This window comes from Maniola jurtina, chromosome 12 (genome assembly GCF_905333055.1).
Source record: "Maniola jurtina chromosome 12, ilManJurt1.1, whole genome shotgun sequence".
NCBI lineage: Eukaryota > Metazoa > Arthropoda > Insecta > Lepidoptera > Nymphalidae > Maniola > Maniola jurtina.
In genome coordinates this window covers 7,607,010-7,751,188 of record NC_060040.1, presented here as the reverse complement: position 1 = coordinate 7,751,188, position 144,179 = coordinate 7,607,010, and the positions used below count along the sequence as shown (strand labels likewise).

The window sequence follows — 144,179 nt, the reverse complement described above, 5'->3', positions numbered from 1 at the left end:
TAATATTGACGATGCTCAGTTTGGTTTTCGTGCTGGACTCTCTACAGATTCAGCCATTTTAAGTCTCAAATATACTGTGAACTATTATGTTAATAGGGATACTTCAGTATATGCATGCTTTTTAGACCTAAGCCGGGCATTTGACCTCGTTAACTACAAAATATTATGGCGTAAACTTGATGGTCATGTACCGAAAAAATTAATGAACTTGTGGAGATTTTGGTACGAAAACCAAACCAACTACGTAAAATGGGGCGACGCACTCTCTAGTGAATATAGGCTAGAGTGTGGCGTACGTCAAGGAGGGCTGACGTCTCCGGATCTATTTAACCTCTACATCAATGACCTTATTGGGAGACTGAGAAGTACCAAAGTCGGTTGCCATATTGGTAACGTCTGCGTTAACAATTTGAGCTACGCTGACGACATGGTGCTTCTCAGCCCCTCAATAAACGGGCTTAGAAAACTGCTCAGTATTTGTGACCAGTTCGCTAAAGAACATGGCCTCAAATACAATGTAGCGAAAACCGAAATGCTCATTTTCAAAGCGGGTAAGGGTCCGGAGACCGTTCCGCCGGTATTTTTGAATGGGTCGTCAGTTCGGGTTGTTAAGAGCTTTAAATACCTGGGTCATATTCTAACAAATGACATAAAGGATGATAAAGATATGGAGAGGGAGCGCAGGGCTCTCTCGGTGCGGGCTAACATGATAGCGCGCAGATTCGCGCGTTGCTCCGATGACGTGAAGGTGACGTTATTTAAAGCTTTTTGTCAATGTTTTTACACATGTCAACTGTGGACAAAGTTTACCAAGCGCAGCTATAATGCGCTTAGGATACAATATAACAACGCCTTCCGCATCCTAATGAAGCATCCGCGTTTCTGCAGTGCTAAAGCCATGTTTGCTGCGGCGAGGGTCCCTGACTTCTTCGCCATACTCAGAGCAAGGACGGCTTCCTTCTGGGAAAGACTAAGACACAGTACTAACTCCATCTTGTGTGCTGTTAACGAAGATCTGAGTAATCCTTTTTCTAAAAATTGGTCAAACCTGCATCGGTGCGACAACAACAGCTTTATTTAGATTAGTTTACACTATGTATATCTACATTAAGCTGTATATTATTTTGTGTTTTCTTTTTCTTTTTGTTTGTTATGGGTTGTCTTGTGACTTATATTGCCTGAAATAAAAATTATTATTATTATTATTATTATTTTAATTTAGGTATTTAACTGAACTCAAAGTTTAAACTGAAGTCAAATGTATTAGAGGGTTTTATTTTACTTTCTTTCAAAAATAAAATTATTACCTAATTTACAAGTTCATTTAATTTATTTAACAAATCTAATTTATTTGCTCATTATTTGTTTCTCATTTGGTTACAGCATTTTTTTCCAACTGGCCCACAGCACGCCCACAGATTAATACCAAAGAGTATATAGGTAAACACTACGTTCTAATTAATTACAAAAATTAGAGGATACTAAACTGAAAACCATAGAGATCACACTAATATTATAAAGGCGAAAGTTTGTGTGTGTGTGTGTGTGTGTGTGTGTGTGTGTGTGTATGTATGTTTGTTAGGTACTCCTTCACGCAAAAACTACTGGACGGATTGGGCTGAAATTTAGAATGGAGATAGAGTATACCCTGGATTAGCCCATAGGCTACTTTTTATCCCGGAAAATCAAAGAGTTCCCACGGGAATTTTAAAAAACCTACATCCACGCGAACGAAGTCGCGGGCATCAGCTAGTAGTATATAAACATTACTATACTCTTTGCCAAAGAGTATGTACCACAGACCAGTAATCCGGAGTTTTGCGGAGTATGTATAATATTGCTGGACTTCGTCTGTGTTGGTGTTAGCTGGCGGGCGTGCTCTGCCTTCTTGGAGTGTTTTTTTTTTGGTAAAACTGACTGGAAAGCGCTTTAAGGGGGTGCCGTGCGTATGTCGGCGAGCGCCGGCACCGACGGGATCCATACTTGAATAGTTTCCCTAATTTGTTACAAATAACTACAAACTTGACATTGGCTAATCTTTGTAAAGCCAAACGAGAGAGAAAAAAAAAAATATTGCTCCATATGGCTCCAGATCGCACTCCAGAGATTACTAGTCTATGCAGATTACTGGTCTGTGGTGCTCTGGAGGTCTGTGTCTGTGTCCAAGGCCGTAAATAAATAAAAAAATCTTAATCTTGACTTTAAAATTTAAATATACTGATAGACAATTAAATTACTTTAAGTACATGTAATACAGCTTAATAATATTTAAATTTGTTCAATCTATTATAATTTTAAATTGCTGTTGTGTATCATAAATTCGCTAAGTTCTAATTAAAAGTTATATAAAAAATAAAAATTGTTATCGTAATGAGTAGAAAGCAGAACAATCTGGTCTGTGTTCAACTATTCCGTTTACCAAATATTTTACTTTGTTTACTCGTACGTCTATCATGATCAACCCATCGCCAGCCCACTACTGAGCCGAGGTTTCTCTGAATGAGAAGGGTCTAGGCCATAGTCCGCCACGCTGGCCAAGTGCGGATTGGCAGACTTCACACGCACCTTTGAGAACACTATGGAGATCTCTCAGGCTTGCAGGTTTTCTCACGATGTTTTCCTTCACGATTAAAGCACGTAATATTTATTTGGTTAAAATGAATAGGTATAACTTCCAAAAGTTAAAACTTAGACCTCCTGAATAGGGGGTGGACGTCTTAAGGTTTCAGTCATCATTCATTCAATCAATCATTAAAAATATTTTTTTTTTTTTCAGAAAAAGATTAAATCTTTGTGTTATCTGACATTGGGAGGATCCCTCTCCTACCAGCTGATTTATTTTAAAAAGGATTTCAATGGTTATTACGATACTTTCTTACGACCACTGAGCCAACTTCTCGATCCCGAATGGGCTCATAAAATCGGTGTTTCAGCTATTAAATATGGCATTTTTCCACAAGAAAGTTTTCAAGATCCAAATGTATTAGTGAGTTGATTCTTTCTTATTATTAAAATTCATTCCAGTTTTGGCCGAAATAAGGCCAACTCTTGGTAATATTGTCCAATATTTAGCTTTTAATATCTACAGCATTGCAGTTTTAGTGTCCTTTACATCCAAGCATAAATTAAACATATTCTTCATTTCCAGAAAACAAAATTCCTGAAATATGAACTTAGTAACCCAATCGGGATAGCAGCTGGCTTTGACAAACATGGTGATGCTGTCACAGGCTTAAGACGCTTAGGATTTTCAATTGTAGAAATAGGTTCTGTTACACCGGAACCACAGCCTGGCAATCCAAAACCACGAGTATTTAGACTACCAGAGGACAATGCTGTCATTAATAGATATGGTTTTAACAGTGAAGGACACAATGGTGTATTCCAAAAAGTTAAAAATTTAGACAAAGCTTTGCTGCAAAATGGACTGTTAGGAATAAACTTGGGCAAAAACAAAAACTCCATTGATGCTACTCAAGATTACATTTCAGGCATTAAAAAGTTTTATGATGTAGCTGACTACTTTGTGATAAATATTAGCAGGTTTGTTAATTATTATAAAACAATGATAAATTTTGAAATAAACTTTACATAATATACTTTACAAACATACATATCAAAAATTGCAGAACCAGGCTGGGATTGAACCGGCGGTATCCTTCTGCTATTGCTGCCTTAGGGTGGTTTTAGTATTTTTATGACAGCTGATGTAAATTTTTCGATATATGTATTTTTTTAACCAGCTAAACAACTGGTAGTGACATCTAGTAGTGCGCATTACTGTTAACAATCTACTTTTAAAGATCTATGTTACTATATTGTAACTATAATGTAATTTTAATAATAAAATTATGAATTTTATTGTTATTTCAGTCCCAACACACCTGGGTTAAGGTCATTGCAAAACAAAGAAGAGTTACAGAAACTTTTGGCTGCAGTCAATAAAACATTAAATACATTACAAACAGAGACAAGACCACCCCTTCTTCTAAAACTTGCACCAGATTTAAGTCTGGAAGAAATTAAAGATATTGTAGCAGTAATTATGAAAAAAGATACCAAGGTTGATGGTCTTATTATTGCTAACACAACAATAGAAAGACCTTCACTTATAAACAAGGTATATGCTAGTGAAGTTGGGGGCCTTAGTGGAAAACCTTTAGCTAATAAATCTACAGACATGATAAGAACAGTATACAAACTAACAAAGGGTAAGTTTTATTTACAACAAACAATTAAAACAACAAACACTAATAAATTTTAGGGTAAGGGTATATCATAATTGATATTGTATTTTTCAAATATAAATTCACAAATATTAACAGCATAATTATTCATAGGAAGATAAAGTGCATGCAAAACAAGTAGCCCAATATGAACACAAGGCATATGACTGTACATTGTACAAAAACAGATCTCAACTGGCCTTGTGTATTTGGAACTTCTTGTGTGAGCTTGAAAATCTTGGCAGGCTGCCATGAAGTTGTTTATTTAAAACTGCTAACCTTGATTTCTAAAAATTTCAATTTTGTTTTAGGCAGCATTCCTATAATTGGTGTTGGTGGGGTGTTTTCTGGCCAGGATGCATATGACAAAATATTAGCTGGTGCCAGTGCAGTACAGATATACACAGCTCTTATTTATCACGGCCCTCCTATCGTTACCAAGATAAAGACTGAACTTGCTGAATTGTTAATAAAAGATGGATATGGTAATGTCAGTGAAGCTGTCGGTAAAGGATTGAAATGATTCACAATGTTATGTTGCCAAAATAATTTTATTACATGGTATATAAATATTATAAACTTTGGTTTGTTGATTTTATATACAATTCAATTTAAGGACACACCTTGAATATTTCAGTTTATTATTTTATCTTCTTTCCCTGAAAAAGAAAGGCAATATTAAATATTCAAGAAAGATCCCTTGATGAAATCAGCTGTCATCTTAAGTTTTACCGAGTATTTTGCATTTTGGCAGTTGTGATTGTAGATATTGCTTGCATCCATCTAGATCTGATACACTTGACAAACTGAAGAGAATTAACGTCTGTAGATTTTTTAACACCTTAATTTCCTTAAGCCCTTGATCTCTGACATTTACACATTCTGAAACTTGGACATGTGATAATGTAGCAAGTCCATATGAAAGTCCCTTCATTGCTCTGTCATCAATGTATTTGTTATTATGGAGAATTATTCTTTCCAACTTAGTGCAGCCACCTGAAAGAAATATTGCATTGAACATTGAAATACACTAAAGAAATACATATTTATATTGGTATTACACCAATCACCTGCTTGTTGTGACAGCAATGCAAGCTTGTTAATAAAGTCCTACCTAAGTACAGCTCTCAGCAAATTTTGGCTGCTGCTTCGATTGTGCTGCCATAAAGATAGCAGAGAGCTATATCTTTTGATTTTACAAATTAAATGATCACAATATTATATTATGAAAACCTGCTGAGTGTAGCACAACAAATAAAATAATTACTTGGCTTATGCTTTAAAATAATTTAATCTTTTCATACTTAAATGAGAAAATCCATAGTGTGATATTGATGAATCAGTCCCATCAATCTCAACTATTTTTGGCACAGGCTGTGATTCTGGTGGAAGTGAATTATAATCTTCAAGTTTTTTTCCATTTGCCCATACAACTTTTCCACCATTACGAAGCACCCATTCAGCACAAGCTCGATCAGGGCCTAGCGATTTAATACGTTCTGGATCTGGCTTATTAAACATCATATTTACATACTCCCAAAAAAACCTAACTGGTTGAGTCTTAGGTAATGACAAATTCTGGACATTGAAAAATACCTAAAAATAATGTGAAGGAATTAACAAGTTATTAATATATTTACCTACAAGTTAGGTACAGAAAATATATCATAAAATCGTACGCCTTTCATTGAATCCTACTTACTTTTCGTTGCAAGCAAAACATTATTGGAATTTTGCTATTAGCAACATAGATATGATTAGCAACAAGATATTAACAGCTTGGTGGGATACTATTGCTATGAATAGATGTTTTTTTACGTCAACACCTGAGTGTCTAACATATTACCTATTGTTGGAAGAGATATAAAGTACGAAATATAATCAAGGAATTACTATTAATATCAAAGAGAATATAATCACTACGTTCTAAAATAATATATTAATAATTTAATTCAAACCCTATTTTTTAAAAAAAATTCAAAAACACATCAAAGAGTATGTACAAAAGAATTAATCACTACAAGTCCGACAAGGCTCTCTTGGCACTTGATTGACATTGACGAGCAGTTCTAGTATCGACTATTCTCACAAATTAAACTAGCGGCACGCTATGATGGCCGGTTTGACGTTTGTCCGCTCATGAAGTTCCGTATTAATTGATAACGACTTTGAAGGAAATAATTGTATTACTTTATTGACGATAGTGATGTGCAGAGATTCATAAATTTTATCGAATGTAGTTTTAGGTTTAGGACTCAAAATTTATTTATTAAATTGATTTCTTAAATGTATACAAGTGTAGAAAAATCAGTTTGCACCATTTAAGGGGTGAATGTACTTGTGAATATGAACAATTTTCACTATGTGGACAAACCTCTGAAATCGCAAAAAAATATCAATAAATTTTTAAAAATGGAATCTAATACGATCGTCACATAGGATCGCTGGCTAGCACAACTACTACCTCCGGCAAACTCGCGTCAATGCTCAATGCAAAACAAAGCAGTTTCGAATTGACGTTGCTTCGAAAAGTATAAACTGTCAGTGCAATGCGATTGTGATATAGTTTTGACCTGGCTTTGGATTTCAAATATTGATACTGCATTACTGTTGACCCTTGCTCGTTAATTTGGACTCTGTTCAAGCCCTTTGTTGTGGATTTCGTCGATATGACCGAACGTACGCAGAGAACTGTTCTAAATAGTCAGACACGTGAGTTCGTAATACGCCTTCGTAACTATTTCTATCGTGAAGCTCAAAATGGAGGGCCAATTTTACCTATAACGTCAGTGGTTGAACGCGTAGCTGATGCGCTTAATATTGGACAACGAACTGTTAGACGGATAACTAAAAAAAAATATGGCGAGACTGGCACAGAAGAAAATAAACTTCACACACCAAAAAAGAGAAAACGAGCAAAACCAGTCGTAGGCATCGATAGCTTTGATGCCGATGCTATCCGAAGACATGTTTACGGTTACTATTTACAGAAGGAGTATCCAACAAGAAAAAAGTTGGTGCATTCACTGAAGGAAGCTGGATTATTCTTCGGTGGGGAAAGTTCTTTAACGAAGATTTTGAAGACCATTGGATTTCGATACAAAAAATGTAACAAACGCAAAATATTGATGGAAAGATTTGATATAGCGATGGCAAGGTATACTTTTTTACGGCAAGTGAAAGAAATCAAAAATTGGCAAAATGTTGTGTTCTTGGATGAAACATGGCTTAATGCTAACCATACTGTAGGCCGTTCTTGGAACGATGACACAGCAGCATCTACTTCCAAAGTTCCTGTAGGAAAAGGATCGCGACTTATAATTTGTCACGCCGGAACCATCAACGGGTTTGTCGAAGGTTCTCTCATGGCTTTTGCGTCAAAAACCACTGGAGACTATCATGAAGACATGAATGGAGAAAAGTTTACTGAATGGTTTACCTCAATGTTGTGTAGCCTCCCTGAACCATCTATTATAATTATGGACAACGCCCCATACCACTCGATGCAAATTGACAAGCCACCTGCCCAATCGCAAAAGAAAGCTGATATCGTCGCATGGCTTCGTAAAAATGGCGTAGATGCAAACATGAATATGTTAAAAGCGGAATTAGTACGTCTTTTAAAAGAAAACAAACCAACCAAGATCCGATACGTCATTGACGAAATAGCATTAGAACATGGGCACAGAGTTATACGGTTACCGCCTTACCATTGTGAGTATAATGCGATTGAGTTGGTGTGGGCTCAAATTAAGGGATATGCTGCAAGACACAATACAGAACCCCCATTTACCACAAAAAAAATGCTAAAATTATTAGAAGAAGCTTGTGAACATGTGACTAAAGGAGACTGGGAAAAGGTTGTGAATAGAACTGTTAAATTAATAAGGGAAGATTATGAAAGAGATGTGAAAATAGATAATATTATAGAAAACGAACATATAATTATTAATGTATGTGATGATAGCAGTGACGACAGTGAAAATAGTAGTATGGACGAATCTGATTAATTATGGCCTTTTGTGGCACCTTTTTTGGTATCTTTTGTATTCATATGTTTCTTGTGTGCATATAAAGTATGTATATTCATTTTCGTTCAAATATTCAGTTCGTTCAAATAAATTAAATAAACATATACATTTTTGTTTTATTAAACCTATTTAATCAGGTACAAAAACAAAACTTAATTGTTTTTTGTTCGAGAATAAATTGACATTCCACATCACTATTGTAATGTGTCAAACCGGCCATCATAGCGTGCCGCTAGTGTAGTCAATATTAATTAATTTTTGTACCCTTATAGCTGGAAATAAACTGGACCCTTTCAAGTAAAGGTTTTTCATATAAACCTGTGAGGATGATACTGCCATTGTCGCAATTAAAATACCATAAGCCTACGTTGTCGTAATAGTTTACAAATTGCGAAAAATCAAATTAAATTTGAATTTCGCGGGCAGGCCCATTCGTTTCAACGTATAGTTACTATGGCGTTATGTTGGCTCCCCTGTCTGTCCAAAACGCAAATTTTGCTTGTTTTCATTTGATATTCATGAATGAATGAAATGAAAATCAAATGAAAATAAACAAAATCTGCGTCTTCTCATGCCAATGTGGTGCCAATGACCACCCAATGACTTAGACAGACAGGGTAGCCAACATAACGCCATAGGAACTATTCGATGAAACGATTTCTACCCAAAGACAGGTCTTTGTTTCTACCTTGATTTCTACCATACCGCGCGTGTTGACGAGCGCCGGTACAGACGATGTCCATAATTATACAGTTTTTTTATTTTCTCTCGTCTGGCTTTACAAAGATAGGCCAATGTCAAGTTTGCAGTTGGACTTCGTCTGTGGTGGCGTTTGCTGGCGCGCGTGCGGTGCTTTTTTGGAGTGTTTTTTTGTGAGAAGTGGCCGGTTTTTTTGTTCTGCTGGTGTTTATTGGTGGTGGAACTGACTGGGAAACGCTATAAAGGGGCACCGCGTGTAATATGTCGGCGGGCGCCGGCACAGACGAAGTCCATACTTATACATATAGTTTCCCTAACTTGTAAATAACTACAAACTTGACATTGGCTAATCAGTGTAAAGCCAAACGAGAGAGAGAAAAAGTTTGTAGTTATAGAGAAAAAAAAATAGATTGTCTACTATTGACATTGACATTTGACAATTTTACATGACAAATGACAATTGTGGACTTCGTCTGTGGTGGCGTTTGCTGGCGCGCGTGTTGTGACTTTTTGGAGTGTTTTTTTTTTTGTTAAAACTGACTGGAAAGCGCTCTAAGGGGGTGCCGTGCGTATGTCGGCGAGCGCCGGTACAGACGGGGTCCATACTTGTATAGTTTAGCTAACTTGTTACAAACAACTACAAACTTGACATTGGCTAATCATTGTAAAAGCCAGACGAGAGAGAAAAAAAATATGACAATTGTCATGGTCTATGATTGTCATTAGAATAGAATTTTATTTAGAAAATCGGAAAATTATGCAGGAAAATAAAGTAAGAAAGGACTGCAAAAAATGTTTAAATTGAAATCTATGTACTAAAAAGAGTACGAGTACATTCATTTGCAATTATTACATGTTGAGGATAAATATAACTTTAAAACTAATATAATACCAGACATTTTAGAGATTGCCAGCGATGTCCGAATCATATGGTAAATATTGATACAACTTGCGAGTATAGTTTGTTTGTCTTTAATATTGAGCTAAAATACTGATTAAGAGCTATTTATTTCAGAATATCTGTTTAAATTCTTAGTGATAGGAAGTGCTGGCACAGGAAAATCAAGTTTACTTAATAATTTTATAGGAAACAAATGTGAGTAAACAGTACAGTTCGATTTAACTGCGTATTTACCTGATTTTTTGTTTGTCTATAGCCATTATACTAAAAAAACTTTTTATTTTAGTTAAAGAAGATAGATGCCACACTATTGGAGTCGAGTTTGGTTCTAAAATAGTAAATATTGGAGGGAAATCTACAAAGTTACAAATATGGGATACAGCGGGACAGGAACGGTTTCGGTCTGTGACACGCTCATATTACAGAGGTGCAGCTGGAGCCCTGCTAGTGTACGATGTCACATCACGTGATTCTTTTAATGCCCTTGCTAATTGGCTGAGGGATGCTCGCACATTAGCCAGTCCTAACATTGTCATATTACTAGTGGGCAACAAAAAGGACTTGGAGGAATCCAGGGAAGTGACATTTACAGAAGCTAGTCAATTCGCACAAGACAATGGTAAGTATCCTGAATCTTTCATTTTTGGCATTATATGAGTTTAACTTACTAAAAAAAAACTATAAATAAATAAGAAAATCTTTATTAATATTAAGTTAAGTATGCTTCTGTAAAAAGAGTAATTCCCAATAAAAGATTATGTAAATGATAAAAGACCCTGGATATGACTTGCAGCTGGCTCTGGCAATAGGTGGGACTGCAACTACTTACACATTGCATAATATTGTAAATGGAATATTTAAACAGAGTAACCAGAGTTTAGAGTTCTTACTGGTTATTCTTAGAAGGAAGGGCATTCAAACCTGTAGTAGATTCAGTTGACAATTCAAAAGCACTTGGAAAGGTTTATTTGAACAAACTTTTCTGTTGGGATCACGTCCCATCTTAGGCCACATCATGACTTTACATCAGGTGTGATTGTGGTGACGCATGAGCCCATAGTGAATAAAAAAAAAGTAAAAATTATGTTTTTGCAATTTACAGAATTAATGTTCCTTGAAACCAGTGCTAAAACTGGAGAGAATGTGGAAGAAGCCTTCTTAAAGTGTTCTAAAACAATTCTTGCAAAAATAGAAACTGGAGAATTGGACCCTGAAAGAATAGGTTCTGGTATTCAGTATGGCACAGCAACATCAAAGAGGCTGACTGCACCAAAGAAACCTGCAAGAACACCATCTGATTGTGCCTGTCATGTCTAAAGTTAGTACCTATACAATCAACCAATAATTTTAATGAATATTTGATTGAGCTATATATTACTGACTATTATTCCCTTTTTAAAATAATGTGATGTTTTACATGACATAACTTTTAGATTATAAGTAAACTAAGATTCTAGTTATTGAGTTATAAATTCAATAACATTCTTGATAGCATTCTGTGAACTGAATCTCAGTGTTTCTATTTCAATTTATTTTTGGAAGAATGTTGTATCTCATTACCAGGTTGTCTAAGACAAAATTTCTAATTGTTGAAATAATTTATAATTTAATTTTGCATACAATATATTATTACTTAGGAAATATCTGTGAATATAAAATAGGAATAGTAATAGGCTTTACTGCATACACTGTCTATGTTATTCACTGAATGTTTATATTATATTCTGATATTCTGATAAAACAAATTCTAAGAAATGTTTGTGGCTTCAAACTATAAATTGATTTTTAACAGTCAATTATAACATTTTAATTAATAAGTTGATAAAATGACAAAATTTTTAAATAATTTATATTTTGGTGAAAACAAAAAGTAATATAGTAATATGTATTTTTTCCCTAGTCAGGAGGGGGTTAAAATCTTGATAAATAATTCAACTTGAACTGTGTAAACAGTATACATAATATTAGCCAGTGTTCTCTTCTTGATTGATTAAAATAATCCCCAAAGAATGCTTAATATTAGTTGACTTTTGAGTAGAAAATATAATAAATGTAAGCTTAACACTTAATATCTAGTTTATACCAAACTTGCACTTGTAGATGTGAAAATTGTAATCTTCTCAAAGATTGTTATTACTTATCCCATAAGTGGATTTATTCCTATTTCGTTAATGTGAATATACTGTCAATGTATTTGTGACAATAAAGAAAGCTAAAATCATTTTGATAATTTTAATTTAGTTTCTTTACAAAATGCCTTGTGATATAAATTATTATTCTATAAGGTTTAATAGATTTATAATTTGACATAATATACCTAGTCCTAGGCATTTCAAAATGCATTCCAACAACCCAACATAGTATTTTTCCTTTTCAATCTAATCTCGGTATACTTACAGTCTAAATTAATTTATCTCTAATATGTTGATAAATAACTTAGCAATATTGTTTCTCATAAAAAGAGCATACAATTTCTGGCTAATAACAAAATTGCTAAGAAACCTATATAGATTAGAGATAGATTGATTATTTATCACTGGCCGCCAATCCTTAGCTTACTACTTAGTTCAGGCCTTAGCTTCAGTCAATGTTGGAGTCATGCTTCCTATTGTTCAATAAATTAAAACTATAGGGGAGGGTATATTATATTGAATGATAAGAACTACTTATTCTTTAAAAATTTATTTTGCAATTATTAACATTATTTAGCTCCTGATTTAGAGCTAACTAAATATAATTAATATTTTGTGAATTCAATATCATTTTATAAATTACTTAATTAAATAGTATTTATAAAATATTTTTAAGACTGCTCAAAAGATTACTTTAAAAATAATACAAATTGAATATTTTAGGTCACATTGGTATTACTTATTTTGTCATACATAGGTAATAATCGAATTACAAACATTCTAAAACATTTCCTTGGGTGGCGATATGTAGATTTCTGCTTCTTAACTACATCGCAAGTAATCCAGAGTCCTATCAAATGACATTAATGCCTTCCATTAGTCACGTGGAATGTATAAAACTTCCATTTTAAGCAGAAAGTTAGGGACATGACATTCTTTCCATTGCCTTCATTCTTACTTATTGTTATTTGCTCATAAATAATAAATAAATAGGTGACAGGTATTAAAAAAAACAAAAATTTTGAGCAAAACGTTGAAAGCAAATCTACAGAAATAAAACCAACAAATCAGCTAACAACATTTTGTATAACTTTAGAAAGCGTAGTATATTTGAGTACTAGGACTTCTTTACTTATGTATTATTATTAAATGTAACAACCAAAATGTTTATGGAATTTTTCCCAATTGGTTGCATGTATTGGTTTATACTTATTAAGGTATGCACCTACTGATATTGAAAGATAATTCTTTAAAAATATACAGAATTCAACAAAATTACATACATATAATATAAGCACTGATATTAACACAAACTATCTACTTAGGCTATGTTACGCTCGATGCAATAAAAATTATTATTGAAATAATCTTAAAATAAAATGCACCTAATTTTAACTAGGAACTATATTAAGTAGTGTAATGATGTAATATCGCATGAAGGTTACACTTTAAATACTTAGGTATATATTTGCAATTATCTTAGAGCGTCAATTACGCAGTGAGAATATTGACAATATTTCCTTCTTATATTGCTTGAAAGTAAAATTTTATTTTGCAGTAGGGAGGTAAGTAATTTCCCAACAATTTATTTCAGTACATACTATACTTTACATTATCCATGTGCGTAAAGTTGTAACAGCATATAATATGTATAATGTATATATGTTTGAATATTCCATTGTTGGGCAAAGGCTTACACTCTCATCTCTCTCAAAAAAGGAATTATAGCTGACATCTACCACTTTCGTAGGTGGCGAAAGGCAAACATCGATTAAGCACATATTGTTATCAATACAAAATCTTAAGAAATGTATAGCAGGCTTTTAAACCTGTCAATCTGTTTGTGGGGACCCGCAGGCCCTGCTCTAGTGAGACCAGCGTGGACATCGATATTGGGTTATGTACGCTTTAATCACAAAACTAAAACGTAAATATTTTTACAATATTCCCTAGTTCTATCACAGTAAAATATTTAAAAAATCACTTAAAAATAGGTAAGTATCTATAATATCTAAAACAAAAAAAAAAAAAACATTTTAACCACTAATTTATAGAAACCATACCTATACTTAATTGAACTGAATTTTCTATTACAATGTATTATAATTGATGACTATACATAGTGAAATAATAAATATATTTGTTACACTGATATATGAAAGTCATTTAAAGATAGTATAATATCTTTGAAGAAATATTGTGTCCAAAAATAACACATTAATTCATAATATGTATTAAGAAACATTCCTATCATGGTCTACCATGGTATCCAAATCAAAATATAGGTTTTTTATTTGTTTAATGGAATGATCTAAATGATTCTACAACAATAATAATAATCAATGTAGTGAATTGCCAGCAAATGAGATTCCTATATTTATTGCTTTTGTATTTATATTTCTTGCGATTCACGAGCGCTGTAACTTTACTTGTGGTTACGTTCGTGTAAAAGCACATTGCGTCAGTGTACGTGTCTGCCTGATGTGAGCAAGCGTTCGCAAACGCACACGTTTACATTATCTTACACCCATAAGATTTAAAACAAGCTTGAGCCACGCGCACTCGTGAAACGCAACTTGCAAGAACCAAAATAACTTACCTACGTAACGGGTCGATATTACAAGTTTGATTTCAAGCTAATTCTTCATATAAATTAGCACAGATAAAAATTCTCCATTTTATAATGATAATCGTGCTTTAAGTAATAACACTAATTTAAAAAAATCTAATAAATTAATAAGTTCGAACTTAGACAATGATCCATATTATTTCAAAAATTTGGTAGATTCAGTCATTTCCACATTTTTTTATTTAAGCGATCTATTCAATTGAACGCTAAAATCGTAATCGATAAACATGCTGTCATATAATTATTTAGCTAGTCAGGTGCTAATAAGCTTGTTTAGAAAAGTCCCGTGGCAGTTTACTTATACTTTAAATAATAGGTACATAATAGTGACTGTCCTACCAGTCAAATAGATCCATTTTGAAAAAACACAGCCATAGTAAATAATATTATGGTTCTTGAAAGTACATACCGCAACTCGCAAGTTGGTAGAGATTTAACAAAATCAAATGCACAATGTGGCCGAAAAAGATTGACACTAAGATCGAGAGTAGGTATGGATTGGCCATGGATGGTCTAATTTTTAAATCAGTCTCAAAAACATATGTTCCCATACGTACATAAGTATCTTTATTGCGCGACTTACAAATGCCGTAAAAAGTACACATTTTTCTGTTCCAAAATATAATACCTAGCCAATATTTTAAAAGATTTGGTGACTAGATTAATCTAAGTTATTTGTAGTAATTTAATAAGTACAAAATATTAGCTTCTTAAAATCTTAGTGTCTATCCATAAAACTATTTAATTTCTTTATTGAACTAATTTATTTAACAACAACAAAAACACCTTTGAATTTAAGACATTTTTACCTCATAGGACAAATAAATAATAAAATATTTTGTAACAAGACTGCAATAGTGAAACAACACATTTTACTATCCAACAGAGAGCTCACAGTTTAACTGTGTCCAGCCTCCAAGCACACAGTGGCAACTCTTTAAGACTAAATACTAAACGAAACCGATCTGCGTCATTATTATCATTTACAGTATCAATAATTTACTAAACCACCTTCTATAATCTTTTCCGATGGAACAGTCTATGCTCTATAGCTACACAAAATGGTACTTTGAGTCCCATAGCGCAACTTTAGCATTAGGCACTGTAGGCTTTAGTATAACATTATTTACACCAGCTCACCAACTTTAATATAATTTGAGTGTCGAAACGCTTCAGCGTTAAACTAAAATGGACCTTCAGATCCTATTTTTAAAGTTCAAGTTTGTCCATATATCTACAGCCAGCGCTCCAAGCGGAAACGTTGCGCGAAATAAATATGAACTTTTCAAGTTTTCTTCTTTACTATAAATCAAGAATTTTTAAGTCCATTTTACTTTGACGTTGAGTTTTGACGCTCGAAACCTGAGTTGGTGAGATGTTTAATCTCATACTAAGCATACTGCAGTTACCGACGTATGTACGTACCTATAGGTAGTGTGTAGATAAAGATTCGGCGGTGATTGGATCTATCATACATGTAACACGCCTTGCCAAATCAACAAAACCTCAATAGTTATCCATATAAAATTCATAATATCTTGTTTTGTTTTGTACAAAAATACAAATGTTTCATGTGACACGATTTTTTTAATTAAAAAAGCGGCAGTATAAGTAATGGTCTAAAGGCCCGCGCAACAATATCGAATTTGGACGTATCAACTTACCTTTCTGATTTTTATAAATAGTTGTAAACTTGTATTTTACTAACAATTTTAAAATAAATATATAAATAGGGAGCAAACGAGCAAGCGGGTCCCCTGACGTTAAGCGATTACCGTCGCCCATAACATTTGCAGTATCAAAGGAACTGCCAACGCTTTACTAGTTTTTCAGGAATTTGTTGATCAAACCCTTGAATAACCCCATATTAAAATCCAGTGGGAACAACGCCGAAGCAATTTATTCCACAATTTACAAGTGCGTGGAAAAAAGATCTGGCACAACGGGTTTAAAATAATAATCATACACTGATTTAAAAAAAAGTACGTCCAAATTCGAAGTGTGTCTCGAACCGTAGAAATTACAATCTCTAAATCAAACTAAACTGACAGTTCTTAAACTTATACTATCCTTTCCACAATGTTCTCTACGGAAAAGGATAGCAATAGTTTTAAGTTTGTTAGTATAATGTTTAAGAATCTGTTTAGTTTAGTTTAGAGATTGTGTAAAACCAAATTAGCACTATACTGACGTGGTAATCGCGATGGCTGTAAACCTAAGCCAGAAAAGGTGGTTAAGGGAAAACGGAGTTTAAAGTACTGCTCTATTATTTTGTGCTTGTGAAAAAGCTAGCTCTATTTTCATGTTGCATAAGGCTTAAAAACCCAGAAAGGAGGAAAGTTCGTTTGACACACATTCCATAAATGTAATTTAAAAAAAAACGATCTTTTGACTCCACGAATTACCCTCTCGATTACCACGGCAGTATAGTCCACATTACAGAGCAACCGTTTTAAGTATGCGTTTTGACATCTGTCAGTTACATATAAACCATGTGTGCGAGAGGCCACACGATATTATTTTGTATGTAACTGACAGATTTTAAAAGTGCATACGTAAATCGGCCGCTCAATAGTTACAAGTGTGTATTGAGGTATTGGAGGTTGAGGCTTGGGTTCGGGTGTGATCTGTAGCGAGCGAAGGCCGAGGCACGTCACTAGGGCTGTGAACTGTCTACGCCAGCGCCTCGCGCTGCCGGCACGCCACGGCCGCCACCAGCGCCGCGCCGCGGCCGCTACCGTCCTCCGACAACATTAGATCGAACTGGAACAAAAACATCAGAAATTAAAAGATCCGTAGAAGCAAGAGTAACCGACATAGCTCAACGGGTTGCATACCGAACTGATAGATGTTGGAACTTCCAACGTGCTAAAATGTCCAACCTCACACCGCAAAGCTCAATGTTAGAAGACTCCTCACTAAGTCGACCGACGACATCAAACGAGTCGCAAGGAACCGCTGGATTCAGGCGGCGCGAGACCGTGGTCCGTGGCGTGTGAAAGTGGACGTTTATCGGTTTATAATTATTATGATGATGATGAAACAAATATACTATCGACCGTCCACGCTCCCGTAGATATTTCGAATAAGACTAACCGCAGTTTGGGTGCCGTACGAATTTACTCGTGCGAACTCGCACGAATACGCACGAACTTTTAAGTACCTACTTGACCTACAATTGGTACCTACTACCTACTACGTCACGAGATGATTCATACTATCGTGAATCATGATTGATGGGTATATTTTGTTCATTATATTATTGACATAATCGCGCCCTAATCATTATCTGGGTGTTTATTTGTATTTACTCGTACTAAATCAAAACAGTTCAAAACAACTCGGTTACGAAGACGTAATCTATACATATAATAAAATTGTAGAAAAGTGGTGTCTGTACAATGGAAATATATAAAAAAAAGTAGCAGGGGTTGTTATTATATCGATGCCAAACCCGAAATTGTAATTTTTTTTTGTCTGTTTGTCTGTCTGTTTGTCTGTTTGTCTGTGTGTTTGTGCACGCTAATATCAGAAACGGCTTATTCGATTTAGATACGGTTTTCACTAATATACTGTAGTAAGCTTCACTTAACATTTAGTGTTTATTTCATGTCAATCGGTTCATAAATAAAAAAGTTGTGTCAATTTAAAGAATCACGGCGAACATTTTTAACGTACAGAGTACGAACTACACGCCTCGCGCCTGAGCGTCCGTGGCTATATAAAGCGCGCTGAGAGCTATTCCACGCGAACGAAGTCGCGGGCACAGCTAGTCCATACTAATATTATAAATGCGAAAGTGTGTCTGTCTGCCAGCTAGCTTTTCACGGCCCAACAGTTTAATCGATTTTCTTGAAAGGTACAGAGCTAGCTTACGTCCCGAAGAATGACATAGGCTACTTTTTATCCCGGGAAATCAAAGAGTTCCCACGGGACTCGTATAGGCCCATCCGTTTAACCAATTTATACTTATATTTGGTACAGAGGTAGCTTGCATGCCGGAAATTGACATAGGCAACTTTTTTTGGATAATCAGAGTACCCACGGGATTTTTTAAAATCTAAATCCATGCGAATTAAGTCGCGGGCATCATATGGTATGAAAAAATTATATGTGCCTAAAGTATGTAAGTTTTTACGTATTCATTATTATCTCTACAATGAACATTGAACCCATTAACTAGTAGGGTGACTATTTTTAAATTGAAAAAAAATAGGATTAATTTGCGTACCTACTCATATTTATAACCTATATAAACTTTAAAACTGATTGTGTAGAACGTAGATGGCGCACACACATATTTACTAAGAAGATTAAAGGTACCATACCTATTACCTACTATGTGATAATATACTCGTAATTGTGTATGAAGCAGGTTACCATACCTAAAACCGGTCAAGTGCAAGTCGGGCTGCACATGAAGAGTTCCGTACAATCTCGTACAAGAAATAACACTTATTTTGTTTTAATTTGCATGGCGGCCATTTTGATATTTTTATTATTTGAAGATAATGTTATTTACACTTAAATCACATAAATGACAGGTATATTATAACTACTGCCGATCGTGGTTGAGAGGATATTAATTTCACGGACACTTTTTAACTTTCGCAAGCTTAGGTATCTTGTAGCTTATTCATCAAAGCCTTATAAGTATGATCAAGATATGTACGAAAAGAATAAGACAGCTGGTCAACCTAGCATATCGAAAAGGGGCTCGCCTGTGGCACTTATCAATAAGTTCATTTAACCCCAATATTTGTGTGTTAAATATTTTAATTATAAAATAGTTATGGTAGGTAGGTACTTATAGCAATCATTAAATCCATGACCTATGAAAATTAAGTGAGATTTCAAAGTTATTTTGTACTTTAGATATGCACTTAATTATTTTTTTTCCCCCCATTACAAGGCGGCCGGCGCAAGACCGTGGCGTGTGATAATCCCTACAAGAGATCTATATGGTGATGATGATGAATTTTATTTTTTTAACTAGTGCTTGCCGGAATTTCTGGCCTCGCAGTCCTTTGGGACAAATATTTTCTCGATGTTCAAAAAGAGGACTTTCATACAACTTTCTAACCCCTAGGGGTGGATTTTCTTATTTCATATCAGGTGCCTACACCCCATAAAAAATCTACCAGACTTTAAAAATAAGGGTTTAGCTAGCTAGGTGTAGTTTCTGAAACGTCACAAGTCAGTGAGTGGTCTAAAATATTTCATGGGTGGGTATATTATATTTTTAAGATTAAGAACTTGCCCATGTAGGTCATAAAGTAGGTACTTGCAAGTCTTGTACGTGTAGCGTAGGAGTAAGTAGGTTCGTGTATAAATTACACTAATGTTATGTAAAGTGAATGACCTTACTTACGCATATTAATATTATTGTAAGTGGCAGTTAACGTATTGTTTTGAAAGTTTTTCATACCTAACGCTTTCGTTCAAGGTGAATTGCTTTAAAAATATGCTACCTACTTAATACTAATTTATTGTGTGAGGAATTAAAAAGTGAAATGAAACTTCTATAATATAGTTAAGATAAAACACTTATACCTAGTCGTTCCGTTAAAAAATTGTGTATTTCCTTGACCTTATACTGAAGTCGAAAGACACGTTTCGGAGAGCGACATTTTAAATTTATAAGTACGAGTATACATAAGTAGTAAGTACCTAGCTATTATAAATATGTAATTCACATAAAAAAATTGACAGCAAGCAAGAATAATATTATAAGTTAACTAAAGGTCATCAGGAAATCGATTGGATTAAAATCTCTTCATAATATTAACAATGTACTTTTGTACAGACAGACAATAATTATAAAAATAATAAATGGGTAGGTACTTACAGTTACAACTAATGTTGAAACGTACCAAGTCAATTAAAAAAAAAACAAAGACTACCTGGTGGCCTATATAATTAGCTAAAAATATATCTGGAGGTATTGCAAAAAACTTCATTAATAATGTGGCTGCAATAGTTTTAAGGAAAACTACTATTTCTTGTAATTAGTTGTAAGTTTTCCTTTCAAATAAAATAAATAGAATAAAATACAAACGAATACTTACTACTCACCTACTCTGCTAGTCTCTATTATAATATGACGTGCCCAAATTAGTATTAATTTTTACTAGCCTAAACAATAATGTTGCTAATGTTGCGGTTACCTACATTAAGGTCAACGCCATAATTATCGCGATAATCAACGCGTTAAACTGAGTGGCCACACTTGAACGGTTAACATTTAATGCCAATTGAATTAGGGTTAAAATAGTCTAACGCCAAACGGCATCATGAATGCCGTCGTACGTTGATCGTGGCTACATCTATACGTTTAACAGGAAAGGCCGTTGGCCGTTTTTCTAGGCAAGCGCGCTCCATCTTAGGCTGCATCATCACTAATTGTTAGCAGGTCTGATTGCAGCCAAGCGCTAGTCTATATAATTAAAAAAAAAAACATCGCGTTGTTGGCTGCTAATGTAGCCGGGACATAGGGCTAACCGAGTAGATAAATAAAATCTACGTTGATACCTACTTAAATGATAATGCACTTAATCAAGCAAAATGATTATTTTATGTGTTATCTACTTATTTGTTGATGATCTATCTTCCTGTCTGCGTAAAATTGTAAATATACCTATTCATTTGTCTTGTAAAAATATTTATATATTAACGTGTTATGATGACAGAAATTGATTTAGTCCTAGAGCCGTAAGTAAGCGCTTCCGTCATCTGTGGAAACAGCGCTATTTTAAGGTTCCACTCGCCAACGAGTTATCGCTCGTCGTAACGGGCTCTTAAGAAAGCATTTTCAGATATTCCACTCGAACGAATCCAGGTAAGCTAATTACATTTATTTATTTTTGCTATATGTAGGTAAAAGCGCCGGGTGGGATCGGTATATTTTTATAATAAACTACTGATTCTAATTTGCCCGTATGCTTATATTGCTTGACCTAGCTGCGTAGGTACAGGCTGGGTTCACATGGTCATGTGACCCGAGAAATTAGCTATTTACGGCGGCGACGCGTCCCTACAACGGCACTCGCGTATCTCTATCTCGTAAAAAGAGAAATTAGGGTTGATACTTTACAGGATATTAGAAAGACACGCGTTTATTAAAATTTAGTCCGCAGTGCTGCGTGAGCTGAATTATAATAATAATAATTTATTTATTAATCGGACAACTACAATCCATAGTGTTAGTAACAAAAAAAACTTAAAAATTATGTTAGTACTTAAACACTAAGTAGTTAGTAACAATACAAACTTAAAAACTATGTTAGTACTTAAACACTAAGTAGTTAGTACAATAAAAACTATGTTAGTACTTAATTACTAAAAGGGATTTAGTCCTCTGCATGAGTTTCCCCAGCAGAGGACCATCCAACTTATTACTAATCATGCGCAGGATGCCGTTGCTGCTTCCACGGACTCTGCACAATAGTGAGGCTGTTTTCTTTATTATACTATATATAGCTCGATTACCACTGACTCACTGACTCATTGACATAATTGTTCTCCTAGAAAGAGACGGAAAATGATATAGTGATGAAGGGGAGTTGTGTTTGGATGGGGGATTCGACTGGGGAAAAATTATGACATTTCAGAAAAACAAGATGGCGGCCGATGTGATTTTTGCAGCTCCGTTGTTTTCCAATCGATTTTGTTGAATTTTGCAAACTTTGTAGAAAGTAGTAAATGATTAACAGAAAATGTAGAAAAAATTGGAAAAACAAGATGGCGGCCGAGCCGTAGCGTTTTCAAAATTTTCATTTTTCGACCCCGAACCGCGGCGCCACAGATCCGTAACGGGGTAATCGAGGATAATTATTTTTCTTGGTTTCTCCCACGATTATCCTGTATTTTGACAGAACGGGAGTGGTTTTTAAAAATTCAAGATGGCGGCTGTCATGGCGGCCGTTTTGTTCGAGGTACGAAAAAACGCAATTTTAAAAGTTAAATATCTCAAAGTTGGCAACATCGGAGCGATTCGGCTTCTATGAAGCGGTTGTACGTATTAATTCGAGGTATAGATCGGTGGGAAAAAATTACCCCATTTTTAGGGAAATTTCAAGATTTTCGGGAAATTGTAAAAAATAGAAATACGCACTTTTAGCAAAATCCGAGTATGAGTGATTATGTGTTTTGCTCGTACAAATGACATTTGGGTATTTTTGTCACCGGAGACTGGCAACACTGGAATTTATCAAAGTAAAAGTGATTTTCGACACGGTCTTTTTCACGGTATCCCCTTTCGTGTGGGTGCGAGCGAGAGGAAAGATTGAAACGTCATCGGGAGCAGTATATCCTGTAGTTAATAGGAAAATTATGAAACCGTGTAAAATCTTTGTGTGAAACGAGTTGGCGGCCATTTTGTATTTTTTTTAATTTTTCGAAATTTTGATCACGTTTTTGAGGCAGTTGGCAACATTTTGGAAAGTCGACATGTATGAATCGATTGTGTGACTCAACCAGCAGTATCGAAATATGTAAACAGTGTTGCCACATTTGGGGAGATTTTCGAGATTTTCCCCAAAAACTCCTCCTGTAAAATTTTGTATGAAATTTTTATTTTTCACTGATGGTTTCGTATAGAAAACAAAAAAAAAATCGAGGAAAAATTTGGAAATAGCTGATGATCGAGGATGTCGGAGACGGGTGAAGGGTCCGCTCAAGGTATTGAAGATAGGTGGGGGGTGCTCGACCAAATGTCATTCATGACATCATCCAATTGCCAAAAAGCTGAAAAAAAATTCAAAATGGCGAAGAAAAGATGGCCGCCATACAAATTTCGACGGCGTCCAGCTCGGAGGGTATAAAAGATGGAGGTGTGGTTTCTTGGCAAAAGAGGATCAGGATCCAAAGGTCTACTCGATGAATAGAAAAAAAATTCAAAATGGCGGAATTTATTTTCCCATACGTTTTGTATGGCGAATATTGAATGTCTCATTCTCCTAGAAAGAGACGGAAAACGATACGATAATGTAGGAGAGATGTGTTCGGGTGGGGGAGTCCTCTGGGGAAAAATTATGACATTTCAGAAAAACAAGATGGCGACCGACGTGATTTTTGCAACTCTTTTGTTTTCCAACCGATTTCGTTGAAACTCGCAACCTATGAAGAAAGTAGTAAACGATTAATAGAAAAAGTGGAAAATTTTGGAAAAACAAGATGGCCGCCGTACAAAATTCGTCGGTGTCTATCTCGGAGGCTATAAAAGATGGAAGAGTGGTTTCTTCGCAAAAGATGATCAGGGTCCGGAGGTCTACTCAATGGAACAAACTCTGCATGCTCGCGGACCACTTTAGTGGTCCGCGCACCCACGCACCCTACTTTATTAACCTCAACTACCCCGTTTTTATAAAAAATGATATGGATGTCGTTTTCAGAGTTTCCCAGGGTGCTGATTTTGATAACGACATTTATTTTGAAATCCAAGATGGCGGTCATGCATTTTTTAAGAAAAAAATCGATATGGGTGTCGTTTTATGGTGTTTTTGGGGTGAATTTTGAATCTTAATAAATAAATTCGTTTTAATACTTATCAACCTAACCACGTCACGCGAGCTGCTTTAGCAGCTCGCGCACCGAGCAAAACACTAGTTATACTATATATAGCTCGATTACCACTCACTGACTCACTCATTGACATAATTGTTCTCCTAGAAGGAGACGGAAAATGATATAGTGATGTAAGGGAGTTGTGTTTGGTTTCGGGAACCCTCTGGGGAAAAATTATGACATTTCAGAAAAACAAGATGGCGGCCGGTGTGATTTTTGCAGCTCCGTTGTTTTCCAACCGATTTCGTTGAATTTTGCAAACTTTGAAGAAAATAGTAAACGATTAACAGAAAATGTAGAAAAAATTGGAAAAACAAGATGGCGGCCGAACCGTAGCGTTTTGAAAATTTTGAATTTTCGACCCCGAACCGCGGCGCCGCAGATCCGAAACGGGAAATTGATAATAATTATTTTTTTCTGGTTTCGTCTAGGATTATCCTGAATTTTGACAGAACGGGAGTAGTTTTTAAAAATTCAAGATGGCGGCTGTCATGGCGGCCATTATGTTAGAGGTACGAAAAATCGCAATTTTAAAAGTTAAATATCTCAAAGTTGGCGACATCGGAGCGATTCGGCTTCTATGAAGCGGTTGTACGTATGAACTTGAGGTATAGATTGGTGGGGAAAAAATACCCCATTTTTCGGGAAATTTCAAGATTTTTGCGAAAATGTAAAAAATCGAAATACGGACTTTTCGCAAAATCCTAGTATGAGCGATTATGTGTTTTGCTCGTACAAATGACATTTGCGTATTTTTGTCGCCGGAGACTGGCAACACTGGAATTTATCAAAAAAAAAGTGATTTTCGACATTGTCTTTTTTCAGGGACGATCATTTCGCGTGGGTGCGAGCGAGAGGAGAGATTGAAACGTCATCGGGAGCGGTATATCCTGTAGTTAATAGAAAAGTTGTAAAATTATCTAATTTGCTTCTGCAAAAAGAGTTGGTGGCCATTTTGTATTTTCTTCAAATTTTCCGAAATTGTGATCACGTTTTTGAGGCAGTTGGCAACATTTTGGAAAGTCGACATGTATCAATCGATTGTGTGACTCAACCAGCAGTATCGAAATATGTAAACAGTGTTGCCACATTTGGGGAGATTTTCGAGATTTTCCCCAAAAACTCCTCCTGTAAAATTTTGTATGAAAAATTTTTTTTTCACTGATGGTTTCGTATAGAAAACAAAAAAAAAATCGAGGAAAAATTTGGAAATAGCTGATGATCGAGGATGTCGGAGACGGGTGGAGGGTCCGCTCAAGGTATTGAAGATAGGTGGGGGGTGCTCGACCAAATGTCATTCATGACATCATCCAATTGCCAAAAAGTTGGAAAAAAATTCAAAATGGCGAAGAAAAGATGGCCGCCATACAAATTTCGCCGGCGTCCAGCTCGGAGGGTATAAAAGATGGAAGTATGGTTTCTTGGCAAGAGATGATCAGGGTCCGAAGGTCTACTCGATGAATAGAAAAAAAATTCAAAATGGCGGAATTTATGTTTCCATACATTTTGTATGGCGAATATTGAATGTCTCATTCTCCTAGAAAGAGACGGAAAACGATACAATAATGTAGGAGAGATGTGTTCGGGTGGGGGAGGCGAGTAGGGAAAAATTATGACATTTCAGAAAAACAAGATGGCGACCGACGTGATTTTTGCAACTCTTTTGTTTTCCAACCGATTTCGTTGAAACTCGCAACCTTTGAAGAAAGTAGTAAACGATTAATAAAAAAAGTGGAAAATATTGGAAAAACAAGATGGCCGCCGTACAAATTTCGTCGTTGTCTATCTCGGAGGCTATAAAAGATGGAAGAGTGGTTTCTTGGCAAAAGGTGATCAGGATCCGAAGGTCTACTCGGTGGAACAAACTCTGCATGCTCGCGGACCACTTTAGTGGTCCGCGCACCCACGCACCTACTTTATTAACCTCAACTACCCCGTTTTTACAAAAAATGATATGGATGTCGTTTTCAGAGTTTTCTAGCGTGCTGATTTTGATAACGACATTTATTTTGAAATCCAAGATGGCGGACATGCACTTTTTAAGAAAAAAATTGATATGGGTGTCGTTTTGTGGGTTTTTGTGATGAATTGTGTATCTTAATAAATAAATTGGTTTATTAAATATAATAAAGTTAACATACCCACGTCACGCGAGCTGCTTTAGCAGCTCGCGCACCGAGCAAAACACTAGTTATACTATATATAGCTCAATTACCACTGACTCATTGACATAATTGTTCTCCTAGAAAGAGACGAAAAATGATATAGTGATGTGGGGCAGTTTTGTTTGGTTTCGGGAACCCTCTGGGGAAAAATTATGACATTTCAGAAAAACAAGATGGCGGCCGAGGTGATTTTTGCAGCTCCGTTGTTTTCCAACCGATTTCGTTGAATTTTGCAAACTTTGAAGAAAGTAGGAAACGATTAATGGGAAATGTGGAAAAAATCTGAAAATCAAGATGGCGGCCGAGCCGTAGCGTTTTCAAAATTTTTATTTTTCGACCCCGAACCGCGGCGCCACAGATCCCAAACGGGGTAGTCGAGGATAATTATTTTTTCGGGATTCGCCCACGATTATCCTGTATTTTGACAGAACGGGAGTGGTTTTTAAAAATTCAAGATGGCGGCTGTCATGGCGGCCGTTTTGTTCGAGGTACGAAAAAACGCAATTTTAAAAGTTAAATATCTCAAAGTTGGCAACATCGGAGCGATTCGGCTTCTATGAAGCGATTGTACGTATAGACTTGAAGTATAGATCGGTGCGAAAAAATTACCCCATTTTTAGGGAAATTTCAAGATTTTCGGGAAATTGTAAAAAAATGAAATAAGGACTTTGTGCAAAATCCGAGTATGAGCGATTATGTGGTTTGGCCGTACAAATGACATTTGGGTATTTTTGTTGCCGGAGACTGGCAACACTGGAATTTATCAAAGAAAAACTGATTTTAGACGTGGTCTTTTTCCAGGGGCGATCGTTTCGCGTGGGTGCGAGCGAGATGAGAGATTGAAACGTCATCGGGAGCGGTATATCCTGTAGTTATTGGAAAAGTTGTACAACGATGTAATTTATTTCTGCGAAACGAGTTGGCGGCCATTTTGTAATTTTTTGAATTTTTCGAAATTTTGATCACGTTTTTGAGGCAGTTGGCAACATTTTGGAAAGTCAGTATGTATGAATCGATTGTGTATCTCGGCTGGCAGTATGGAGATATGTAACCGGTGTTGCCACTTTTGGGGAGATTTTCGAGATTTTCAACTAAGAAACTCCTGTAAAATTTTGTATGAAAAATTTTTTTTTCACTGATGGTGTTATATAGAAAACAAAAACTTAGTAAGCCAAAATTATGGAGAGAGCTGATGATTGAGGATATCGGAGACGGGTGAAGGGCGCGCTTAAGGTATTGAAGATAGGTGGGGGGTGCTCGAGCAAATGTCATTCATGACGTCATCCAATTGCCAAAAAGCTGAAAAAAAATTCAAAATGGCGAAGAAAAGATGGCCGCCATACAAATTTCGCCGGTGTCCAGCTCGGAGGGTATAAAATATGGAAGTGTGGTTTCTTGGCAAAAGAGAATCAGGATCCAAAGGTCTACTCGATGAATAGAAAAAAAATTCAAAATGGCGGAATTTATTTTTCCATACATTTTGTATGGCGATTATGAATGTCTCATTCTCCTAGAAAGAGACGGAAAACGATACATTGATGTATGGGAGATATGTTTGGATGCGCGATATGAGTAGGGGAAAATTATGGAATTTCAGAAAAACAAGATGGCGACCGACGTGATTTTTGCAACTCTTTTGTTTTCCAACCGATTTCGTTGAAACTCGCAATCTTTGAAGAATGTACTAAACGATTAATAGAAAAAGTGGAAAATTTTGGAAAAACAAGATGGCCGCCGTACAAATTTCGTCGGTGTCTATCTCGGAGGCTATAAAAGATGGAAGAGTGGTTTCGTGGCAAAAGATGATCAGGGTCCGAAGGTCTACTCGGTGGAACAAACTCTGCATGCTCGCGGACCACTTTAGTGGTCCGCGCACCCACGCACCCTACTTTATTAACCTCAACTACCCCGTTTTTACAAAAAATGATATGGATGTCGTTTTCAGGGTTTTCCAGGGTGCTGATTATGATAACGACATTTATTTTGAAATCCAAGATGGCGGACATGCATTTTTTAAGAAAAAATTCGATATGGGTGTCCTTTTATGGTGTTTTTGGGGTGAATTTTGTATCTTAATAAATAAATTCGTTTTAATACTTATCAACCTAACCACGTCACGCGAGCTGCTTTAGCAGCTCGCGCACCGAGCAAAACACTAGTTATACTTTATAATGTCGTACAAGAGTCGCTATTCATTTTAAAGTTTTAGCGGAGTGATTCTTCTGTACTTGGAACTGGGAGATACTTAGTATTAAGTATTCTGTGGTACATATGCACTTACCTGTAAGCCTGGGCGCACCAGCTGCGCGATCCTGTCGCACATGAGCGCGTGGAAGTGCGGGTGGAATCGGTACACGGAGCCATCGATGCCGACCGTGACGCGCGGCTCCGCCATCTTGTTGAGCAGCGTGGCAATGCCGGCCGACACCAGGTGCGCCGCGCGCCGCGACACCGCCTCGCACACGTGCCGCACGCCCGCCATGTCAGCCTCCGTCGCGTGCGACAGACCTGCGCCCAGAGACGTCGCTTGAACATTTGCCCAGCTTAGAGCCAATTCACGTTTTCAGCGTAGGCTGTCGTGCCAGCAAGGTGCATGAGGCCAGGGAAGTAAATCCTCCAGGATCGCGCAAGATTGCACAGGCGCACATTCTTTAGAGTTCCCGAAGTCTCTTAAAATGCACTGGTGATCAGCACCGAGTTTTAGAAATCCCACATAACCCGATCTCTCCCCAAAGAGATCAAATTTCCTCCCTGTCAATATGAATAGAAAAGGCGTTCGTTGAACGTAAGCGCAGCACAGACGTCCGCGTCGCGACAACGCGAATCACGCGCCACGTTAACACCTGAACCTGAATAGCGAAGTAGGCGCGCACGTCATGTTAGTACAATCGCAAATTACTATTTGAAATTATTTTTTATTATATAAAAATGTTTACCTACCTACTCGTAACTAACACGCACACCCCAAAATCCATTGCGTAACTGACATTTGGGTAAAATTGGCTACACATCGCGTCGCGCGTCGTTTAGTAAAATCTTACATAATATGCTTCGAGCAACCAACTCCTAGAACTTGATTTATTTCATCGTACAATGATCGTACATTGCAATGATTGATGAAAAGTTATGTCATAGGTTTGTATGTTAATCATTTCACTTCCTTACACTTGTGTCATTTGAACCTGAAGGGTTCTTGCTAATTTGACAAAATAATAAAACCATTCAAATTCAGCTCGATATGAGGTAGCTAACCTTTTAAAATTACTATAGGTACTCTTTGTAGAAACAATTCATGAAAGTAGAAAAACTGTCGCTTAGGTACTGAACAATTTGGTGTGGAATGCCCCCCGCCGACGCGGCGCGGTGTGTTATATATTTCGTACTACGTAAACGTATAACTTTAGTAGATATCTACCTTCGAGTCAAGAGTGGCTACCTAGGCCAGCGCGCTCCAATCTTAGACCTAAACATGCTTAAATGGCGTCAAGCGCAATTTCTTGCAATATTTTCTATTTCTGAAAGCGCGCAAGGATTGCACCGAGTTATGCCTAGTTAAACTATCTCGGCCATAATATTAGGTTGGAATATCAAGTATGGCGTTTGTTCTATACAAGTTATTAATCGGATTGTACAGTTGTAAACACAGAATTAGGAAAAGTACCTTCTTATTAGGATTTCTGTGTTGTTGAGTTGTCCTGCCCTAACGTGAGGAGCGGGGTAAACATTTAAAGTAGATGTTTCTTCAACTATTTCAACGTATTAGGTGGAGCCTTCACCTTATGGATGCACTGACGAATGACAAAAGTATACCTACCTAATTTACACTAAAAAACTTACCGAGTTCTTCAAGAACTTCCATACAGCTAGTGTAGTCGCCCGCTTTGTCAGACTCGATCTCGGACACGTATTTGGTGTAGAAACTGCCCCTCTGGTAAAGCATGTCCGAGCCGCGGCCTCCGAAGAGCAGCCCCATCCGTGTAAACTTCACGAGCGCCAGGCGAACCAGCTCACCCATGTACATGCCCGATATCATTTTTTCTTGGCTGTAAAGATGATAAAAATACGCGGTATAGTTCGTGTTATTAGTTATGTAAACTTTTGGCAACATTGCAAACAAAAAATCACATAGGTAATAGGTAGGTATAGATAAATAATAATCAGGCCCACCCCATAACCATAGAATCTATGGTAATGGGGTGGGCTTTATTATGTTTAAGTATCATAAATTATCTATGGCATAGATAATTTAAAATCGCCCAAATGCAAATCAGACTTGCACACTAAAGAGTACCTTAAGTAGTGAGTACGTGTATTAAAGCTTTTTATTTTTTACATTTTCTTGAAATTTTTATTATTTGTTAGAAATACACCTTATAAATACACATTCTGTGGAAATTCAACTCTAATTGACTGACAGAGAGGACGGACAGTGGGCAATAGGGTCCCGTTGGCACCCTTCGATAACGGAACCTTAAAAAGTGACCATAGGAATTCTATCATTACCTGCTCCAATAAGTTAAAATAAAATAACGACAAAATTCAGTAGGCCTGTAAAGATACACAGATACTTAATTAAAACTGTTTTGAACAGTTTTACAACAAACAAGTGCAGAAATTGATCAAGAATTTCGTCATGTGATCCAATTAAAAAGAATTTAAATAAAGAAACGTGTTTTAAATATTCGATTAGGTAATTAGGTATTTATTTTTGTCAATTTGCTTACCCCAGTTACAATTTGTACCTAAATATCTTGAGCGAATAATTAATTAATTGATAAAAACTTAAGTAACCAATAACCATACTAATCTAAATTCTTCAATTTCGTGGTTCTTTAAATATGCTTACCTATACCAGAGTTTTACGATGTAATAGGTACTATTGTAAAACTGCCTATACTTACTAGGAAATACCGTACCTAATTTTAAACTTGGAATAGAAAATATATTCTTCAATTCTTAGATTAATCAATCCACCCAACCCAGGTAAAACCTAAAATTTTTATCTAACCGGTTTTTCCAAATGTAGGCAAATAACCTATTTATCTATTGTAGTTTGTAACTATTGGTAACATTCTTATTTCTTGGCATTTCATCAGATATCGAATAATTAATTATTATTGTTTGTGTAATGACCAATGACTCTATGTAAATGATTGGACGAATGATAAGTAATAATATTTCTATAATATCATATTGCACTGCAGTTAATGCATTACGATTGAACTTTGTATTCACGATATTAGTCGGCAATCCTTATTCATGATAATAATTTGATAACGTTAAACGTAACGGAACAGACGGGAAACACCCAAAATATTTTTACGTTCTTAGTAAATATCCTTAATTCTTCCACGGGTTTTTTTAAAACCCCCTAATTTAATCACTACCCTCATTACAACTTAAACTTTTTTATACGGACTTATCCTTTTGGCTTTTTTTTTCCTTTGCGAAAAATTCAACCGTAATAATTAGCTTTATGTTGTATTGCTATTAGTAGTAAAAGTAAAATAAGGAAGTTATCTGGAGGTCATTGATTGGCATTACCTAGGTAGGTACCAACATTTACTTAGGTAGGTATGTAAAAATGTGTCAATCACTTGTGTACACTAACTGAATATTTATTTTATAAAACAGCGAGCCAATTAGGAGACCCTAAATCTTCTGCCGTTTTTGACTATCCCTATAAATAGCAATGATAGCTAAGTGGTTAAGACTTTGGACTCCTGATCCAGGGAATCCAGGAACACTAAATTTTTGGAGTTATGTGCGTTTTGAGCAGTTAAAATAAATATCAACAATTACTTATTATTAATATTATCAACTATCGGAGTACAATGTTACCTATTTTGAATAAATGATTTTGACTTTTGATAAGTTATTGAACAAAGATTAAAAACTTGAATTTCGGGCGAGACGATTATTTTGTTGATTTTACCCTTAAATGAGAAATACGTTGTCGAGAGAAATCTCTAGGTACCTGCCTTGGTACCTATCAATTTAAATCACACATCGAAATATTATATACTTAGGTCACTGATATCACATGACGTCATTCGCGGAGGTAGGTCGGTACCTATTTAGAATTGTAAACATAATTATGTATTACGAATGTTCTTTGCAATTAATTAAGTTAATCACCTTAACCCTAGCTTTATTGGCATTAAGATTAGTATGCACTTCAGGTTGATTGATTAAATACCTATGTACTTAATTCAATACGCAGTAAAAAGGCATGAGTAGCTACTTACACACAGTGATGGATTAACCCTTAATCAAATTAAGCAATTGCCTAGGGCATCACGTCTGAGGGGGCACCAGAAGAAGCACAAAAAAAATCCGTCCTAAGGATTCGAATGCCCCCGAAAGCCGCAAGGCGCATTTCAATAAATAAATAAATTATGCTTTTTAGGGTTCCGTAGCCAAATGGCAAAAAACGGAACCCTTATAGATTCGTCATGTCTGTCTGTCTGTCTATAAGACCTATACTGTTGAAACTTAGTAAGTAGACTAGCTGTGCCCGCGACTTCGTTCGCGTGGAATAGTGAATGTTCGCCGTGATTCTTTAAATTGACATAACTTTTTTATTTATGAACCGATTGACATGAAATAAATACTAAATGTTAAGTGAAGCTTATTACAATATATTAGTGAAAACCGTATCTAAATCGAATAAGCCGTTTCTGATATTAGCGTGCACAAACACACAGACAAACAGACAAAAAAAAATTAATTACAATTTCGGGTTCGCCATCGATATAATGACAACCCCTGCTACTTTTTTTTTATATATTTCCATTGTACAGACACCACTTTTCTACAATTTTACTATATGTAAACTGAATAGTTTGCGCGAGAGACTCTTCCAAAGTGGTAAAATGTGTCCCCCCCCCCCCTCCCTTTAACTTCTAAAATAAGAGAATGATAAAATTAAAAAAAAATATATGATGTACATTACCATGCAAACTTCCACCGAAAATTGGTTTGAACGAGATCTAGTCAGTAGTTTTTTTTAATACGTCATAAAAACCTTAAATATGTTTAAATTTTCAAAGTAAGATAACTATACCAAGTGGGGTATCATAATATTATGTAAGGGCTTTACTTGTATATTCTAAAACAGATTTTTATTTATTTTTATGCATAATAGTTTTTGATTGACAAAAAAATACCCGAGTACGGAACCCTCGATGCGCGAGTCCGACTCGCACTTGGCCGGTTTTTTTATTGTTGTCGCACCTAACTACTCCACTTCTAAAGTACGTTACATCTCATCATCGTATTTTACAATGTTTTTAGGCGGAGTTGACATGCGGATAGGGGGGCCCACAGGCATGGATTGCTTAGGGCACCAAGTAGTCTTAATCCGTCACTGCTTACACAGTACTGTAATCAAGTAGTTTTACATAACAAGAGAAGAAGTTAATCGTACCCTCGGCCTCGGCGAACGAAATGACCGATCCATGGGTAATGCAATAGGTACATGTATGGATAAAAAAGTTTAGGTGAATAATAATGATTTGTGGCTTACATCTGTTTGCCGGGATTGATGGAATTGGTGTCGACGTCTCGGTCGAACTCTGTCCTTATAAAGTCCAAGGTGCCGTCGTCGCCGAAGGCACCCCATTCCGTGTTGATCAGTAATTCCGGCTTGCCTGGCTCGCCATCAAACAACTCGCAATTTTCTGTCTTCTCCACGTAGCAAGCATTGCTGCCTGTACCTATGAGGCCATATTTAAATGAAAAATTTTTTCAGGACGGTTCTATCTATCGTTTATTTTTAGTCTGCTTAAGATATACAGCAAGCGTGTAATCACATAGGTAGGTAATACTAGTACCTACAATACAATTCACAGAACAGGAAAATCCATATTAAGTGGGTAGGTAATTCTATATGGATATTATAGTTACCGTATGTTACGTTTTTAGGGTTCCGTACCTCGGAACGAAAAACGAAACCCTTATAGGACAGACAGACAGACACACAGACAGACAGGCAGACAACAAAGTGATCCTATAAGGGTTCCGTTTTTTCCTTTTGAGGTACAGAACCCTAAAAACCGGTCAACAGGAAACAAGTGTTATGATTATTATTGATTAGACAAAATAAATAATCTACTTAGAAATAATGTTATCACAAATGCACATTGATAAGATAAAAACAGTGACTCAATGAAAAAACGAGTGCGTTAATTTATGTAAAAATAAATGATTAAGTACTTAACAAGTAGGTAGATAGAAATAGTAAACCCTAAGCTTTTCGGAAAGGAAACACGAACCAATTTTGATTAAAATCACTTTTTTTTAATAAGTAATATCTAACAAAGTAAGGAAATCGCATCTGTATGTTTAATGTAGCCCCAACAAAAATTACAATCCATACTAATATTATAATAATGCGAAAGTGTGTCTGTCTATCTGTCTGTCTGTCTGTCTGCTACGTTTTCACGGCCCAACCGCTGAACCGATTTTAATGAAATTTGGTACAGACTTGGAATACATAGGCTATTTTTTATCCCGGAAAATCAAAGAGTTCCCATGGGATCTAAAAAAATCGAAATCCACGCGGGCGAAGCCGCGGGCATCCCCTAGTAGGTACATATTTTGGTTTGGGGATTTATGCTAGAGTCTCATCTCTAGAATTTTAACTGTGCTTTTCAAATAATGTAACTACATAATTAGATAGGTACAACTCACAGATATGGACAAATTATACAAGTACGCTAGATAAGATGTAGGTACCATACAAAATAACAGTTATTTTTTGCGCTGATTCAAAGCGCCTCACCGATCGTACCGGGAATTAAAATTAACACTTTGTGTAAAATGGTCTTGAAAGATCCATCGTTAATTTAGTTCCAAGTACGCTCACATGCCGCTCACTAATGCTATCAGCGCCAAAATGGCGATAATCAAGTAAAAAAAATAATAGCAAATTCAGCGCACTTGTTATTAGTAGAGGTCAGTGGATAATATTAAAGTATTAGTGTCATGACTCGTGAAACCCACAACATCCACAGCAGAAAGCAAGCGTACAAACAGCGCCATAAACAAGGTAAACCTACCAACGATGAGTCCTATCTTGCAGTTGTGGTTTTTCCACGCGCAAGACATCAATGTGCCCGTTGTGTCATTCAGAATAGCGCATATATCAATCTGGACGTCCTACAAGAATGGAAAAACATGCTTTTAGAAAAGATATTAACCCATTTTATAACGAGGCCTTCATTACCGGCGAATCGTTGATGATGATTTATTATACATAGAGGCTTTCGTTTCCATTATGGAAACCCAGTCAAGAGAAATAAATGCATGTTGTATGATGTTGGTGCTGATTAAAATATGTATTCACTTATCTCCGTGTGTTTTAAGGGTCCCAAATTAATATTTTCCTTATCGATTAAAATTAGGATCATCTAAAACTTGGAATTCTAGTTAGAATATAAAATATCGTTAGAATAAGCATGTCTCAAAAGTATTTTCGGACTCCATTATGTAAGAAATTTAAAAAACTTAAGCCAAGTGAAAAGTTTGAATACGAACCACCAAGAATCATGCGAACGTGCTCATAAAGATGGTATTATGATCGAACAGGCATAGTTACCGACCAAATAATATAAACAAATTAATTCGTTGAAGGCTGAACTGATTAATTTGTCAAAGGGGAAAATTTAATTGCACAACAAAAAAATTAACGGACATCTAATCTAATGTCTCCATCGTCACTTAAACTTGTAGAACCAATTGTACTATCCTACAAAAAACCAATTGACTTTGATTGGTTTATTTATTGGTCTTGGTAGCGCTTGATCCTAATAATTTTGATATTAAAATAGTAGGCATGCAAACAATAAATAGGTACTTAGGGAGGACATAGTTATGATTTAATACCTAAGATGTTAGTGGTCATTAATAATAATTTTTAAGCCTCAATAGCTCAACGGTTATAGGAGCGGGCTGAAATCCGAAAGGTCGGCGGTTCAAACCCCACCCGTCGTACCCACTCCTAACACAAGCTTTACGCTTAGTTGGAGGGGAAAGGGGAATGTTAGTCATTATTCAAATGGCTAATATTCTTTTTTTAAAGAAAAAAAAATTATGGCTTTTGCTTGAGCCATTTAATAATAATAATTAAGCTGAGTTTGATTTCTTTTGGTCAGTATACCAAATATTTATAATAAGTACCTACCATATTTTATATTACGTGCATTTAGTATTTTATTTCTCTAGTGAATTTTGTTCGGAAAAAGCATATTTTATTGCTGTGCAATTAAATACTACCCTTAATATGTGAGGCACTAGCTCCAGTAACAATTAAATGAGTAATTCTCGACGTACCACCTGAGTAGATGTATGGGTAGATCATATATAAAATCAAAATACCTATAAAATTATAGTAAAAAAAGAATTTGTTTTGTATGAAAATATTCACGATTAGCTAGATATGCACGATTGCTACATTTTTTACCATTAAATGAACAACAATAGATGATAAATAAAAATAAACCACCGATAAAGAAGTCGTAAAACTGAAATGTTACAATATATACCTAGGTGTAGGTGCATGCAATAGAATATTATTATGTCCTATTGTTTCGGGTGAAGTCCGATAAAGTGTGAAGAGTAGATGCGTTTGTGCATTAGTTTGGTCACTTGAGCTGAGATTCCATTATTATTAGAAAGCCTCTATTGGATTCTCTTTGGCTTTAGACATGCCTTATTTTCTAGACAGAGATCATCCGCAACTCACCGATAATGATTCCTATTCGGCAATGGGGATTCTTATGCGCACAAGACATAAGGGTCCCGGTCGCATCGTTCAATATGCCCATTACAGATAAAGTTAGGTCCTGGAAAATGTTGTTCTATATAATTTGGAATATGTACGTAACTATTAGCAAAAAAACCTTCAAAAACAAGATTGAAAGGCGCTGCAGTTATTGTGATATGAAATTCCTTTTCAATGTCAAGTTGGTAAATAATTAAAATGGTTACCTACTTAAAAAAAATCTTTTAAATAAGTAATTGTTTAATAAAATTCATTTTTAACAATAACTTTTTACAAACTTTAGAAGACATTAAAACAAAGGTACTTACTAATAATACTTACACCTATTTATTTATTCTTAAAAATCAGTTCGAAGAGCAATTATTTATATTATTCTGTATTTACCTAGGGTAGCTACTATAGCATTTTTTTTACATTAGGTAAGAACCGTATAAGTTTTTTATCATTATAAAATAAAAAAGTTATCGCAACGTTTAATAGGATAATAGTTAACCATACAAGAACTAGGAAGGTAATCAACAACTTACCCCGCGTCTAGCGATTGCGTCCTTGAGTCCTTGCACGACGTCTTCGCCGACAACCCCTGAACATGAGAACCCCTTGGTCCAACGCTGCAGGATGCCTTTAGTAAGCCCCAGTTGTTTTAACGGGAAACTGAACGTGAAACCGAGGGCCAGCCGTTCTTCATACACGCCATGTTCCTAAAAACAAAAATGGCTAAGTTCAACATTCAACTTAGGTGCCTAGACAACAATTTTTTTTATTTTTTGTTATGCCTTAATTTACCTACATATTTATTTATCAAAATAATACTTTTGTGATTTTTTGTCACTATACGTTGATTTATCGGTATATTATAAACAAAAGTAACGACAGCAAAAAAAATACGTTTTTTATAAGTAGACAAATAAAAAAAAATATCTTTTACCAAAATTTTGAGCTTTTAAGCTGTTTATTTCAATTTAGGTATCAGGCATTTCTTATGTAGTTTTAATCAATATATTTACCTTCATAAAATTAGCTAAGCACTCGGCAATGTGGTCGAATAGAGCTAGACCTGTACCTGTCATGATGTGATTTGGTATAGCATAGATTTTTGATTGCATGTCAAAGTGATTTTCACCTAGGTTTATTATAAGCACTCTAAAGTTTGTTCCTCCTAAATCTAAAGCCAAGAATTTGCCACGTTCTGCAACAATAATAAATATCTAGTTATTGATAAATTTTTCAAAATAATATAAACAACAGGAATTAAATTGATGCGAAATCTGCGTTCAATACCTTTTCCATTAGGTAAATCTTGAATGTATGTGATCCAGCACTTAACTATTGCATTGGCATGTGAGTTTTTTCCAAGACCTTTGACAAGGTCATTGTGAAGTCTGCTCATTATCTCCCTGCACTGCTTTTCTGATAGATGAAAGATCTCGCATTCTTCACGAATCTGCAAAAAGTGGTTTTCTTATTAGTCTAACTATATACCTGTCTAGCCATCTATATTACAAAAAAATGAACAGGTATTACTTTAGTTGCTTGCCATTTCTGTGTTCTTATACCATCCATCTGGCAACGCATATAATATTATAAAGAGCTAAAGTAAGTTTGTTTGCAGGCGGTAATCTCTGGAACTATTGAACCAATTTTGAAAATTCGTTCACCAGTAGAAAGCTACATTATTCCTGAGTAACATATTTTATTTGCAAAAGCATTAGAGATCCCCATGAAAATTGTAACAAGCTACCCGTGCGAAGCCGAGGCGGGTCGCTAGTTAGTTATTTAATAAATCTCAATTGTCGTCTCACACATCTCTATTTTTAACTTAAATAAAATAAATTCATACAAAAATGTTTCTTTTTACACGTGACATCATACGGAAAAAGGGTACCTAATTGAAGTATTCTTCTAACAAAAAAGTTAAGTAGGGAGGGATTCCTCATTAACTCGCCTTATTTAATTTCTGGTGCACCGAAATCTAAAGAGTCCAAAGAAATCGTTCTCAGCTATTAAATATTAAAAAAAAAAACCACTACTTATACCTAATTCACTATAAGTTATTTATTTTACAAGTCTCAGATGATTCGATAACTAAATAAAGTCAATAGATTGCTTAGACTATTTCTCGGTTTCGTATGGGTAGCCTATTTATTCTTCAGACAAATGTGTCTGTGTTGTACTACAATAGGTACCTACTTATAAACCTTCCTCATAAAATGTTCTGAATTATAGTGAAATTCACTAAAACATGGAATCTACCTGACGTTACAGTTTCGTAATAAAAAAAAAATTGTTAAAATCGGTTAGGATTTGAGAAACTTATGGAGTAACATCAAACGACAAAAAAAATCCCTACCCCGAACGCACCCTTTTTGTTTTTCGGGATAAAAGCTGTTTTATGTATTAAAATATTCAAAATATGTGCATATAGGTTTTAATGTACAGAAATCCTTCAGTTACAAATAGCGTTGACTTGATACATTTAATGGAGCACGATATATTTGATTTAGTAATGCAACTTTTAAAAGTCATGACTATTTAAAACAGCAACAGGCAAAAGATGACGTAGTTTTCATTTTCCTTAACAGTTTAAGATTGAACAATGTCTGTCACCTACAAAGTTCTACATTAAATAACAATCCAGAACATAATGCAATTCTTTTGCATATAACTAATGGCGGTAAACTAATCGCTGGTTTTATCGCCAACAAGTTTCACAAGGTCAAAGCGGTCATTACAACACTACTGTCGCTTATGGTAGCTTTCCAATAAAACTAAACCCGGCTTAAACCAAACCAAGACGCTAGATCTATTTTTATTTAAATTTTAAAAATATTATTAAACTACCACTTACCTGTGGTACATGATTAATTGCCATACCCATTTTTAAATTAAGTTAATTGAATTTTTTACTGAATAAAACACTGCACAAGTTACGTATACTATACGACTTGCTAGGCGAGCAATGAAAACGCAACACGACTCCGTTGCTAAAGCTATGACCGTCAATTGCGCTTGTTTCTTGCAGACTGACGCGTTCTTTTTCATTCATGATAATAAAGTGTTGTTATCTTGCTCATGTGCGCAAACATTCTACAAGTCAGAGTAGTGCGGCATTATATTGTGCAATACAAAGGAGAAAAAGGTAAACTCATATTATGGCTATTTGTTTATTGTACTCATAAGTAGAGTATACCTGGCATACCACTAGATAAAGCAGATTTATAATTTGTCCCATAAATATAATGAATTATCTCCTATGGTCGGGACGGTATCCAATGCTTATCATAAATCCTGCGGCGCGCCTCTTGTTGTATAGTTTTGATTGGCCGTCGCGTGGGCTCGCTCATGACGTCATAAAAATTCCTCGATTCGACGCGCGTCTTTCTATATTTACATTTGCTGCAATAGTATGGGTGAACACTATCTGCGCTGGTAGTGATGCAAAGCAACGGTGTGTGGGTGCATATTGCAGAATAGCGGCATTTATTCATTTTTTTAAGGGTCGACCGCCGCCCTAATACCATTAAAATATGTTAATGGGTACTACTGATAGGTACTACTCAGTAGGTACCTACTATAATGCTGTAGGTACATTATAGTACTTTAATTACTATTATTTTATACGTAATGCAGATGTGATACGAGGTTCCATAGGATGTTATTAGTAAGTTCCTACTACCTTGGTAACTAATAAATACCTTTATTTTTAGTAAAGTTTTTTTGTTGACTGTACTTTGGACCCCAAACTAGAAGATTATTTAATTTTACTAAATGATGTAGGTCTGTATTAAAGAAAGTACTTTCGTGGAAGATATTAGGTAAAGTTTTGGAAAGAGTATTATGAAAAAAAAAAATTCGTTGACCTCGTAAATTATCACCTTTTCATTTGAGGTTATCACTTATCATTCATCAGTACCAATCACCGACATCAAAATGTAATCGGTAGACATAAATTAGAAACTGAGAGTAGGTAGATAAGCAGGTAATAAGTGTGTTTAGCTTAGACAAAAACCTGTACTGCCTGCCAGCAGGGATGCAATGACCGCTAGCGTGAAGGTTATTCGGTGTGACATTTTAAATTTTTATTAAGACGGTTATTCATTGATATGGAACATTTTCCATTTTTATTAAGATGATTGTAGATATTAATAGTGTTATCCCTATTCCCTACTAATCCATCGAAAGCTGTTTGTCTATTTATTATTGTTTCACTGCTCAACCGCTGAATGCTGAATCTATCATATCTACTCATACTTAATTAAATTTTTACTGACAAAATCCATAACTTGAATCTGGAGATGGATAGAGGATAGGTACACAACTCTTATTACGTTTTATCTCGAAAATCGAAGGTATTAGCTAGTAACCCTATAAAAAAATCTCAACTCTCTACACTGACAGACAGACGGACAGACGGACGGACAGTGGCGTCTTAGTAATGGGTTAGGTAACTTCATAAGTCTCAAATCGTTGCGATTAGATCATTAATTATTATCATTATCATCATCATCATCAACCTATCGCCGGCTCTTCTTTCAGAACGGGTTAGCCGTTAGGCTATAGTTCGCTAGCCAAGTGTGGATTGGCAGACTTCAGACACCTTTGAGAACATGATGAACATTACGGGGAACTCTCAAGCATTCAGGTTTCCACACATTTTTTCAAGCATAACTCCGAAAATATCCGGGTGCGTGCCCGGAATCGAACTTACGACCTCTCGAGTAGGAGGCGTCATCGCGTCGGCTATCATGACTGGAATTTGGATAGATCATTTATGTAGGGATAGATTATATTCTGCGTTTGCAATCCATGCTCACTTTCACAGGAAGTGCGTCATCGCCATATTAAAGTACCTAGTAAGTAGGTACATATAATTTGGCGATATCAGATCGATAAAATAATGCACGTTCTACTTGTAGGTCCTACATAACATTAACATTATATTAATTTTATATGAGTTTACATTTATAAACGGGTTAAAGTGGTTATTTTCCATGCGGATTTTAAAATCAACATAGGTATGTAGAATACCTATCTAGTATCTAGGTATTATTGACATCAACTAGGTTTACAACAATGTCAACTAAACCTTATTTAATAATTCATTAGCTTTATCTATTAGGTAAAGCTTGGCTTATTTTGGTTCTTGCACTTGGCTCCATTGGAAAAAAAATCGGCCAAGTGCGATTCAGACTCCCGCACCGAGGGTTCCGTATTCGGGTATTTTTTTCAACAGTTTGCACAATAAATCAAAAACTATGCATAAAAATAATTGAAAACCTGTTTTAGAATATACAGGTAAAGGCCCTTTCATATTATGATACCCCACTTGGTATGGTTGTCTTACTTTGAAAATTAAAAATACTAATTATTTATTTGTTCATAAACACATTTAAAGATATTTTCTTTATATGTGCTATTGACCTACCTATCTGCCCAATTTCATGATTCCAGCTTAACGGGAAGTAGGTACCCTATAGGTTTTCTTGACAAGCACGACGGACGGACAGACAACAAAGTGATCCTATAAAGGTTCCATTTTTCCTTTTGAGGTACAGAACCCTAAAAAGTTCAATGTGTACAATGATAATGAAAATAAAGTGATCCTTAGTTGGTTTTGTTCTCAGTGCTACATCCTTCGCTACGCATCTCCGATCGTACACAGTCATCATCACACTAATCACACTTCACACTAATATTATAAAGGCGAAAGTTTGTATGTGTGTGTGTATGTTTGTTATTCCTTCACGCAAAAACTACTGAACGGATTTGGCTGGGAATGGAGGTAGATATTTTAGTTTTTATCCCGGAAAATCAAAGAGTTCTCACGGGATTTTGGAAATCCACGCGGATGAAGTCGCGGGCATAAGCTAGTATCTTCATAAATCTATTCTTTTTCCTTGAAATTCGTCTTGAAAAGGCGTTTCTGCGTTGTGTAAAACCCCTATGATTTCTGTTGTACGTACAGAACAGGACAAATGAACCGAGATTTGGCACTGACTAGATGTTGCTTGTTTATTTTCGAGTGTCTCGTGATTGCTAATATAGCAGTGCGGTTGCGGCCAACGACGTGAGTTCGTAAATAAAGTATACAGTTTACTTAATTACGCACAGTGTTACGTAGGTATGTACCTACTACGTAAATGGTTCTCACGACTCACGAGATTGTATATCATTTATATGGCCATTAAATATAATTTAAATACAGGCAGACAGGTAATAAATATTAATAAGTACACAGGTAAGTATAGATACGTAGGTAGGTAGGATCGAAATAGTGCATAGATATTTTAAAAAATACAGGAAAATTAACTAACTCAATCATATTATTTGTTTCAGATTTTTCCTCAAATAAAAGGCTGAATGTTAGGCATATAGAATGGTTGTAATTTTAACCAAAGAAGTCAATTGCGAGTCAGCTTCGCAAACGAAGTGTTATGCAATTAGATATATCGAACAAGAACTACCTAACATTTTAATTTTTTCATTTTTTCATTTTTATGACAACCATTTTGAATTTCTTATTATTTGTTGTTATAGCGGCAATAGAACAAGCATTCTGTGAAAATTTCAGCTCTATACCTATTACGGTTCATGAGATATAGCACGCTGACAGACAGGCAGACGGACGGGCGGACGGACGGATAGCTGAGGCTTAGTTTAGTACTTAGTAGGCTCCCGTTGGCACCCTTCGAGTTCGCAGTCCACAGAATATAATATTATCCAGTCGAAAGCCACCAAAAAGCTACCAGTAAACTTTTTTTAGCGGATCTACTGAACTACTCATCACAGATCAAGTAAAATATGGATATGCCCAATATTTTTATCTAACTTGAGCCCGTACATAGGTACCTACGTAGGCTATAGTACTAGTGTTGAGAACTAATAATACGATTTAGTATGGTAGTGCTAACTATGTTACACAGCGGTTTATCTCAAACGTGGGTAACAACTTATCTCCTTTATTATAAATGATATTATCCTAAACGGATGATTATATTATTACATTTTAGGTAGGTATTCAGTAACTTGCAACTGGTTATAACCGGTCCTATACTGTTATGCATATTGAAGAAATAACAAAGTCACGATGAAATTTAAAAATCGTGTTTTAGACATCGTAAGATTATTAGTAGATAAGTAAGTACCTACTAAGTAGTAGATATTTTTGATATAATGTACTTACTGATAATAAAAAATGAGGATGTTTATTAGGTCTTGTAAATAGGGACCCTTTCACCGGGAGCCGATTTACCAAGACCTACCCATCTATAGGTTTGGCGATATAATAATATCTACCTCTCGATACCATATTCTACGCAAACTAGGTATGCTGGCTGCTTATGTATAAAAATTAAAATTATACATACCTAGTTAGCGTAGTTTATATATAGGGTGTTAAAGTTACACAGGATAAGATTAAGGTAATAGGTACTATTGAATCAGACAGGAAATTATGACAAATTATTTATTAGTTATGAAACGGTTGCATAATATTAAGGGTTTTTAAAACATAAGTGTGGGTTTAAAAAACGAGCCGCAAGGCGAGTTTTTTAATAGTATCACACGATCAAGGAGTGTTGTACCTAATACTTAATTCTGTTGAGTTTCATACATTAGATTACAGTTTCACACATTACATTACATTTCATACATTATTATTCATACGTTATAAAAAACCGGTCAAGTACGAGTCGGTCACGCACACGAGGGGTTCCGTCGTCCGTTCAAGAAGTAGCATTTTTATTTGTGATGTAACTACAAATACACGGTTTTCGAATTTTTCCCTTTACTTGTGTTATAAGCTATTGATATCTGCCAAATTTTATGTTTCTATAGGTCAACGGGCAGTGGACACTTATACCCTATAGGTTTCAATTCCCTTGACGGGTCTTGATAGACAACGACAGACAGACAGACAAACAACTAAGTGATCCTATAATGGTTCCTGTTTTCTCTGGGGATACGGAGTCCTGAAAAAAACCTACGGGCAAAATCTCGAAACAGAAATCACTATGCTTGAAATGTCAGTCAGTTTAACTTTTTGTAGTAGGACACCCTATATAGGGTGAGTCTTCATAAAGTGCACAAGTGTATGAAAAATCCGTCAAGTGCGAATCGGACACGAAGTGTTTCTTTTCGTACTATCGTATAAGAAATAGACGCTTAAGTAACACTTTTTATTTATTTTTAAATTTTTATAGCGGTTATTTTGAAATTTTTATTAGGTAAGTAAGTACGTATTATTATTTGTTTTAAAAGCAACAACAGAAATACATATTCTGTGAAAATTACAACGCTCCTCCTATTTTACGGTTCACGAGATACAGCCTGCTGACAGATAGAGGGACGGACGGACGGACGAACGGAATTTTTGAACCAAGTCGCACAAAAATTAGGTCTGTAAAACAAAAACTTTTTTATTAGGTATGTTTGTTATTTATATAAACGTATGTTGATTTATGATGACGTTTGTATGTTGTTTATGTAGACTGTACCTACTACTTACCTTAAACCCCTATAATGTTATAACTTATGTACCTACCTATGAGTACTAATATAGATTTACTGTTGATGTGAAGATCACACAAACAGTACCTAGGTATTCAGAGTACCTACCTAAAGTAAAGCGTGTAGAGTGTATAGTGTAGACTGTAGATTCAGAAGATGTCATATCTAGTAGACAGTAAAGTCATTGAATGAACATTGAACATGCCTCATTTGACCTTGTGCTGTGACCTTGTCCGACAGTGACCACATTTTTCGGTAATAATATACTTAAGGTAAGTACAAAAATATAATGGGTATGTACCTATGTACCTTCCTATTAGAGTTTTGCAACTATGTTGCAACTTGCAACATACAAAGTAAAGGAAAAGAAAGGGACCTAAGGAACTTTCCGCTATCTAGGTATGGTGTAACCATGGTGCAACACTAGATTTTTTTCTTTACTTACACAAATTAAGGTACCTACTTACTAAGTAGGTACCTTAAAGTACTTACCTAAGTATTTGATCATACCTAGTCTGTTAACATTGGAAATATTTATTTTCTGTTTCTATTTTATAGCTAGGTAGTTAGATACCTAAATCATAGAAAAGCCAAAGAAAAGCAGCGATTTTTTTTAAGTATTATAGGTACCTACTTACCTAGGTAGCAGAAATACTAGATACTCTCTGTAGAAAAGGTTACAGAAAAGGTGAAAACATTGTTGGTGTGATGCTGTGATCGTTGTGATGTAGTAATTTTCAGAATTGAAGAATAATATTTATATTTTACTAGCCGATGCCCGCGACTTCGCCCGCGTGGATATAGGTTTTTTGAAATCCCGTGGGAACTCTTTGATTTTCCGGGATAAAAAGTAGCCTATGTGCTAATCCAGGATAATATCTATCTCCATTCCAAATTTCAGCCAAATCCGTCCAGTAGTTTTTGCGTGAAGGAGTAACAAACATACACACACACACACACACACACACACACACACACACACACACACACACACACATACAAACTTTCGCTTTTATAATATTAGTGTGATAGGCACATAAGTGCGTAGGTTAGATCTATGATTTGAACACGCTGTATAACGGTATATATAGGCGGGTAGGTGTATTGGAATATTTTGTTTTGGACAAATATTTGCCATTCTGATACTCACGATATCCCGAGCTTGACGCATATCGATTCGTCTTGTCAGTCGCGACGACTGAGATAAAAGGTGATGAACGAGGAGCGTTGGAGTCCACAGGGTGCTGTCATAAATTCCACCGGGCACAAAGATATCCGCGTTCGAGCGAATACCGGTTTGTCTGAATTACTCGTGTAGAAGTGAAAGGAACGGATCGCTGCGAGCGGTGCAACGCGAGCACTTGTTTAGCAAGTCGACTACCGAGACTCGAGGGTCACCTTGAGACGCGGCGGCCGGCGCATGTGCACCACACCCTCGGCCTCGGCCCCCGCCCGCAGCCCGGCCCCGGCCCGCGTGACGTCACGCCCGGCCCCCTCCGCGCCACACCACAGCCACTGTGCCTCATCGCATCCGGCGTCGCTCCTAGTTCCTACAGCCTTGGTCAGATACAACTCGCGACGGCAGCGACGCGAGAGTCCGTGAGACGCCAACTTGACAAATGCGGCTCCTAGAGACTAGAAGGAACCATGAAGGAACTAATTAATTTTATTATTGCAATAAAGAATAGATTGTCCAACAAGGGACTAAAACGAACCGTCTCATACGAATTGTTTAGTCTCTTGAGTGGCAGCGAGAGAGACTATAGAATCAGCCCTACATCGCTAAATCACCCACTGCGCAAGATCAACGTCGTCTTGACACTTGAAGTAACATCGTAACATCAACTATAATAGCTTAAATGAATAAAGTATCAGAAAAGCATCGGAGCATAGGAGGCTAAGCTCAGGTAGAAATTTCTATAGGTACACTTTTATGCCCAAGAGCATTAAAAAATAGGTTTAGTCCGCTTACACTGGGCATAAAGAAAAACTTTACAAGCATGAGAAGTGAAAATGTATAAATTGGTTTACAGTTGACACTCCGAAGCACGGCTCTTGTGTATGCGCTTCACAGTGTGAAAGCCAGCGTTGACAGATGATATGTGAGGAATCCTACGAACGAGACGCAAAAAAGGTACGAAAAGCTATATAAGAACACTTTTGTACCGCTGACTTATGTAAAAAACCGAAAAAAAAAAACAGAAAAATGCTAAATTTTGAACTGTGTGATGTAAAGTTGGATTTGCATTGTTGATTTTTTGAGGTGTAAAAAGTCAAAGATGGTAAAACAGTCCTAAATTGCCTAAATCCTAACTAAGACTTTGAAAAAAGGTAGGAAAATAACCCTCCTTTGGGCTTCGCCGCAGTGAGGTTATAAGACTGATGGTCGCACAACCAATGGAAACGTTTAAGTGCGGAAACCAGCCCAGAGAGAAGAAGACTGATGATACGAAGGTACGAATTTTGTATCCTTCTGGTAATGCTACTGAAAGCCTTACAGACAGTTCCTTGTTCAGTCGAAGGCCGTAAGTCGTTTAGCACCTTAATGATCATATTCGCATGGCAGGGTTATGCACATGCATTAGGTGTATGTGGCGTGTTAATAGAAAAAGGTCATAAGGTCGACAGGTTTTTGATGCAATAGTTTTGCGGAATTGCTACTCGAATTCTGAGGCCGACCGTACCTATTGTGCGCCGCCACGTTGGACACGTTTCAGTTTCGCGTCGTTGGTGGCTGCCGGCGTCGCGCTCAGTGTATGTCCAAGCCTTAGACCCTCTCGCTCGGTTAACGTGATGCCCTTCACGCAATACAGCGTCAAATAACGCAACTTTTGAATTCTTGTGAAACATTTCAAAAGCGTTCGTCACTTATTGGAAATATTACCTATCTCATTCACATAATATCTATACATAGGTACCTACAACTTATTGAAAAATATTTTAATCTTTTTATTAGAAACGGATGGAATTATAATTCCTTTCCTTTGATGCCTTACTTTAGATAAAAGCAATAATTAATTTTATTAAAATGGTGCCAAATATTTAGATAAGCGCATAAAATTCATAAAATTTATTACTAGTCTACCTAGATACTGCACAATCTTTGTGAACGCAAGCCAGTTTATTACCTTATTGGGTACCGTATTGGTCATTTTGGGCAATATTCTTTATTTATAACTATGGATTTAGTCTTTCTAAATCCTACCAATTCTAATCTACACTCAGCAATAAATAAATAAATAATAATAATTGATGAATGATGAGCCAAAAATGGAATTCCCATGCTGCGTTTGATGTCCTTCCGGACATGTAAGAAATAATGCACCCGGGGAAATAGCTCCCGAAAAATACCGGAAATAAAACCCCGAGGAAATAAGCCCTAATTTGTAATTTACGTACTTATTTATTATTTTTATTACTTTTGTAGGTACCTAATTTTTTGTCTACTGATTAAGTTATAAAATGTATCAGTGGTTTACAATTAAAGTAGAGCCCGCTTCATCGAAGCGATAGCACCATCGTTGTAGATATAAGATTTTTTTTTATAGCATGCGATAGCTCGTTGGCGGCATCCAGGTTTGGGGACTGGAGCCTAAAATCGTAGGTAAACTTTCCACAGAATATGGCGGAAACAACGTTATCTGTGCATGTCATTTTTCCCTCTCAGCGCACCTCAGCCCAAGAAAGGCCTGGTGAATGAGTTTTGCCTGAGATACAAGATTATTAGTCATAAGATTATATTCCCAAATCAATTAACTCGAAAAAAGACGGGCTTTCATACTATTTAACCTCTTACTTATGGGTGGAATGTCGGTAAATCGTTTCTTATGAGTAAACTGTACTACCACAGAATTATACTACGTGCTACTACCAACGTCATACCACAGCCCTGTCAAAATTGTTGGTAAGATTCAACCACAGCGACTTAAACTGGATTGATAGAGCAATCAGTCAGTAAGTCAGTCAGGACAAGTCTTTTGTATGTAGGTATAGATTACTATACCTACTATTTATAGATAAGTAGTCGTATTCAAATATTAGTATTCCTCTCGAGTGGAGTGAAAGGATTGTATGTCGTTTGTGGGTGTGGCACCGGCGAGACACGGCCGGCTCGCGGCTCGACGTGCCCCTGCGCAGGTTAGCGATCGCCGCGCGAACGGGTTCCGTGATACCGCGCACGTGTTCTCGTAAGGTGTGTTCTCCGCATGGCCTCAAGCTAGCCTCAAGCTTTGCGCAGGTTATAGCTTCAGCGCACCGCAAGCGCCGCACGCACCAAACCTACTTAAATATGTCAATGACGTCAACAGTCGCTAATTATTCGGTGTTGCAAGCTCTTGCGGCTCTAATGAGCAATGACCTTGACATAATGTCATTCCAAGTCCCAACCGAATTTCGGCTACGGCGGCCAATCTTCTAACTCTCTCAATTTATTATCTCAATCTCTTAGCTGTTGGATCAAAAGGAAAGGAGGATACAGGTACTTCTTGAGAAGGCACGCATTGTGAGGAGGTTCCTCACTCTGGAGTCCTGACCACCGTCCACTGGCAGCTTAGGTCCTACCTCGCTGCTAGGGGAACCCATTCGAAAATATATTTTTCGGAATTTTTATTTAATTAAATTTTTTGGAAATACCTTTTACAAATATGTCATCGTAATGAAGTACCTAATGCAAGTAAGTAAATGAGAAAAACTTACTACGAGTATGTAATCGAGAAAAAGACTACTGTGAATGGTATTTATCGTTCTAAGGATTATTATGGAACTGGGCCAGATGAACGAAGGTTGTTAGATGTAGTATCTAGCTACGGAAAAGGATTAAATGTGAGCGGGAGCATCTTATTGGGTGGATCCTCTGTATAATTTTTGAATAGCGCTTGCGATAAGTCACCTTATTCTTACTGGAACAGAGTCTTTAAACTTGTCGCATGGCGGTAGCCGTTGCAAGGATATTTTCAACATCAACACCAAAAAAAAATAGGAAATGTCAAATCATAGGCACGATGGAAAAAATACTAGTTCTATTGGTTTCACGTGGCCGAAAGGTAAATTTTTATTAATCTGACTTATCCAAGGTCATTTAAAGTTTTACCTCAGTGGAGTGGAACAAAGGCTGCATTGCGATTTTAGCTTTCCCTCCTCCTTTTTTGTAAGTCGGTTAAAAAATTAAAAAGTGTTATTTCTTGTACGATGGTACCTACGGAACCCTTCGTGTGCGAGTCCAACTCGCACTTGGCGGTTTTTTTAATGAAAATAAAAATATGGCTTACGAATCATTTAAGTAATATTATGTATGACTTACATTCGAGTTAAAAAAATGATAGCTTTTAGGTACCTAGGTGGGAGAGATAGGTAGGTAATGTCAGTAATAGGATACATATAACAATTACCAACTAACGTCGAGTTAAATCTTTCCTCTTTATAATATTAAAGTAGGTACCTATACGTAATTGTACTTATTTAATCTATACTAATAAATAAAATTGGAGTGTCTGTCTGTAATTTCGAAATAACTACCGCATATTAAGGTCATATGGTTATTTGAACGATACTATAACTGAATCACACGTTTTTAAAATTTTTGTCTGTCTGTCTGTCTGTCTGTTTGAAAAGGCTAATCTTGGGCACGGCTGAACCGATTTTGACGGGATTTTCACGGACAAGTAGAGAATTGACCAGGGAGTAACATAGGCTACTTTTTAACCGACTTTCAAAAAGGGAGTTGTGTTTTTCTACCTATGTACACCGAAATCTCCGAGATTTCTCAACCGATTTGCGTCATTTCTTTTTTAATCGATAGAGGAACTTTGCGACATTGTTTCATAAAAAATTTGAAGTCCAACTCCTCAATCCTGATGCTGCAGGGGATATGACCAATCCACGCGGGCGAAGCTGCGGGCATCAGCTAGTACATAACATAAGGTTGTCCTTTGTTTAATTAAGTGTATCATATATTCTGTCTTTGTATTTTTGTAACAATAAAGTTGTTTAAATAAATAAATAAATAATATACCTATACATATGTATATCGATCGCATAGGTACTAATAACTAATTTTATGATGTAGAATCACAGAATGTACTAGTTGACACTACTGAGGTAGATATTATTAGTTCAATGGTTGACACATCTAGGGTCTTTAGGACGTTCTAATGAAGGTAGGTACTCGTACTTATTGGGTTTTCTCAGTCCAGAAACGAGCTCATTTTCCCGCCTTATGGAAAGTCATGTAGTACTGAATAAAGCATGATTTAAATTGGTTTTATATTATGTACTTGCAAGCCTTGTGCCTATCAATGCCAATGTGTCATGTTATTCATTATTACAGGGGAAGCCCCTATGAACAATGAGGCAATTTGTGCCAATATTTATTACTCTTTTGTCATTACATTTTACTATAAGTTTTGAATTTTAGTGAGAGTTTTGAAAGAAAACATTTTTTTTTAAGATTTCAGTTAGTCATAGTAATAACAATATAAATATTGAAAGACATAAGCTATTTTTGTCCCGGAAAATTCATTTCCACGAGATTCTTAAAGACCTAAATTCATGTAGTTAGTTGCGGGCATCATCTTAAAACCCCTAAAAATCTTTAATGAAGGCTGATTCATCCGAATTATCTTATTTTTAACCGACTTCCAAAAAAGGAGGAGGTTCTCAATTCGTCGGAATCTTTTTTTTTTTTTTTTATGTATGTTCCCCGATTACTCAAAGACCCCTGGACCGATTTGGATTTTTTTTTGTTTGATCGGGTATACTGTCCAGGTGGTCCCATATAAATTTGGTGAAGATCTGATGAATATCTTCGGAGATGGAGAACAGAACTCCTCAATGGATAAGAGCAAATTGCTCGCGATCAGTGTAATAGCTCAGTAAACAGTAAAGTTTTAACTGGGCATAGCATATTATAGTACAGTGGGGCCACTAAAAATTGTGAAATAAAAAATTTTCAAAAGAAAAATAAAACCGACTTCAAAAACCACAAACACTAAAAAGTAAAAAATAATTTCTGTTTAGCTACACGTGTAATGTACCTAGGTATGAAGTCGAGCGAGCTTCACTCTTGGATTTCTAATTTTGTTTTAATAAGCTCGCTCGACTTCATACCTAGGTACATTACACGTGTAGCTAAACAGAAATTATTTTTTACTTTTTAGTGTTTGTGGTTTTTGAAGTCGGTTTTATTTTGTCTTCCTACAGTCCTTCGCCGGACTTAGCTATAACTCAACCGAAGCGACCTCTAAGCGGAGATTAAGAAATTGTAAACTAGTGATAAAAGTGATAATGGGGTTTATCTGAGAAATAAACTTTAGTTTAAGTGTGTTTCATTTATAATCTCTACACTCGTGTTAACACAAAAGCGATAAAAACTTACAGGAAAATTACAATTGAAGAAATCTCATATACTTAAATACTTAGATTTAAGGCTTACTGCTTATTTTTATCTAAGTAAATAGTAAATAGATATGACAGCCAAAACTTGTATCCAGTCAAAACTACTCGTGAATTACTATGGAACTACTTTTAAGTTTTGACTGAAAAAAACCAATCTTGGTCAGCTTGGTGATGAGAGACGTCTAAAGTAGTTTTACAAACTTCTAAAAAAACACACCGATCGACAATTTCCATCTTGAAAGTCGGTTAGAAAAAGTTTTTCAGGGTCCTTCTCCTAAACATGAAAAGTGAGAGAGTTTAAAAAATGCCATTTAAGAAATAATGACTGCTGAAGATTTTAATAACTACTTAGCATAGCTTCGGATTACGGAACCCTACCTTATGCATGTTCTGAGTTCAACTTCTGACACGCAACCAGTTTTTCAAAATTTAGGTACAAACAAATCTTGGTAATTTAGAATGAAATTTGAATATTATGTAGATAAGCTGAATGACCCTTTAAATCTCTTTTTGATTTAATCCTCACCCCGACGCAAACTGAAGGTCTCTGTAATAACTGTTTGACATCGTAGCACTCAAACGGATGGATCGATTTGAATGTGGTTTTTCCTGGTTATCCGTTGGTAGTAAACGTTTTCCCGGATGAATACATTCGAGGGCATTTTCTATCCCGGGAAAATATAGGATTCGTAGGGGATTTCAATAAATCTTAAGCCATGCGAACGTAGATTGAAAAATCTATATTAATATAGGTATATATTATTTTAAAGGAGTAGGTATACTTACCTAAGTATTATGGTATGAGTAGTAATATAGAGGTACATAAATTAGGTAAATTATTTTTTAAAGTATATGTAAAGATTACGTAATTTCTTTTGCATTTTTGATTTTCCTCATAAAACTATTTACGTAAACCTATATTAGCTTGTATATACTCGTATTATACAAAGTACCGACTCCGTGGCGAAACTATTGTTCACGGTCCACTTCTAATTGAAAGACAATTTAACATATTTACATACCTTGAAATCCACCAAATCCTTAGTCATTTTCCTTCGGTTGAGTACAGGCACTAAGTACCACACTTCAAAGCGTAATGAGTAGATAAGTTTTCCACACGTCTTTCTATAACCTTCCGTCAATAAAATCCTTTATCTTTACACAATAATAATAATCTTTATCTAAATTATAACCGTGAATTGCCGTTATTATATTATTGGCACTCTAAGAACGAATTGTTATATTGTATTTTCTTAGGGGGACATTATTTACCACCACTGCAGAAACAATAAATTAATTCAACAAGGCTTATCGTTCAATAATATTTTGTTCCAGTACTTGTGGCTTCAAAAAAGAACTGAAAGTTATAACGCAGTGTTTACGTATAGGTATTAAGTATTATTTTACACTATGGTTATATAGATTTTCTTTGGCACGGTTTGATATGTTACTTGGACTAGTACCAACTAGGAATGGACTATTGACTTTGAGAACGCAGATATACCTAACCATGTCTTATGTAATTGTGTTTACATTTAGTTTATTGACTTATTTACTATTGCGGCTTATTATATTTTATCTTCGTTTATCATTAAAACTGATTAACTTGTAACCTATCTCCTATTCTACCCTTGCAATTTATTAATTTTCAGTAAATTTTATGATCCATTAAAATCATTAATATTAATGAGTTTAGGTATTATCGTACCTGAGTGAATATGCAAACTTTGCTACTGTTCATAGCAATAATTTTTTTAAACAATTTCTCCTCTTATCAAAACTTCATAAAATATCGGTGGAATTAGGTAAAATGGGCGCGGTAATGCGAAGTAATAAAATAAGTCAAAATTATATCTATTTAAAACTTTATCATAATCCGTCCATATTTTTTTAAAGCCGTCGTTGTTCTTGGATACTAAGACATACATAATATGTACTATGTTTTTGAAAGTACAGGTTTTTTCAGTTTTCCCTCATAATATTATGTATGACGTATGCCATAAATATATTAGGTATATGCCAAATTGCATTCAATTTCGTTCAATAGTTTAATCGTGATGTGCGAACAAATAGACAGACAGACAAGAATTTTAAAAATCGGTCAAGTGCGAGTCGGACTCTCACACGAACGGTTCCGTACCATCATAAAAGAAAAAACACTCTTTTTTTTAAATTTTCATGGCGGTCATATTACAGAAGTTTTTATTTTGCTATACTAGTATTAGAAAAGAAATACACATTCTGTGAAAATTTCCACTCTACCTATTACAACAGTTTTACCATTATGTAACGGTTAACCAGATACAGCCCGCTGACAGACGGACGGACGGACAACGGAGGCTTAGTTTAGGGTCCCGGAGGCATCCTTCAGGTACGGAACCCTAACAATACTGTGTTAGGTACTTTTCAAAAATATATTTACCAACTATACCTTTTGTGTGCGACTTCGTTCACGTGATAAAATAATAATAATTTATCTACTATAAATTATTATTATAGTAGAAAAAGGACTCGGGCATAATGTATCTTGTATCAGTGAAAGAATTTTCAGAATCGGAAAATAATAATTACGAGTAGTTCCGAAGATACCCCCTGCATCCAAACTTACAAACTTTATTTTTGCCTCTTTATAAGTAATATTAGTGTACTTACGTAGACTACAGAATTCTTCAAGCCTCAGTTTTATCATAAGAAGTTATTCCAACTTACAGATTTAAATAATCTTTTCCTCGTACATATTTATTTTTAAATAGCTCTATCATCAACATCCGAGTCGTATGGCTCATTGCTAGTTGACAGGTGCTTATTATTACTACCTATTGTGTGGCGTAATGCCGTGTTAAGTTGGCTGGTTAGCGTATTTCGACTACGGATGACGAGATTCTGGGTTCGATTTTCAGGTCAGGCCAAAAAAGGTATTGGCTTTTCCTATCAAGAGATTCTCAAAACTTACCCGGAATTTGGAAGTTACTCCGGTGAAGTAGAGCACGTCAAGTCGTGATTCTGCACCTCATCTTTCTCCGGTCGTGTCAGATTGCTGTCCCATCGAAATATGTATGAGAATAAGGTAATAGTATGGGCACCTGTAGTTGTGCACACACTTCGCATTATTTAATATCTCCCGCGCAGATGACGTCATACTATTGGCGTTGCGTGGCTGAAATTCGGTCGGGTGGATATTATTATTGTGTGGCGTAACGCCCTCTATGCTACTCTTATGTGACTATGATGTATGTAGTTAAATATGTAGCGCTTGCGCCATCTCGCAGCAATACATAGTATTATTATAGCGTTGAACGATCCAACTTCAAAACAATAATATCTATAACTGATACATAATCATCAATGTTTTGCATAGATGGAGCTACGCATATAATATATCTTCGATACAATGAATGTCTCTAGAGTCTAGACTCTACAGAATCTAGATTAGGTCTAGTATTGGGTACAACAATGTAGAATTATATTATAGCTATAATATATTACGCTTTCGTTCACGTGGATTTAGGTTTTTAAAATCCTGTTGGATTCTTTCATTTTGTTGAGATGAAAAATCCTAGTTTTTAAGATTTGTGTCCGAAGATTTGTGGTATGTCCATGCGACACAATGATGCGACACGTCGTCGATCCGTTGCTCCCTTGCGGTGTGATTGAAGGACAAACCTACAAACTAACATACTTTCACATTTATATTAAGCGTAGTGATTTATTAGAAGACATACCTAATAATATTTTGGACTTGCCTACCTTATCATCCTCGTAATCATCATCATGATCAACCCATGCCGAAGCAACCCACTGTTGAGAACGTGTGTAGGTATGTATTAGGTATAAATAAGGGTAACATAAATATATCTTTTAATTATAATATTATAGGCGAATCTTCATCTTACAAGGTATCTTCAGTCGCTCAGGGATAGAGATGAAATCATTGAGAGCGCGGAATGCAGTTAAAGCGTGGGAAGTCTGGTTGTTAACTAATTGAACGCGGTGTTAGATGTGCTGCTTGGGCCGATAGCGTGGCCTTGCTTTGAGACTCGGGATCGTAAACTATTATATTAGGAGCAACGAGGTTAACTGAGTGAAACTTACAAATCCTTACTATTAAAACCCTATCAAATTCAATCAGTGTTGTTTTTTTTACTAACTTATTAACCCCCGACCCAAAAAGTGTTATAAGTTTGACGTGTGTATCTGTGTATCTGTGTGTCTGTGTATCTGTGTATCTGTGTATCTATGTATCTATGTATCTGTGTATCTGTGTATCTGTCTGTGGCATCGTAGCGCCTAAACGAATGAACCGATTTTAATTTAGTTTTTTTTGTTTGAAAGGTGGCTTGATCGAGAGTGTTCTTAGCTATAATCTAAAAAAATTGGTTCAGCCGTTTAAGAGTTATCAGCTCTTTTCTAGTTTTCTTGTAGAAAAGAAGGTTAGATAACCGTTAGGTTCATAATATTATGTCAATAGACAAATGTCAAGCTGTCAAGATGGACGTTGCCTAAATACATAATTATTTATTTGAAAATGATGTTTTGGAAAACTCAAATACTTTGGATCGTCGGGGGTGTTATAAATTTTTAATTTACACTTGTTAAGTTGATGACGTTGATGATAACGGCGCACAGCGACGACTGCTCACCGACTCCAAAAAATGTTAATATAAGACTACATTAACTCTTGTATACATAATAATATATATTCGGTAATAAATTAAATTATTTTTTACTTTTTAGTGTGTGTGGTCATTGAAGTTGGTTTAAATTTTTTTTTTCACAATTTTGAGTGGACCTACTGTTTTAAAATATGCTACTAAACTGTTCACTAAGCTATTACACTGATCGCGAACAATTTACTCTTTATCCATGCACTCTTAACAGAACTCTGTTCTCTATTTCCGAAGATATTCATCAGATCTTCACCGAACTAAAATGGAACCACTTTGCAAGTATGACCTACCAAACAAAACTTATCAAAATCGGTTCATCTTTGGCGGAGTAATCGCGTAACTACATATACAAAAATTTATCGGCTATAGTTAGTTAAAAACATTATTCTTATGGTATAATTCTCATTTTATTCGCACGTTTACACACGCATTTGTAAGGTCCTGCACATGCAATCAGGTAAAGAGAACATTAATTGTTTTGTAAAGTCAGCATACGCTACACAAAATAGTCTCATAAAAATGTAGTATACTAATGAAAATCACTATGATAAGACAAGTATGACACGGCACTCAGCAGGTAAAGGATAATAGGCGTAGCGCCCAACCGTAGCGGCCTCGTAGCATCAGCGGGCGGCGGCGCGCGCGCTCTCAGTGCGCCAGTAGCTTTCGTTGCGTACGCGCATACAAACATTCCCGGGCTTTCAAACTACGAACGTTAATCCGACGTGCGTGCGTTTAACTTTTCAATATTTATAAATATAAACAGTGATCTCAAAGTGTTGCAAAAAATCCTCGAGGAATGATAAAAATATTATGACTATGAAATTATATAAACAAGTCATGTTTTGTGTGTCTGTGTGATCGGCAAAGGGAATGGCGGGCACAATGAGTCCGCCGCAGAATTGGCACAAATGGCTAGTGTTGTCGCTGCTCGGATTGGCTTTGTCCGCTCGCACAATTGGCTGCGATTACGGCTCCATCACCGAGAAATTTGGAGCGGAAGCTGTGGCTCGGTGCAGTGAAAAATGCCCTTTCCAGGTCTGTTTTGTATCTAACGATCTTTTTATCATATTGGAAAACTCTTGAAGAGTCGGTTGAGTTTGAAGATTTCACAGTTTAACTGAACCTTTCTAAACAGCTATTTTAGCTTCAGGTTATGAATGAACATTGGGAGTTGCGGCACGTATTAATTAAAACAAAAATACAAAATCGTAGACCGTAATCGAGTAATCCAAAGTAAGTATTCTTTACACCTCTGTGACAATTCAGAACAACTCTATAGACAGTGGTGGTAGTTCGTTATAAACTTTTTGGGCCAGTTTACGTTTTGACTATGTAGCCTTTAGTCTAATTATTTATTATAATTATTGCTGGCTATACAGAGAATAGAAAAACTGTGGAATGTGGAATGGAAATCATCCAGGCCCAGCAGTGGGCGTTTAACGGTTGAGACGATAACGGGCTACAACTAATGAAAGTATCACTATACGCGACAGGTTGAGATGGCAAACGGGGTTGGGACGCCCCACACATCCGTACAGCCGTGCGGGTGTGTGGAGTGTCCCTCGCCTCATAACCCGATTGCCATCTCAACCTGTTGCGCACTATACCTTATTAATTAAAAAAGAGAGTGTTATAACGACAAACAGCTCAAATCGCTGGGTCTAGAAAAAAGATTACTACTCTCAAGTCTCAAGCCTGTTGCTCTACATCGTAGACCCCACTAAATAAATAAAAAAAATTGAAGAAATTCCGCCCCAGCGAAGCTGTTCAGTTCAGTTAGGTCAGTTATGAATTATGGTACCTACCATAATAACATTTATTACTTCAAAGTGAATCCAAATTGTTTTTTGTCATTTTATGAGATCTTCCGACTATAAGCAAATGTTATGAATTATAGATAATAATCCACAAGTGTAAATTAAAAATTTATAACACCCCCGACAAGTAAAGGTTACAGTCATAACTTGAAAAGAGCTGATAACTTTCAAACGGCTGAACCGATTTTCTTGGATTATGGCTAAGAACACTCTCGATCAAGCCACCTTTCAAACAAAAAAAACTAAATTAAAATCGGTTCATTCGTTTAGGCGCTACGATGCCACAGACAGATACACACGTCAAACTTATAACACCCCTCTTTTTGGGTCGGGGGTTAAAAATACAAAAACCATGCTTGCAAACAAACGGTTCGCAAGTCGCAACGGCGGCGGCGCTTGTGCAAGTTCAACGCTCAACTAATTGTTGACAATTATCCGGTAATCAACGAGATCGCTAAATATAGAGGAGCGTGCTACAACTGTATTGTCCACAACACATGGAACGGCCTTGGATTATACTTCCAAACTGGAGTAGTGCAATTCACGAATTGAAATATGTGCCAACATATTTTTCTTCCATAATACGTTGTAATACAATATATTTTATTGAATAAAAATAGATATCTGTTCTGCCAAAAAAGGTTGCCTTATTCAAGACACTCTTTTGCATTTATCCATATCCATTCCATTCCATACTTATATTTTATATTATAAATGCGAAAGTGTGTCTGTCTGTCTGTCTGTCTGCTACCTTTTCGCGGCCCAACAGTTTAACCGATTCTGACGTTTGGTACAGAGTTAGCTTATATCCCGGGGACGGACATGGGCTACAAACCCATCCACTGAACCGATTTGTATAAAATTTGGCACCGAGGTTTCTTGCGTCCCTGTAATTGACATAGGCATTTTATCCCGGAAAATCAAACAGTTTCCACGAGGTCTTTAAAAACCTAAATCCACGCGGACGAAGTCGCAGGCATCCTCTAGTAATGATTATAAATGCGAAAGAGTGTCCGCCTGTCTATTTGTACATAAATATTTACTGTTTTCCTGTGTTTTCTTCGTCTGACTCTACTCCATTCTCTGTCCACTATTTTAAGAGGCTCAATTTACGAGTACCAAAACAAACTTGTAAAAGAAAGAAACATTGTCTGGAACAGATAACATAACAGTTCATTCGTTTTATATTAAAAATCGTTTTGAAACGTTTTTTGCGAGCGTGTGAGCGGAACCAGCGCGGTTCTCCTGCACTTGTATGGTCTTAAAAAGTAATGCGATAGCTTGAGGTTAACTTTTTGGGATTTCTTAACTTTGCGCTAAAAATATTTAGAGTTTATAAATATAACAAAAAAGTCCGATAGTAATGAATATTGTCGGACCTATTTATTAATTAGGTATAAGTATTAAAATAAGTAAACATCCTGTATTTTAATCTACTCGACGGCTGATACCGCTGATACAGCAAATTGTAATGCAAAACCATCTCGAATCGCGGTCTACGTTACCAATAAATAATTTAACTATGTAAGACATAGTTTTAATTTGATTTAATTAAGCTAGAATTTTATCATACGTACCTAATGATCCAGAAATCAAAATAACTATAGAAGTATAAGGCTACGGTTTCTTAGTCGAGCTGTGCTGCTATCACAGAATACGTACTTAATAGTTCCTTCCAATAGTAGAATGGAATGACATCAGGAGTCCTAACTAAAGGAGTGACTATGAGTCAAAATCGGTCACCTGCGATCTTTGTAAAAAAGACAACAGAAACCATTTAGGTACATTACCTAATTTAAAGTTCTGTGATAGCAACCAACATAAATTGAAATAAATTAAATAAGTAGTAAATACACCAAAGTATTATTTTATGATTTAAATATTTTTGACTCATTTCGCATCATTATATCAGGATACCATTTTAATAAATAGTTTAGTAATTAATGTTATAATAAAATGCAATATAAACATTCACATCCTGCGAACTGTCTAATTCACAACCTAATGTCGCATGGCATGCTCCGATGCGCACGCGCGGGCGCAACGGATGCGATCAGGTTGATGTCCGGGGGATATTCGAGTTGATTATTATCAAAAAAACGTTACTGCCTACCTGTTATATTTTTTGTACAAGACACCTTTGAAATACGTCCGAGATTTTTTTTTCAGAACCGGACGGGTGATGGTCATTTTGACGTCAGTTGTGGATCTGACTGCAGTGTCCAGCAAGTAAGTAATTATAAAAATACAGTTACAATACATAGGCTTACTTGATTTACATAATATTGTCTGTGAACATGTACCTACCTAAAAAATGTAACAATTTCACTTTATGTTGTTTCGTACTTCCATTACTTCTGATTTGAATAAAATAACCAGCCAAGGGCTAGTCCATGCCTCGTCAGACTCGCGCACCGGGATATATAGTCCATAACTTGCCAGTATCAAACTAATGAGCAAAGAGTATCTATCTGATTTCTTTTGGTATACCCCTCGTACTTCTTATTACTATCAAAGCAATTTGCTGTAATAGTTGCAAACGCATGAACATTAATTTAAGATTTTTAGTAGAAGTTTAAGCTAGAATAAAATTACTTATTAGCCCATAGGCTAGGCTAGATCGTAGTAGCAATAAAGCTACCATTATATAATGGAGCTTTATGGTAAGGAAAAAAAATTAAGATTTTTGCTTTCAAGGTTTCATAATGTACTTAATTAAAAGATAACCATTTCTTCTCCACAAGAATACAACACGACAAGACACTAATATTATGCAGAGTGGAAATCATATGATCAATCAAAGTGCAACATTTACCTACATTATAATGTAGAACTTAGTCGCACATAAATCTAATAATATTTATTACTTTGGAATCAACTGTTTACTAATAATTAATTACGAATACCCCTATCAATTTTATTTATGCGTAAATATGTAGGTAGTTACTAAGAATATTATTATTGTACTTGATACTACGCAAACAAATCGTAAAATTCTATTCGAAGCCGATAAGTTGATTTTTATTATTATAGTTTTTTTTACAGTTACTTTAAATTATTGTTTTGTTTATTTTTATCGTACTGATTGCTTAATACGTAGCTCTACATTGCCATATCGGAATAGTTTTATGTTTAACGGAAATTAGGAGTTAGTAAAGTTAAGAGGTGCTTAGTTAATTAGCTACGAAATGTTTTGTAAGGGTTTCGTTATTAAGTAGGCAGTAAGTATTACTTGATAATAAAAATACTACCTAAGTAACCTAATACAGTAGTTGTAGTTGATGTACAAAATATTTATAATACCTTCTAAGTATATGGCTCTCTATATTCTTGATGAAGTGTAATTAATGATGGCGGATGACTCTCAGATTAGACTCGGTAATCTAAAGGATAATAATTTTAATTTACCGATTTACCGATTAATTTACCGAGTTTGAATTAAATAGCAAGCATTTTCAGATTTGTTATTCAATCCCACTTAGATATATATTAATATTATGTATTAGTATAGATGTATAAGTTGGTAGATAGATGCAGGCTATGATGCTTCTATTTATAATTTAAATAAGCCAGATATAAATCATTACATGTGCCTATTATGAATATAAAAGAGGCTCTCAGGGGTGACCGTTGAAATCTCGGTTACCATACGAAAATAATTACCTACTCGTATCTTACGTTTATAATTACCAACAGATAACTTCGTCGCATCATATCAACCTCTGACCCCTTTTGCGCGATGGAAGGCCTTAAAAATGAATACGGTCAAAAACATTCGATAAAGTTGCTCATTAAGATTAAGAATAGGTAACCGTTTATAATCTTGTACTTAGTTGCTCCAAAAAAACTTTAAGTTTTCTACCGTGTCAGGAACTTTACAAAAATGACCAAGGACTTGTTGCAAACAAATGGGTTAGTTTTAGTATCTTGTTGTAATTATCACCTGTCTAATAATATTACAAAGATGAAAGTTGGTATGTGTGTTTGTGTGTGTGCATGCGTGCGTGTGCGTGTGTGCGTGTGTGTTTGTTATTCTTTTACGAAAAAACTTTTGGACGGATTTGGTTTGGGATGGAGATAGCTTACCTTGACTTAAACTTATGCAACTATTTATCCCAGAAAATCAAAGAATTCCCGCGGAATTAAAAAACCTAAGTATATCCCCACGGGCAAACTTGCGGGAATCATCTAGTAGGTTAGGGCCTAAGATTAGCAAGATCAGCAATTGAGCTTCTAAATATTTTGGATTTTTTTACACGGTAGGTAGGTCTAGGTAGTACCTACCTACACAAGTACTTTCAGAAATTGTTTATTCCCAGAAAATAAGCCCATTATTTTGTGAACAGATTTAGCTATCTCGTTTTAACCTAAACCTAAGTTAGCTTGTTGTAACAGGTTTAATTTAAACTGACTGAACTAGAGCGTAACCGGCACTGCGCTACCAGTTAGGTACCACCTACCATATCCATGGTCGCAACTCGCTAGGTACTGTAAAGTGTAACTATCATGTAAGTACTTACCTACCTGCCTACTTACCTATCTTTTTTACACAGAATGCTAGGCTGATTCCTAGTTCCGTGTATCTTTAACATTTAACTATGATTGTTTTGCCTATAAGAGGAGTTTATTCGTAGTGAATAGTGATACGGAGTTTGGCTCTCGTTTTACTTATTTCTTGTGCTCCATAATTATCGCCAGTAATGCAAATTTTTTGCAAACATATTTGAACACCGCTAGCTTTAAAACCAATCAAAAATGTATTTGTTTTTCGCACGATTTATTATATCCCTATTGAAATTAGGATGAAAACCACAGACGCGGCTGATATCAGTTGAGTTTACCTTAGGAGAACTTCAGGCATGCCGGTTTCCTCACGATGTTTTTCTGCACCGTTAAAGCAAGTGATATTTAACTGCTTACAACGCAAATAACTCACACAAGTTAGAGGTGCATGCCTGGGATCGAACACCCGACCTGAGAAGGTGGACGTTCTAACCACTAGTGACTAGGCTATCACAGCTTGTTCTAAACTGTACTGTATGTTATTCATTTTAACTTTTCAAGCGAGTAATAACGTTATCCGTCATTTTTAGGACAAGTAAATTGACACAAAACGGCTTTTTCCCCCAAACTTTGACAGTTACTACTGGTTAATGTCAAAATTATCAGTCGGTCTCAATTTATGCGCCCGCGCAACGCAAAAACTCTTAAGTGAGGAGAAGGGGCGGCGCGCACCCTCGTTACAGCAAATGAAGCCAATTGACTTGTTTCCATATATTTTTGGTTACAATAATGTGAAGATTGTATAGCATTTAATTTTGGTGTTACATTTTATTGCATGTTGCTTTAAAAAAAATTAAGGTCGCTTTTTCTGTAGTGGCGTAGTAACATCTATGTAGGTAGGTAAATAGTGCGTGTAGGAATTTTCTGAATGTAAATAATATAATATTTTGTCATTGGGTAACAAATTCTAAAAATATTTAGGTACTAAAAACTAATCTGCCTATTTATACCCTTTTTTATTTTATTAAAATACATTTAGCCCTTGACTTCAATCTCACCTGGTGGTGATGACGTAGTCTAAGATGGAAGCGGGCTAACTTATAGTTATAAAGTATGCCATAATGGCAGTTTTATTAAACCCTACTACTACTACATCCCTACTATACTATACCTACTATATCCCTAATCAACATTGCAAGCATCGTACCGGGCGGTACAGTTTTGCCTACTGGCTAAACCACGGCCGAATCCACCGATCAAGCAAAGCATCTTATAGGTACAAAAAAAAGTACTTACCTACTTAATTATAAAAATATAAAAAGTCTAATTGGTTCATAATAGGTATACGAATAGATATATTTATATTTACAAATCGACTTCTGGGTTGAGAGACTAGGTGTCTACCCAATAAAAGTTTGATAAACAGTAGGTAAACTACTGCAGACGTAAGGCGGTTTCCATAGAGCCACGCTACCACACGCTACTAAGTGCTTATATAGCAAATAAGTGCCTACGTAGTTGCACTCCATATAGGATACAATAGATTTCACACTAAAACTGCATCGCGACATGTTTACCTACGTGGGTTTTCGGTGCTTTTTACCCAAGCACCACAATATCCTTTTAATAATCCATAAATAGGTACTTCATACTTATATTATAAATGCAAAAGTGTGTCGGTCTGTCTGACTGTCTGTATGCTGTTTCGTTTCGACCCCTACTTGTCCCCCACAGATGCTGTAAGGAAATGCATTCAACTGTAATTTGAAATTTCGTAATAAAAACCTAAATCCACGCGAGCGGTGCCGTGGGCATCATCTAGTCTATACTCTATACTAATAAATAAAATTGGAGTGTCTGTCTGTAATTTCGAAATAACTACCTCATATTAAGCTCATATGGTTATTTGAACGATACCAACACTGAATCATACGTTTTTAAAATTTTTGTCTGTCTGTCTGTCTGTTTGAAAAGGCTAATCTTTGGAACGGCTGAACCGATTTTGACGGGATTTTCACAGACAAGTAGAGGATTGACAGGGCGTAAAATAGGCTACTTTTTTAACCGACTTTCGAAAAGGAAGTTGTGTTTTTCTACCTATGTACACCGAAATCTCCGAGATTTCTGAACCGATTTGCGTAATTTTTTTTTTATCGATAGAGGAACTTTGTGACATTGTTTCATAAAAAAATTGGATTCCAACTCCTCAATCCTGATGCTGCAGGGGATCTGGCCAATCCACGCGGGCGAAGCTGCGGGCATCAGCTAGTACATAATATAACAGTGCAGCAAAAGTCTGTGATTCTAACTCTATTGGTATATTTAATTTTTTAGCGTAAACAGATACAACCGAATTCGTCATACGGTTCCATCCCAGCGTCGATCTTACCCCAACACGCCTTATATTTGAATAAAAACAGTCTAAAGGTCCCTCTCTTCCACTACCAGAGATTGCATTTAGTTGAATAAATAATCACCAGACACTCCGCTCGTGTATCTATCATCACTGCACGAAAGGTGTGATGGACAAAATGCATTCCCTTATAAGTACCTGTTCAGTAACGGATACTCCGAGATCGTGTTTACATCGCACCAGTTCCTGTTATATGTATTTGTTAACAACTAGCCTACTTACTTGTCGATTTATTCAGTTCCCAATAACCCATTAACACTTTCATCTCGTGAATTTCTCAGAAAATCTATATAAGTAAGTATAAAATGTAATGGAAAATTAAAATCTTTCAAATGTTATTAAAATTGGTTTATCGGAAACTACTTTCAAAGTTTATCCAGATAGCTAGACAAGATAGACTAGGCTAGATAGCTAGTTTAGCTATAGATAGGTATTATCACTGAAAAATTTCGTTTCCGCACAAAACCTCAATAATTATGATTTTTTACCAATATACAGCTACTTTTAATTGATTAATGGCGCTGATTCGGTTGTACCTACACAAATCTCGAAATAAATTGACAGACTTTTCCGCGAAGAACATTGTGGAAAAGGTTCAAAGGTAGATAGACATGTTGATTTAGTTTAGCTCAGAGATTTCGTACAACCGATTGAGCAGTATTGATCGGGTTATTGACTCTGGTTATGGAGACATGGCTATCCGGCGCGGTGGTCATCCACCATGGCCGGGGCGGGGGTCGCGTGAGACTCGACGCCGGATGGACGCAGGAAGGAAGCTGCTAGTTGCCAGCCAGCTCCCCTCGGATCTATTTTAGAGTACATTTTATTCCATCGTTTCATACAACGCACTGTCCTGAATAAAGAGTTCGTGTGCAGCAAATTGGTTAACTTATCGCCAAGAAAATCGAATCTGTAAGGATCTAATGTAATCGATAAACTTTGAAACTACTGAAGCGATTTTAATAATTATTATTATTTCACCATTGGAAAGCTCCTTTCATCCAGAAGTAACATAGGCATAGTAGTACGAGTAGGTACGAGTATATCAAATTTCTACCGAGCGATCAGCTAGTTATACATAAAGTCAGCCTGCTGCGTCTGATGACTTGAAAACACTGAAACGTAACATAAACGTAAATAAACTATAAACTAAACTATAACTAAACTATAGGTAAGTGTGTATACCAGTTTTCAGGAATATTTAGATTGTCTCTTGACTCAGGTTGCAGTGGCCACTGTGGCGTTAAGGGGGTAAAAATCTCACGAACCTTACGTGATTCGTAAATAAAAAAGTTAGATTGTAGCTTCGATAGGATTAATATAAACCGCAGGTTACCTGCAATGACAGAGTGGTCAATAATATACGTCGACCTTCTTTTCGGGAGGTCGGGGATTCGTTGTGGGTTCGACCCCAGGCAGGCGCCTCTAACTTTTCGGAGTCATGTGCGTTTTAAGCAATTACTTACTTTACTATGCTTTGACGGTGAAGGAAAACATTGTGAGGAAACCTGCATGTCTGAGAATTTGCTAAAATGTTTTCAGAGGTGTGTGAAGTCTGCCAATACGTATTGAGCCAACGTGGCAGACTATGGCGTAAGTTCTTTTTCATTCTGAGAGGAGACTCGTGCTCGGATGAGTGAAGGTGCTCATGATGATAATGATGACGATGAGTTATGACTTTATGAGCCTTAAGCCTACCTTTGTTATCATTACAGAAGTTTTTTGATTTTGAGCTTACAAAAATAGATGGATTTTTCTGGATGATTAATTCAAATTACTAACTTAAACTTAATAATATCATATTAGAAATTACTTAGTATAAGGTTTCATTATAATAGCAAAATTAATGACAGAGTGTACGTGTAGTTTGTGCCTACTGATGCGTGTAGGCTCTAGAGGAATGCTGCTACGGTACGGTGAGCATGACAACGTCGAATATCGGAAGTGAAATTTAGATTTTTAATAACTTTTGCCAGCGACTTTGTCCGCGTAGTTTTAGATTGTTAACAAATCCGTGGATAGGTACTGTTACATTTTCCGGGATAAAATAGCCTATATCCGTCTCCAGGATGCAAGCTCCGTGCCCGCTTCAAGATCTGTCCATTGGCTAAGGCGTGGACACGTATCTAACAGGTAGATGGACAGATTGGCACACTTACGCACATTTTTACACCTAATTAGAATGTGGACAGATTTTAATTTTTTTGCTGAAACCGTCGTGAAAAAAAATGCGGATGAAGGCATTTTCAGCTTTCAAAAATGAGTTGCTCTTTAGCAAGGTACGTTCCTTGAAAATTTATCGAAGTATTTGTACTACTTTGACACAAAATACAACTGTAAGTGGACATTAATATTTCATAGCAATGCAATATGCAATTACTACGAATCTATTCTCATTAAAAATATGTAAATTTACGTTAATTGTATTTACTAAAACGTGGGAATTCTTGTTAGGGTCCTGACCGAATTAGAATATTCCTAACGCCATCCAGTAGAGCAAAACCGTCAAAACAATGTTTGCACCTAGCGGAACTGAAACGAGCTCGGCCATTGCCTCACCTGTGACGGTACCTTACATAGGTATTTGAATATTCAGAATTATGTAAATCGTTGTACTCTTTTACACCAAGCTATATATGTATGCTATACATGTTTGTATATTTAGATACTATTTAGCGACGAAATGGTTTCAAAAAATAAACTGTGTATCTACAGACTACGCATACACGTAGGTACATAGTCCAACAAAGGCGATCAGTGAGGTCTCCATTAATTCTTTTTTAACCGAATTTCTTAATAGGTAGACTTATCTAGGGAGTATCTACAAGGAATTACCTACTTACTTAAGTACTAACTTTATTAAGATTCCGGCATCAGTTTTCCTCTCCACTTTTAATATGATACCTCCATCTAAGGGCGTTTAAGTGCACTCATACTCGATTATACTCATAAGGTATTCGATTCGTATTTGTTTTCGTAAAAATACAATTCCCGTCGATTTTATTTATTACATAATTAATTATACATATTTAATTACAAGACCGTCATACAAAATGTCGGTACGCTTGTGCACTCATTGGGTTCGTGTTTATACGGATCCGTCAAAATAGATACGAGTCAAATGAATGCACAGGCGTATGTAAGTTTTGTATTCCGGCCACTTCGAATCGTATTTTTTATGAAAACGAATGCAAAATGAGTGCACAAACGCGCTTAGCTTGTATCATCTGGTCTATAAAAAAGGTACCTAGTCCTACCTATTTTATTATAAAATGACGATGTTCTGGACAAACTCAATGTAAAATATCTAACAAACCTAAGTATTTATGTTTAGCACGGGTTTTACATCATACCTAGGTATGATGTTTTGACCATTGTACCATTGAAAGTTTTAGCTTTTTAGTTTTATTTCTATGAGTACATTTTAAACAAACCATTTAATAAAAAAATTAGTGACTGTAAGCCTAATTTAACCAGTAATTACCTACAGATTAGATAGTTTTCATAAGTTTCACAATAAACTAGAATGGATCAGTTTTCACACGAGAACTTTTTTTGACCGCGCATGGAATGACCGCGCTTTATCGTGCGATGCCGGCAATTGGCCAGCTACTTAATTGAAACATGCGATAATATGAAGATGTCTCGGTCCCTTCGTTGGGCAATCGTCACTAATTAACTTTGTTTGTTTTCGTTTTGAAGATTTAAAACTATTTAAAACGCTTTATGACATCACACAGCAGTCAACACTGATCGCACATATTTTGATAAACTCTTCAGGAACGAGCACACGGCGAATTTTACGTAGTACCAACCTACCAAATTAAACAAGATAAAGTTGAAAACTAAAACCCGACTGCGATCGCTCGTCTTAATAAACGCTAAATATTATAGTAAAATCGTTTTTCTGTCGCTTGGCATATTTTAATTTTGTAGTACATTTATATTTATGAACTCAGAATTTTCTCCTCTTTCATTCGACACCCGACTCGATACAATAGCAAAAAAAAAAAAAAAATTGGAGACCCCCCCTTTTTTTCATGTAACATCCGTTAGGTCAATTTTTTTGGTATTAAATGTAGCCTATGTCACCCAGACCTTTACGACGAATCGATTGACGGTAGTAAGCCCAGTAGTTTAGGCGCTGCGGTGGAAATCACAGAATCTGGATACAAACATACACACATACATACCTACATACATAGACCGCTAAAATCATAACTCTTCCTTTTGGCTTTGCCGCAGTCGGGTAAAAAATAGGTACCGTTCACCTGGTCTACCCACTATGTGGTTATACCACAGCCAGAGTGAACTAGAGTGAGGCAACTCTCGGTTTGATCCTCAGGAATCAACGATATTATGTCAAATGTTATTTTTGATAGAGGCATCCCCCCATGGTGGAATCTCTACCTCCAAATTTTATTTGTTTTACCTATGAGAAACTTCATATTTTATAGAAAGTTGAACAAATTAAAATAAACTATGAATAAACCTTACTGAGTACTAAGCGTTATTAGAGTTCCAGACGTCTTAATTCCTAGACTCAGTTTATTTATTAGTACACCTACTTCTTATGTCGAGCTTTAAATGGAAACAAAGACAACTGTATGGTATTTCCTGGTGGCTATTTAAAGATGATTAACTCTGTTAATTGCATAAAGGAGAACTTTTTTGGTAATTTAGGATACGACTGACTTAAGTAGTCTGTTATTACATGGCGTGAGATTTATTCCATGCATTAGGTAATACATTTTTTGAACACTGCATAACCTAATTAATTAAACGCCTATCCGTGGATTACGTACCTAGTCCATATCTATCTTGTAAAAACTTACACTTAGATACCTAAGTCAAGGATATGCATTATTTGGGTTTAGATCACGAGAATTCTGAAATGACTAGGTAGTCTAAGTCAATTATTCAAGACGAGAGCCCATGGCATGGCGTTCGTACAATGGACTACCTCACACCATGCAGTATTTGACTATAAGGTCACATAATATTGAATCGTACCTAATGTAAAATTTTCATGGTGTTGACTAGGTGGGTACTGGGTAGGTCACGGATAAATAAGCGTTACTTACCTAAGTGCGGGCTTAGGTCACGCAGTGCTGCAATATATTAATTCTTAGCAGATAACGTTAATATTCACAAAACTTTACTACGTTCTATCTACCTACTTATGTCTATAGAGAACTGCATTCAGCTTCGTCGCCCGCTAATTCTTATTTCCTCATTAGGTTGAGCGTTCCCCGCCGCAAGCGCGCGCATTACAATCGCATTGCGTTCGTTCAGCATCTCTTTGCCCATCTGATTCCCTTAAGAGTCAGGCTTTAATTCATCCAAGGAGACAGGCCTCGCTGATAAAATACCTCATTTTCTATGAATACTCTCTCTCCCATTTATACCAAACTTATTTCTTCAGTTTCACAATCAGTCTTTTAATAATTGAAAACGAGAAATACTACTCTACAATTTGAAATCGTAGACCAATACTTTGATGTGATGCGACAGAAGGCGATTTAGAGCCAGATTACGCTGCCCACACCATATCTAGGCATGTGTTTGGGACCTACTGACTACGGAGACAAATTCAATGTTCTTCATAAATGCCTATAAATATCCTTTAATAGGTGATTTTACGCGACCGAGGGCCCTAAACCATGTTCATCCGCCGAGCGAAATTGTCGCGAGTGCACTCAACCATGGAGTGTTTTGATTTATTGTCCATTTATTGGACTCTCAGCGGCGATTGCACGAATAATAAAAATAGAATAATTCTCCACTTGATACTGAGCATAATCATTGTGTTAAACTCCGAGCCCAACAATAATGACACAAAAGATTATATCCGTTTAACATCATGCGAGTTGCAAACCACATAGATACCTACTTATATGTACAAAACATGCAGCCATTCGATGTACATATCTACACAATGACTAATGGACTTGAATATTACGAACATATTCAAATAATATATGTAGTATACCGGCCTATATATTATAATTCGATTTGATATCACCATTGGTTAATTCTTTGCTCATTTTTGTAAAGCAAAGGGCAATCGTACTAACGTGGTCGGCTGATAGAGGCCAGCAAGTATACTAGAACAGAGAGCTCTCGAGAGCGCGAAGAGCGGGGCAACGGGAAGCCACCGGTGGGTCCCAATTTGCCCCAACATTATCCAATTGCCGGAGTCAACCGTTTGGCGTGGGCCCGCGCGTGACCTGCGCACGTATTTTGGATCTGTTAAATATTTTAGACGACTTGTATAAACACAAATCGGATCAGAGTGAGATTTTTTCCAGACTCCGTGTGGATTAAAAATGTGATTAGCAGTTTTTATTCAACTCTGGGACTCTGGAAAAGGTTGTTTTTAGGTGTCTATGTATGCTTATCGGTTCCGTTATCGTCATAATCCCCAAATTACTAATTAGATTTCATTAAGTATTAAGGTGTCGATGGCATCGTCGTAGCAAGGTCGTAGCGTTTTGTAGTATAGACTTTATGTCATTGGCTACGTGACGTCATGGAAAATCCAATATGGCGGCTGTTGTGCCCTAAAACCTCCCAAGAATTTTTTATATAAGTAAATGTTAGTACATATAGAGTTTGGTATCAAATGAAAATGAAATGAATGAATTTATGTAGACTCCGAACATGAATCGTTTGACAGTCGTAATAGTAGCAGGTGGTATTACAAAGTTTTTTAGCGTTTGTTTTTGAGCTTTATCCTAACTTGTAATATTTTTGTGATTATTAATGATCTCAGGAAAAGTATTTTCAGTTTCATTTCATATACTTACCTATTTACCTACCTATAACATTGCGCCTACCCTGCAATTATAAGTTATAGATAATTTACTTTTATATAGGATCAAGGTACATAATATCTAACTTCTAAGTATGTACCTATGTGTACTAACGTGATTCTCAGCAATAAACTTTATGGCGAAAGATTATGACTTACACGCGTAGTGGCAGATGATGTACTCGTGCAATGAAATATTTATATGGGTTACATTACAGTATCTTAAAGTTTATCTAAGGTCAGTAACGAATCTAATTCGAAAAACAGCAACATCCACTTATCCAGTGGCGCCAGTTATACTTATCTATTAATTAAATAATATTATAGCAAATAGGTACACGAGTAGCTATCTTACGAACATAAAATGTTGGAGTTGCCGGGGTTAAGATGCGAACTAACGATATAAATATCTTAGAACTAGAGGATGCCCGCGACTTCGTCCGCGTGGATCTAGGTTTTTAAAGATCCCGTGGGAACTGTTTGATTTTCCGGGATAAAAGTTGCCTAGGTCAATCACAGGGACGCAAGCTACCATACGACCTCGGTACCACATACGAATCGGTTACGCGGATGGGTCTTTAGGAATCCCACGGGAACTCTTTGATTTTCCAGGATAAAAAATAGCCTATGTCCGTCCCCGGGATATAAGCTAGCCCGTACCAAATTTCGTCAGAATGGGTTAAACTGTTGGGCCGTGAACAGACACACTTTCGCATTTATAATATTAGTATGGATTGATAAGTAATTAGGTAGGTTTGTTGAATTTATCACAAAAAATAAAAACATAGAACATAATGAATAACTAAAAGAAACAAAAAAAAACATATTAGTGGATTTATTTCGTTAGCGCGCTTGCTTATTTTATCGGCATTGCATAAATGAATATAGGAGTGCGTCTTTCAATTTCCAAAGCAATCATCTAAATTAGGTACCTATTTACTTAGTTAGATTCTACTTGTGAGGTATAACTTACGAAACAAAAAAAAGTACAAAAAGATTGACCAATCAAGATAAGTTTTAATATCACAATAATTACTTAATAAATAAACTATGAGTGCTTTCACTAGCCCTGCATCCGGCGCGCCTGCGCAGTGCGCTCCCAATTGGACTTCCGAGAGCGTTTCCGAAATCGCTCCAGCAATTAAGTGGAGCGACAATTTTAATGACTCCAAAGGGAGCAACTATTGTTTTGTTATTATTAGGGCACGAGACAGGATGCTGGCTAATTAGGCTCTAATTTACTTAGCTTTATTAGCTTAAGTGTAACCACTTTCCAACAATGCTCTTTTAAATAGAACACGCCACTCAATTTTTTAAATTGATTTACGATTTTTAGGGTTCCGTACCCGAAGGGTGCCAACGGGGCTCTATTACTAAGACTTCGCTGTCCGTCCATCCGTCTGTCTGTTAGTGGGCTGTATCTTGTGAACTTTAGTAGGTAGAGAGTTAAAATGTTTACAGAATATGTATTTCTACTGTCAATATAACACCAAAAAATATATATATTTCAAAATTAACGCCATGAAAAATAAATAACAATAAAGTGTTATTTCTTGTACGATGGTACGGAATCCTTCGTGTGCAAGTCTGACTTGCACTTGACTATTTTTTTTATTTAAAGTTGTTTTAAATATGTGTATCCTAAGGACAGAATCAATCATATCTACTAATTGAAGTTAGGGGCACAAAAGTAGCAAAAAAAAAAACTAATACACATCGATGAGTACCACTAATACCTGCCCATATAGGTAATCTACACTTAGATTATTTCAAAAACATTGTTATTTTAGCATATGGTATACCTAACCTACATAAAACCATCTCACACATCTAAGAACCATCTCAAAGGTTCTAACTAATTTTATGAAGGGCTAGGTTATGGATGGGCGGAGTGTTGTGACAAGGGTCACTGACGGAAAGAAGGGACGGAAAAGTCCTATTAAAGCCGTCAAAGCAGCACTGCACTGCATATCATTACCATTACCTATAGGTACCTATTTTAAAATTCTTATGATATGGAAATCTTTAAGCCCGAGTAAGTTTGAAATTACTATTAAGTATCTACTTTTGATTACCTAATTAATATTTTCATGCTTGCCCTCAATTGTAACTAGTTTCACATTTACCTACATGTTAAGTAAGTAGGTAGTATATATATATAGGTATATATAGGTAGTATATAGTATATTAGTAAGCGCCATAAGATTTCTCATCTCACCCCCTTCTAAAACAAGCCTTGCGCTGTAACTGAAAACATTTTATCCGATTTCCGGTAGGTAAAATGCTGAATTGCTGAAATAAACTTAAGAAGAAATTGCTAGAAACTGACAATGTTGAGGTAAGGGCGGCAAAAATTCAACGAATATAATCCGAAACGAATCCACCACTGGGTTTCATATTATTAAACCTCGCTTGTACATGGAGAGCACTTTGAATACACTAAGTTAGCACTTTTTTGGTCGCTTTCAAATAGAGTCAACCTCTCGACATTATAAAATCATCTAAAATTTAACGATAATATGTTGTTATATCCATAATATGACTAATGAAGATTACTATAATAATACTAGCTTATGACTTCGTCCGCGAGGACTACCTACACAAATTTCAAACCCCTATTTAATTCCCTTATGTGTTGAATTTTCAAAAATCCTTCCTTAGCGGATGTCTATGTCAAAATAGTTATCAGCATGCCAAATTCCAGACCCATCCATCCAATAGTTTGAGCTGTGCGTTGACAGTCAGTCAGTTAGTTTTTCCTTTTATACTTATAGGTATTTAGATGACTAATGAAGATTACTAACATTGATGTGACGTGTTAAATTGGTGGACTGTTTAGCTACTTATCATCTTTCCGTATACGTAACAGCGCTGATTCCAGTGGCCCACTTCGCAATGGGAGTGCGTTTGTTGAGGCCACGACCCGTAATTACATACCCGAAACAAAGTGCACAGATCGCGTCCAGGCAACTCATCCTCGCGCTAATTGTTCCGCGTACCGGCTATTGTGCCGGCTTTGAGTTGCACATCATATTGAGTAGATTCGAGAGTGTATGAGTAAGCGCTATACAACCCTAATAACGGGCCGGCATTATTTAAAGCACGTTCATAGGTGTGAAAACTCAATTTTAACAACTTATAAGTATTATTGCCTGCTAGGTCTCTTTTAGGGACTTTCACAGATGCCATGGTATTGCTCCGCCTGAATCCAGTGGCTTTCTGCAATTAGTCTGTCCACCTAGTGTCGATCTGCCAAACCTGCGCTTTCCGGTGCGACGTCGGCATTTTAGTACCGCAACGTCTAAGATTTTTGAACGATGTGATACCGATATGCCCGCATCGCCACTTCAGCTTCGCAACCCGTCGAGCAATCGGTTACTCTGGTTCTCCTTCGGATCCCCTCAATTCTAATTTAGTCACGTAGAGAAACCCCAAGCATATCTCTCTCCATCACCCGTGTGGAAGTCTCTACAAGAGATTTATGTCTAGAGGACGTCTATCGGTTGACGGTAATGATGAAGATTGCCTTAAAGTTTAAAAGTTACACTTAGTTAAGAATACCTACGTTCCTACCCACTTCAATAGTAATAAAAATAATAAAGGTGCGGAAAAGAAATGAAGAAGCACCTGCGTCTTACAACTTCACAACTCACCATGCGTAAAGGTCGCAACTCGACCGTGAAAATCCGTTACAAAAGCAAGCACTGTGTCAATTTAGTCCAGGTTAGGAGATTTCCGTTAAAAGATTCGTTAATTTCAAGTTCATCATGTGTTTGGGAAGAGGATAGTAATGTCAGTTCAATCAGTAATCAAGTTTATTAGAATTAGTGGAGCCACCACCACTCCACCACTATACCATTATAATATCAGTGAGTGTGAACACCACAATAATTTTAGATTACTGACTGGGTGCAGGGATACAATACTGGGTAATGAAAGTTGCATTAAATAAATAGGTAACAATTTCAGAATATGGCCCTATTTATCTATTTTTATGTGTAGCCTGTTTAGGAAAACACGAGGTTTGAATAAAAAAAGGTTTGACAATATTTAAATCACAAGCAGGCACTTGAGTTTAGTGCAGGTGGTCTTTGGTCTGAGAATGTTTAAACTAAAAGAAGTCGAAATGAACATGTGCACGAGATGTAAACATACGCGAAACACTCTCGCAAACCGTTTAGGAGGGCCTGTAAACATGCAGAACACACATTGCCCTCATTTTGATCCTACTGATACCTTAAACCGTAGATTTGTTAAAGCATGATAGAACAAATCTGAGATTAGCCCCTAGCAGGTAACAGGTCTTCACTAATTTAACAAATTGACACTTGTGTAAATGTTTTGAAAAAATGTGGTTAGCTCTTTCGATATGGTTGGTTCAAAGGTTCGAGCTTAACATTATTAAAACAACTGTATTATGTTACTATTCAATTGATGTTATGTTAATTAAATTATAAGTAGGTAGGTGTAAAGACCCCCCACTAATAAAAGCTAATAAAAACGGATCATGTAATGATGTACTTAAAAATGTGAACATAATATGGGCCTCATCTTGTCATCGCTTTTTAGATGATAGATAATTTTATGATGCAGGTGCTATTTTTTTTGTGAAATGCATTCTCTTATCTGTTTTTGTTTGTTGCAGTGCAGACTTGGATGTAATCTTTGGTTACAAGGACTAGAAAATTCTTGTCAAACTGTTTGCGTAAGTATTGATTTAAGTAGGTACTTAAATTATTTACTTTCCATAGCTGTAGTTACCTACCTAGTCCGATTACTGTGATGGTTTTTTTTTTTTCATTGCAGAATGTAACATCAGAAACTGTCATCTCAAGAGAATTGTACTGTGTCATGGGATGTAATGAGGCGCTTAATATGTATTTGCAAAAAGTTCGAGGTAAATTTTGAAAGCCTTGCTTTTTAACTTAGCGTGCGTAAAAGCTACGCTGCTGCCGGTGCTCTCTCTGTCAATCATGTGACCCTGCTTCTATAACAATAATAGCAAGTAGGTACATACATTGCGTTCGGTATAAGGTTCTGCTGTGTAGTTCTGTAGCAACCTACCTCCAGTCCCTAAGGTAGGGCTGAAAATTACTTAGTTAATTTCTTGCTGATGTGTCATGCTGGTTCTTCTCGCTCAGTAAATAGGAGATTTTGAATCAGTGAACTGTAACAATTTTTTTTAACTAGGTATATAGGCTTGCTCTTGACTGTAATCACACCAAATAATATTATTTGATGGTAGTAATATTGTAACTGACGGGGAAAACGGAAGCTGGAAGGGTTTTCCATCTTTTAGCAGTGTGTACTTACCTACGTATTAGAAACAAGGAAGTGAATCGCTTCATCCGAGTCTTATTTCGATTAAGTATCTGAGAATTCAAAAGCAGTTCTAAAAGTTTACATAAAATGTTTATAAATATTGTTCTTTATTCTATTCAGATCTACTGGGCACGCCACCCGCGCCAGCGTTAGTGGCAGACAGCCTGACAGCCACGTCTCTGTCCCTTGTGTGGGACGCGCCGAATCTCGGCAATCTCAGCTACCTCGTGCAATGGCGATACGAAGAGCTGCCCGGCAGCTGGCAGTACTATTCCAACTCCAGCCACTCCGACAAGTCGATCATTCACGTAGAAAACTTGAGACCGTATACGAAATATAGAGTAAGTGTCCAATAACATTTTTTTAAATGTAGGTATTTTTAGCGTATTTTACGCTTGCTCTTTGACGACCATCATAAGGTCAAAGCAATGATGAGGTCTAGGTTGGAGCGCGCTTGCCTTGAAGATATTTAGGTTATACCTACAGTGCGGGAAACAGGGATGTCGGAAGGACGATAAAATATTTGCCAATAAATTGCTGAAGACGTCATCAACTAGCACATCCAGGATCGAAATGTCTTTTTACGGCAGGCCTAACCCAGAGCAATTTAAAAACTCGTATAATATTTCCGGACCTGTAAATCCAAACAAAAAAATTTTGCGGGCTGGTAATAATTTGTACTTTATTGTTTTACTTTCCAAGTTTATCTACTTAGATGTTTCCCCGAATTCCCGCGGCAATTCAGGGATATCACCAATTAAATCGGGAGACGCCGAGCGAAGCTCGATGGCGTACGGATACTAAACCTATAATTATGAAGAACTGCTTAGAGGACTTAGAAATTTTCAGTTCCGAGTGGCAATATTCCTCTCCGGGCATAGCGGTGGCGGTGAGCCGGTGTACTCGACACCGTCAGTGGTCATATCCACACTGGAAAGTGGAGAGCCCAGCTCTGCGCCCACCGCGCTGCGAGCCGCAGCGCCCGACCCCAGCCGTGTCGCCATCTCGTGGGAACCCGGACCCTTTCCGAACGGACCTCTCATTTCGTATGTGCTGAGGCTAGCTGACACACAACCTAACACTAATAATGCCTTGGAGGTAAGCTGTATGATCACATAATTCCTTTTGGGTTTGGTCAGGTCTGTCTGTCCAAATAGTCACAGGTTTCTTGGTGCATAAAAATGCAACGCATAGGTTTAGGGCAACAACACCCACACGCAATTTACAAACGCAGAAATCCATTATTATTAAAGAAAAACTAAGCTGGAGTGTTTATACGCACAAAAGGCACTGCGTATCATCGTACTGAAAAATGCGTATAACGTGGGTACGCAGCGTGTACCAATGCGTTACTTTTATTCGCACCAAGGAACTATTTGTGGATAATTGACGGCCGAAAACAGTTGACATTTTTTCTTATTTTATTTAGGTGAAATACGTAAATTCTATAGGTTAAAATTTTATCTCCATTTTCATCGCAGTTTGTAGTGAATAAGGATAGTTTTATCCCTTCTTTGTTACCTTAGTATATAGCTTTACTTACTTAGCATGTTTTATTACAGGATATGCCAGCATCAAACAATACGCTATTCTATATGTTCCAAAATTTGGCACCAGAGCGGGAATATGAAGTGTCAGTTGCAATGCGAAATGCTGTTGGGGAAGGCCCTAGAGCCATCGTAAGAATAAAAACTCCACCCTTACCTACATGTAAGCAATAAATAATTTGAAATAACTGCATGATACTTAATTATTGCAAATGTAATAGCTTAAAATAATGACATGATAATACTTAATCTATTTTGAGATGCCTGAATGTGTGCATGAAATCATTGATGCTTTTTGATTGCCAGTAATTTTTGCATTATGAATTAATAATAATCATCATGCATCTATTTACATCGCTACTAATGGCTTATATTAACCATCATCAGCAAATTCATTTCATTTAATCAGATAGGTGTAAATGTTTAACAGACAGTTAACATGCAAATACTGTTCCAGCTGTTCCAAGTCAGCAGCCTGTATTAATTTTAGGAGGTGAACATAATATTCTTGCCGCGCCCGCGAATGACATGTTATCTGATCCTATAGAACTTTACAACACTGAACATGATATTACTGGTAAGATGATTCTTAAAAATAGTCATCAACACTTTAAGGATGTAGGTATTAAACTGTTAAACAATAATTTTCATTTTTCAGGAGTTGGCCTCGACTTCTCCAGCGATTCTTTATTCGTATCTGTTTCAAACGGATACGTTTATCGAAGTTCCCTCGCTAAAAAGAGTTCCTCTGAACCTATTCTTACACCAGAACATATATCGTACAAGCCGTTAGATTTATCCGTGGATTGGCTCAATAAGCATCTTTACGTACTTGGTGAAGTTTATTACACTAAAGAAGGCTCTGACTGGTCAAACACTAGTGTCTATTCAAGTTGGGAAATATTACGTTGCGACTTCGATGGAAATAATAAAATTGTTGCTTTATCAGGATTTAATTCGCGGCCCATTCATTTTGAAGTGGATGCTTACAACGGGTACTATAACTTTTTAAATCATTTTTCTTCTAATTAAATGAATTACCTACTTAATCACCTAACTACTTACATAAGAAATCCCTAAAACTTGGCAATATTTATTATTCTAGGTACCTGTTTTGGGCATTACGAGGAGTTGAACGAGGTGGTCTGTACAGATTAGATCTAGCGAACATTTCTAATGGTGTCAGACATGATGCTCCACCAGAACTTATTGTTAGAGATGCTCATCTGGGGGCCTTCACAGTAGACCATGCTGACTTCAGACTTCTTGTCGCACATCTCAGGCAAAATACAGTACTCGCAGTTTCTCTTGATGGGTAAATCGCTTACTTCTCATACCATTATAAAAGTGGTTTTCAATTATATTACGATACAAAATAATTCACAAATATTTCTGATTCCAGACGAGAAGTATCAGACTTTCGAAGTAACACGCAGAAGCCAATGTTTTTTTCGGCACGGTCTATAGCTTACGCTAATGGCCTTTTTTATTGGACGAATGGCCGTGAAATGTTGACAGAAGAATACCACAAGCAAAGCGACAGTTACTATCATAATGAATATCCGCTAGCTTACAATACAAAGACGCTTGCAACCAGACAAGTATTGGTAGCGTTGAGAAGTTGTCAACCCATACCAGTCCCTGTTAATCCTCCTTTGGGCGTTCAAAGTATTATGGGAATTGACCGAGCAAAAGTCTCGTGGTCCCGCCCACATTTGCTTGGGCATCAGGGAACAGGCGCTTGGCAGCAATGGACATTTCAATTACAAGTAACAGAAGCGATAACTGGGGCTAATTTTAAAATGTTAGTACCTACCTGGTTTCACAAGTCAATAGACTGATATATAAGTAGATTATTGAAAGATTTAATAATTATTTAATTAATTTTTTAGAGAAAACATCGAAGAATCGATGTACGTCGTCGAAAATATTTTATCAGACACCGAATATATTTTCCGAGTAGCAGCGGTTACCGAATCTGGATCAGGACCGTGGTCTTCAGAATTTATTGGGAAAACGTTAACGTCTTCTCCTACTACTTTACAGAGTACTTTATTGTGGTCAGGTCCTGATGGTCTTTTACAAACTGATTTGACGGGAGATAACTTGCAGACTCTGATCCACAGGTAAAATTCAGAAAGTATTACAAGCTTAACTATTTAAGGTTAACCCTCTGGCCCTCAAGCCATAAAAAAAATTATAAATATGTTTCTCCGCAGAACCTTTCTTAAAAATGTGTATATTACGGACATTTCTTGGTATCGAGATAAACTGTATCTGGTCACTAACGCATCGACTGTAATGTGGTACAATACTACTAGCCATGAAACGGGTGTGATGCCCAATATGGACAATGTTGGGAGTTTAGCCGTAGACTGGGTTGGCAAAAAGATTTATTGGTCAAATCCTAAACAACAATTGGTACGTATGATGTATCCAGTGCATAAAACAAAGAAAAGAAGGCCTTGCAGTATAATTGAAACTCTATTTCAGATAACCAGAGGAAATTTTGATGGCGGTAATCGCGAGCCAGTTCCAATAGTAACAGTTGCAAAAGAACTTACTATAGATTCATTAGGAGCATACATATACTGGAACACAGGTCATGCAGTGGAAGCTTCTAGACTTAATGGAGAGAATAAAATTATTTACTATCCCGCCCAGTTATTTAGTGGAAAACAAGGTATGAATACACTAATTACTTCTCTTATAAAAGCTGATAAAACAGAATTTTATTCGGTTCTTGTTATTTATCAATTCTAGTGATGGGCCTTACAGCAGACTTGGAAAATAAATGGTTATATTGGTTAGTTAGGAGCTATGATGGATCTGAATTACATCGAGCACCAACAGCGGACCAAATATCAGCTGGTGTTAATGAGGTTTGTTTTTTAATCTGAGTTCATGAATGCTGTCTTCGGTCATTTTATGGTTATAAAAGCAGAATTTAATGATTTCAGGTATCTGGATCTTTGGTGACACGTTTATCAGGAACGGCCACTCTTGGACCACTGTGCTACTTTAGTGGAAGGCTCGTCTGGGTTCAAGATTCTTCAAGAGCAGTAGTGTCAGACTTGGCTGGAAAATATACTGCAGAACTTTTACCGCGCGTTCATGTTATTGCTGTGAGGGATCCTACACTGCACAAAGATAGTGGTAACTTTATTCTTATTCTATTTTATACGTATGAAGATACCTATTAATTTACAACGCAATTTACCAAGCGTTACAGTTACCTCCCATGGACAATAGAATTCGTCTTATTGAAAAATTTTGTATGATATTATGTTTCTATCTATCAACAAATTTAGATTATTAATGACACAAAATGAATACATTTAAATTAAAAGTCGTTACCTTTATAATTTTTAACTTACTCGTATATGCTGTTGTGTTACTTACCAAAAATCGCATACATTTTCAGTACGGCATAATAACGTGAACTGCCACCCCACCCGCACCGCGCAGTTATAAAAGTAAAATAGCCTATAGAATGTAAATTTTTCAGAATCTATCATTGCTATACCGGAAACAATAAACGCATCGACAATTTCGGTGGAAGGAGAATGGGACAAGTTTAATGTGACCTGGGCGCCAGCTGCCCGGGTCAACCTGAACACCAGCAGAGTATACTATGACGTCAGCTTGCAATTTGAAGGACAGCACAAAATTGAGGTAGTTAAAAATATAATTTTAAAATTACTAAAACTCCATGATCATTCTGACGACTCGAAAGTATTCGTAAAAAGCATTCGAAAGTCTGCCCTTATTATCTACTCGTATCTTAGGCAATGGAGTTGTGTCTTTCTTCCTAGTTCGTAGATATAGGCTCAGTACATCTGGCACACAATTATTAATTGTTATTTGTGACCATCGAATTATAAACAATATCTTGAAAAAGCGGGCAAATACATGGGCCCATTTCAAGGGAAGATGTTAATCTTCCACACCAGAGGAATCGCTAAAACGTTACCGGCTAGTAAGAAAGTTTATCCACACGCGAGTCTTGACTAGGTACTAAGTAACATGATACCATTTTGTAGAAACACTGCAAAGCGGGATTTAGTCATATAAGAGTGCGATTCACGCCTCAGAACTTGATTTGAGGAGGTTCTCATTTGGTTTTCTTTATTCAGAGAACGGTCGACGTAGCGTGGGTGGAAGTGTCATCGCGCTCGGTGGCACCGTACAGCAGTATGGAAGTGACGGTGCGCGCGCACACGCAGTGGGGCGGAGGCGCCATCGCACGCGCTTCGCTCAGAACCCCACAAGACGCGCCCGCAGCACCGCGAGCGCCTCGTGTCTACGTACAACCTGCGCACAGGTGACAAACAAATATAGCAATCTGAAATACCTATCTTTGTTGGTATTGAGGCAAAACTTGGAAGAAGCTCAGGTTCCGCAGAAAACAGAACCTTTACTCGTCCCACCTACAGAAACGACGAAGGCCTCCCCGGGATCTGAAAAAGATAAAACTGCAAAACGGGGTAAAGGAATCCTCGGTGCGTTGGTGATAAAGTAATTAAACGTCACGAGTTCCTTCGTAAAATTTTAGTTTTAATTTTTCTCACATCAACATAAAATAATCAATGATAACAAAAACAGTCCTGACGTATAATCTGAGTGAAGGTTTTTTTTCTTTTTTTCAAACTTTTATTTTTAAATAAGAATGTGTGTAACCTACATCACTCCCCTCCAGAGGCCGTGTCTACGGACGATAATAATCCGGAAACCGTACTCGTCTACCGGTACGCGTGGTTCGCAATCCGGCTTGTTGCTGGGGAACATCTGGAGGTTTAGGTTGGGGAGGATTAGGTGGTTTGGGTAAGGTAGTATCGTCAGATAATATGTAGGCTGGCTTTAGTCGGTCAATTGATACAGTCACGTCTCGGCCCTTAACTTTTAATCTAAAGGTTTTAGCGCCTCTCTTTAAAACTTCGTATGGCCCTGTATAAGCTGGCTGCAAGGCACCATGTAGCGTGTCTTCCCTAAGGAATACGTGGCTGCAGGTGCTCAGCTCTTTAAATACGAAGGTTTTAGGTTTAGAGTGGTGCCGAGTTGGTACTGGTTGTAGCTTCTCGGCAAAGGATCTCAAGCGAGCTGAGAAGTCAGTGATGTCGGTGGTGTAGCTTGCGATATTTTGGCCAAAAAATTCGCCAGGTAAGCGCAGTGGCTCACCGTACACCAGCTCGGCTGATGAGGCATTAAGGTCCTCTTTGATTGCGCTTCTTATGCCAAGAAGTACAAGTGGTAGTGACTCGGTCCAATTCTCGTCGGCGTGACAAGTTATAGCTGCTTTCAGCTGTCGATGAAAGCGCTCGACTAAACCGTTGCACTGTGGGTGGTAAGCGGTTGTGCTGCGGTGCTGAAATCCAATGGATTTGGCCAACTGCTGGAAAAGTGCCGATTGAAACTGCATTCCACGATCCGTTATGACATCCACTGGACTTCCGTAGCGCGACACCCAACAGGAAACAAAGGCTTTGGCAACCGTCTCGGCGGTTATGTCGGTGATTGGGACAGCTTCCGGCCATCGCGTGAAGCGATCGACGGCTGTCAAGCAATACCGAAAACCGTTTGAATATGGTAGTGGGCCGACCAGGTCTATGTGGACATGTTTGAAACGCGCTGAAGGTAAAGGAAGCGTACCCAAAGGTGACGACACGTGTCGGCTTACCTTAGTGCGCTGACAGTCCAAACATGCCTTAGCCCATTCACGGCAGTTTTTGCGCATGAGAGGCCAAACAAAACGTTGTGCAACGAGCTTAGCTGTAGCGTTAGGACCAGGATGGCTAAGAGAGTGGAGGCAGTTGAAGATTTGCCTACGACAGCTCTCAGGGACGAAAGGTCTGGGAGTCGGGGTACTGACGTCGCAGTACAATTCGCTACGACTGCCAGGGATTATCATTTTGGTGAGACGAAGAGATGTTTCACCTTTAAGGTAGTTTGCAAGCTCGGAGTCTGTGGTTTGTGACTTGGCAAGGACTTCTAGATCGACTGGCATCTGTAGTTCATATATGCGGGAAAGAGTGTCGGCCACGACATTGTCTTTGCCCGCGATATGTTGGATGTCTGTCGTAAACTGTGAGATGAAGTCCAAGTGTCTATACTGCCGTGGCGAACAGTTACTTTTCCGCTCATGGAAAGCGTAACATAGCGGTTTGTGGTCAGTATAGACAGTGAAGTGGTTGGCCTCTAGCATGTGGCGAAAGTATTTAATTCCTTCGTATATTGCAAGGAGCTCACGATCGTACGGCGAGTATTTAACCTGCGATGGGCTCAACTTACGCGAGAAGAATGCTAGGGGCTGCCAAGCTCCATCCACGTATTGTTGTAGAGCTGCTGCGATGGCTTTGTCTGAAGCGTCCGTGACGAGACCTAGTTTACCATCGGGATGAGGATGCGCCAGTAGGGCTGCATTGCACAGACTTTCCTTGCAGTTCTCGAAAGCTTGCAGTGATCTTCCTTCTATAACGACCGGATGGGAAGCTTTTACAGATCCGGTTAGCAGAGCGTTCAGAGGGGCCTGGATTTGGGCAGCGTTGGGCAAAAATCGTCTGTAAAAATTTATCATGCCCAAGAATCGCCTCAGCTCTCTGACGGTTTTGGGAGCAGGGATATCCGCGATAGCCTTGACTTTGCTATCTAAGGGTTTCGTACCTTGTTCAGAAATTTGGTAACCCAGGAATGTTACTTCAGGTGCACCAAAGACGCATTTGGCCGTGTTCACGAGTACGCCGTATTCTTGCATACGTGTGAAGAGTTGGCGCAAATGTTCTTCGTGCTGTTCCTGAGTCCTGGAAAATACCAAAAAGTCATCGAGGTATGTGTAGCAAAAGTCAAATCCACGTGTCAGCTCATCCACGAATCTCTGAAAAGTCTGCCCTGCGTTCCGCAATCCGAACGTCATAAAAGGAAATTCGTATAATCCGAAGGGAGTTGTAATGGCAGTCTTCGGAATGTCTTCCTCAGCAACAGGGATTTGGTTGTAAGCCTTGACCAAATCTATAACTGAAAAGTACTTACAACCAGTTAAGCTGTGGGAAAAGTCATGTATGTGACGTATTGGGTATTTGTCTGGTATCGTCCTTGCGTTGAGTAACCTGTAATCACCACAAGGACGCCAGCCATTATCTTTTTTGGTCGCAAGGTGGAGAGGTGATGACCACGGACTGTCAGAAGGACGAGCGGTGCCATTAGCCAGCATCGCGTCAAACTCCTGCCTGGCGATTTTCAGTTTATCTGGAGCCAGCCTTCGGGGTGAACACGATACTGGGGGTCCTGGTGTGGTGCGGATATGGTGTTGTGTGGTGTGTTTCACTATACCTGGTGTACCGGCGGGGCGAGTGATATCCGGGAATTCAGATAAAATGTTGTGATATCTGCTGTTGCCGCCGGTTGGAACCTGCTTCCGTAGCTCAGCTATTCCCTCAGTGAGGTCGCTGATGAGTGAGCTAGGGACTCGTACTCCAACTTTAAAAACATCGTTGTGATTTGTCGACTCGTTCCCCTTACTATCGCCGGGCGGCGATGATGCCGACGTGCCTCGTACGACCTTACTCATGTTCGTATATAGAGGTCACCAGTAAAGGAATCCTCGGTGCGTTGGTGATAAAGTAATTAAACGTCACGAGTTCCTTCGTAAAATTTTAGTTTTAATTTTTCTCACATCAACATAAAATAATCAATGATAACAAAAACAGTCCTGACGTATAATCTGAGTGAAGGTTTTTTTTCTTTTTTTTAAACTTTTATTTTTAAATAAGAATGTGTGTAACCTACAGGGGCGTTGCAAAATAAGGCGAAGCAAATCTTTCACGCTTAAAATTATCATTTTTTTCTTGATTAGGTACGCTAGCAATAAAGAACGGAAATCCATTTTCTATTTCATCTATATTCAGCAATCTACCTACGTTTTTGCCTGACTACTTCGCGCAGCAGTAGTCTCATTTAGAATTTTTTTTTCAATAGCGGCGGCCCACTAACTGCCACGTTCAGGTGGGAAGCGCCCAGTAGAAGTAATGGAGTAGTGCGTGGATACGAGGCGCAGTGCTGGGCGGTGGGCGTGCGGTCTGCGCCAGTCAAGCCGTCAGCCTGCGCTGAGGCGCGTCTGTCACCACTGCACACACAGCTCATGCTGAGGGATCTTGCACCCGCTTCCACATACTTCTTTCAGGTAACATCCTGGAAACAATTCATTTAAGTCGACACTTATTAAGAAACGCAAAAGCTAGTAGTTACCTAACAGTACTTATCTTAAGACACATGAGTTTTTAAATCGTCAATCGTCATCTCGTCTTTTCTTTGAGCGCAGCGCAACTCTCGATTTAAATAAAGACAGCAAAATTGCAATTGTTTTTTAGTCTCCGGTCCCAAACACATAAAATTTGTATGAATTTAATTATATGAGGCTATATCCAAAAATTAACCCGGTATGAAACAAATTCGACTTAGGTAATATGCAGGTTATCACTATAGGTAAGTTCAGGATGTGTCTGTATAGTCAGCTGGACAGAATTACCTACATAACTTTACTAAAATAATTTTATTGATTGTAATATTCTGCTATGACTGCCTTTTAATAAAATCTCATAAAACCTTTTGTACCTACAGGTTCGAGCATTTACGGATGCTGGATATGGACAATATTCCAAACTCGTTTCTGCGTTATCAGATGAAATTAATCCCATACCCAAAGTAATAATATCATCACAAGAATCAATTAAAATCGTCGATTTAGACTCCGGAGAAAGTGAACTTATACCGAAGAGTAATGGAATACCTATCGATTTCGTTGTTAGCATCGAAGAAAATATTGCTTACTGGGCTAATAATTTGGAAGAAATATTCTCGTCCCGAATCAATGGCAGTGGGAACTTTAAGGTGAGACACGGTTTTGCCAATAAAGTAGTTACAGTAAGTTACATGTCCTTGCACACTTTATTTAAAGTTTTCATTGTTTTAGCTGACATCAATCAATGGAACTGCAACTAGCATTTGCGTGGATTGGGTTAGTCGATCGGTATATTGGGCACAAATAGAAATAACATCAACGGAGTTTTATGTGATGTATCGAGCTGACTTAGGCATTCCCAACACTAGACCACATATCACTCGTGTCTTAGTAAGGAAACAACCAATTCACAGTTTGCAAATTGCTCCAATGCTGCGGTGAGAAAACTAACTTAAATAAATGATACAAAAAATAGAAACTTCTATTACTTACTAACTTTTGATAAATTTTAGGTCTTTATATTGGTACGAAGAAAGTAATCATAAAGGACTAGGAACATTAATGACTGCATATGTGGACGGAAGCAATATCAGACCATTTTTTAACAATTCTGAGGAAGATATTTCCATGTCGGATTTTTTAGATGAATGCAATTGTCCTCAAAATCCACAAGTGACCAAAAGTTTCGTGCTTGATATGACGAACAATAACGTCGATCTGTATTGGGTAGATCCATGGGCGAATCATATCGTGGGCTCCGATATGAATGGATGTGTCTGTAAAGTCATAGTTAACGCCACAGAAAAAAGGAAGTACGGGTTTCCCCCGATGTCAATAACGGTAGATAGCAAATACATCTACTGGTACAACTCGACAGAAAAAATAATATTTTATACAAACAAAGTCAAAAAGGACAAAATAGAACAAGTAAAGTCTTCCTTTGGGTACAAGATTATGGCTCTTGATCCAGAAAATCAACCTTACCCTCCAAGACGCTGTTTACTTCCTAGTTCACAAAGATTGGTGCCTCATGTATTGTCTCACTCAGCAAACAGCGTAACTTTAAAATTGCCTTTAGTAGGCAAACCATTCGAATGTGAGAAGCAGCAATATGAAATGGCCGCCGCTGAATACACCATTTTTTATCGTTTACATATGAAAAATGATTCAACAGTTTGTGATAAGGAATCATGTCCTTACATTACGACTACTAATACCGTCGTAGCATTGAATGAACTGAAGCCTTTTACAAATTATACTGTGATGCTCGAAGTCACCAATTACTATGCCAAACTTCATGAGATAAAACCGATTCTCGGAGAACCTTTCATTATACAAACTGCAGCTGAAGGTAGACTAACGTTTGCTAGAATGTTTTATGGGTATACCTAAGTGCATAATACACTTGTGGTCATATAATTAAGAACGATTTTTTAAAGATGATTATTTTTTCAATAAACTAGTATAACTCAATGCATGTATTATTTTTCATATCTCTTGGTATCACAAAACTTTTCCATATTATTAGTGTATTCATTTATATAAGTACATTATTATTTAATAAATAAACAGAAACATTTATTACATTAGATCTGAATCTTGTGCTCCTACTGAATGGCTGGTCACATAATTAAGAACGCTGAACTGTTCATTTTTTAATTCAAGTTTAAATAGAGAACCTCAGTGGTTAGGTCTCTTTTCGTATGATTTTTGGCGCCATTTAATGCTGTGAAAGCATAAAACTTGATTATTTTATAAAAATAATGAGTACAAGTAAAACTATCCTATCCAAAATACAATTAAAAAAAGAAATAATTAAACTGCATCAGAAAAATAATAATATGTAACTATGTATTTATGATATTATAAAACTACTATTTATGAATTATAATATTTATGTTAATATCTATAATCACACACACACACACACACATGCGTTCGCGCACACAGACACTCAAAAGCACACACACTCACACACACACACACACACACACACACACACACACACACATACACACTAACACTCGCTTAGTTCTGTTATAATTTATAATCTCTTTTATGTTAACTGTAATCATACTCATATATTGTAAACCCATTTGGCCTTATTTTTATATAGTTTAAAATGTAAAATTATAATAATTGTACCGCTGTTGTTTACAAATAAAGGAATAAAATAAAAATAAAATAAAATAAAAACTTGTGATAAATCTACAAGTGAAGTCATAATAAAACATTTTGAGAAGAATTAGTCGCATAAAAAGATAGCTGATCATTTTCAATGCTCGAAAACAATATATAGTTTTCAATGCTATGAAGCATTTTAACACGTATGAAACGACGTCAAATATTCCGCGCTTACCTAAATTGAGAAAGAAATTTCGCCGAGATGATACGAATATCGTTCCAAAATCTTTTCAAAGGATCTAGCGAGCTAAGAAAAGAATATTTTGGTGAAAACAACCCTTCAGCGATCTCGTCACACATTATTCAAAGGCGTTTGGTAGAAAAGAAGTTGTATGGAAGGAAAGCAAGGAAGGTACCCATGTTGAAACGTTGTCATAGGTAAGCCAGTCTTACATTTGCGAGGACGTATGAAAACCTAGACTGTCAGACAGTGGAAAAATGTTATTTTTTCTGATGAAACAAAAATAAACAGAGTGTGTTCGTATGGAAAACGATACGTACGATGACCTCCGAATAAAGCATTCGACTCCAAGTATACAAAACTGACATTAAAGCATGACGAAGGAAAGGAAACACGAAAATTTGGGGGTGCTTTTCTGGGCATAGAGTTGGACTTGTTAGACTGATGTCTAAGCATGGATCAATTCGAATACAAAATCATACTGGAAGAAACAATGTTACGGTAAGCTGATGAAGTCCTTTCAGTTATTTGGATATTCCAGAACGACAATGATCCGAACTTCGAAGCATACACCGTTTAGAAATTCTGCATAACACAGTCTGTTTCTGTGTTAGACTAGCCAGCTAAAGTCCAGATCTAAATCCAATTGAAAATCTTTAGTGTAAAGCCAAGAAAAGTGTAATCAAACGACAGTGTGGCAATTTGAAGAGCATTACGACGTATTGTTAGAATAATGGAGCTCTATTTCTCTTGAAAAATGACAAAAATTGATAGAGTTAATGCCTCGCCGCTGAAAAGTAGTAATTTAAAACTTTGGACATGCCACTAACTATCAATTTTAGTTTAAAAGGATTATTTTTTCATATTTATGTCATTTATTTAATCTAAGTTTCATCTTTAATAATTCTCAAACCAGTTTAATATTCGTTCTTAATTATTTGTCCAGCTACATTCGTGTTTGAATTCGTTACTATTGGAAGTAAATGAAATTTATTAAAAAATATTTGGTGATTTCATATCTCCTATTCCTGATCCAGTTTGCCGATTTATATGGCCAAGTCAAAACATAATTAACTACTTCTAAGAAGGAACACAAAGCTACATAAAACATGGATATTGATAAAGAAAGACTGGAACTACAAATCGTTCTTAATTATATGACCACCACTGTATATCACTTCTTATATTATTTTCTGCCTTTTAGCTCCTACAGCCCCAAAGGATGTAACTGTTATCGTTTTAAGCCCAGTGCTAGCACAAGTTGAGTGGACTCCAGATCCTGGTCTTTATTACGAACTGCATTGGAGTACAGATAATTCATTGTCAGTTGCACAGAAAATAAAAGGTAAATGCCTTTACCTATTTTACTTACACTCAACCAGTTTTTAGTCGGCTTCCCAAATGGAAGAGGTACTTACCTATACCTACTTAATTTTCTATACCTACTGCACACGAATATTTCATTGATCAGTTGGTTGGGAAGGTTCTAGTTTCTATAAACTTGTTGTGGTTTGACTAATTTACGGTGAACTATTATTGTTTAGTCTTCATATTTTGTAAACTGCGGGGATATTTTTGGTTTATGCAAACGTCAGATAGACATATTCTTCTAAAGTGGGCAACGCTCTGGTATCTGGTACTTCCTCTAGGTGCCGCTCTTCACATTAACCCGTCTCCGTCTGCTGCTTATTATTATTCAATTAAGTTGTAGTATTCAGTGGTAGTGGTATATTAGGGCATGCGACTTAAGTTGTAACAATTAATATTATCATCGATTGCGATTGTCGAGCAAGTCGGTAACTGAATGGGTGAACAACTTTGGGCGTCCAAATTTGGTATTTTCATTTCCTCCGTGCCCCGGAAAGGCTGTTAACCTGTTGATGCCAGTTATTATCGCTAACATCTGATAATAACTCAAAAATCTAAGTCGAAATCTCGTTCTCCTTATCGAGTTGTATGTGGAAGGATCTGAGAACCGACCACATTATTATCGCAAGCACACTCCTACCACTATGTGATTATTGGATCATAAACCTCAGTAATGAGGATTACAAAAGAGAGAGGAACGTGTTTTATCATTTTTGTTTATTTGCTAGAACACAACACAGTGTTGGTGCCCGGAGGGCGGCGGGCGAACATGACGCGCTTGTCGCCAGCCACGGCGTACACGGTGTGGGTGCGTGCGCGCTCGCGGCACAGCGCGGTGGGCGCGGACTCGGCGCCGCAGCGCCTGCGCACGTTCCCGCCGCCCGCGCCGCTCGCGCTGCGTGACGCCACCGCCTACACGCTCTCCGTCATCTGGCCGCCGCCTACTTCTTACAAGCTTCATAAGTGAGTTTAGCGCTCTTGGCACCTGTAAAAAAGTTTTTTTTTACCACTGGCAAAGACTGCACACGTTGCACCGCCCGTGCTACTCATCAAGCTGCGCAAGCATATTTCATACAATACAGAGGCGGTCGGTTTATCATATTTATAAAAAGCCATGTACCTACCTATTTATTTTGGTCGTGATGTTTGCAGGTACGCAGTGGAATACACAGAGTTGTCAAGTGCAGCTGACGAGTGGACGGCGTGCGAGCAAAGCGACAGTGCAGAGTGGCTAGCGAGCGGGCTGCGTCCGCGCACGCGGTACCGCTTCCGCGTGCATCTGCAGTACGTCGAGCACGCGCCGCCCTACTACTGGCCCCATGACGACCGATTTACCTATGAAACCTTAGGTACGTTTTTGTTTATTGCAATTATTGTAAGTATCTCATCCACAAAAGCTGTCGACGATTATAAGCTTTTAAAAATGTGGCCAGTACTGATGTTTACAATCTCTAGAATCACTTCGTCTCAAATGCTAAAGTCAGAGTGAACGATAAAGTTCTGAAAAGAGCTAGAGTAACGGAAAGCTAATGACGACTGTCACACAGAGAAAGAGGTACGAGAATAATTACCTAAGGATTCTCGAAAAAAGAGCATCTGGAAGATCTGTGAAGAATGTGGATGAATGATATAAAGAAGTGGACCATAAAAGCACGATAAAGATCATTTTATACCAATGTTTGTTGATAAAAATTTAACTATGGATGCTTTATTATATTTATAATGCAGCAATTCTACATCCAATCTCATCTTCATTAAGTTTAAAATCTTCTTAGTACGAACACATTATTGGGTGGGCAGACTACATCAAACGATCTACAAGAGATCTTTGTCCAGCAGCGGACTTCTATGGGTTGTTGATGATGATGGTTGTGTGCGCAGGTGACGTGCCGGGCCCGCCGGGCGCGCTGCACGTGGAGGCGGTGGGCGAGCGCATGATGCGCGCGCGCTGGAGCGAGCCTGAGGCCCGCGGCGCGCCCATCGAGGCCTATCGGGTCTGGGGCCGACCGCATCACAGGTATGTCACAATTGAAACTATCGTAGAAAGCCACAATCGTACAAGCAGATAAAAACATCGTCATAAATGAGGTTGTATTGCCATTCTTCTTTATCTTCTTTCTTCTTTTCGCGCTGTTCAGCTATAGGGGATTCGCTAACGCGAATACTGAAAACGTCGTTCACGCCACTGGATGACATAGGATTTAAACATTAGGTAATGCTTAGGTACACATAGCTTCATTTTCGATAAGTATATACTTTTTTGCAGAATTAATTATGTGGACGAAAATATGACCAAGAATATAAGTGAGATGCTGCCAGCTAACCTGCCCAGTGACATCGATGACGAAATGAAATTACGCATTGTTCGCGAAGGACTCGAGCTACTTTATAGTGGAAATGGTGAGTTTGCATCCCGTGGTATTTATTACTAGGTACTACCTCAACATCAGTCTGATTGCGTCCACTGCTGGAATAAGCCTTTCCGATAGCACGTCATTCAATCCTCCTAGTCCATCGTTTTAATATCATCGGTGTAGAGAGCTGGACTCTGGAGGTCCCAGAGGTAATCTGCTTAGGTACCAACTACTATTGAGATTATGAATGTGTAAACTCCTACTGTTGCCGCAAAACATCTCTTCTAAGATGTATGCGTTGTTGCAGAGACGTACTGGCTGATCAGCGAAGGCGCGGTGTCGGAGGGCTACGTGGCGCGCGTGCAGGCGCGCAACAGCTACGGGTGGGGCCCACTGTCCGCCGCCGGCGTGCTGCACGCGCCCGCGCACGCCGCCAAGCCGCACCCCGCCGCGCTGGCCGTGGCCGTGGCTGCGCTGGCGATGCTCGTGCTAGGCGTGGCCGCCGCCGTGTTCTACAGTAAGCTCCCTCCTCCTCCCTCCTGGCGCAGTGCTCAGTGCTGTGGTCTTATTAGTAGAAGGTCCCAGCAGGCAGGCGTTTGAAATTTTATAATTTCTAAATCTCTGGCCAGGTCTGGTTGGAGGCTTCGACTTAACTAGTTACCACCCTACCAGCAAAGCCGAGTCGCCAAGTGATTTAGCATTCCTGTACCATTTGATTTCCAAATATTTCTATTCAGAGCTGAGTGACTCAGATCTTACTACGTCCGTACTAATCGACTAGACTAGATTCCGAAGCTATAATTTTTTGGCACATTGAACCGACAATTGACTGGATACCTATCCAATATGCAAGTTATTAGAAAGGCTGTCATAATATATATTTACTCTATATATGTAGTGGTGTATCTACTTATAATTATTTTAATTTTACTGTTCCAGCATATAACAATCGGAGTAAAAAAAAAGCAGCCATTGAAAATCAACTAACCGCCAACATTGTGCGCCGCGGACCCGATGTAGAGCTAGCCACCCTGCGACAACTGCCGATTAGACATTCCACTAATATTTTATACAATCAGGTAATCACACCTATTCCCTCCTCATTCCCAAAAAGAAAATCAGCCATAGGGGTGTTGCGGTATCGTTTTAAAGGGCAAAGGAATCTAATATGTCAGGATTATTCTTCTTCCTTCGCTCTTCACCTGAAATACAGTTTCACGTCTTTGCTCATCGGTACCTACTCATGTTGCTTCCTTTTCGTAAATAATACACACTCATCGCAATCTTGAAGTAGAATGAATGGTTAAATATATCGCATACCGGGATCGCAGCCGGTTCGAAGACTAGCGATCCCACAGAGTACATTGATTATACAGCGATCCGAGGTGACGATTCGTTGCACTCTAGGATCATATCGGTGGGGCGGATTGGACGCTGTCAGTGAATGCCTTAAAGTAGAAAAAAATCTCCGAACGAAGTCGGGGCGGGTCAGCGAGCTATTGATATGACGCTCTGTTGCAGGGAGTGCACTGTCCGTCGGACGCGGAGCTGGCCAGCTTGCCGCACATCCGGCGCGAGCAGATCACGCTCACCAAGTTCCTGGGCTCCGGCGCCTTCGGCGAGGTGTTCGAGGGCGTCGCGCGCCAGCTCGGCGGCGCCAACGCCGACACTAAAGTTGCAGTTAAGGTAACATCATCAACAGCTATTATTTTATCAACAGCAATTACAAATAAGTTTGTCTATCCTTCTTTATTACATTGGTAAGAAAGAGATGCAAATACTCTAGAATTTATTTGCCATCAGAATCAGTTGCACAAAGATTTCTAAGTAGCGCCAACGTTTCGGGATGCCATCGCTCCACTAAGCCGAGGGCGCCCTACAGTCCGTTTGCCTAGATGCGGTCTCCTCTCGACAACTTTGCAGCTCTGCCTTTCAACGTGTTAGCTTTGAGAGCTACATGCATCGGTTACCTACTTTAATTCTCTGGTTAAGGTAATATTGGGTTTCCAACGACTTCTGTGACGTAACGAACCGCCATATTTTGAAGCATGATTGTAGGTGTCTTTTTACCCAAAGGTGCGTAAATACTATACCAGCATCTATTGTAGGTAAACTGTGCCGCTACGCGCATGCGTGTCATAGGTACAAAAGTACGAATTTATCTTTAAAATATGAATTACTAGCTGATGCCCGCGACTTCGTTCGCGTGGATGTAGGTTTTTTAAAATTCCCGTGGGAAATCTTTGATTTTGCGGGATAAAAAGTAGCCTATGTGCTAATCCAGGATATAATCTATCTCCATTCTACAGCCCAATCCGTCCAGTAGTTTTTGCGTGAAGGAGTAACAAACACACACACACACACACACACACATACATACAAACTTTCTCCTTTATAATATTACCTAGTGTGATTGTTTTGGAGTTACAAAATTGAAATTTCTGGCTTCCTAGACGTTACGCAAAGGAGCAACGGAGCAAGAAAAGACTGAATTCTTGAAGGAGGCGGCGCTGATGTCCAACTTCAAGCACGAGCACATCCTGCGCCTGCTGGGCGTGTGCCTCGACAACGACCCCAACTACATCATCATGGAGCTCATGGAGGCCGGCGACTTGCTCAGCTACCTGCGCGCCAAGCGAGCTTCGCTGGTAACTACACATGTACAATCTACTTTACTATTTACAAGTAGGTACGCTGTACCTATTGCCGACCTGTTTGAAAAGCAACTTAATTTTCGCCTTTTCCGCTGTGAGCATCGTCACTAAATTTTAGTGATGACTGATGAGCAACCTCTACTGAATAGGAACCACGAGACTAGACATTCAAAACGATTTAAGAGCTATTTAAAACATTAGCGATAATTAGTAAGTAGTGATAGTTAGCGATAAATAGTAAGTATGATCATCTGCCCCGTTGATTGTTTTTAGAAAGGATTTATAATCGAAATATATCTACAGTGAGGTACTTTTTTTCACAGTATACTCCAGAATCTCTGACCCTGCTAGACTTACTGAACATGTGCGTGGACGTAACGAAGGGATGCCGCTACTTGGAAGAAATGCATTTCGTGCACAGAGACCTGGCGTGCCGGAACTGCCTGGTGGCGCAGCGGGCGAACGGCAGAGTCGTCAAGATTGGCGACTTTGGTCTCGCGAGAGATATCTATAAAAACGACTATTACAGAAAGGAAGGAGAAGGTAATGATATTGCTTCTTTATGGAATACAGTGAAAGACAAAGCATAGAAATAGAATAGCGTAACGAAATCTCTACCGTGGTGGGTGATTTAGTACCGCACGTATCTTCAGCGGCCGGTATCATGCGAGCATCATAGGTACGACTACGAACCAATCATGATAAAGTTATTTACGTATTTAACAGACGTGAGTTAGTGGCGTCTATTTTCAAATGACAATACGTGCCTTCTATGCTTTGTCTTTCACTGATGGGAGAATATGATATTACCCTACTCAAGTGTTAACAAGTGCAACAGTGACGTTAGCGGGAGTTGTCGACCATAATCTTGATAACGTCTCACACCCGTTTTGTACGATCATTAGCCATAATTGTCCTCATGCTGAAGGGATTACTTGATACTTCGGTTTATTAACTACTTTTTGGTCGAATTCCAGGTTTACTGCCAGTGCGGTGGATGGCAGTGGAATGCCTCGTGGACGGAGTATTTTCTTGTCAGTCGGACGTTTGGGCCTGGGGCGTCCTATGTTGGGAGGTATGGCGATTCATTTTATACAGTTCATTTCAAAAAGGTATCTACTAAAAATTGAACATTAAAATCTGGTTGGAAAAAGTTTTTTTTAAACTAAGCATTTTTTGTTTTCCCGGAGCACGGGTCTCCTCTCAGAATGAGAACTGAGAAGAGTTGAACCATAGTCCATCACGCTGGTCAATTGCGGATTGGTAAAGTTCACACACTTTTGAGAACGTTATGAGCTCGGGCATGCGGTTTCTTCATGATGGTTTCCTTCACCGTTAAAGCGAGCGATATTTAATTGCTTAAAACGCACGTAACACTGAAAATTTAGATGTGCCTGGTGGGAGGCTTCGGTCGTGTTCAGTTAACCCTACCGGCAAAACCGTGCCGCCAAGCGATTTAGCGTTCTGGTAGGATGCCGTGCAGAAACCAAAGGGGTGTGGGTTTAGTAAAAATTGCCATACCCCTTCCAGGTTAGCCCGCTTTCATCTTAGACTGCATAATCACTCACCGCCAGGTGAGATAGCAGTCAAGAGCTAACTTGTAAATAACTTGGGACAAGAAGGTGCGTGCCCGGGATCGAACCCCCGACCTACCGAATAGGAGGCCGACGTCTTGACCAATAACTACTAGGCTATCACCACTTATAATATTATTTCTAGCTTCAAAGTAAATGTTTAGAGTTTATCTTTATTGTCGTGTGTAGGTGCTGTCCCTGGGCCAGCAGCCGTACCCCGCGCGCACCAACCGCCAGGTGCTGTCGCTGGTGCGCGCGGGCGGCACGCCTGACCGCCCGCCCAATTGCCCTTCCGCTTTGTGAGTATCAACCAACGATTTCGATACACAGTAGGATTAATATCAGAGACTCAGTAGCTCAACGATTGAGGAGCGGACAGAATTACGAAAGGTCGCCGGTTCAAACTTTATTGCCGGTTGCACTATTGTCGTACCTACTCCTAGCACAAGCTTTACGCTTAGTTGGAGGGGAAAAGGGAATGTCATGATAAGCATAGCTAATAATCCTTTTTTTTAAAGAGATTTTACGTCTCAGCAACGTTGATAGAATTCGAGCGTTAATGTAGAAAACGTGCAGTGTAAATTCAAACTCAGCAAAGTCTTTACGGGGTCTTAGGTCCCCAACCCAAGAAGCTTCGCTTTCGAAATTTGTGTCTACAGATAGCTGTTCGTTGTTTGCAGCTACGAGCTTCTACAGAAGTGCTGGAGCTACTCGGCCGAGGCGCGGCCGTCGTTCCGGTACTGCCTCGAGGTGGTTACGGCGCTGCGCGACAAAACCTCGCCCAACATCACGCTCACCGCCACCGCCGAGCCCGCGCCGCACTATCTCACACTGCTCGGAGATGGTAAATATACCTTCAATACAGTTCATTTCGAATAAAAAGGCAGCTGACCTTCACAGAGGGTTCTTTCGCTTCGTATTCCTCATTGCGTGCTTGTGAGTCAACCGCTAAATAAGGTCTGAACTATGGAACTGACAAACCAGCTTTGATTAACTACAGCACGTTTAAGATGCAAACAAACTACTGTGTTGTTGTAATGCAACGACTCTGGTTAACCAATTCAGGTGCAGGGATAAGCTATATAAATATATACATAGTTCATGGATTCGTGTGTAGGTAGGTGCACAGTACCTACAGTCCAATGAGCAAAGCCAAATCAATGGATTATGGATACGACACGACGTTTGCGTCGCATGAGTGACCAATGAAGTGCGATATCTTGCTTACCTATTAACTCGTCTCCATAAACAGGATACGTCCTATAGTAGGCTGTGGGACTACTATAATTATTCATTAATGTAATACGATACACTATAGTTTGTTTGCACGATGCCGCGATATACATATAAGCTTTAGAACAGACAGATAAGCAGCTTTGGTTTAAGGGGCGGTTTATGTTGAAGCGGCTAGAATGAAGATCTGGCTCGGATGTATGGCTTTATTTTGCCACCTGTCTATAATACGAAGTTCGCATCGTTAAAAAATCTACGAAGCATGTGTCCGTGCCACGTCTTCATCACTCGCCACTTCTTTATGATCCATGTCAATACATTAACTCTCCCTTTTACCAAACATGGGTGTTTCAACTATTAATCTTCACATTGGCTGTTACCTACATACTTAATTTTAGCAAGAGTACCTACTGTATAACACTGTACGAAAATAGATGTATCCACAGTCTTAGCCGAAAGGGCTGAAAATTAAACATTAAGTGTATCATTTATTATTGTCTTTGTATTTTGTACAATAAAGTTGTTTAAATAATAATTATAAATAAAATTATCATTTCTTTCCAAGTCTACTATAAGGATAAAAGTATATTTTTTCGCAAAATAATAGTTTTACTTTAAATGCATGGGTATCTTCAAGACAAGAAGCAAGGACGCCCGATATAATATTTTAAGCAAACGAGCATGCTTTACTTAAAATCATCTGCTTCTATAAAATGTGACTAAACTGCCCGTTGATTCTGTAATTTTTTGCGTCTTTGTCATCTCCGACCAAAATTCGTGATAAATGGTAGAATGAAACTACGATCATTAGATAAAGTACATGATATGCAGTTCTATCAGATTCTATACATACAAAAACTAATATCATACAAAATAGAAAAAGAGCTTTACCCCAAAAACATGTTCACAATTATTTAGGTACCCTAATAGCTTTCTGTAGCAAATTAAGAAAATAAGTGCGCATTCATGGGTGAGCACTAATTTTTCATGCACAGTTTGATGACTGACAGCATATCATTATCTATCAAGGGCGCCAAACTTGCAAAATAAAGAATTTTGTATGGAATGACAGATCGCAACCGAAATCCTAATTTTCATAAAGATAACAGAATCAGCTCCGTATTATTAAATGCAGACCATTAACCTAACTAATACGATATGTTGCATGCCGCATGTACAGACGCCGTCGCCAACCGCAGCTACCTGCTGGACGAGAACGACAACACGTTGGGTTAGTTCCACACTCGTTCCAAATCAAAAGGTCATTATAGAATTAACAGCGTAATTATTAAACAAAATATAATTTAAAATAAAATTTTATATCTATTTCTGCAGTCTACTATTTTTTTTTTTTTCATAACCAAATTATTACTATTATTCAACATTTTGATAGAGCTTCTACAGATTATATAGAAAACGTACGAAACACAACAATAATAATCATTTTGAAGCGTATGTCATCCTCTTTCTCCTACGATGTAATTAACACAAATAAATTTTTGACAGACGAAGAGTTCCCAGAACACGAGATGGAGCCGTCGCACCTGCTGCCGCAGCGGGCGCCCAAGTATTTGGAGCTCATGTACGACAGCGACTCGCCCGCGAACACCGTCTGCGACGGCTACGAGATCCCGCGGACACCGTTCAATTACGCCCCGTTTTCGAGACACAGCATCGTCGGCGTGGCGCCCAATAGACTCATCAAGCCGCCGCTGTACCGGAGCCACTCGCTGCGGACGAGCGCGCGGCCGGCCAACGCCACCATCGTTCCGCTGCGGAACGGCATCGTGAAGCGAGCCTCGCTGTGCGGCGCGCAGCGCGCCTTCCTCGAGCCTCGCGCCGGCCCCTCGGCCGCGCGCAAGCGTTCCGATATACACTTCGATAAACACATCTTTAAGACTCCATTTTAAACTGTGATATTAGAAAATTCCACCGACAGACTATCCTTGTAATTTTAAAATATTTAATTATTTATTTAATAGTAATCGTTAATGTAAATATGAGGACCGATTCGATGTAAATATTAGTGTTAGCCACTGTGGGTATTGTATTGTTGAGGAATGCGTGTAAGCAATTGGGTACAAAATGAAACTATGATGTCATAATAGTTATGCATTTATTATATGTTCTAGAACTTATTTAAGTAAAAATATGTGTGGTTTTTCTATGACCGATTGTAATTAAAACCAAAAACATACATATCAGTAATGTCATAATATTTTATTTTTCTATCCGATTTAAACAAAATAAAATTGCAGAAATACTTGCAATAATTGATGATATTCTACTTTGACGGCGCATTTATGCACAATTGGATTTTTTAACTTAGGTACTGATCAAACAACAAAGTACAGATATCGAAATACTAACATACATTATATTGCGATCACTTAAAATATATTTAGTTCCGAAGACTAAAAACAAAAAATAGATTGGAAGCTTGCCTAAAGAACCTTTTAAACTATTAGTCGTGAAAACCAAAGTCTAAAACAGAGTTAATAAATTGGCAAGAGTCAAAAATATTTCACACGCAAGAGATGCTATTTTTTAAACACGTTTTATTATAGGTATCAAGATCGACAAGACAAAAAAATACATTTTTGGCAAATATTACAGTTTCAGCAAATGAAATAAAGAATGTAGAAAAGTAATTTATTTACATTAAGTTAAGCTCCATTGGTGTCGCCAGTGCCAAAAAAAGTAGATCCCTAAAATAAATTGGTTACAGCCCATGAGTACATCCAAAGGCTAAAGAAAAAATAGAGACTGCTTCAAATTGTTCATTAAGTCAGTTGTGAACATTTAACCGCATTTTGTTTCATATCTTCCATAGTACGGAGATTTTGAAATATGAAAAATTAAGCAAAGAAAAAATAGAACAATCTTTGCAAATACAACAAGTTTAAAATACAGAAAATATGAAACATTCTTCCGTAGTTTTTGTACATTATCTTACTTTTAATACACTTTTTTAAAACAATTTCATGGTATGACAGCCTGTTTATGTCTATATTTTTCCTATAGGCTAAGAACGAGATATGAGATAGGGTCGACCTTCACCGAATAGATTTTCAATCATTATAATATATTAAATAATAAACTGTGAATGACCTAATGAAATCAGGTTAAGACTACCCTTAATAATTCAAGTTGGTGTGAAGAATTTTTAGTATCATCAAATATTAAATTGTTAATTCAATACCAACCCATACATGGGTATGTTCGTTGAGGTGCAGTGATTGATAAAAATAAGTTTCATCGGCTTACGGTGAAGGTCAACCTTTGTGAGGACTTAAATTAAAATCTACATAACATACTTTGACTTTTCTTAAGAGTTAAAACAAAAAAGACTTATGTTAGAGGCATAACTCTCTTTTTTACTCAGTCTTAAGTCTGAGCAAAGTTAAAGTATGGTTTATAGATTTGATCTTAGTAAGAGATCTAAAGAGCGCACTTTGTCTCAGCTCAGACTTAAGACGGAGGTAAAACGAGATAGTTTTACGTAGAGATATAAAGGCTGTCTCGTTTTAACGCTATCTTAAGTCTAAGCAAAGTCTAACTGCACTCTATAGATTTGAACCTTATTGTCTTGATATAATAGCAAGCACACCGGGCGTGCAGACGGGACGCTATGAAGACAAAATGTATGGTGTTCTATGAAAAGAAAGGGGAGCGCACCGGGAGCATGTATTTCGTTGCACAGAGCGCCATACATTATGTCTTCACAGCGTTCAGTCCGCGTGCCCAGAGCGCTTGCTATATCAAGTGCATTTAGCACATAAGAAATAAAACGAGCATAGAACTCTCTATTATAAAGTAACAAGTAGAAGTAGGTACCTCAGTCGCCGTCGGCGGCGGCCGCCTCCTTGGCGCGCTTCTCTTGCTTGATGCGGTCGGTGGTGGCGACGGCGGGCTCCTGGTCGTCGTCCTGCGCGTCGTCCTTGCTGTTCTCGTGCAGCAAAACGTACTCGCGCGCGGAGAAGCCGAACTTCACCACATCGCGCTCCAGCAGCTCCGTGTAGCGCCGCGGGGCTACCTTCTTGTTGTTCACGAACGTGCCGTTCGCAGACTCTGCGCCGGGACAAAGCCGTGAGCGTGGACCGTTACTTTATTTTATAACGTTATAGCTACCGAAACGTTTCGTAATGTTACATTAAAGAGGTAACGTCAATAAAAAGGGGTGCTTTTGATTTTTTTTTGTACAATTGCCAAAAATTTACTACTAAGGATTCGACCAATGTATAAAATTGTGTTACTCGCATGAAGTAAACTTGGTAGAAAGGATCAGTAATAAATACCCTGTAAACAACTCTGAACTATTCCAATTTATAACCATATCAAATAAAATCACGTCTTCCACACGCCACGGTCATGCGCCGACTGAACCCAGCAACTCTGCAATTTGTTTATCAACGCTGCGTTTTCCTGTGCGAGGTCGCAATTTCAGCACCATGGGAGGTTCTTGGAACTCTGTGCCCCACCCACTGTCAATTCAGCTTCGCAACCCGTTGAGCTATATCGCTTACTCTGCTTCTTCTACAGATCTCATTTCTGTTGCGAGTGAGACTATAGCGAGACCTGTAACTTACCGAGATCGATGATGTAGGGCCTAACGCGTCGGCCCTGTGAGCCGTCGGCGCGGGTGAAGGGCGTGGCGCGGTACTGCAGCGCCGCGTGCTGCTTGCTGATGGATGGGTGCTCCAGCGCGATGTCCACCACCTTTTTGTCGCGCCCGATCAGGAAGCTCGACTGGCGATGGATGTACAGGATGGGCAAAGCTTTGTCACCCTTGAATGGATAAAATCTGCAAACAAATTAGTTTCATAGTCTAAAGATAATGCATACAGTGCCAGTTTTAGTTCCCCCGTTGCCATTTTACTATCGGATCGCGAAGGGCCTACATCCTTCATCATCATCGTCATTGAAGTCAACCGACAGACGTTCACTGCAGAACATAGAACTCTTGAGGGGACTTCCACAGTTCCATATGCCACGGTCTTTCACCGCCTTCAACAGCTTCCTGCGACCCGTTCGATGTCATCTGTCCACCTATCGAGAGGTCTTCCAATAATACTGCGGTTTCCGGTGCGAGGTGCTATTTTGGCACCTTGGGACCCCATCCTCTATGGATTTTTTGAACTGTGTCCTGCACTCTACATATACATAGTCAAAATACCATGGACTCGTACGAAGCGATTTGCTTCTTCGTTTCTAATAGAAACCGAAAGGCAATCCATGATCAAGGAGGGATTATTAAAAAATTTCTAATACACACTGCTAGATTATGGAATGCCCTTCCGGTTTCCATTTTTTCGCTAGCTGTGAAATTAGTGCCTTCAAAAGAAGAGTAAGTAGGCACCATCTAGGAAGGCATGCTCCACGTTAGGGTGGGTGATGATGCATCACGTACTATTAGGTGTGATTACAGTCAATCGCAAGACTATATAATGTAAATGAAAACCCAATGTCCATTTTCAAATAGCCAGCAGTATTCCACTTACCTCCATCGTCGCTTGGGTTGCTTGGCGTCGTCGGGCTCCGTGTACTTGATGACGACTCCGTTGACGGTGTTCGCGTCGGCCGTCAGTTTGCCCGACAGCCCGAAGTTGGGCTTCTCTTTCTCTTCTTGGCTCTTTTCTCCTTCTTTCTTGTCGTCGTTTTTACCCCAGCTGTATTCTTTGTCGTTCCCGTTATCGAACCTGACAAAATGTAAGTGTATTTATTATATACTACAAAAAATATATCCTGATGACCAACGTTGATTCCAACGTTCACACATCTCGCTTTTGAGTACTGTCCCGCCCGTAATTGTTGATTGTATATATAATAGCATGCTTTCACTCTCAATTTGGAGGGACCATGGAGAGGAGTGTCAAATCTCACCTGCTTTTCCGTTCTCGTGGTTTGGGCGGCTCGGACTTGTCGCCGGCGCGGCGCTCCCGCTCGCGTCGCTCGTCTCGCTCCTCCTTGTATCGGTCGCGCACTCTCTCCCCTCCCTCGTCCTTGTATCTGTCGCGGCTTTTGTCTTCCCTGTCGTCTCTTCTTTTCTCTTTGTACGAACGGTCTTCGCTTCTGGATCTTGAGCGCTCTCTGAACAGGCAAAATTCTCTTCTGTTTGGATGGAACTTTTTGATGATGTAACGCCAGCGTGGCAATGCCAGTAACCGTATCATTACGTTGCGGGCGATGATAAATTGGCAGGGGACTGAGTGTCTCTTCTTTACATAGTAATTATTATTATTATGTGGTAACGGTGAAGAAAAACGCCGTGAGGAAACCTGGATGTGTAAAGATGCGTTTTCCCACAAGTGTTTATTCTTAAAGGGACAGTAGGCTATGGTGGATTATTGCCTGACCCCATCTCATTTTGAGAGGAAACCCGTGGTCAGTAGGGGACAGCGATGACGATGATACGTTATAGTGTGTACGTTATTAAAATGTAACTTCTTTAGAAACGTTCAGCGAAATGGAAGTACAACTTGATTTAAATATTAGTATGTACAAACATTTTGAATAATCCAAAAAAAAAAAAACTATGCACTTACTTGTACTGTGACGTAACAGGCGGTTTCTCTGGTCTGCTCGGCCTATCACGGCGTACGTCTCGGCTCCTGTAATTGACAGTAAGTTCTGGTCATTTCTCACGTTTTAAGACATCCCATATTATTTACAACAAATAAAAAGCAATATCACATGACAAATTATGTATAAAGGATAATATTGGACAATATGTATATTAAAGTGATAGGAATTGGAAATGATTTTGTACATAATTATTGTAATCCTATATATTGGTTAATTTTTTATATTATTTAATAAACTTGGATTTGGAATACAATATAAAGAATACACGTACTTGTTTTTTTTTTGCAAGTTGTAATATGCTTTGATTGTGAAAGATAAAACAATTTTACGACTCCTGCACATAATTCGTTGATATAAATATTAATGTTTTGTGGCTTCAAAATCTTAATTTGTTTAGAAGCTGACGAACTATCTATAGTCATAAAAATAATTTACAGATAAAATAAAATCCGAAGTTAGCTAAGTTATAAACAAGAAAACATCCCAACACGATGTATCAGTTATTTTGACACTCCTTGAACACTTACCATTACTTCACACTTCAATAGAATGATGATTCGCGAACATATACCTACTGCATTGCATCCGATCGTGGATTTATCTATACATATGTATTTTTACATAGTATATTTACGTAAGTATTTCAACTTACTAATGAAATACATCTTTGACCAAAAATGGTGGTGTGCGTATTTCATAATCTTATGTATTTGGAAGAATATTGTAGCAGTTTCTGATTAATTTCAAATGCAGATGTAATGTACTTTCGTATTATGACTGCTACCACGTACTTACTCCATCGATAAACCGGTTCAAACTATATAGTAATAGTTATCTCAACTTTCACCATCTGTGTGAGCTCAAGTTAATCTAACTTTACCAATCAATTAACACCAAGGTATTCAATTTCCGTTATATTTTCTTTCATTCTCTGTTTTCTGCAGTATTTATTTTATTTTATCTGTTTCTTATTCTATTTCACTTATTTTTTCAATCTTACAATGCTTGATTTCTGATACTAATTTGAAAATATTTGACTATTGTTGAACTTATTTTTGATTTCTTATCATAATAATATGACATTCCTTTGGGAATTCGAAGTGATTCCATATTATTTGTTTCCTGTAATTTACCTTTTCTTTGTTTGCCGTTAAACATAATCCATTACGCTTTTCCTTCTTATTTCTCGTGAACCATTTATTCCTGTTGTTTTTTGAAATATTTAGCCAACATTAAAAAAATCATATTTCCTATTTCAATGTTTATCTAATTACTTAGTTATTAACAACATTGAATAATCCATAACAGAACGTTTACTGAATTAATTTTCTGTAATATTTTGTAAAAATTTTGTTTCTTTTTAGAAAAACTGGAATCCTTATTCTTTTTTGATGAAAATTATTATAAGTTGAATCTTCTTTTTCCTGTTTCTGTAATAATTATTATAAAATATATTCTGTGATATTTCCATAAAGTTTGTTTGGATCCATCATTACATAATATTATCCAACATTTACTCATGGATCATACTATCTTTTTTTGGATTTCAACCAAGTCTTCTTTCATCTTCTTCTAGATACTTATGTGCAATTAATATTGACGGTTTTTCTATGTCCTTATCTTCTTTCAAAATTATGACAGGTTCAAAAAGCATCCATTTTCATCACAATTTTTATAATTCAAATTTTCGATATCCGGTAATAGGTTGCATTAAAACGCATAAGATAAAATTCCTATATGCTTGTGTAACAAACAGTCTGTAAATTATAGGTTTCTATAAGAGTTTTCCTCGCGAAAGAATTTAAACTGTAATATCCAAAATTTCTTGCAAGACCTTCCTGATAAAACATTATTTTGTGGACAATTATCGAGAAAACGAATATTTGCCATCCTCCCTTACTCTGTCCTTTCTTCAAAAAACCATGTTTTAAATTATAGAGGTACAACTACACATTTGATTAAATGCATAGAGATAGCTGTCTCATACATGCCTAGAGTAATTATCATTTAAGGCGAAAACATTAAAATGTCTTTGCAACTGCAACATGTTCTGACCGAACTCATTATAATTGTCTGTAGAGTTGTCACTGTAAAAACAAATACAGTCGTTTAGCGTCGCGGAATACGCGCGGCGGCGCAACATGCACGAACCTCATTATATACAGATATAACCGTAACAGCCAATTTGAACAGCCTTATAAATAAAACATCACCCTGATGTCTACTTGGTTACACACAAATCTCTCTGGCGCCCGAAACTAATAACAATAATCAGTCTATCTAGTATAATCTGTCGATAAGTTATTTAGCAAAATTATTATTTGTCAAAAAATACCATACAATTTTTGACAAATAACAATTTTACTAAAAGTACAGTAGTCGGCAGGAAATATTGTACATCAACCTTTAGAAAGAGCTTTCGGCTTTGTAGAAAGTTGTCTCTGTCACTCATTCCTGTATGACGTTTTGTCAGTCTCAACGACAAAGACAACGCTTTACGAAACCACTATTCCTTTCTAAAGGTTGATGTACAATATTTCCTGCCAGAGACAGATTACCATATACAATTGATTTATATTAATTTCGGCCGTAAATTTACAGGATTTAAAATAGTGTTCTCCTTTTCACAATGTAGCCTTTGGAAAAAGATAGCACTAATTTTAGATCTGAGGATACAGTTGAGTTTTGTGAATAAAAAAATAGGCATTTTCAGCTTAGCTTTCATTCAGACATACTCCTAGATTAAAGTAATTGATAGACAGACTAAAACATTCGAATAAATCTGAATAAACACTAATGCTGGGATGTAATTTTTTTATTTATGAGACAGTAAATGTTACTTGATACTATGACTTCATAAACATGCGAGTGAATTTCTAATATTTATTAATGAATGAATAATTTTAGATACGTACTGTTCTAGTGAAGGTCTGTCGTCATGGTACTTATCCCTCTTTTCATATTCCTTCACATGGGACCGCTCGGGCTCAGCAGGGGCACGTCTGTGTAAAAATTATAGATATTTATAAGGAGATATTCTTTCAAATCTGTAAGGACTTTATAAGATAGAAAACCTCTACCTTATTAGATACTAGATGATGTCCGCGTGGATTTAGGTTTTCAAAATCCCGTCAGAACTCTTTGATTTTCTGCAATAAAAAGTAGCCTATGTGCTAATCCAGGATGTTATCTATCTATATTCCAAATTTCAGTCAAATCCGTCCCGTAGGTTTTGCGTGAAGGAGTAACAAACATACACACACACATACACACAAACTTTCGCCTTTTTAATATTAGTGTGACTAGCAACAGGCGGACCGCAATCCGGACACGGACAGTTGGACCTTGGACCGCTGAATATTTTTAATTCTAGCCAATCGATCTTAAAATAATTAAGATTCCAAAACTTTTCAGAAATGGGAAAGCTGTTGCTGAATGACCTAAATTGGCTGAAATGTTGTTGCAAAGCCTTCTCTTTAAATATGGCTTGAATAAAAACGAATAAGTAGTATGAGCTTTTGTTCTGGACTTCGATAAAATTTTTCAACAGTATCTGGACCCCACTTAAAATTACTTGCCGACCCCTGTACTAGACCATTCCCGCTTGGATATTATAAGATTTTAAAATCCCATGTAAATTTTTTGATTTTCCCGGACAAAAAGTATGTAACTTATGTCTTTTCTCAGGATGCAAGCTATCACTCACTGTACCAACTTTCGTCAAAATCACTCAAACGGATGGGCAGGAAATAGGTAGCAGACAGACAGTAAGACAAACTTTCGTTTTCATAATAATATTAACTATATGTATTAGTTAAAAGGTTAAAGTACTACCTGTCACGATAATCCCTTCTGTCGTCATACTCTTGCCTTTTAATAGGTTTCTCTTCATAACGGTTGTATTTATTATTGCCTAAAGGATGGAAAGTACATTAGTAAATACAAGTAAAGATAAGGATTAGGTCAGAAACATGAGGTATTAAGGTGGAGGCGACGGGCCTGCCCGCGAAATACAAATTTAATTTGATTTTTCGCAATTTGTAAACTAAGACGACAACGTAGGCTTATGGTATTTTAATTGCGACAATGGCAGTATCATCCTCACAGGTTTATATAAAAATCTTTACTTGAAAGGGTCCAGTTTAAGAAATTAATTCTAGTACCTTAATTCTAATACCTTGGAAGTAATCTCTGGAACTACTGAACCAATTTTTCACCATTACATTATTCCTGAGTAACAGGCTATATTTTATTTTCGAAAAATTAGAGATCCCTACAAAAATTGTAATAAGCTACCCTTGCGGAGCTGGGGCGGGTCACTAGTGTTTTTTTTACTACAGATTAGATTACTAACCTCTCGACTCTTCTCTTGGCTCGTACTGTGGTTCGCGTGTTCTCTTGTAATGATCTTCGCGCCTTGGCTCTTCATATCTTACCGGCCTAGTATTAAATTATACAAATACTTTATTCCTACACCATCTTTAGGGCTAATTTTAAAGTACTTTAAACACAGAAACATAATATTTAGAGGGAAAGCTCAGATCCAATGGCGGATAAAACTGCCTTTTGTAGTTAACTTCTGTTCCTAGTTTTTTGTTTCTTTTCTTCTGTGTATCCTTTTTTAACAGTAAATTTTTAAAAATAAATGAAATAGAAAGGTCTTTTTTGAAGATTAGGCAAAGGTATTTTCCTTTTATGTCACCTGTTGTTAAGGCAGTTTATACAGAAGTGACGCATGGTAGACATATAGTCTGAACATAAGTTTCTTCCACACTTGTATGGCATTGGTAGGTGCAGTGCCTGAGCCAAGTCATCTTGTGTATTCTATTAGGACATTGACACTAAAAGCGGTTGAAATCTACCTCTTATAATCATTATATTCTCTCTGCCTTCCACTATATTCTTGATTGGAAGTAAAATGTGAACCTTGTCCATACTTGTCCCTCTGTCTGTATTTGTCGTCATGAGTTGCATACCTGCAATAATCATAAAATTAAGCATTCATATACATTACTAGTTACTACTTATAATTTATGTCCATCACCAGAAAGCAAGCTGTCTTTGTACCATAAAAAGGTAACACAGACAGAAAGATAGACACACTTTTGTATGGACAGCAATTCATCAACATCACAACCTTTCACTGGCCCATTATAGTTTAAGTTATGTTTAGGCTATAGTCCATCATACTGGCAAAGTGTGGATTGGCAGACTTCACATTTATTTCAGAACTTCTTCACAATGTTTTCCTTCACTGTTAAAGCAAGTGACATTTAAGTACTTAAAATTTAACAGGGATTAAACCCTGGACTGTAATCTTTAACCACTAAGTTATCATTGCATAGCCAAAATATTCATTTGGTTTAGTTTTCTAACGTGATAGGATTCTTTTAGTTCAGACCTGTCACTCCTTTCTCGTTCATAGTTGTAATTGTCCCTGTAGTCACGTTTTTCTTTACTTGTCCCTCTGTAAAACTTCTGCAGTTCCTGTTCACGTGTATAGTTGTCAGTTGATGCAGGCTCATGATATTCTTTCCTAAAAGTTAAAAAGTTTTAAACTGAAGACTAGTTTCTGTATTTCATTGTTAGGTGCTGTTGTATTGTCTTTAAAAGTCACAAATATTCAAATCTTAAACAGAATGAGTTTTTGAGATAAAGCAATTTAAATTCTACATTTTGTAATACTTATTTTTATTAGAAAAAGTTGGTACACAATTTTGATAGGCCCAAGAAATATACCTATCCCGCATGGTGCATCCCATTGATCAATCAATCAATGACTCGCTTATGATAGAGAGAGTTAAGACATAGGACTTTACAGAATAGAGAGAGCTGTTTATTAAAATTGTTAAGTGCAAACTGAATAATTGCACTTTACTGAATCATAACAGTTGCTATTTATTTAAATATCTTTGCAGCATAATCCTTCTGTACCTGGAAGGTATAATTAAGCATTCTATGCTAAAAATTCAATTTTAGAAAAATGTAACAATTTGCTACTGTTTACCAACTAAGAGCAAAATTATTGATACAGTTCAAGTTACTTACTGATAATAAGTACGAGAAGGTTGACTGCCCGCCTCTGAAGATGCGCGACGTTCTTTCACTACGCTATGCAAACGACGCTCTCCATGGTTTTCATACCTCTCATCTATATACAAAAAACCATGTTAGAAATTTTATGATTATACATACGTATGTACAGGATTGTTGGAAAGTTTGAGACTAAAATATTGTGATTTTACCTTCACTAACAGAGCTGTGGGCTCGTTTGGAATGTTTATGTTTGTGTTTTCGTCTCTTTTTGCTCGAGATTTCGCCGTCGTCGCTTATCGAAATGGCATCATCAGAAATGTCGTCGAGGGAATCAGATCGGCGTTTTTTCTTATTATGCTTCTTTTTTTTCTTCTTATGTTTACGTTTCTTAGCACGTTTTTGATCAGAGTTACTGTCTGAATCTGAAGAATCAGCACGTTTTTTTTTCTTTTTGTGCCGGAGCTCCGATACCGAGGAATCATCACTATCACTTTCCGATGTGCTGCTAGATTTTACGCTAGCATCTGACTCTTCTGATTCTTCAGAAGAGTCGTGGTGGCGTTTTTTAGATTTCATTTTAAATCTGCCTAAACCAACGCACTTGCTCTTGAAATATTTTAAAAAGTAATGTAAAATCTCGAACCACGCACTTCCTAAGTTCAGGTTTAGTCATAGACAAAGAGAGTGTAGCTTGTTTATAGTTAGTCATAGACACATAAAAAATAGACCACAGAATACAGATTATATATGTAGGGATCAAAATCTATAGGTATCTATTATATCGATGGTCTATGCGTAGTAGAAACAATATAGATGAAGTGCTCTGCCTTTTTAGAGTGTTTTTTTTTTGTTAAAACTGACTGGAAAGCGCTCAAAGAGAGTGCCGTGCGTATGTTGGCGAGTGCTGGCACAGACGGGGTCCATACTTGTATATATATATCTAACTTGTTACAAATAACTAGGCACAAACTTGACATTGGCTAATCTTTGTAAAGCCAGACGAGAGAGGAAAAAAAAATCATAGATGAATGACAGCTGTTAAAACACAGAACGTCAATGGTCTGTGTCAAAACTGCTAATGGGTGAAATGAAAAAACCACGAAAAAACAACACATCACTAAATACCTATATCAATATTTTTAAATTTGTAAAGTTTGGATGATTATAAAAAATTGCCTTTGATATTATTTTATAATGATGTCAATAAATTAAATCGTTCCATAAACGTCATTCAGGAACCGCATCAAGTTTTTTATTAGTTCCATCTGCTGTGGTGTGGTACTCCGAAAAAGTGAATCAAGTATTCCGTCGCCGAATGAGCTTCAGTTTAGGCGGCTTAGGATCACTTAGGAGTTAGGACTATCTTTAGTAAAATTAATATCTTGATTTGTATTTCAATTCCTATTTAAAAAGAAGACATGGCTACACGAAAAAGAAGTGGTTCTGGTTCCAAAAGACATTTAAAAGAGAAGGTGGTACAGATATATGAATCATTTTTTCGTGGCGAAGATCTAACAAGTGATAATCCTACATTTTGGGATGAGTTCTTCCTCTTAAAGCCGAAAATTCCCCAGCTGGAAGCAGAGATACATAAGTTAACAGTGGAACAACTCAATAACTTGAAAGAAAACATCAATTTGTTGGTTATACAATGTATTGATATGTTAGGACAAGAGCATCACATAAGGTAAACTTACCTTTCAAAATTATATTTTGATAGTTTGATTTGGCAGTATAATTTTTTTTTACTTATAGTGTAGTTCCTTAGAGCAAAGCCTGATATTTGTTGCTGTAGGTATTGTCAAAAAGAAGTGATGTATGGGCTCTCAATCTGTGTCATACCCTCATATAAACTGTTACAGTTATAGTTGTGTTGTAGGCAGCTACCATGAAGTAGAAGTGGAGATTTTATTTCCATATTTCCAATACCTACTTGAAACAAAAACCTAAACCGCTATCACACTTTCACTAACAAATTAGAGAGGCAAATAGTTTGATTTTCTGTGATATCTTCAGTACAGTTGAGATGGTATTGTGATTTTATGTGAAGACATCTACTGTCTTATCCTAATAGAGTACTGCACTGAAATGTGTTAAACAGAAATACTTTACAGGTTGGTGTACGCTCTTCAAACATTTAGTGCAATATTGACTACAATGTACCAAAGAGCTGGGCAGGACCCCAGCATTAATATAAAGTCTATATTACTAGGAACAGACAATGCAAATATAAAGATGCAAAAACTTTTAGAACATTGTAGCACTGTACTATCAGGTATGTCCAATTTTCACTTTAAAATAAGTAGTGAAAATTGAAAATTGTAAGATTTAAAAGTTGGTTAAGTTTTTTTTAATTAGCACAAAATACAATATCTTAAGTGTTTAGTAGTATGTGAGTCCTAAAATGCTCAAGTTGAGAGGTCTCAAAGTATTGGCACTGTTATCTATAGAGAACATTGTGAAATGTTGCCACTAGGCAGCTAAATAAAATCCATTTGTGTAAATCTGAATTCACTGATGCATTTTTCATTGATGCCATTTTTTAGTAAACTTTATCATGCCTGCAATGTAGCTCCAGGGTGCAAGCTAATTCTGTACCAATTAGATGAAGTCTTTGGTATAGAATAAGGTTTTTTAAAATCCCATGAGAACTCATTAATTTTCTGGGATTAAAAGTAAAAAGATTTTCCTAAATGTTGCTATACAGACACAGAATTTCACATTTATCATTATTTTAGGTGATGTGCCCGATAGTCTGAAGTCAATGGTTTTGAAGTTGCTATTGATAATTGCAACTGGTATTGATAATATCGATGAGAACCCACTAGTTGAATATCTGATGCTACATTCACTGTTCGAGCCGTTAATTCAGCTGCTCTGCACTTCTACTGAGAGACAACAGCATGGTATGGATATATCATCTTGGTAGAGTGAAAAGACACTAAATCCAAAAATTGTGATTTTTTTATAATTAATGCCATCAACTCTTCATATTGTTCTACAAGTTTTTGTCCAACTATAATTTCAATAAGCTGTATACATAGTTTTTGTTTCAGCTAGTGCGAAAACACATTGTGACATTAATATGTTGAACCTTAAAGTTTAGGAAACACATAGTTCACGACAGGTCGACATGGCAATCGGAGTGGAGATGTCTTGCACACCCGCACAGCCCCCGCTTGAGCACGGTGCGGGACAGTACAGGTGTGTGGGGCGTTCCCCCTCAGACCTCGATTGCCATCTCGAACTTTCGCGTACTTAAGTAAACTAATACAAATGATAAGTACGCAAAGTGTATCCTTGTTATCACCAATTTTTTTTCATTATCATTGATCAAAAAACTCTTGTTTTCAAATCATATACTTATATTTTGTTGTGACCAACTTTAATTAAAACAGCTTTTCTTTTCTGTCTTTTAGGTTATGATGTTGTCTTGCTCCTCATGTTCTTAGTGAATTATAAAAAGCAGGAGTCTGCTAATCCTTATGTTGTAAAATTGTCAATACTTGATGATGAGCTGGCGCTAAATGGGTAAGAATTGACTCACCATTATCGGTTTTAAAAAACATTCAAAGGAGGAATTACAGAAAGATAAACACTGTTTGTAATTATGAGTAAATTAATGTTTCTGATAGTGTTATCTATAATTATTTTAACCTTTTTTATTTTCATTTATTTTAATACAGTTTTTAAGGCCACTGATACGAAGTATATTTTGTGGCATATTATAATAAAACGGCGGCGAGCGAATTGTTAGGGCTCAATATGCTGATTACTATAAATTGTGTATTGAGCAATTTTTGGCTCTAAGCTGAATGCAAGTATACTTGGCATGAGATTTGTATAACACTTGTGCAAACAAGTTTGGTCCCGTAGCCCAGCCACCACACAATTTGTAGAACACTGTCAGGTTTTTAGACAGTAAGAGTCTGTCTTAACCTCCGTGCCATCCCGGGTATATAGAGCGAACTTTGATGTTCCTCAGAATTAAGACAGAATTAAATTGAGACAGCTTCATATTGCTGACATAAATCTGTCTCGTTTTAACTGACACTTCTGGACAAAGTCAAAGTATTCTCTAAAGATTTCAGCCTTATGGCTACTATCGCATACCACATGTGTGGACAGTTGCATGGGGACCAAAATGAGAAAAATTTAATCACCACACGGCGGCGATGAAACGCACTTGGACAGCGCATAGTGAGCGCATATGAGTAGGCGAGACAGAGTACAGCATTGCTTCTGTAGGGTATCCCGCGACACCTCACGGCTTTTTATAAGAATTTTTGTAGATATGGCCAAGTAATAACGGCAGCCCTCAACGACTTCGTGATGTCAGCGTTCGGCGGCCTGCAGGCGAGCGGCGGCGGCTGGCTCTCGTCGCTCACGAGCATGGTGGGCGGCATATTCCTCACCAGCGACGACACGCAGCCCGTCGTCAGAGGGCAGAGGCATAGGTGAGGGAGAGGATCACATAATCAGCATCAACCCATCGCCAGTCCACTACTGAGAGGTCTATCATCCAAGTGCCGATTGGCAAACTTCACAGATCACACACTTTTGAAATTTTTATGGAGAACTCTCAGGCATGCAGGTTTCATCACAACATTTTCCTTCACCCCTAGAAGTGTTCAGTCGGCCAATCAGATAACGTGATAATTTTTTTCACGTCATTTATTGAGAATCTAATTAAAATTAGATCTGTTAAACACATCTCCGCCCACCTTTGCTTTGGTGTAAACAGCCAAAAAGACACTAAGTTAAAAATATTGTTTTATTAATTTGAACAAACTTCTTGTATTCAGCGGTGGTGAAGAGGGTATGCTGCTAGCGTTATATGAAGCAGCTCACTTGAACCGTAACTTCATGACTACACTAGCCCACTCTTCCTCTGCGGCCGCTTCTTCCGCGCCGCCGTCACCGCCCGCCACCTTACCTCCACATCAGGTAAGTCATGAAAACATACAGGTACAGCTAGGTTACTTACTGATAAGCTCATAAAAACTTCATAACAATACTAGTCCACCTTCTTCTACGGCCGGTTCCTCCGGCCTTTCACCCGCCACCTTACCTCCACATCTGGTAAGCTATGAAAACATACAGGTACAGGTAACATACTGATAAGTTCATGAAAATTTCATGACAATATTAGTTCACCTTCTTCCAAAGCCACTTCTTCCGCCCCACCTATTATAACAACTTTATAGCCCACACAAATTTTAATGGTCTCGTGCGGATTAGCAGACTTCACATACACTTCACTTAGGTACAATGCACATAGTCCAAAATTAGAGATGATTGCCCGGGATCGAACCTCTGAACTGAGTACATTACCGATATCTTAACCATTAAACAAGCACCGTTTCCACAAATATTGTAATAACTAAAACGCATGTAATTCCTTTAACATTATTTTGTATTCTATCTCTAAAATTGGGTAACTTGTTTCAGAATCCACCTAACTTAGCTCAAATCCAAGCCTTGGATAACGAGCAGCCAACAAATTTATTAGTCACATTCTTTCAATATTGGTAATTATATATTTTTTTGTTAAGTACTTTGCTTTCTCCCTTTACTTGTTTTTTTTAATTTATAGAATAGCGCTTGGCTACAATCAGACCTGCTAGCAAGTGATGATGCAGCCTAAGAGCGCGCTTGTTTAGAAGATGCCTATTCACTCTTTACTAGAAGGTACCCATATTAACAGTGGAGGGGAAACCTGATGCTGGAAGGGCGTTCTATATCTTAGCGGTTTGGATTAGAAATGAGGAAGCAAATCGCTTCGTACGTGTAAGAGATTTCAACTATATACGGATGCAGACCTTGACGATGCCTTGCGGTACGATGGTAAAAAGGTGAAGGGTCCAGATCAAAAAGCTTTTGTGCACACTCTCCGAAATATATCCTGTAGAGTAGGTATTTGTGCCATAAGACTGTGATATCTGCCGAATTTCATAATCCTAGATCAACGGGAAGTACCCTATGGGTTTTGATTCCCTTGACCGATCTTGACAGACATGACAGACAGAAGTGATCCTATAAGGGTTCCTTTTTTCTCTGAAGATACGGAATCGTAAAATGCAATTTTGACTATGTTTACAGTTCCATAGTAATGGCGGACACGCGGACAGAAACCAGCATCAACAAATGCAGTTTATGTTTTATCACCCTCACGTGCATTGTAGAAGAGCAGTTTGCGAACTCCATAATGCACGATCAAAATCTTACTTTTAAGGTAATTTCATTAAAAGAACCATAACATGCAATTATATAAATATACTGGCGACTAAAAACCCCCTTTTAAACCATCTTCTACATCGTACGTAAATCTTTTTACAGGTTCAATTGTACAGACTTCCAATGCGCCATAGAAAAATAGTTCCTGAAGAACCACCTTCACAACCTCTAGCTTCAACGCTTATAGGTATGTTTTATAGAAATATATGTAATCTATCTTTGTATATAAATCTTAAAATTAGGTAATGCATAAGGATCAAATGTGGTCTACAAGAAAATCTGAGCACCCCTTCTCCACCCAGGTTTGTCTGTCCCACCCAGTGTTGTCTAGTGTTTTTACAAAGCATGAAGCTAGAAGCTCGCGAAAGTGGTCTTGAATGAACTGAGTCTACGAGCTAGAGCGGAGGGAAGCAAACCTTGGTCTGGTTTCAACAAACAGTGGCGCCGATTCTGTTGTCTCTCTCTAAACTAAATTTAGAGTATCTGCGTCCTCCTCCTTTTAATATTGTTGAAAAGGGATGGAACATGAATTTTACATTTAAAGACTCTAAAAGTGCACGCTATAAATTTAAACAATAGGCTCGCGACTGGCCGCTAAAGTCACGAAGTTTGACAGCTTTAAATTAAATTTAGAACTGTCAAGATGTGTCTGTCCTTTTCATATTACATTGGTAAGAGGAGGATGCAAATACTCAATTTTAACGGATGACCCCTTTCTAGATCTTCTAGTCGAGTTCATGATGTGCCATCTACTAAAGAAGTTCCCGGGCGAGTTGTACGAGCTGTGCGTGGGCGTGCTCCTGCGGCTGCTGAGCTACCAGAAGCGTTGCCGCGTGCGGCTGGCGCGCGACTGGCGCCCGCTGTGGGCCGCGCTCATCGCGCTGCTCAAGTTCCTCGTCACCAACGAGAGCACGCTGCTAAGGAGGCACAACATCTTTGTCATGGCGCAACAGGTTATTTTTAAAAGCTTATTTGTCTGGTGGGAGGCTTCGGCCGTGGCTAGTTACCACCTTACCGGCAAAGCCGTGCCGCCAAGCGATTTACCATTCCGGTACAATAACCCATGTCCGTACCCCGGATGTAAGCTAATTCTGAACGTTTCATCAAAATCGGTTAAACTGTTGTACCGTGAAAAGCTAGCTAACAAACAGACGCACTTTCGCATCTATACTAATAAATAAAATTGGAGTGTCTGTCTGTAATTTCGAAATAACTACCTCATATTAAGCTCATATGGTTATTTGAACGATACCATAACTGAATCACACGTTTTTAAAATTTTTGTCTGTCTGTCTGTCTGTCTGTCTGTTTGAAAAGGCTAATCTTTGGAACGGCTGAACCGATTTTGACGGGACTTTCACAGGCAAGTAGAGGATTGACCAGGGCGTAAAATAGGCTACTTTTTTAACCGACTTTCAAAAAGGGAGTTGTGTTTTTCTACCTATGTACACCGAAATCTCCGAGATTTCTGAACCGATTTGCGTCATTTCTTTTTTAATCGATAGAGGAACTTTGCGACATTGTTTCATAAAAAATTTGGAGTCCAACTCCTCAATCCTGATGCTGCAGGGGATCTGACCAATCCACGCGGGCGAAGCTGCGGGCATCAGCTAGTTTATAATATTAGTATGGATTATGCTTCTGGATGTTTAAAAAAGAAATTTGTTTCAGGTTGTGAATATCTTCAATCTATTCATCACATTCGGCGACACGTTTCTGCCGACGCCCGCGTCCTACGATCAGTTGTATTACGAGCTGATTAGGATGCATCAAGTGTTCGACAATCTGTTTTACATGGGTAAATATTATTTCTGAAATCCCTGCTTCACACAATACCTTTAATATGTTTTCAATTATATGCTCATGTGTGTGTAATTTATTTTAGCTTAGCAATCTGATGATTTAGAGAGGCAAGTTTGTCAACTATCAACAACAAAATGAAAGCTTTTTTTATTCATATAAATTTTCACAAAAATGCTTATTCGTCATGTGAACTTACCACTGGTTTTATAACAAAATACCAACTGTTTTCACCTGCATTCTAATACATACACATAATTATACATTTTTTTAACCGACTTCAAAAAAAGAGGTTATGTATTCGACCCGTATGTATTAGGAACCCATATGTATGTATGTAGGTATGTCCGTGATTATCTGGGACAACCGCTTTTGATAATTTGTTTCATTATAGTCATTAAGGTACATACTTTTCTTTTTAATTAAAGCATTGCGTTACTCGACGGGCGACGGGGAGTTCAAGGCGGAGGCGTTGCGGCTCGCGAACTGCCTTGTGAATGTGCGTGCGATCATACAACACTTCTCACCAAAGATCGAGACCTGGCTCGCTTCGCAGAACCTTTCCACGCCCACCGAGGATCAGGTATCATTTCTATTTATTATTTATCCCATTAATAAACAGCGACACATAAAAAAAACCTGTAACGTTAGACCCCGACGTTGCTACAGTTTTGGAATCCTTCTTTGCCGATATTCCTGTTTCCACCACGAGATTATTCAATACTTCACCAGTCGCCGCTCTTACGCTAAAAATTTATAAAGCTACGAGCATTTAAACTTCGAACCGCTATGATATTGCGTCAATTTCAGCATCAGTTTTGCCCTTCACTTTTAATATGGGTACCTTCAAGTCGAGACTTGAAGGTAGCAAGCGCGCTCCATCTTATAGGCTGGCATCATCACTTGCCAGTAGGTTTAATAGCAGCCGAGTGCTAATTTCTAGGTTAAAACAATTAAAATACACAGAAGTTTTATGACTTGTAGTCTTAACATCAAATAGTGTTTTTGTTTTTATTCCTTATTGTGTTATATTTTGTTGAGCCAAATAAAGTTGTTTTTATTTTCATAGATACTAGAAGTGGTCCGCAAGAACTACGACAGCCTGATCCTCAAGCTGCAGGAAGGCTTGGAAGCGTACGAGCGCTACGCGGAGCGCGCTCACCGCCCTCTGCTGGCGCGGCTGGCGCGCGCGGCCGCGGGCACCGCGCGCCTGCGCTCCGACGCCGCGGCGCTGCGCGACCACTCCGCCGCCCTGCTAAGCCACTACACCACTATCGCGTAAACACTGCTGTAATAGCGACTAATCCTGTTGTACCTATCTATCACTTTCCACACAGAGCATTATGAAAGGTATAGGAATATATTTATACATTGTCATTTTAGATTAATTTAAGAATTTTAGAGGTTGTTTATAATGCGCGTAAAACAATTAGACAAATCTGAAGTAGTGTTAGACTGAGGTTCATTGCTCCAGAACGTCAGCCTACATCATACCCTATTTATAACCGACTTCCAAAAAAGGAAGAGATTCTGAATTCGTCGGAATCTTTTTTTTAATTAGTTACATTAAATGTATATTTGTCAAATGAATATGGAATCCCATTGAAAACATTAAGATGTAAGAAAATGTGTGCCAAGCCGCGCAATTCAACCTTTCTAGCTAAAAGCTTGTAATTTAGGGGTAGAGGTAGGTTTATTGTACTTTTGAAAAACTGGAATTTCAAATTTCTACCTTAACTACCCCAAGAACACAGAGAGATAAGTGCCGTGAGTTACTTCGAAAATTGGATGATACGACCATGCCATCATACCCGTGTTTGTTTGATTCGACTTGGCTGAGGCTCTGTTGTGCACTCATATTTTTTGAGTAAAATCCAAACAGCCATAGAATTGTAAGTTTATGTTTCATGTAAATATTAGAAATATTATTTAGATGCAATAAATATCATATCAAATGATTAAGACCCAGTTTATGAAAATATCTATTCAAGTATTATAAGTAAGGTTGCCTGGTAGAGATTGCTCCAAGCAATAAGGCCGACTTTGCACACAATTGTTTTTTCTGTTTTCTTTCTGTGTTTGTGTTCCTTTACATGTGTTTTTGTGTGCAATAAAGTGTTCTATCTATCTATCTATAATTTGGCATTACCTATTTATAGAGCTTTTTGAATAGTGAGAAAGGAGAAATAAATAAAAAAAAGTGAGACAGGTGTGCAGGTCTATCTTCCTATTGTAATATTTGCTATGAATAGAACTATTCTATATTCCAAGTAATAGTAAATCAGTGTATAATAAATCTATAAAATAGAATTAGAATATATTAGTGTTGATATAAATTAAAAGCACTTGAGGGCTGATTTTTCAATACTCATTTAACTTTACTGAGATTCACTCAATAAAAAAACTATTTGGCGATTGAAATATCGGCCCTAAGTCATATGCCTGGAATACACATGCTTACGTAGTAGCACAAAACCATGCTACTTTTCAGCAGATGCTACTTAATAGCATACAATAAGCACGTGTATACGAAGAGTATGCATATAAATAAATAAGTATGCTACCTAGAAAATAGCATACTACCTAGTAGGTAGCAAACAAGTTATGGTTTTTTAAGAGCAAGTGTATTCCAGGCCATAGTGTATGTAATGTAATTTGAAGATGGGGTACCTATTTATTTATTATTATTTAACAAATATTATATTTTTTATAGTAAATAAAAGACTGAATGTATAAGTTTTTTATTTTATCAATTGATTAAATAACATTATAATGTATTTTAAATGCATTTTTACTTTAATAATAACAAAATACTAAGACTATAGACTAGATCAGATTTGCTTTTCAGATCAGATATGATTAACTCTTTGGTATAGGTATTATAAATTAAAAATAGTAAATACTTAGCAAATTAATTTGTCTAAACATCTAAATATGCAGATGTTTGTTCTCCTAAAAATATCCTTCATCTGCACAGGCCCCAAACATGATTATTATTAGCATTGTAGTTTTAACTATTGGACAGACTTTATTTCAGCGAGGGCTTCCTTAACCAATTGTTCTAGCTCTTGGGGAAGGACAATTTTCTTCAGACTTCTATCATAACCACTGCCATCTTCGTAGTTTAATTCCTCAGATAAATCGTCTTTGCTTTGTGTTAATTCTTCCTCGCTATCAGTTGTTTTGTTCGTCAAATTCTCCAGAGGTTCCTTCTGCGGTTTTCCTTTTGATGCAACCGATTTGACGGAACCAGCGTCGAGGAGTTCTTCTATCAATATTTGAGAGGGAAAAGACGGTATGCATTTCTCACCATTACACCAACTCTCTAGTGTTTTCTCCAGTTCCGTTATTCTGCTAGCCAGAATTCTATAACAATTCAGAGGCAAAAGTTATTTAATTAATATAATTGTATCCAATTCAAAAGATTGTGCGTAGGTATATGATTACGTTAAAACGCGCACTTGGTGGCAGGCGTAAGTGTTCACGTACACGCGCGTGTACGAACGAACGCGCGTGTGTGTGTGAATCTACGAATTACGAACATTTATTACAATAATTATACAATACAATTACATATTTATATAACACTCTATTATAAACATTACCCATGATCGCGTGTTATGTGAGCAATTGACAATAGTTGTTTGTTATGCAAAGCGAGCCAGCGCGGCGGAGTCGAGAGTTTCAAAGGCACGAGATTTTTAGCCGTGCGATAAAAAACTTTTCATCTCAATACAGCGAGAAAAATGCGATACAAGAATATCCAAATATAAAATTTTGATCAGCATTTAATTTTTATTCATATCACTAAGCCTGCCTACAAACTGGTAAATTATATGGTATAAGTACAATGTTCCATTTTGTATATTATGACTAAAACATAAAATTACTGCAGTTAGTAACATGATAAAAAGTTAGGTACACCATAGTTCGTCACATTAGTTTTGGATAACTTTTCCACACTAGTGGACAAAACGGAACTTTAGCGCCTTTAGCGTATGGATTTCGCACTATAAAGCTTTTCCGAGTTAGTGAGATGAAACATATTAGGATTGGATTCAATCATTGGATTGGATTAAAACATAAAATTAAAGAAACTCACTGGTTTGTTTTCCTTTGGTGTTGGAGCGCTATTGATTTGTCATTCAAAGCCTCAAATAGTCCCAAACACAAAGATTTCAATTCAGAAGCAGAGTTCCTTTTCAAGCCTGTTTTTGAGTTGATGTCCAAATATTCACGTACTGAAATAATAGATTTAAAATAATACTACGTAATAAAGATGATTCGATTGATAGAACTACAGGCAGAAAGAAATTGCCCTTGGATCAACTAGTAGAACTGCACCAACAACAACTGTACAAAGTAACTCAATGGAATGAATGATGCATACAAACAAAAAGTAATGTTAATTTTTAAAGAAGATTGTTTACCTTGTTTTTGTGTCATAACATCTGTAAATCCTTTTTTTAAGTTCCATGTCTCATTTTTGCTTCTATTATCCAACAACAGCTAAAAAAAAATTTGGTTTTAAGAATCTCTAAATTAAACAGTTACAAAAGTAAAGCGTTAGTTTGAAACTTGTCAATTTCGTATATTTTAGACTAGCTGATGCCTGCGACTTTGTTCACGTGGACAAAAATATTGGCGTGTATTTAAAAATCCCGTAAGAACTCTTGGTTTTCCAGAATAAAAAGTATCTCACGTACTTCCCTGGAATGCTACTTATCTCTACTACCAAATTTCGTGTGAATAAACGGACCGACCGACATAGTTTCGCATTTATAATATTCATATGTATTACTGTGGTAGTTTTTAGGGTTCCACACCCAAAGACAATGGGACCCTATTATTAACACTCTGCTGTCCATCTGTCTGTCTGTCAGTGAGCTGTATCTCGTGAACCATAATAGGTTGAGATTTGAAATATTGACAGAATGTGTATTGTGTGATATTTTTAAGATACATTATCTGACCTAACCTGTAACTAAATTTTTAATAAAAATACCTTGTATTTTGTCAGTGTTCTTTTCACAATTTCCTTTTCAACTTCAAGCTGTGTTATTCTCTCATGCAGATATTTGTTTTCATTTAAGACTGCGTCAATATCCACTATAGGCTTTGGGGAATCGTTCTCTGTTTGCGACTTTGTTCTATTGGTGAGGATAAAGCTAATTTGATGATTCAAACGTTGGACCTTGTTCTTGTAGTAGTCACGGTCTGACACCAACTCTTCTTTGTCATCTAATGTAGCTCTGTAATCCAGTTGAATTTGTTGGTACTGTAACAGTTTAATAAGATCGTTGTAAGTCATCACCCCATTGCAAGAGTGAACTAGAGTTAAGAAACTCTGTTTGAAACTGAATCGACGATATGTCAAATATTAGGCTATGGGTGACGTGAAATCGAAGAAATATAGGTTCATAGGCTACCTAGCGTTAATTTTGACGCCTGCTAATAATAATAATAATAATAATAATAATAATCATGTTTATTCCAGATATTACATCCATTTTGTTAGTAATACAAACAATTGCTTATGACTATGTTAGTAAGTAGGTTTGTTTATTTATTATAATATAATTTTATTTGACTAGATACCCACCCACGAGACACTAAGAGTGCATGTGCAAACTAATCCAGTGTCTCATAAATGGGTTATCTAGTTTTTCAGACAATGTCTTCAGAATGTCGTTGGAACTACCGCGGATTCTGCTCATCACCGATGCTGCTCTTTTTCTCATAATTGCATAAAAATCGTCGGTACGAGCCTCAGCAAACATCAGTGACGCACTGCAGAATCTCGGCAGCCCCATCAGCACCCTGAATCCATTATTATATTGGACGCGCAGGTCATTGTAGGTCCTCTGCGTATATGACACCCACAGGCTGCACGTGTAGAAAGTTTGGCAATATGCCTTAAAGAGAGTTATTTTAACTTGTTTGTTGCAACGTGCAAACCTGCGAGCTACCATATTGCATCGGACTGCCAACGCCCTGCGCTCCCTTTCTATATCTTTTATATCAGACATGTCTTCCGTAACAATATGCCCTAGATATTTAAACTCTGCGACTCTTTTAAGAGGAACTCCGTTAAGAGTCACAGGAGGGATATCATCCGGCGAGTTACCTTTGCTCTTAAAAACTAATAGCTCACTCTTTTTTACATTATACATGAGTCCATGTGACTCAGCATACGACTCGCACATCTTGAGTAACTTTCTCAGTGCGCTAATTGATGGACTCAGCAGAACCATATCGTCTGCATAACTCAAGTTATTAACCATAGTGCCATCAATAGAGCAGCCAATCCCGGTTCGGCGGAGTCCATCAATCAGCTGATCAATGTAGACGTTAAACAGGGAGGGAGATGTTAGTCCACCCTGTCGAACTCCGCATTCAAGGTGATATGGATCCGAAAAAGCACCAGCCCATTTGACCCTGTTCGTTTGTGAGCTATACCAAAACCTTAATATATTAACCAATTCTGGTGGCACATTAAGGTCCCTCAGCTTTATCCACAGCTGTTCGTAACAAACAAGGTCAAATGCCAAATGCTAATGACGTCGAAGCCTCGACGTTTTGTTACAAGTTCCCTAAGTGTCGCAAACTGTGTCACATCAACATACAACACACAACATCGCTGTCCCACTATTGTGTATGTCTCGTCTCAGAATGAAAAGTAATTTAGCCAATCAAACCTTAATATCATATTCGCGTGGCACGTTTATACACATGCATTAGGTGTGTATGTGGCGTGTTTATAGAAAAGGGTCATAAGTGCAACAGGTTTTTGTGTAATATGTAGGTTGCTTACGCGTTGAATTTGAACAAAAGGCGATACAAAATTATTTAGGTTAGATTAAGAAATATCTGTAAGACAATAGCTTATAAGATTTTATTATAATTAATGTTAGTCCATAAGAAGAGTCGATCATAAGCCTTCACCAATTAAAGACGTCTACAACAACGCCGTCCTACCATCATTTAACACAACCAAAAGTTTAGTATTTCATTTGATGCAATAGTTTTGAGGAATTTGCCAGGGAGGTTGGGTCGTCATTAAAATGCAAGAGATTGCCTACTTTATCCTGAGAAATATTGGTAAAATAAAATGTGAATATTCATAATTCCACACTAAATTGCAGGCAACAGATGTTATTGTTATAATTTCTTGTACAAAAATTTATACCTTTTTCTTAACTTTCTCTAATTCCTGGACAAGTTGTTCATAATCATTTCTTGATGTTTGACATCTTTTATTTCCATTCAATTCCTCATAGTTCTGCCCTCTCTGTAGTTGCTTCCTCAATGCTAAAATGTCGCCATTTGCCTCTTCTAATTTGCTCCGTAAGGTCTCCACCTGGAATATTCTTGAAATCTTTTAATTGACAATAGATTTCTTTTTACTTCATCTGCTACTTTTATAACAATTTGTGAACATTTGAATCAAGAAGCTAACTAATATGTTGTTTTGCAGTAATAAAACAGTTCAAGAGAATTTATTTCCCCCACTAAAACAATTCACATAAAGTTTTAGCAGATATCTATAGGTAAGGTGGGCAGCAAAGCAGTATTTACATTAGCATAGCAATATTAATCTTTATTTTGTGTGTTATAAGAGTGCTAAAGTAAAGAATCTCTCAGATGGAATGACTATTTTGGACTTAATTTATTCCGATGATGATAATTTATCATACTGCCAGCTTGTTTTCCTATAACCTTCTTGGATAATCCCTCTTTCTATTGGGAAAAACCATATGAAAATATTTACAGTAGTTTCTGAGATAAACATGAATTCAGCGCTGTGGGGGACTTCAATTTATAATAATATGATGATTTATTTTAAAGACTGCTGAATTACCTCTAATTTTAGCATGTTGTTGTGCTCTTTTGTCCTTGCTAATATTTCACTCCCACTTATTGTATTGGTTGGTGCAAATCTATCCCAATTGTTTGTATGTTCTTGCACAATTTTTCTGCATTTCAATTGCTCAACTAATATTTTATATCTGTCTCTTTCCATACAGCATTTGTCTAGTTCTTTGTTCATAATGGACAGAGCATCAATTTTACTTTGCAATTTACTTTTGAGAACTGAATTCTAAAACAATATACAATAAGTATGTACTTATTATGTAAAAATTAATTCTAGTAACTAAGTGAGAATAGTTAATACTAGAATTAATTTCTTAAACTGGACCCTTTCAAGTAAAGATTTTTATATAAACCTGTGAGGATGATACTGCCATTGTCGGAATTAGAATACCATAAGCCTACGTTGTTGTATTAGTTTACAAATTGCGAAAAACCAAATTAAATTTGAATTTCGCGGGCAGGCCCGTCGCTTCCACCTTAATTAGAGAGAATGAAGCACGATGCGAATATAAAGGTGCATCAAACCTTTAATCGATTTCAAATGATTATAAATCAATACCTATGAAAAGTATGTAATGTGAGTGTATTAAAGGCATCCTTACTTCAAAATATCTGAATTTCTCGGGTGCAATATACTCCAACCTTGCTAATAAGTGATGAACGGATCATGATATGAAGTTCTTACCTCCAAGACATAATCGTCCAACTGTTGATCTTGAAATTGAACTTTATTTGGTTTAGTAAACATTGTATAATCAATTCAGCACGTTACCTTAGCCCTCCAAATGGATTTATTTAATACTATACCATTTTTAAATAAAATTACACGGATGACGGAAGATAGGGCTACTTGTGGAACATAGGTACTCAAATTAACTCCAGATAAACCGCCCACCAGGTATAATCGAAGATAATTTTGAGCCGTGAGGTTAAATTTTTTTGCAATGAATTTTAATTTGAATTTTGTAATTTTTAGGGCTCTGCTGTAGGCACAAAATATCGAATTCAGAATTTTTACGAAATTGTTTACCACTTTACTACCAACTGCTCCAACTGCTGTTCATAATCCTACTCCCTACTCTATGTGCTGTTCCTGTTGGGTCTGTACTCTGTTGACAGTTGACACCATTGACATTTTTTTTTCAGAGTTACCATGTTGCTACTAATAAAATACAACTTTTAAATAGTTTTTTTTTTTCTCTCTCGTCTGGCTGTTTACATACTCTTTGGGCTGTGCCTCGACTCTGGCTAGGACTTTGGAGTCGCCTTTTAGAGAGTGTTGATGGAGCATATAAGTGCATATAGTCTAAGGCCGAATCCGAATAGTCCAATGCTCGATGGTAGACTCTTTGATGGTAGCTCATTTACATTTTTGACGTTTTTGGTGTCTTTTGTCGAATTTCAAAATCATTTTAAATTGTCAAAGTCAAATCGTGTTACGGTTTTGCGATTTGCATTTGCTCCTCTTTAACAATTTACAGATTCCTTGTAATTATTTGCCGATGTTTAGTAGATTTATCACTCGAGTTAACAATTCCGAATGCATATTCGATGCAATGTTATGTGGAAGAGAGCAAAGAATTAGGTTTGGTTCATCCTAACGCTTGGCAAGAATGGCTGCATCTGCCAGCGAAATCGAAGACTTCCTAAGTGGACCTCTTATTTCGTGGGTGAGTCGGCAACGATTGATAATCTATTTATTTGGATAATTATTGTATTAGATAGATCCTAAGTTAAAAGTATGTGGCGTCCCATTTAGTTGGTATTTTATATCAACATCTCTTTCAGAATCATGTATGTTCCTAATCACCTTATAATAAAATAAAATACTAATAAGTAAATAGATTACATGGTCGTATTATCTTTGACTTATTCCATGTTCTAACTGCTATCATTCCAAAAATTTCACATAAAATAATTTTTTTATGTCCACTCTACTTAAATTTAAAAACAAACTGATATGCTCACTCATTTATAAATAACACAAAGTCTACTAAAGCTCTATTATAGCGGTATACCATTAAAGGAGAAATCAATAAAAACAATGGCTTAAAATGACCTCTTTTCCCAACATCTTCCCATACTTGATACACAATGATAGTGTGACTGTGGCTTGTTCATAATGCAAAGTTCTGTAGACAGAAAAACATACATTGTGATGGTAATAAAAACATTAAGCTTAAGTACATTCTGAAATATGCATTTTTGTAAAGTTATATATTGTAAAGATAGTGCATTTATATTTATTTAAGTAATTCTTAATTTAATGTAGTGATAGGGACTTGCTTATTTTTATTTTTTATTAAATTAAATCACAACTATCTCTTGACCTCACCTGATTGTAAGTAATGATAAATTGAAAGTTAACCTGGTTATAGTAGTTTTACTAAACTTGTACATCTAGTCAGTTTCTATATTCATAATAGAAAAGAAAAAATTGTAAAAATTTCAAATTTTGTTTTGATTTTTGCTTTTAGTTCAAATCATGTCTCCCAGAGCCAGAAAGCATCAAGAATTATTCATCCCTATTCGATGGAGATATCCTACACCATATCTACCTCCAGATTGATCCAGAACCATCATTTCACATTACAAAATTAACAGGGCTTGAAGACCAAGCACTCTTATTGGGAAGAGTAAAAAACTTTGATGCTATAGTTAAGAATGTAAAAGCATTATATGATGAAGAATTGGGAATGACACTTTTAGTTGTGCCAGAGTGCATTTGCTTGGGAAAGGCTCCAGAATCTCGTGAGGGATTGGAAAATATGAAGCTACTCGCTCTATTATTACTTGGTGCAGCTGTTCAATGTCCTAACAAAGAAGTTTTCATTACAAGAATTAAGGAACTGGATGTTGATTTACAGCACAATATTGTAGAATGTATAAAACAGGTTTGTAGTTGCATATTTAATTTTGCACTTGAATGAAAAGATGACCTCTGGCTACATCAATAACATAAATAATTTTATTATTAAGATCTAAAATTTCAAACAAGAGAAAGATCAAAACCAAGACCTAACTGTTTCATAGTTTTATATAATATAACTAGCTTGAAGCCTGCAAATTTGTCTATGTAAGTTTTAACATCCACTGGGAACTGTTTAATTTTTTAGGATAAAGAGAACAATCCTGACCAAGTGTCCCATAGATGTCTCCAGGGTGTGAACAGTCTCTATGCCAAAGTTCATCAAAATCGGTTCAGCAAATAAGCCATGAAAAGATAACAAAGGTACAAGTTACTTTGGCATGTCAAATTTTTCATGATGTCCTTGACCTTATATTAGTATGAATGGTATGGATCTATTTCTAAATTACCTTCATATTTTATGCATTGCCCATTTGACCAGACTAATAATATACAGACCATGTTCATTTTTTAACTGCTGTTTAAATGGATAGGGGCCATAACATTTGAGGTGCCCCTATGAAAAATATACTGCACCAGACCAAATTGTATTACCAATTCTAAACATCAACTAGTATTTTTGTAAATAATAATTTATTCTGTTTATATGAACACAATATGTGTTGTATGGATAATAGTATAAAGATAGCCAACAATTTCTTGTCATTTATATTATTATTTAAGGGCACCCAAGCAAAGACAGGGCAAGTCAGCTATAGTTATGGCATAGTTATAACTGCACATATGACCATTTAAGATATAAGTTAAATACCCTAATAAGCAATGTGTATCCAAGCTAAATGATTCTATACATTAATTGTACATATAAGGAGAGTAGTTTAAGCAATCAGTGTAGTTACACAGTGTGTTTGGAAATGTTAATAGACTTGATGACCTTGACTTACCTACTTTACTACACCATGAGTGTACCTAAACATAGTTGTTTCTAATATATGAATTTTCAATGTTTTATTTAAGCAGATTTATTTGCAGATTGGTTTTGCATGGGTTTTAACATTGTTTTGATTGAGGAAGCCACTTGTTGAATAGTCTTTGTACCTATGTTATTGTGAATGTATGAGATTGGTAATAGTTTACAAAGTAATAAAAAAGCGTCATCTCAATTCTCAATCCATCGCCGGCCCACTACTGAGGGCAGATCTCCTCTCGGAATGAAAAAGGTTTAAACCATAATCCACCACGCTGGCCAGTTTGACAGACAGACTACACACACCTTCCCATACATTATGGAGAACTCTTGGGCATGCAAATTTCCTTACGACCTTTTCCTTCACCATTGAAGAAATGATATTTAATTATTGTTTAAAATTAACTTTGTCATCAATCGATAGATGGCACCTGCTGGAGTTGGTCTTTTGTAGATATTGCAAATATTGAAGTATATGTACAGAAAATGAACACTTGTTCATTTTCTGTACATACTTATACAGGTTTCATTAATAATGTGTCTGGGCTACATAACAAAACCTTCATTTTGGTCACTTTTAATTTATAACAAGTCTCCTTTTGTTCACCAGTTCTTTTCAGCACATCTAATTTTTTTTTCAGGTAACAGACATGCAAACAGTTGTATTGACACCAGATGCAATAGATCTATTCCAATCACCAGCTATGTTTAATCACATGAGAAGGCTAGCCAAAGAAAGGGATCACTATTTACAAAACTGGGCATCTTTAGTCCTGAATGAAGGTTTGTGTGAAAACGAAAATGAAAACAAAAGTGGAAAAAGCAGATCAACACAAAATGTCAATCAGAATAATGGCGAGAGTCAACATTTGGCTGTTGAATTAGCTGATTGGAAAGCAAGGCTCAGAAAACAAAGACAAGAATTGTAAGTATTTTTCAGTATCATCAAATATGAATATCATGAAATATGATAAAGTAAAAACTTCATAATGTAATTTTGTAGGGAAGAAAAATCAGAACAGCTTTCAGAATGTCGAGAGGAATTGGAACATACAAAACAAGTGTTAGCGAAATTACGTGCAGATAGTCAAGAGTGGTTTAATGAGGCCAGAAAAGCTGCAGGATATAGAGATGAAGTCGATGCTCTTAGAGAAAAGGCTGAGAGATGTGACAGGTATGTGAAATAAGTTTTGTGATATGTAATTTAAAAAATTCCCATGATGCTTATGTTTATTTGTTATTAGGTTAGAACAAGAAATTCAGCGGTATCGTGATCGTTTAGCTGATGCTGAATATTATAAAACTCGAGTAGCTGAGTTACGTGAAGACAACAAAGCTCTAATGGAAACAAGAGACGCTTTGGAAGAACAATTACAAAGGGCGCGTAAAAGAGCTGAACAATGTTTAACTCTAGAAGCAGCTATGATAAAACTAAAAAGAGAGGCTAACGACATTGCTTTGGTAAGTATGATAGAGTCCAGTTATTTAAACCTGAAAAAAATGATAAAAGAGAAATGCAGTACCTAATTTATGTTTCTTTTAAAGGAAAGAGATGCTGACCAGCAAAAGATTCAAGAACTCATTGAAGAAAATAATCATTTACAATACATAACCAGATCAGTTTTAAGCGAAAGTAATAATAGTAATTTAGATACAGATAATGAAGGTGAAAATACGTTGGAGTCGGGTGAAAATAGTTTATCCGAACAATTGACAAGTAACGCACAAGCGCGAGCTTTAAAACTTGAACTAGAAAATAAGAGACTACTTTCTACTATAGACAGTCTCAGAGAACAATCGTTATTAGAAAGCAGTGATAAAGTTTTAGAATTAGAAAAAGAAAAAAAGAGATTGACCCTGAAATGTGAACAGTTACAAGAAAATTGTAACAGGCTCAAGCAACAAAATTCAGAATTGGAGGAAGTATTTAAGAATGCTTTAGAAGAAAATCGCAAGTTACAAGATTCATTAGATAAGCAGAAATCTTTCATGGATAGACAAGCAATTGATAGAGATTCGGAGAAAAATAAGTTACAAGACTTCGAAACGCATCTGGAATCTTTAACTAAAGATAAACAACGAATCCAAATGTTATGTGATTCCATTCAGCGACGAGCAGACGACCTGGAGAAAACTTTAGATTCAAGGACTAAAGAACTGAACATCACTAAGCCTGAAGCTGAAAAAGTAACAAGACTGATCATACAAACAGAAGAATTAAAAACAAAACTTACTTATAGTGAAAAAGAGACTCATAATTTACAAAGAGAAGTCAATAAATTAAGAGAAGCAATAGAAGAGAAAGCAGTGACGCTTGATACAGTCACAACTGAAATTGAACTTAAAAATAAGGAAATCGAAAGATTAGCAAGACAACTTGATATAAATCAGACATTATGTAATAAGCTTCAAGACTTAGAACAAAAAACACAAGAGCTAAAATCGCATAAGAAAGTGGATACGGAAACAATACAAACTTTACAAAAAGATTTAATATTGGAGAAAGTTAATTTTGATAAGTTGAGAAACTGTATGGAAAAATTAGGAGTAAATACTTCCGAAATTATAACTAAGGACGTAAACGTCGAAGAGTTGCTGGAGAAAGTAATAACTAATGCAGACCACGAGACGTTAATATCTGAAATAGCAGCAAAAGCAAATGTTTTTAAATTAGTACCTTGTAATTGCAATAATAAAGAAAAACCTGATGTCGATGAAAGTGTAATAAATCCACAAATGGAACAATTGTCAACTGACTTAGCAGCATTGCAAGTTTCATTGGAAAACTGCAAAGCTGAAAATGCAAAACTGCAAGTCAATGTAGCTACATTAAATTCGCAAAATGGATCTCTGATTTCGCAGCAAATGACTTTACAACTTGCGAATAGTCAGCTAGCTGCAGAAAAAGAAGAAATATTAAAACAATTGGAAGTCTTAAAGGATAAACAAGATAACCTCTTGCGCGACCAAGTAGCTTTACAAACACTCCATGAACAATTGAACACAGAATATGAAATGTTACTGAGTGAAAAAGAACCCGTAAAAGCAGCCATTCGAGACTTAAAAACTGAAAATAGGGAGATAAAAGAAAATTTAGCCACATATGAGAAGAAGGTTGCAGAACTTGAGTTAGAACGTGAGAACCTAAAAATAGAATCCAGAAATTTAACTAATCTTAGAGCTGAACATTCGAAACTAAAGGAAGACTTCAGAAACCTGTTTACTGCCAGTGACAGATTGAAAAATGAGTACAGAAATATGCAAGAAGAATATAGAAATATTCGAAGTGAAGTTGCACAATTAAAGTTAAGAAATACTGAGATGTCTGGCGAAATAAATACGAAATCCGAGGTTATTACAAGTATGGAATTAGAAATAAGCAAAACAAATCAACATTGTGATATGTTGATACAGATGAATAAAAGTTTAGATGCAGATAGAAGATCATTAATGGATCACGTGTCTCAACTTCTCACGCAGTATCACGAGTTACTAGCACACTCTTTAAAAGACAAACAACACTATCATGAAGAAGAAAAAATGTTCGCCGACAGAGTAAACGCTCTCTGTCGTCAAAAAGAAAAACTAGAAGAAAAAATTATGGAGCATTACAAAAAACTGGATAACTGCACTCCCAAAAGACGAGGCTTCGGCGCATCATTCGTTAAACGAGTGCGGAAAGCTGGCACGGACTTAATCAACAAAGTGCCGTCGAGAAGCAACAAACGAATAGAGGACTCGAGTCGGTCAAAATCACAGCTCACGCTCGCCGGTTCCGAGTCTGGCGAATCCGACCCGGGTAGTCAAGATCTAGAGAAACTGTCCAAAATTTCCGACCCAGACCAAGGCAGCTCAAATCCAAGCGTCGAATCACCCAGGCACAGTTCCGAATTAAGTTTTAACCGGCGGTTTGATGACACTCTTTTAAAGAAGTCTGAAAATATGGATATGTCGGCATCGCTACATAGCATAGACCCGGTGAGAATCCCGAGCGAGAGTAATTTCGTGCGAAGGCTGTCGTCAGCGTCCATTCACAGCGGCGGAGGAGACGATGCTCTGATGCGCGCCTCGCTGCGGCGACGCCCGCACAAAGCCGTTCCGCCTTCACATCGAAATAGTTATCAAGGGTTAGAGGGAGAAACCAGTTTGCCTGCAGGTACGTATTTTTAGTGCATGTCCAATACATTTTGTTATGTTGTATACCCAATTAAGTCAGTCAGCACAATCTCTTAGCTAAGTTATGAAATTGTTTTAGTTAAAGTGACAGGTCCAAAGATATTGTTATTCCTTTAATAATATGCTCTCTGTAGAAAAAGGATAGCACTAAAATAATAAACCAATTTAGTTTAGATGTATACAACAGAGTTAGCCTCATTGTGAGTTAGTTTATTAATATTTAACTGATTCCCGCGACTTCGTCCGCGTGGATTTAGGTGTTCTAAAAATCCTGTAGGAACTCCTTCGATTTTCCGGGATTAAAAGTAGCCTATGTCACTCTCCAGGTCTTTAACTATAACCATGCAAAAAATCACGTCGATCCGTTGTGATGTGATTGAAGGACTAACCAAAAAAAACACATTTTCGCATTTATAATATCGCAGTAACTACGCGTCTTTTGTAAAATGGTGAAGCATATATAGATTATTTTTCTGTATCCATTTGCAGCATCAACACCATCCCCCGTATTCGGCGCTGCCGGAACTCGTCGAACGGTATACTTGACGGATGACAATCCAGAAGTCAATCTAAACAGCAAGCCACAAAGTACACCGGTGAAGGAAAATCCTACTTACTTGGTTTACAATAGAATTTCTACGGTAATTGGCGATGGAGCTTGTAAAAGCAGCGGCGATAGGCCGACGAACGAACACCACAGGACGCAGGAGCAGCCGCGCCCAGTGGATGACGGCGAACAAGAGAGAGACGACGCGCGGCGGACGGCGAGTCGCAACGACAAGCCGGACAATTCTAAAGAAACGGCGATATGGTACGAGTATGGGTGTGTATGAATTTTTTACAAGAGTCTGTCCAGTGAAAGCTGATAGTGGGAATGAGAGGCTTTAAACATTTTAGGTTGTTTAACTAGGAATGGACGTATTTGATACTTTACATTTTTTTTTTTAATATTTACCTACACAGATTGCTTAATAAACTCTATGCATTAATCTTCTTTTTGCTATACAAATACACATTGCAGAAAACAGGATTTTACTGTATGGGACTATGTCAATATCTAATATGATTTTTAGTGCTCCGTAACTCAAAAGGAAAAACGGAACCGTTATCGGATCACTGCTATGTTGTCTGTCTGTCGCGTCTGTCGAGAAAACCTATAGGTGTTTAGGTTAGGCTAGGCCGGTTTTATTACTATGTTTATAGAATAATTTTATTAATATTATGCGATCCAATAAAACAAATTCTGTAGAATTTTATAGTATAAATATTCTGCATTATTACTTATCTAAGCAAAACAAAAATTATAAGGATTTAGTATCAAAACCAGGTGAGTTCATAAAAAACCGGTCAAGGGCAAGTCCGGCTCGCACAAGAAAGGTTCCGTACCATCGTATAAAAATAAATAAATTTTAAATGATGTAAGCACAAATTCACGGTTTTAGAATTTTCCCTTAACTTGTGCTATAAGACCTACCTACCTGCTTTTCATGATTCAACGGGAAATACCCTATAGGTTTCTTGACAGACACGACAGACGGACAACAAAGTGACCCTTTTGAGGTACGGAACCCAAAAACAACATTTTGCAGTTTTCTAAAAATTCACTATCACTTCGTTAGACAGACTCTATTAAAAAAATATTTGTTGTGCATTAGCTTGAATAGACTGATGGGATGCCTTGTATTTCGAAATGAAATTGAAAACGTGTGATTAAGTATCTGTTTGATATCTATAATAGTTCTATTTAATATTAATAATATTATGTAATTTAGTATTTGATGTAACTTGTTTTGTCGTAATTTTGTGGAACAGTATTATCCAGCATTTATTTTTAAAGTGCAGTTATTTTGAAGATTTACCGTGAAAAAGTAATGTTGACGAAACTCTTTTTTATGTAACTTATTTTCTGAGGCTAGATTTGTTACCGAGTGATGTTATCACCCTTAGGTGAGCAAATTGTTTTATTGTGAAAGTGTGTTGTGTAAACTGTTATGCTGAGCATTGAAGTATTATTGTACTGTATCATAATAACTGAATGTTGGTAAGTATGTAAGGTATGGTTATGTATCTCCATTTAACATGGAACTTTATAATATTAGTGTTTAAGAAATTGAATATCATTTTGCACTAATCTCAAACTATTTATCTACAGCATAATATATTTAAGCCAATTCTGCTGTATACATTGAAAAGACAAACAACGACACCATTATTTTCTGTAGGGAAATTTTTAAAACTACCACTTTATTCAATTAGTCGATTTAGTTCGCTTACCGATAGGGGAAAGGATCTTCCATAATATGATTTTGGCTGAAATACCATCATTTTATCAGCTGTATCGTACAAAATATAGTAAATTAATCAGTATGGATTATTTCATTTTTAATTATTATGTAAGACGACTAAACTCACGTTTTTTGTCGGAATATGCCCAATCAATTGCATTAGTTATTTCATTTGTGTTTGGGAGAACCTGATTTATTGAATAAAAAGGATATGTAATAGGTTTTTTCAGCATATCACTGATAGATGATGTTAAAGTGCCTGCAATATTATATCATGATTATATTAAATCGTCTTGCCAGTTGTGTGTAACAGTAAGTTTATATTTTTTGAGTAAATGTCAGCGAAATGTTCTATTACAGAGTGAAACCGTTAAGTATGCGCATGCAGTCATTTTTTTCTGTGAGATATTTGTTAAATAGATGATTTACTGCAAAAATTAATAAATCTATCGGCAATCTGTCGATAAGTTAGTAAGCAACGTTGTTAATAACTCAAAGACAATACTATTTATACTTGCCCAATGATTCTAGCTCAACGGGCAGTACCCTATAGATTTTCTTGACAGATGGACAGACAGACAACAAAGTGATCCTATAAGGGTTCTGTTTTTCCTTTTGAGGCCCGGAACCCTAAAAAATAACGTTGGTACTAAGTAACCTATCGACAGATTACAGATAGAATTGATTTTATTAATTTCGGCCGCTAGCCCAGTAAAATTAGGTAAATACTTAAGTCAAATATCTGTTCAAACTTTTAATTGCTCATTATTATAATTTTATTATGTTGACAAGGCGACGTAGTTTTAGTGCCAGTTTTTAACCCCCGACCCAAAAAGAGAGGTGTTATAAGTTTGAAATGTGTATACAGATACACATTTTAATTCAAGTGTATCTGTCTGTGGCATTGTAGCTCCTAAACTAATGAACTGATTTCAATTTAGTTTTTTTTTGTTTGAAAGGTGGCTTGTTCGAGAGTGTTCTTAGCTACAATCCAATAAAATTGGTTCAGCCGATTAAAGTTATCAGCTTTGTGCTAGTTACTGTAACCTGCACTTGTCGGGCGTGTTATAAATTTTTAATTTACACTTGTAATTATAACAGTTATTTTGATTATCTGTAGGCTATTTGAGAAAGTTATCGCCTGCCCATACTTACCGTTTTGGCCCTGTATTTAATTTTATTAATGTGAACTCTAGGTAGTGTATGTTTTTATTTGTGATTTTATAATATTTTTTAATGAAATTGAAATCTATTTTATTTTTAGGACAACAATAATAACATTAGTTTTAAGTACTTACAAGTAACATAATATTTAGTTGTGTGTGGACACTATTTTTAAATTGATATTAATTTTTTAGTTAATAATAATTAATATGTGTGACAATAGTAATAATTTCACAACTATTAACCCCAGTGTACCTTTACTTTAGTTAGAATATAATATTTAGTTATGTAGATAGATAAATTAATATCTTTCTATGATGCACTCTAATAGCATTCAATGAATTTAAAAGCTTTTTAGTTAATAATTCCATATCGATATCAATACATATTACAACTAATGCATTTAATATTTGACTTATACAGTGTAGAGGGGAGCCTTAAATCACAATTTATTTAATTCTATAATTTTAAATCAAAGTTCTCATACCTAGTAATTCTATACCTATTTAAATATTTTTTTAAATATAATATTATATAAAATTAATTTCAAATACAAATAAATACCTAGTTAAATATTTTTTAGTACAAAATGATGAATGTTTGAATGTGAATTTTTAGTTAATAATTTTTTGATATTATAATTTTTATGATATAATAATACTTATTGTATTAATGAGACTGTGTTTACATTTTTAAATTTTAATACATACATACATTAATTTGCATATTCATTTGTTTTCGTCCCAAGTATTTTTTCATTAATATCAAAAAACTTAGGATCATTGTCCAATAATTTATTATAAATAGAGATTTATTTACTTACCTACTGAATTATTTTTTTATAAGAACCAATGTAAAATAAGTTTGAATCTGTCATTTCAAAAACCGCATAAGTCAAGTTTTTCTTAAACACACTAAACACACTTTTTATGCTTTTTGAATGCTTCCTCAAAGATAGATGTAAAAACCTGGATAAAAACCATGTAAGTCAGTACATTCCTTATAAAGTTCAAACACTATATTCAGCCCAAAAGTCCTTCGAAATTCGTTTACTTTTGAATTTTTTATTGAGTGCTTAAAAATATAATTCAGTGACTTCAGTGGTTTTTGAAATGACTGGTTCGTTTTTAATACATTATCTAAATGGTTGTTATTATTAGATACACCACCAACCCCGTTGCTTTATTTTAAATTTCGTCATTGGCGGTTAAAGGAACGTGGCCTAAACAGTCTAAACAGATAGACTGGCACGGAGAGCATCTCTTAAGGTGGATGCGACAGGTCTGCCCGCGAAATTCAAATTTAATTTGGTTTTTCGCAATTTGTAAACTAATACGACAACGTAGGCTTATTGCATTTTAAATGCGTCAATGGCAGTATCTCACAAATTAGTCAATACTAGAGCTAATTTCTGAAACTGAACCCTTTCAAGTAAAGATTTTTATATAAACCTGTGAGGATGATACTGCCACTGGCGCAATTAAAATGCCATAAGCCTACGTTGTCGTATTAGTTTACAAATTGCGAAAAAACAAACACTGTACCTACTCAACTATTCAGCCTGAAAACCTATAGATGAAGATACGAAATTTTAAAGTATGTACTTAAATGCTGAAAGTTAGTTGTTAGTGTTTCTGCATTGCCTGATTATGTCAAAAATTTGTCAGATGGTTGATGAAAAGTTCAGTTTTTATCATGTTACTTACATTATTCCTACTTACATTAGGGACAAATAAGTGGAATTCCGAGCAGCATTTTTGCGTTTATCTACTTTAATATGTTTTCAATATGACAATGCAGTTGAACTTCGGTAGAATCGTGTCCAGGTTGTGCGCAAGCCATCAACAATAAAACTTGCATAAGTTGACTCTGGTAAGTGACTTGCACTGTGTAAGCATTTGCAGCAAGTCAATTTCTGCAAGTTTTCCATTGGAAAATGTGAAGGTTAAGTTGTCCAAAAAAATAGCATAATAACTTATGTTATTTTTTTGGACAACTTAAGTTTCCAGTTTAGAATAATAACTATCTCACATTTATAAGTACTTTCCATAGCAAATATTGATCTGCGAGGTTATTGTAGACACACAGACACACGCGGCCTAAGAGACAGATGAAGTGTTAGAAATTGGTACTATCGCATGGTGCTCTGCTTTTACTCTAGAAGTAGAAAATGTTTACTTTACAATATTTATCATAAGAATCAGTAATCGAAACAATTTGTTTTTATTTTTGTATTACATAGTGACGTATTGTACTTAATAATCGCCTCTCACCGAATTACGTATCTTAATTCTTAGCACACCTTTTTGAATAAAACATCGAAATAATGTATTGTCTATTTTATTTCCAAACATATTTATACAAGTTTGCTCTAATTAGGAACATTAAAATGTTAAACATACTATAGGGATGCCTATGTACATAAATATAACATGGAGTATGTATTGAATACACTATGTTGATGAACCTGTCAAGTATTTTTAAAGTAGGTACTACATTCATATTACCTATCAGAACATTTTAATAATTTTGGGCAATGCGAGACCTCAGTTGAAGCAATGAAATGCTTTTGTCACAAGTGTAAATTAAAAATTTATAACACCCCCGACGATCCAAAGTATTTGAGTTTTCCAAAACATCATTTTCAAATAAATAATTATGTATTTAGGCAACGTCCATCTTGACATATTTTGTCTATTGACATAATATTATGAACCTAACGGTTATCTAACCTTCTTTTCTACAAGAAAACTAGAAAAGAGCTGATAACTCTTAAACGGCTGAACCAATTTTTTTAGATTATAGCTAAGAACACTCTCGATCAAGCCACCTTTCAAACAAAAAAAACTAAATTAAAATCGGTTCATTCGTTTAGGCGCTACGATGCCACAGACAGATACACATACACAGACACACAGATACACAGATACACAGATACACACGTGAAACTTATAACACCCCTCTCTTTGGGTCGGGGGTTAAAAATAAAATATGAAAATTATTGCATCTTTTGTGCCTCTACTGGCTTCCTACTATTCGATTTTTATAATTTTGGTAACTATTTAATTAATTCATGAAGTGTTGTCAATACTTATGTCTTATTAGCGACCCGCCCCAGCTTCGCACGGGTGCAATTTATTTTATTTTATTAACCCCCGACCCAAAAAGAGGGGTGTTATAAGTTTGACGTGTGTATCTGTGTGTCTGTGTATCTGTGTATCTGTCTGTGGCATCGTAGCGCCTAAATGAATGAACCGATTTTAATTTAGTTTTTTTTGTTTGAAAGGTGGCTTGATCGAGAGTGTTCTTAGCTATAATCTAAAAAAATTGGTTCAGCCGTTTAAGAGTTATCAGCTCTTTTCTAGTTTTCTTGTAGAAAAGAAGGTTAGATAACCGTTAGGTTCATAATATTATGTCAATAGACAAATGTCAAGCTGTCAAGATGGACGTTGCCTAAATACATAATTATTTATTTGAAAATGATGTTTTGGAAATCTCAAATACTTTGGATCGTCGGGGGTGTTATAAATTTTTAATTTACACTTGTTGTGAAATGATATTATCTTCACGCGTTAGATGACACTGGAGTGTGTGTCGGAAATCTCCATCAAATAGGTACAAAAATAATACCACCCATGACGACGCGGAGCTTCTGAGATCCTTTAAGATTCTTTCCACAACCTGTACATGTACTCTATGGCTCATGGTACATTCATCCCATAATATAATAAACTACTTATCGAAAAACATAGTACACTATAATGCGCGCAATCGCGCTTCATGC

General features: G+C 36.8%; 10 protein-coding genes and 1 long non-coding RNA gene across 21 annotated transcripts in view; 6 read left to right on the top strand and 5 right to left on the bottom strand.

Annotated features, from left to right (window-relative positions):
- The window catches only part of LOC123870368 (Hermansky-Pudlak syndrome 1 protein homolog), a 12,178-nt gene extending 10,756 nt beyond the window's left edge, over positions 1 to 1,422 (bottom strand). Inside the window, exon 1 of one of the 2 annotated variants that reach the window (XM_045913648.1) lies at positions 1,213 to 1,422. The gene's annotated coding sequence lies outside the window, so the exon portion shown is untranslated. The remainder of the gene's footprint in view (positions 1 to 1,212) is intronic. The other variant, XM_045913647.1, reaches the window with a different exon arrangement.
- LOC123870393 overlaps positions 1 to 8,178 on the top strand; it is a 28,381-nt gene extending 20,203 nt beyond the window's left edge. Inside the window, exon 3 of the long non-coding RNA XR_006797068.1 lies at positions 8,145 to 8,178. This is a non-coding gene — a long non-coding RNA (uncharacterized LOC123870393). The remainder of the gene's footprint in view (positions 1 to 8,144) is intronic.
- Positions 1,924 to 4,802, top strand: LOC123870375 (dihydroorotate dehydrogenase (quinone), mitochondrial). Of its 2 annotated transcripts, none has more exons than XM_045913659.1 (5): positions 1,924 to 2,148; positions 2,777 to 2,986; positions 3,149 to 3,543; positions 3,874 to 4,211; positions 4,538 to 4,802. In XM_045913659.1, the coding sequence occupies exons 1-5, from the start codon at positions 2,083 to 2,085 to the stop codon at positions 4,747 to 4,749; spliced, it is 1,221 nt and encodes a 406-aa protein (XP_045769615.1). In that variant the 5' UTR covers positions 1,924 to 2,082; the 3' UTR covers positions 4,750 to 4,802. The 2 variants fall into 2 exon arrangements, with proteins under 2 accessions (XP_045769615.1, XP_045769614.1); XM_045913658.1 differs by lacking the exon at positions 1,924 to 2,148 and adding an exon at positions 2,255 to 2,394.
- On the bottom strand, positions 4,759 to 6,178 carry LOC123870384 (ATP synthase subunit s, mitochondrial). Its single transcript, XM_045913670.1, has 4 exons — positions 5,929 to 6,178; positions 5,531 to 5,822; positions 4,959 to 5,222; positions 4,759 to 4,885 (listed from the first exon to the last, which is right to left on the bottom strand). Exons 1-4 carry the CDS (start codon positions 5,947 to 5,949, stop codon positions 4,860 to 4,862), a joined length of 603 nt encoding a protein of 200 aa, XP_045769626.1. The 5' UTR covers positions 5,950 to 6,178; the 3' UTR covers positions 4,759 to 4,859.
- Positions 8,179 to 9,683: 1,505 nt separating the features above from the next.
- On the top strand, positions 9,684 to 12,085 carry LOC123870383 (ras-related protein Rab-4B-like). The gene is made up of 4 exons (XM_045913668.1): positions 9,684 to 9,888; positions 9,972 to 10,052; positions 10,144 to 10,476; positions 10,960 to 12,085. The coding sequence occupies exons 1-4, from the start codon at positions 9,873 to 9,875 to the stop codon at positions 11,172 to 11,174; spliced, it is 645 nt and encodes a 214-aa protein (XP_045769624.1). The 5' UTR covers positions 9,684 to 9,872; the 3' UTR covers positions 11,175 to 12,085.
- Positions 12,086 to 12,523: 438 nt separating this feature from the next.
- Positions 12,524 to 54,524, bottom strand: LOC123870369 (hexokinase type 2). 5 transcript variants are annotated; one of them, XR_006797065.1, is made up of 10 exons: positions 39,982 to 40,287; positions 38,415 to 38,577; positions 38,141 to 38,322; positions 37,661 to 37,834; positions 35,410 to 35,509; positions 33,876 to 34,065; positions 30,185 to 30,390; positions 28,629 to 28,855; positions 17,185 to 17,381; positions 12,524 to 17,052 (listed from the first exon to the last, which is right to left on the bottom strand). XR_006797065.1 is itself a non-coding variant. In XM_045913651.1 (9 exons), exons 1-9 carry the CDS (start codon positions 54,080 to 54,082, stop codon positions 17,292 to 17,294), a joined length of 1,359 nt encoding a protein of 452 aa, XP_045769607.1. In that variant the 5' UTR covers positions 54,083 to 54,524; the 3' UTR covers positions 12,524 to 17,291. The 5 variants fall into 5 exon arrangements, 4 of the variants coding, with proteins under 4 accessions (XP_045769607.1, XP_045769608.1, XP_045769606.1 ...); XM_045913651.1 differs by lacking the exon at positions 39,982 to 40,287 and adding an exon at positions 54,056 to 54,524 and having other exon boundaries at positions 12,524 to 17,381; XM_045913652.1 differs by lacking the exon at positions 39,982 to 40,287 and adding an exon at positions 46,792 to 47,046 and having other exon boundaries at positions 12,524 to 17,381.
- Positions 54,525 to 58,365: 3,841 nt separating this feature from the next.
- Positions 58,366 to 102,605, top strand: LOC123870360 (proto-oncogene tyrosine-protein kinase ROS). 5 transcript variants are annotated; one of them, XM_045913625.1, is made up of 37 exons: positions 58,366 to 58,738; positions 61,690 to 61,749; positions 77,896 to 77,955; positions 78,057 to 78,147; positions 78,693 to 78,913; positions 79,422 to 79,670; positions 80,135 to 80,282; positions 80,577 to 80,696; positions 80,778 to 81,114; positions 81,225 to 81,434; positions 81,522 to 81,923; positions 82,012 to 82,245; positions 82,339 to 82,540; positions 82,613 to 82,802; positions 82,883 to 83,001; positions 83,080 to 83,275; positions 83,628 to 83,794; positions 84,256 to 84,443; positions 88,091 to 88,295; positions 88,733 to 89,002; positions 89,085 to 89,290; positions 89,366 to 90,204; positions 92,423 to 92,563; positions 93,315 to 93,549; positions 93,739 to 93,935; positions 94,468 to 94,603; positions 94,853 to 94,986; positions 95,248 to 95,457; positions 95,880 to 96,019; positions 96,462 to 96,626; positions 97,394 to 97,588; positions 97,918 to 98,137; positions 98,572 to 98,669; positions 99,358 to 99,467; positions 99,849 to 100,012; positions 101,582 to 101,632; positions 101,908 to 102,605. In XM_045913625.1, the coding sequence occupies exons 1-37, from the start codon at positions 58,574 to 58,576 to the stop codon at positions 102,309 to 102,311; spliced, it is 7,479 nt and encodes a 2,492-aa protein (XP_045769581.1). In that variant the 5' UTR covers positions 58,366 to 58,573; the 3' UTR covers positions 102,312 to 102,605. The 5 variants fall into 5 exon arrangements, with proteins under 5 accessions (XP_045769581.1, XP_045769580.1, XP_045769584.1 ...); XM_045913624.1 differs by having other exon boundaries at positions 95,874 to 96,019; XM_045913628.1 differs by having other exon boundaries at positions 95,874 to 96,019; positions 101,582 to 101,662; positions 101,908 to 102,026.
- Positions 102,606 to 102,724: 119 nt separating this feature from the next.
- On the bottom strand, positions 102,725 to 113,698 carry LOC123870367 (smad nuclear-interacting protein 1). The gene is made up of 12 exons (XM_045913646.1): positions 113,232 to 113,698; positions 113,035 to 113,137; positions 112,388 to 112,522; positions 111,849 to 111,962; positions 111,341 to 111,426; positions 110,821 to 110,899; positions 109,902 to 109,988; positions 106,947 to 107,012; positions 106,285 to 106,491; positions 105,903 to 106,100; positions 104,991 to 105,205; positions 102,725 to 104,472 (listed from the first exon to the last, which is right to left on the bottom strand). Exons 1-12 carry the CDS (start codon positions 113,596 to 113,598, stop codon positions 104,240 to 104,242), a joined length of 1,890 nt encoding a protein of 629 aa, XP_045769602.1. The 5' UTR covers positions 113,599 to 113,698; the 3' UTR covers positions 102,725 to 104,239.
- A 360-nt stretch (positions 113,699 to 114,058) lies between these two features.
- On the top strand, positions 114,059 to 123,095 carry LOC123870366 (armadillo-like helical domain-containing protein 3). Its single transcript, XM_045913644.1, has 13 exons — positions 114,059 to 114,709; positions 115,137 to 115,297; positions 115,761 to 115,928; positions 116,442 to 116,553; positions 117,315 to 117,479; positions 117,828 to 117,969; positions 118,474 to 118,553; positions 119,125 to 119,257; positions 119,362 to 119,446; positions 119,980 to 120,212; positions 120,931 to 121,057; positions 121,488 to 121,642; positions 122,129 to 123,095. The coding sequence occupies exons 1-13, from the start codon at positions 114,441 to 114,443 to the stop codon at positions 122,339 to 122,341; spliced, it is 2,043 nt and encodes a 680-aa protein (XP_045769600.1). The 5' UTR covers positions 114,059 to 114,440; the 3' UTR covers positions 122,342 to 123,095.
- LOC123870372 (coiled-coil domain-containing protein 149) lies at positions 122,643 to 131,576 on the bottom strand. Its single transcript, XM_045913654.1, has 8 exons — positions 131,557 to 131,576; positions 129,620 to 129,767; positions 128,921 to 129,160; positions 128,249 to 128,419; positions 126,065 to 126,337; positions 125,490 to 125,568; positions 125,162 to 125,300; positions 122,643 to 124,425 (listed from the first exon to the last, which is right to left on the bottom strand). The coding sequence occupies exons 2-8, from the start codon at positions 129,680 to 129,682 to the stop codon at positions 124,074 to 124,076; spliced, it is 1,317 nt and encodes a 438-aa protein (XP_045769610.1). The 5' UTR covers positions 129,683 to 129,767; positions 131,557 to 131,576; the 3' UTR covers positions 122,643 to 124,073.
- LOC123870363 (protein Daple) lies at positions 130,366 to 138,434 on the top strand. The gene is made up of 7 exons (XM_045913639.1): positions 130,366 to 130,604; positions 131,412 to 131,828; positions 133,412 to 133,695; positions 133,774 to 133,944; positions 134,015 to 134,231; positions 134,316 to 136,926; positions 137,436 to 138,434. The coding sequence occupies exons 1-7, from the start codon at positions 130,548 to 130,550 to the stop codon at positions 137,777 to 137,779; spliced, it is 4,101 nt and encodes a 1,366-aa protein (XP_045769595.1). The 5' UTR covers positions 130,366 to 130,547; the 3' UTR covers positions 137,780 to 138,434.
- Positions 138,435 to 144,179: the final 5,745 nt, after the last annotated feature.

Excerpts from the sequence above, each read along its gene's own strand:
- LOC123870375 (XM_045913659.1), top strand. The coding sequence starts at position 2,083 with ATGGCTCCAGATCGCACTCCAGAGATTACTAGTCTATGCAGATTACTG. Across the intron at positions 2,987-3,148 it reads TTCAAGATCCAAATGTATTA|AAAACAAAATTCCTGAAATA; the intron begins GTGAGTTGATTC and ends CTTCATTTCCAG. Across the intron at positions 3,544-3,873 it reads TTTGTGATAAATATTAGCAG|TCCCAACACACCTGGGTTAA; the intron begins GTTTGTTAATTA and ends TTGTTATTTCAG.
- LOC123870384 (XM_045913670.1), bottom strand. The coding sequence starts at position 5,949 with ATGTTTTGCTTGCAACGAAAA. Across the intron at positions 5,823-5,928 it reads TGTTTTGCTTGCAACGAAAA|GTATTTTTCAATGTCCAGAA; the intron begins GTAAGTAGGATT and ends CATTATTTTTAG. Across the intron at positions 5,223-5,530 it reads CTATGGATTTTCTCATTTAA|GTGGCTGCACTAAGTTGGAA; the intron begins GTATGAAAAGAT and ends TATTTCTTTCAG.
- LOC123870383 (XM_045913668.1), top strand. Across the intron at positions 10,053-10,143 it reads TAATTTTATAGGAAACAAAT|TTAAAGAAGATAGATGCCAC; the intron begins GTGAGTAAACAG and ends TTTTTATTTTAG. Across the intron at positions 10,477-10,959 it reads TCAATTCGCACAAGACAATG|AATTAATGTTCCTTGAAACC; the intron begins GTAAGTATCCTG and ends TGCAATTTACAG.
- LOC123870369 (XM_045913650.1), bottom strand. The coding sequence starts at position 40,011 with ATGGGTATGGCAATTAATCATGTACCACAG. Across the intron at positions 37,835-38,140 it reads GCTTAGCTAATTTTATGAAG|GAACATGGCGTGTATGAAGA; the intron begins GTAAATATATTG and ends TTTTGTTTTTAG. Across the intron at positions 28,856-30,184 it reads GGAAGTTCTTGAAGAACTCG|GTCTGTCGCACGCGACGGAG; the intron begins GTAAGTTTTTTA and ends CTCTGGGCGCAG.
- LOC123870360 (XM_045913624.1), top strand. The coding sequence starts at position 58,574 with ATGGCGGGCACAATGAGTCCGCCGCAGAATTGGCACAAATGGCTAGTG. Across the intron at positions 89,291-89,365 it reads CAAATTGCTCCAATGCTGCG|GTCTTTATATTGGTACGAAG; the intron begins GTGAGAAAACTA and ends GATAAATTTTAG. Across the intron at positions 92,564-93,314 it reads AGTTGCACAGAAAATAAAAG|AACACAACACAGTGTTGGTG; the intron begins GTAAATGCCTTT and ends TTTATTTGCTAG.
- LOC123870367 (XM_045913646.1), bottom strand. The coding sequence starts at position 113,598 with ATGAAATCTAAAAAACGCCACCACGACTCTTCTGAAGAATCAGAAGAG. Across the intron at positions 111,963-112,387 it reads GAACGAGAAAGGAGTGACAG|GTATGCAACTCATGACGACA; the intron begins GTCTGAACTAAA and ends TGATTATTGCAG. Across the intron at positions 110,900-111,340 it reads GCCAAGAGAAGAGTCGAGAG|GCAATAATAAATACAACCGT; the intron begins GTTAGTAATCTA and ends TCCATCCTTTAG.
- LOC123870366 (XM_045913644.1), top strand. The coding sequence starts at position 114,441 with ATGGCTACACGAAAAAGAAGTGGTTCTGGTTCCAAAAGACATTTAAAA. Across the intron at positions 116,554-117,314 it reads GATGAGCTGGCGCTAAATGG|ATATGGCCAAGTAATAACGG; the intron begins GTAAGAATTGAC and ends GAATTTTTGTAG. Across the intron at positions 117,480-117,827 it reads GTCAGAGGGCAGAGGCATAG|CGGTGGTGAAGAGGGTATGC; the intron begins GTGAGGGAGAGG and ends TCTTGTATTCAG.
- LOC123870372 (XM_045913654.1), bottom strand. The coding sequence starts at position 129,682 with ATGTTTACTAAACCAAATAAAGTTCAATTTCAAGATCAACAGTTGGAC. Across the intron at positions 128,420-128,920 it reads ACAACATGCTAAAATTAGAG|GTGGAGACCTTACGGAGCAA; the intron begins GTAATTCAGCAG and ends AGAATATTCCAG. Across the intron at positions 125,569-126,064 it reads GAACACTGACAAAATACAAG|CTGTTGTTGGATAATAGAAG; the intron begins GTATTTTTATTA and ends ATTTTTTTTTAG.
- LOC123870363 (XM_045913639.1), top strand. The coding sequence starts at position 130,548 with ATGGCTGCATCTGCCAGCGAAATCGAAGACTTCCTAAGTGGACCTCTT. Across the intron at positions 133,945-134,014 it reads AAGGCTGAGAGATGTGACAG|GTTAGAACAAGAAATTCAGC; the intron begins GTATGTGAAATA and ends ATTTGTTATTAG. Across the intron at positions 136,927-137,435 it reads AGAAACCAGTTTGCCTGCAG|CATCAACACCATCCCCCGTA; the intron begins GTACGTATTTTT and ends ATCCATTTGCAG.